This window comes from Cyprinus carpio, chromosome B6 (assembly GCF_018340385.1).
Source record: "Cyprinus carpio isolate SPL01 chromosome B6, ASM1834038v1, whole genome shotgun sequence".
NCBI lineage: Eukaryota > Metazoa > Chordata > Actinopteri > Cypriniformes > Cyprinidae > Cyprinus > Cyprinus carpio.
In genome coordinates this window covers 20,940,708-21,058,760 of record NC_056602.1, presented here as the reverse complement: position 1 = coordinate 21,058,760, position 118,053 = coordinate 20,940,708, and the positions used below count along the sequence as shown (strand labels likewise).

The 118,053-nt window shown below is 36.9% G+C and overlaps 9 protein-coding genes and 1 long non-coding RNA gene across 15 annotated transcripts; 6 read left to right on the top strand and 4 right to left on the bottom strand.

The window, feature by feature from the left end:
* Nucleotides 1-5,574: 5,574 nt before the first annotated feature.
* On the top strand, nucleotides 5,575-9,929 carry zgc:158846 (uncharacterized protein LOC100009654 homolog). The gene is made up of 9 exons (XM_042726172.1): nucleotides 5,575-5,928; nucleotides 7,172-7,380; nucleotides 7,495-7,555; nucleotides 7,655-7,750; nucleotides 7,935-8,099; nucleotides 8,253-8,378; nucleotides 8,842-9,062; nucleotides 9,162-9,205; nucleotides 9,340-9,929. Exons 1-9 carry the CDS (start codon nucleotides 5,650-5,652, stop codon nucleotides 9,582-9,584), a joined length of 1,446 nt encoding a protein of 481 aa, XP_042582106.1. The 5' UTR covers nucleotides 5,575-5,649; the 3' UTR covers nucleotides 9,585-9,929.
* Nucleotides 9,930-24,760: 14,831 nt separating this feature from the next.
* krt4 (keratin 4) lies at nucleotides 24,761-29,604 on the top strand. The gene is made up of 9 exons (XM_042726171.1): nucleotides 24,761-25,295; nucleotides 26,933-27,141; nucleotides 27,234-27,294; nucleotides 27,387-27,482; nucleotides 27,581-27,745; nucleotides 27,823-27,948; nucleotides 28,036-28,256; nucleotides 28,347-28,411; nucleotides 28,511-29,604. Exons 1-9 carry the CDS (start codon nucleotides 24,870-24,872, stop codon nucleotides 28,663-28,665), a joined length of 1,524 nt encoding a protein of 507 aa, XP_042582105.1. The 5' UTR covers nucleotides 24,761-24,869; the 3' UTR covers nucleotides 28,666-29,604.
* Nucleotides 29,605-29,737: 133 nt separating this feature from the next.
* si:dkey-195m11.11 lies at nucleotides 29,738-34,260 on the bottom strand. Its single transcript, XM_019079287.2, has 8 exons — nucleotides 34,126-34,260; nucleotides 33,566-33,616; nucleotides 32,412-32,744; nucleotides 32,006-32,317; nucleotides 31,463-31,798; nucleotides 31,047-31,174; nucleotides 30,745-30,928; nucleotides 29,738-30,254 (listed from the first exon to the last, which is right to left on the bottom strand). Exons 1-8 carry the CDS (start codon nucleotides 34,145-34,147, stop codon nucleotides 30,061-30,063), a joined length of 1,560 nt encoding a protein of 519 aa, XP_018934832.2. The 5' UTR covers nucleotides 34,148-34,260; the 3' UTR covers nucleotides 29,738-30,060.
* A 700-nt stretch (nucleotides 34,261-34,960) lies between these two features.
* On the bottom strand, nucleotides 34,961-39,541 carry LOC109062211 (photoreceptor ankyrin repeat protein-like). Of its 2 annotated transcripts, XM_042726169.1 has the most exons (5): nucleotides 39,339-39,541; nucleotides 38,356-38,738; nucleotides 37,694-37,823; nucleotides 37,285-37,425; nucleotides 34,961-36,954 (listed from the first exon to the last, which is right to left on the bottom strand). In XM_042726169.1, the coding sequence occupies exons 2-5, from the start codon at nucleotides 38,626-38,628 to the stop codon at nucleotides 36,122-36,124; spliced, it is 1,377 nt and encodes a 458-aa protein (XP_042582103.1). In that variant the 5' UTR covers nucleotides 38,629-38,738; nucleotides 39,339-39,541; the 3' UTR covers nucleotides 34,961-36,121. The 2 variants fall into 2 exon arrangements, with proteins under 2 accessions (XP_042582103.1, XP_042582104.1); XM_042726170.1 differs by lacking the exon at nucleotides 39,339-39,541 and having other exon boundaries at nucleotides 38,356-39,300.
* A 1,583-nt stretch (nucleotides 39,542-41,124) lies between these two features.
* arhgef25b (Rho guanine nucleotide exchange factor (GEF) 25b) lies at nucleotides 41,125-54,658 on the top strand. Its single transcript, XM_042726165.1, is given in 16 exon segments — nucleotides 41,125-41,348; nucleotides 42,636-42,762; nucleotides 48,763-49,109; nucleotides 49,575-49,649; nucleotides 49,739-49,863; nucleotides 49,965-50,031; nucleotides 50,107-50,210; nucleotides 50,302-50,371; nucleotides 50,502-50,591; nucleotides 50,682-50,774; nucleotides 52,501-52,551; nucleotides 52,641-52,718; nucleotides 52,929-53,120; nucleotides 53,189-53,369; nucleotides 53,476-53,660; nucleotides 53,824-54,658. Coding segments are annotated over 15 exon segments (1,878 nt in total). The 5' UTR covers nucleotides 41,125-41,252; the 3' UTR covers nucleotides 53,658-53,660; nucleotides 53,824-54,658.
* Nucleotides 54,659-55,304: 646 nt separating this feature from the next.
* Nucleotides 55,305-79,538, bottom strand: LOC109062212 (beta-1,4 N-acetylgalactosaminyltransferase 1-like). Of its 2 annotated transcripts, none has more exons than XM_042726167.1 (12): nucleotides 79,364-79,538; nucleotides 75,312-75,440; nucleotides 74,045-74,267; nucleotides 73,025-73,201; nucleotides 71,468-71,574; nucleotides 66,383-66,420; nucleotides 66,110-66,290; nucleotides 65,896-65,994; nucleotides 65,153-65,340; nucleotides 64,924-65,064; nucleotides 60,100-60,337; nucleotides 55,305-57,785 (listed from the first exon to the last, which is right to left on the bottom strand). In XM_042726167.1, the coding sequence occupies exons 3-12, from the start codon at nucleotides 74,257-74,259 to the stop codon at nucleotides 57,571-57,573; spliced, it is 1,599 nt and encodes a 532-aa protein (XP_042582101.1). In that variant the 5' UTR covers nucleotides 74,260-74,267; nucleotides 75,312-75,440; nucleotides 79,364-79,538; the 3' UTR covers nucleotides 55,305-57,570. The 2 variants fall into 2 exon arrangements, with proteins under 2 accessions (XP_042582101.1, XP_042582102.1); XM_042726168.1 differs by having other exon boundaries at nucleotides 75,312-75,437.
* Nucleotides 79,539-79,752: 214 nt separating this feature from the next.
* Nucleotides 79,753-80,866, top strand: LOC122137690. Its single transcript, XR_006155029.1, has 2 exons — nucleotides 79,753-79,987; nucleotides 80,702-80,866. It is a non-coding gene; the product is annotated as an uncharacterized LOC122137690 (long non-coding RNA).
* An 8,402-nt stretch (nucleotides 80,867-89,268) lies between these two features.
* LOC109079589 (protein OS-9-like) lies at nucleotides 89,269-100,249 on the top strand. 2 transcript variants are annotated; one of them, XM_042726163.1, is made up of 15 exons: nucleotides 89,270-89,461; nucleotides 89,760-89,936; nucleotides 90,166-90,229; nucleotides 90,463-90,539; nucleotides 90,751-90,849; nucleotides 91,937-92,138; nucleotides 93,936-94,097; nucleotides 94,568-94,677; nucleotides 94,804-94,846; nucleotides 94,979-95,070; nucleotides 95,301-95,543; nucleotides 95,633-95,867; nucleotides 97,377-97,592; nucleotides 98,232-98,341; nucleotides 99,229-100,249. In XM_042726163.1, the coding sequence occupies exons 1-15, from the start codon at nucleotides 89,312-89,314 to the stop codon at nucleotides 99,364-99,366; spliced, it is 2,118 nt and encodes a 705-aa protein (XP_042582097.1). In that variant the 5' UTR covers nucleotides 89,270-89,311; the 3' UTR covers nucleotides 99,367-100,249. The 2 variants fall into 2 exon arrangements, with proteins under 2 accessions (XP_042582098.1, XP_042582097.1); XM_042726164.1 differs by lacking the exon at nucleotides 97,377-97,592 and having other exon boundaries at nucleotides 89,269-89,461.
* A 2,221-nt stretch (nucleotides 100,250-102,470) lies between these two features.
* On the top strand, nucleotides 102,471-111,106 carry c1galt1b (core 1 synthase, glycoprotein-N-acetylgalactosamine 3-beta-galactosyltransferase, 1b). Of its 2 annotated transcripts, none has more exons than XM_019094731.2 (4): nucleotides 102,471-102,982; nucleotides 103,642-103,899; nucleotides 105,827-106,491; nucleotides 107,805-111,106. In XM_019094731.2, the coding sequence occupies exons 2-4, from the start codon at nucleotides 103,680-103,682 to the stop codon at nucleotides 108,075-108,077; spliced, it is 1,158 nt and encodes a 385-aa protein (XP_018950276.2). In that variant the 5' UTR covers nucleotides 102,471-102,982; nucleotides 103,642-103,679; the 3' UTR covers nucleotides 108,078-111,106. The 2 variants fall into 2 exon arrangements, with proteins under 2 accessions (XP_018950276.2, XP_042582094.1); XM_042726160.1 differs by lacking the exon at nucleotides 102,471-102,982 and adding an exon at nucleotides 103,468-103,492.
* Nucleotides 111,107-111,128: 22 nt separating this feature from the next.
* tac3b (tachykinin precursor 3b) lies at nucleotides 111,129-113,894 on the bottom strand. Of its 2 annotated transcripts, none has more exons than XM_042726162.1 (7): nucleotides 113,618-113,894; nucleotides 113,422-113,534; nucleotides 112,409-112,502; nucleotides 112,139-112,171; nucleotides 112,001-112,047; nucleotides 111,637-111,698; nucleotides 111,129-111,532 (listed from the first exon to the last, which is right to left on the bottom strand). In XM_042726162.1, exons 2-7 carry the CDS (start codon nucleotides 113,518-113,520, stop codon nucleotides 111,514-111,516), a joined length of 354 nt encoding a protein of 117 aa, XP_042582096.1. In that variant the 5' UTR covers nucleotides 113,521-113,534; nucleotides 113,618-113,894; the 3' UTR covers nucleotides 111,129-111,513. The 2 variants fall into 2 exon arrangements, with proteins under 2 accessions (XP_042582096.1, XP_042582095.1); XM_042726161.1 differs by having other exon boundaries at nucleotides 111,637-111,697; nucleotides 111,994-112,047; nucleotides 113,618-113,871.
* Nucleotides 113,895-118,053: the final 4,159 nt, after the last annotated feature.

Here is a 118,053-nt window from a genome sequence, read left to right as displayed (position 1 = left end):
TCTCTCAGAAGGCAAGATGGGCAGAGGATCACCAGTTCCCCCAATGCTGTGGTGAAGAATGGTGGAGCAATATCAGAAAGGAGTTTCTCAGAGAAAAACTACAAAAAGTTTGAAGTTATCGTCATCTACAGTGCATAACATCATCCAAAGATTCAGAGAATCTGGAACAATCTCTGTGCGTAAGGGTCAAGGCCTGAAAACCATACTTGATGCCTGTGATCTTCGGGCCCTTAGACGGCACTGCATCACATACAGGAATGCTACTGTAATGGAAATCACAACATGGGCTCAGGAATACTTCCAGAAAACATTGTCGGTGAACACAATCCACCGTGCCATTCGCCGTTTCCGGCTAAACCTCTATACGTCAAAAAAGAAGCCATATCTAAACATGATCCAGAAGCGCAGGCGTTTTCTCTGGGCCAAGGCTCATTTAAAATGGACTGTGGCAAAGTGGAAAACTGTTCTGTGGTAAGACAAATCAAAATTTGAAGTTCTTTTTGGAAAACTGGGACGCCATGTCATCCAGACTAAAGAGGACAAGGACAACCCAATATGTTATCAGTGCTCAGTTCAGAAGCCTGCATCTCTGATGGTATGGGGTTGCATGAGTGCGTATGGAAAGGCACCATCAATGCTGAAAAGTATATCCAAGTTCTAGAACAACATATGCTCCCATCCAGACGTCGTCTCTTTCAGGGAAGACCTTGCATTTTCCAGCATGACAATGCCAGATCACATATTGCATCAATTACAACATCATGGCTGCATAGAAGAAGGATCGGGGTACGGAAATGGCCAGCCTGCAGTCCAGATCTTTCACCCATAGAAAACATTTGGCACATCATAAAGAAGAAGATGCGACAAAGAAGACCTAAGACAGTTGAGCAACTAGAAGCCTGTATTAGACAAGAATGGGACAACATTCCTATTCCTAAACTTGAGCAACTTGTCTCCTCAGTCCCCAGACGTTTGCAGACTGTTATAAAAAAGAAGAGGGGATGCCACACAGTGGTGAACATGGCCTTATCCCAACTTTTTTGAGATGTGTTGATGCCATGAAATTTAAAATCAACTTCTTTTTCCCTTAAAATTATACATTTTCTCAGTTTAAACATTTGATATGTCATCTATGTTGTATTCTGAATAAAATATTGAAATTTGAAACTTCCTCATCATTGCATTCTGTTTTTATTCACAATTTGTACAGTGTCCCAACTTTTTTTCGGGTTTGTAATAATAAGAGATGTTTTTGAGCACCAAATCAGCATATTACTGTGTTTTCTGAAGGATCATATGATACTGAAGACTGGAATAATGGCTAATGTAATATATTTTTAAATACTGTATTTTAAGTTGTATAAATATTTCAAAATGGTTCTGTTTTTACTATGAATTGTGTAATTACTTAATAGTGTAATTAGTGTTATTAGTAATTATTATCTCTGTAAGGAAATAAGCTGTAGTATGACTAATTACAAATGTGTACTAAAAACATCATAACAATTAAAAGTGAATCTTTTGTTTCAACATAAATAGTTGCTGTCGATATAATGACTTTTATGTGTATTTATAATGTCACTGAGATTTTTATCTCATGAGTCATCTTGTTTTGTGTGGCTGTAGACTAAGGCAAAGATAGAAGGCTGTGATTGCTTGGGGTGAGGTAAGCTGTTATGATGGATTAGTGCGATAGACACACCCTGACATGCCATATAGATTTTCTCAGCAGATTAAGAAATAATTTTCATGATTCATTTTGTAAAAAGGAAAATGTGGGTGAAGCTTCAGGAAAATGATGTCCTGACAACAACTGACTGGCACCACAAGAGTACACACAGTCCCACTCCCTTCACTAGCAGTTACAGATTCATGAAATAGGATTGTGAAACTTTTTTTTTTTAGTTACTCTGAATTCCCATCGATGGAGAAAGATGCTTTTTGCCCATAGAATAGTGAAATATCTACCTACAAGGGTCATTCAGACCTTGCTAACCAGCCAAATCTTTTTTGATCTAAACCAGAAGCCCTTCAACTCTCATTCTGCTGTCAGTGTTCTGTAGACATGATGCAATTCCAAACTCAGCCACTAGGGAGTGATAAAAACCGTCAAAACTGTGGAAACACAAAACAGACTTGCCATAAATAATATAATAATAATAATAATAATAATAATAATAATAATAATAATAATAATTTACTAAAAAAAGTTTACCGCTAGCACGTTTTTACTCATTTACTCGTTTTACTCGTTTTTACTACACTACATTTCTCTCTGTTACTGCTGGTTGAAATTACATTTGCAGCTATCCAACTTCACGGTTTTGTGTGTGTGTGTGTGTGTGTGTGTGTGTGTGTGTGTGTGTGTGTGTGTGTGTGTTTATTCCAGATTGTTTGAAATTTCTCAATTTTGCAATTCTTTATTACTGTAATAAAAGTTTTGCAACCGTTCCCACTGTGGCATAGTGATACATGGATGTGTTAGGCAGAATTATTCGTCTTTGTCTTTTAAGCCTATTAAAATATACCAACACATTGTCTGTTTCTAGTCCCTCTTACCTGAGTTCTGTTTATATAAAACAACTCCTTCATTTTAGCACCTTGTACTTACAAAGAAGTCTTTCTCATTCAGTGAAACATTTATCCAAAAGCAAACAGATGTTAGCTGTCACTCACAAGCCAATTGCTTTTCATTAGTGCTGTTATAGATTTAGCCCCTGTTGTGCTGTTATAGATTTAATGACAGTCACCTGTTTTTGCCTGCAGGACACCACACCCTTATTTTCTTATTGCAGGAATACAAGCAGTGTGTATGAGGGGTACTTTGTTGAATTACCAGAATTATACTCTGCAAAATTCATGCCCCAAGCCTGCAACGGCAGGTCACCTTGTCTGCTGCTGGTTTGGGCTTGTTTGTGGTCATGTTACACTACACACCAACTCATATGAAAGTGAGTGACGTGCATTCCTGGAGTCACTGATCAGAATGAACATGAAGTGGTAGAAAACCTTCAAGGAAAACTGTGGGTTTCTTGTGCATTTCCCCGTTTTAAATTCTCCTTTTATTTATTTATTTATGAGTAGAAGAAACTATAACTATCATAAAGATAACTATAGTATATTATTCATCAATATATTCTTCATAAGTCATTGTACTTATCAATAATTAATCACCCTTCTCACTCCTCCCATTTATACATGTTATGATTTTAATTATTTATTAGTTTAAGTGGCTGTGTGTTTTTTGTTGATAGGTGACTAAAGGTCAGACATATATCAGGACTAACAGTATTTACTCCTTTACCGTGGCATCTTCCAAAGAACAGATATGCAGTTGTGTTGTACTTTTTTTATTGATTTTTGTGCTACTGTATCTTGTGTAATCTTCAATTCCAGAGAGAGGATTAATTTAGATTTCTTTGTAATCGTATGTACATTACTGGTCAATAATTGGGGGCCTATCTCTAATACTCACCAAGGCTGCATTTATTTGATCAAAAAAGCAGTAAAAAAAAAAACATAATTTGGGGGAAATATTTATGTTGTTTCTTTCTCTCTTTTTTATATATTTTTTTCACATTTATTATATATATATATTTAATTTTAAAATGTATTTTATTCCTGTGTTTTTTTAGCAGCCATTACTTCAGTGTCACATGATCCTTTAGAAATCATCCTAATATGCTGATTTGGTGTTCATGAAACATTTCTTATTATTATCAGTGTTGATAACAGGCTGAGCTGCTTTATATTTTTGTGAAAACTGCCATGCATTTTTTTTCAGGATTGTTTGAAGACTATAAAAGTGAAATGGAAACCTTTGATCAACTTTGCGCATTTTTGCTGAAAAAGATAATAAAAATATAAGAATAAAAATCTAGTATACCTATATTATGTTCATTCTCCATGCTTTCCCCATTCATGCTGTAATCTTTTTTTTTTCAGTTTTGTAAAAAAAAAAAATGCTTTTTAATTACAATACTGTTAATAACTTGCAATATTCTTGTAAAATGCAATATTTGTTGCATTTATCATGTCTAAACTGTCATGTCTTATCACACATGTATATGTGAACACAGGTTGTTTGTTAAGTTCAGCTTGAATTCGTCTTCAGAGTCTGTCTGACCAGAGGAGAGAATCCGCCCTGCCAGTAACAGTCATTGCACTTTTATATCTAATCTTCACTATAAACGAGCACCTCGTCTACTACTGTCTGTCTACAATTTAAGTGTCCAATTTGAATAGTTATCTTATGTTACGACAAGCCACTTGCTGTCACTCTACCAATTCTGTCAGTTTTCCTTTTCCATTTAGCTGTCTTAACCTGTATTAAAACAGGAGAACTGAAATTTGCCTACAGTGAAAAAAAGGGAACAAAAGATGAGATGAAAGTTCACAAACTTCTCACCTATAAATCACTCTTGTCATGAACATAACACACCTACGTGATGAATATAAATACCAAATGCTGAATGTGTTTGCCATAACCTTTTAAGCTTGTCTTTCTTGTATTATTGCATCTTTGGGAAGCTGTCAATTTTAGTGTAAAAGTACTTTTATCCAGGAGTATAATCTCTTACAGTCTCTAATAATGTCTTTCCTGTTGATTCATAGTTTAGAGATTACATATCTTGAAAAAATCCAAATGGTTTTCCTTTAGGTTCAAAAGACATATATTCATATAATGTTATTAGAAATGTAATGCGGTTCTATTTAAGTACTTAATTTAAATGAATTATATTACAAATCTGTATGGATTTTTTTTTTCAATTAAAAACAATGTAAAAATGTTTAGGCATTCATTTTAAGTTGTTGGTTTTTTAAATATGTGTGTATTATTTTGAAGTGTGGAGGTCACAGAGAAAGGTTGGGCTGCAATAGGACGACTCAAACTCAGATGGCTGAAAGCCAGCAATAGGTACCCAGCAGTTAAGTCTTGCTATCTTTACAACAATGTACAAGTTAGACAGAAAAAGTACAATATATGTCCAACCAATGGAGCGTTTGTATGGAGGAGGCTACAAGGCTACATTAGACCACGTAATGAGTTTAAAGGGTAAATGTTTTTGCATTTTTACTGTAGATAGTGGAGACCGGCTCAAGTCAGCAGTTAATTATTGGGTGGATATAGAAATTGCGAAATATACAAAATATACTCATGCAGTGGTTACATGCACTAATAAAACATTATACACTATTTTGTGCAGTTATAATAATTCTTAATATTTTGGCTGGTCTTTAATTAGTTTTCTCTGATTTGCTGAGCCTGGATCTGCTGTTGCAGTGCACTCATGTCATTTGCAAAAGTAAAATAAAAAGTAGAAATTCTTCATGGTGTCTTAACATGTTCAGATTTGAACATAAAAGTAATATGTACTGTAAGATTTGGAGTATTCTAAGAATTTCCCCTTTGCTCAGGGATTGACATGAAGCAGTTAATGTATAACAGTGTGATTGTTCTCTCGATGTTCAACCCCATAATTCTCCATAGATATCTTAAAAATTGTTTTTTTTGACCGATAAGCTGGCCTTGAGCCACTCCCTGCACTCGATATAAGAGTTTGAGGGAATGTCTGTCATCCCACCTTTTGAGTTTCCAACCTCTCAACTCTCTGTCCTCTCTGACTCTGACGGCTGTGTTGTCCAGAGATGCTGAACTCCAAGAAAACCATGAAGTCTTTCAGCAGTCACTCCTCAGTAAGTGTGAGAAGCAACAGGAGGACCCCCCTCACCCGTTCAGGCATGGTTTCAAGAGAAGGTTGGGGCTCCAGTCCAGCCATATGCCCTCCAATTACAGCTGTAAGGGTCAATGAAAGTCTTCTGGCACCTCTGAACTTGGAGATTGACCCGAACATCCAGGCCATCAGGACTCAGGAGAAAGAGGAAATCAAAACACTCAACAACCGCTTTGCTTCATTCATTGATAAAGTAAGTTATCTCCCTTTTCAGCCTGTCTTTATTTTAATATTTTGTGTGGACCTTATGTTTTCACATCAAATGAAATGCAATGTGTTTGGACCTGCTGGTGTGGCTTGCATGCTGGTGTGAGCGAGGAAGTGATGTGATTGTGATAACAGTAGGCCCAGTTCTATCAGTGTCATATTTTATCAGGACCCCCACTTGACTGAATAACCTGAAGGGACAATGTCCACCCTCTGTCATAAACACACCTTTGTCACTTTTTGAGCAATTTCAGTTTACTACCTGGTGCAATAGCCACTCCCTTAAACATGCTTTTATAGAAACACACCTATCAGTGCACACACAACTAGCTTTGAACTCACATAATCTGTTCAATAAAGCACAGAGACTTTTGCACATTAATATGCATTTAAAAACTCATTATTAAAACTGCAAAAAAATAGCATAGAAACAATTTTTACTCAAAAATCTCAAGTAAATTTCACAATTACAAAGAAACAATAAGTAACAGACTGGAAAAGTATATATAAAACACACACATTACTTTTACTCTCTCTCTTCCTCTCTCTCTCTACACACACACACACACACACACACACACACACACACACACACACACACACACACACATATTACTTTTACTCTCTGCAACTCTGTATAAACTGGATTGATTTTAATAACTTTAATGTATTTAAACTATGCACCAGAGACTTGGAATTTATAAGTATCAGATCGGGACTTGGTATCGGCAGGACTATTTAAATTAATTGCTAAATTTTTTAATAAAGTTTGTATTTAAATAATAGCATTATTATTTTTAATATTGTTATCTAAAAATATACCTACAGTATATAAACTTAGTCAAAATGGCTCAAAATTTAATTTATTTAATAATAAAAATGAGGCTGAGTGATAAAATTCAGTGTGTTTAATAAATTAGTACTGTTTTTAACAACATTGCAATTATTCAGCTGGCAAATATATTTCAAAAAAAAAAAAAAAAAACTTTTAGTAGACAAACATTTGGACTTTTATACAGTAATGTCTTGGACATTAGTCCCTCACAGCCTTGTTTTCATCCATGTTATACTCAATATGGCATCTAATTTTATAATAAAATAAAATAAAATTAAAGTCATGAAAAACATGAATGTCCATGTAATCTGACAACTATCTATACACATGTATGCATTATCATTTACCATAAGAAAATATTGCTTTCTTTTTTTCACACTTTGTCTTTCCCCAGGTGCGCTTCCTGGAACAGCAGAATAAGATGCTGGAGACTAAGTGGTCTCTCCTGCAGGAACAGACGAGCCACCAAACCAGCATTGATATTATGTTTGAGTCCTACATTGCTAACCTGCGCAGACAGCTGGACAGTCTAGGCAATGAGAAAGTGCGTCTGGAGTATGGCCTGCGGGACATGTCCAGCCTGGTAGAAGACTTCAAGAGCAAGTGAGATCACTGGAAACATCTGCACAGTGTCTTAAATCTTGCTTGTTTGTACACTTAAGTATTTAAGGACATTCCACAAACACATTCCAACAAACTTTGTACGTTCCTCCTCAGGTATGAAGATGAAATTAACAAACGGAGTGACTCTGACAATGAATTTGTGCTCCTTAAAAAGGTCAGCACATAATGTAAAAGCACACACAGATCATGTACTTTTAAAAACTGATTATAATGATATTATTAGATATATATTTCTTTACTGTGCCTCTGTTAGGACGCTGATGTTGCTTACCTGAATAAAGTGGAGCTGGAATGTAAATTGGACAGCTTAACAAATGAGATCAACTTCCTTTGGCAGATTTACGAGGCGGTACCATTCACTCCCTTCACATTTCAAATAAATCTTTTAGTATAGTCATGCAATTCACTTTGCAGATAGAATTTATTGTGTTAACTGATAGTAAAACATAAATCTTAAGCAATGGAAACCCTTTAAAAAAAAAGTGGTAAATGGAGGCAAGAACAGCACAGTAATTCTAGTTCCATGTCTACAGGAGCTCCGTGAGCTCCAGACTCAGATAAAGGACACATCAGTTGTTGTGGAGATGGACAACAGCAGGAACCTGGATATGGATGCCATTGTGGCTGAAGTTCGTGCTCAGTATGAGGAGACTGCCAACCGCAGCCGTGCCGAAGCAGAGAGCTGGTACAAACGAAAGGTGACTTAACTTTCTTGCATCGCATGTTTTAACATGCTTATTTGCTTGCATTGTAATATTCAAGCTTTTCGAAAAATGCTCAAATGAACCGTAAATATGAGTTTATGTGTATGGGTCTTTATGTGAATGTTCATGTGTGCTATAAAATATTAGTATGAAGAAATGCAGTTGACAGTAACCAAACATGGGGATGACCTGAAAAGCTCAAAGGCTGAAATCGTAGAGTACAATCGAAGAATTGCACGTATACACTCTGAGGTGGAACTTGTTAAGGGACAGGTAAGAACTTTATTTAACACTATTGTCTTCTATAGCTGATTTAAACCCATTTCTCATGATTACTCATTGTTAATGAACTTTACGTAGTTATTGAACTGAACTAATCAACACTGAACTGGCTTGAGCTGATTAATAATGACTCTATTGTCTAAAGCTGCTTTACAGCAGAATCTGAATGTATGCCATACTTAATTTGACCATTCAGTGTCAACTCAACAGTCAAAAACAACAAACAGAAAAAAGTGTCAGCAAATGTCACTCTAAATGTCAGTAAACAATGCACAACATACTTGATTATTTTTGGTGACATCTGAAAAGAACAAAGCAAGCATTCTTTCAGTAAATCTGGGTAAAGTGTATTATATGTGAGTTGATCTGAGATTATCTCAATTAATCCCAGCTGATCTTAAATTATATGTCAGAGTGTGGGAAGTATGTAATCTTTTGTCTCCTCTCATTTTAGCATTTAAACCACGAGGCACAGATCAAAGAGGCAGAAGAACGAGGTGAACTAGCTGTGAAGGATGCAAAACTGCGTCTGCAGGAGCTGGAAGCAGCTCTTCTCAGAGCTAAACAGGATATGGCTCGTCAGGTGCGTGAGTACCAGTCACTGATGAACATCAAACTGGCTCTGGACATTGAGATCGCCACCTATAGGAAACTCCTGGAAGGAGAAGAGAGCAGGTGGGTGCAGCTTCAGACTTGAGTGCTTGTTATTAAAACAGAACAGAGAATTACAATGGATTCTTAAGGAAGTCATGTATTTATTGTGTTCCTTCGCAGACTGTACGGTTCATTCCAGACTCTTACCATCTCTAAACCACACTGTGAGTTACTTTATTCATATAAAGCATCTCTTTTTTATACAAATATATTCTTTTTGAACTATTTCACACCATATATGTATGCATATATGTAAGGTGCAGCTTTTGTAAAAGTGCTCTGATATCGTTTTTCTTAGCCTTACTTACAAGAGTCTCATCCCAAAGTTCTGGGAAAGATGTTCAGAAAACTGGACTGGTTAAGCAGGAAGTTAAGGGTGACAGCGCTAGCAGCCTCACCAGCAGCACTGCCACCATCACCAAAAGCACAAAGACCACCATCACCACTACCAGTGAGACAGGGAAGAAACTCGTAGCTATGGAGGGAAGTGTGCAAGTGATGGATAAGTCTGCAGACAAACAAGAGGAGGATGTTTTTGAATGATGGAAGAACAGATGGATTGTGTTGTGCACAGGGCCCAGGATCAGGTTTTTATATGTTGGCCTCCACCCCCTCCCCTGGGTTCCATGAGCATATCTAGTTTAGTATCTGTTGCTGAGGTGTGGCAGATCAAACTGAATTACAGTGCATTGCATTAAATATGCAGTATATTTCTACGGCCCTGCGACAAATCCATATATTCTCTTCTACAGTGTTTTGTACCCTATAACTAAAAATGACTAAATGTCTGTCACTGTGAGCACAGTCAGAAAGTATGAGAAACATATTTTGTGCACTTTTCTGATTACTATTGAGGCCTATATTCAAATAAAGTCAATACATGCAAAACAGTTTTCGACATTGAATTTTTAAGACTTTATCATTTCTTTACATGGGTGCAAGAAATAAACATTTTGTTCCAAATATGTAGAAAATGTATCTGAATATAAGCCTGCTTTATCTATCATTTTTAACGTAAGAGTAAGTGCGGCAATTTGTACAATTTGTACTTTGTGCAAAGGTTCCAGTAACATTTGCTTCCATATATTTTCCCTGTACAAAAACTGGTATTTTGTTATTATATTGTTTTCACTCATTATTATAATAATAAATTCACTGGTTTGTAGCACAAATAGTTTTACGGGTTATGGTGGCACTTTGTTAGTTTTTTTACCTATAGCAGCTAATGAATTGGAAGTTGTGCACACAGAGAATAGAATTCACAGAAAATAGCTTAATTCTGTGTTGCAAAGAGTCTGCTTGAGAGTTAAAATGCAGCATAGAAACGAAGATGTCAGGATTGCACCCCATCCCTCCAGCTGACTTGTTTAAAAAAAATTGATGCATGGCAACAAAGCAACTTTCTTTGAGCTTTCACTTTTCTGTTGTTCTGCATATTACAGTATCTTCGAAGTTGCCTGTTTGAATGTGATCCTTCATTGTACTTTTATTCTGATCCAACTGGAAGGGTTGTGCACATAAAAGAAAAGTTTGTATTTAATGGGTCTTTTTTCTTTCTACAGAAAAATATTATTTTGTGTATTTGGTGTAATGAAATGTGTTTATGTGGTTTAAGGTTAAAAAAACACATTATTTCCATATACTGTACATTATTGTTTCTCCTCTATGCCCCGCCTTCTGAAACTCGTCGATTTTTACAAGGCTTATCATTCTGAAAAACAAGGTGTGCTCTGATTGGCCAGCTATCCAGCGCGTTGTGATTGCCCCAAGCGTGTGACGGAAATGTTACACCTCTTAACATATTGTGATGCCTTGTCCGGCCGGAGCAACGAAACATAAACATAAAACCAATTATAAACGTGATATAAACATGATTTCTAGTCATGCCTTCTTTTGGAAGGCAAAAACAAAGTAGTTTCGCTTTCTCAACGAAACAGTGTCACTCACTGCCGCCTTGAGTGAGCAGAGGCTGGAGGCCTAGAGTGAGCCGCGGTCTAGATTGAGCCGCGGCCGGCTTGAGTGAGCAGAGGCAGGCGGCTTGAGAACGGTGCGGCAGGCAGATTCTACGAAGGAGCGTACCTTGGGCTTGCAGCAACCACATGTGATGACCCCGGGCTTCATCCACGGTTAATCCGATTCAGCGATCCACAGTGCAAAGTTGATGTATTTCCTCAGCGACCAGCACGGATCAGCTCCAGGCATGACGAAGCGAATATCATCATCTTTTGGAAGGCCAAACAAAGTAGTTTCGCTTTCACAGTGAAACACACTGCCTCCATACGACATGGCGGCAGCAACAACAATACTACAACGAGAATAAAAGGTACACCTTCTTACTTTGCATGAACATCTGGATGGCGTTATACAAATCTTCCCACATACTGACGTAGATATGTGGGGGCGCGTTAGAACGAGCCATTTCAGGGGGGCATGGACGAGTCTCAGCTTTTATAAAGAATATCTATTTGGATTTGAGACTTTAGTCTTTGCAACTTCACAGATCTTCTTCATTCACCAAGAGCTTGTAACATTCCAAAGAGAAAGGAAAATTTGAAATCACAACATATGACCCCTTTAAAACTAAAAAAAAAATATTTTCACTATATTTACAAATATTTATTTTATTATAGAAAGTCTTGGCTGAAATGAGCTGGAAAAAAATCCAAATGATAGGAACATTTATAATACAACAACAACAAAAAAATATTGGTTCTAATTATGACAAGAAAACTAATTTGCTTGCATCTGAAACTTTAATAATAAATTAATTAATTAATTGTGCAGATTAATATTGACGATTGTCTTAAAGCGAATGTGATACATGCAACTCCAGCATTTCCTAGCATGTCCTAAATAAGTCAAAGAAGCATATCGGACAGTATTACTAAGTATACAGGCCAAATGGAGAGCAGTAATAGTAATAGCCGGATTTATGACAGTGTCTCCTCCCCCTTTAGCAAACACTGCCCTATAAGGGCTGCAGTTGCAAGGGAATTTAGACTCCACACCTATGAAGTGGTGTAAGCCTTAAACTGCTCAGACTGGACAAGCCTAATCCTTCACAGCATTTTAGCACTTTGGAATTATTTTAGAAATAATCCGTTACTTTCACAAATTAATTAAATGATCAATTGTATTTGATGATGATATGTATAAATGATTATTCATGTATTTAACCAAAAAGTAAAAAAAAAAAAAAAAAAAAAAAGGTGTCATTGTGGTGATAAATAGTCCTTGTGGTGGTGACAAATCACAATAGGTTAGTACCGTATCAGGAATTTCTCAAGTCTTGCCACAACATGCACAGAGATATTATGTTCGGCTTTATGTGCCCTCGTTGACTCCAGTTGTGTAGTTATTTAGTAGTTATTACTACGGTTAAATAAAAAGCAGTTATGACAGTAATTGTTTTCTGTGGTTTGTTATACAAAAGGTAGAACAAGCTAAAAGGTGAGGTAAGAAAAAATAGTAAACCCTTGTAGAGAATACCACGCATAGCAGCAGCAGCAGTGTGATTTTGGTGACAAATGTTGACATGTTGGCCCCAGGTATTTAACCCGGTTCCCAAGGTGTACCACACCTTAAACACACCCAACTAACCAATCCCCTAAGATTCATATCTTCCCTTCCTCACCCCCCTTTTGCAACACATACACCTTTATTCTCTCTGACCTTCTGCAATCAACAACTGTTCTAGTCTGTTCTAGTTTCTCCTTCCTTGACCTTTTACTCATCCCTGTTAGTGATTTATCATAGTATTTTTTTTTATAAAAAACCCTTACACTTCTTTCACTCTCTTTGTCAGTCACTCACTTTCTTTGCAGGCCTCAACAGGCCAATACTTTATTGTGAATACCAACAGAAACTCAAGGGATTAAAGGGCTGATGCTCTGGTCAGGCCTCTCCATAAGCCTACTTAGCTGCACTGTTATATTTTTATTTCCCATTTATGAGGGAGAATTTAATTAAGATGTTTTGAATGACATTTTGTATTGGATTTGTATCTATTAATAAAATTAATTTTTTTTGAACGTCATTTAGTATTGTTAATGTTATGATGCCTGCATCACATAACAAGCACTGCATTTATAGCTTTTCTGATGTGGTATGCATACTTGGTAGCTCACCTGGTAAAGCATTGCACTCACAATTTGGAGATCTTGGGTGGGATATGATTCCTGTGGAAATTGAGTCATGATAAATGAGCTCATATTTGCAGAAGCCAGCTAAAATTTAATCTCGTTATCTTTTTTGGTTACACTATTGGTAAAGTTTAGGGTAGGGTTTAGTGTAGGTTGCAGATGTTATTCTCAAAAATGATAGAGCATGAGCCATTTAGCGACAATCACTTGGTATTCATTTCTGACTAATGTAATAAAACATTGGCAGATTTTCATTTACCTGTTTCGGATAATACTGAACGCACTTTTAGAGGCACTCACTAGACATTTAAATTTGTTGCGAAATGTACAAAAAGCAACGTAATATCATTTTGCACAAATGATATTATGCCACAGTCATGTTTTTCTAATTAGCCTGCCTTGCAAAAGTTTTGGCTTTTATCAAGACAGATCTGTTTTTTGGTTAAACATTTTACAAAGGTCAGATGTTTTGCAGAGTGATAAACAAATGAAATTGCAAAATACACATGCATATACTTGCAATTTGCACCAGCACATGCAAATTGAGTATGCGTACAGATATCTGTTGTTTAGTAGCAGCACATTCACTTCACCTCAACCATTCCCAATGCAGAAAATTATTCAACGGCATCTTTCCTCATTCTTTTACAATTCTTGTGGTATCCCTCCCTCTCCACAATAGCATCTCCACCTTTCATTTGTAGTATAGTTCTGGCTACTATTTGCCATTCTTTCAGCAGAAAGAAGAAGAAATTCCCATTTGTAAAGAAGTGCATTTGCATGCGCAATTATTATCACATGTTTTTGCATAGTTGAGCTAGTGTTCATTTCTCTGTCCGAGTGTACATGACACAAAACGTAATTGCAAATTTAAAGGACTAAATACTAAATAGTGTCTTTCAGAGAATATGCACAACCCCAACACCAACTTTAATATGATTAACGTGTATACATGGTAGATGAAGCCTTATTGCATTATCTCAGTCCTTTTAGTTTGAATGTCCAAAAATGTACAGGTACTAATTTAGTAGAACATTTTTAAAAGGTGAATTGCTTTAGTCAGACTAAAACGACCTTTTAAAGTGCATGTATATGCACTTTAATTATTTACTGCGACTTCACTGTAAAGGCCATGTGGCAACTTGCCTTTCTATTACAGACAGCAGTCCAAGTCAGTTTACCTCTTTCTTAATCTGTCATTTTCATTTACAAATGTGAACATGTGAAACACAATATGCAGGCTAGAACAAACTGGATCTAGGGTAGGAGGGTGGCCTAAAAGGGGAAAGCCCACTTATAGCCTGTTTTTGATTATGTTTATCTTACATAATAGTGTGCACATTGTAAGCACTTGACAGTGTAAACAGATTTATGTCAGCTCCGTTATAGTCCCAAAACTCTCTATAGAATGCCCTGTCTGTGCTTGAGAGAGAGAACAAGGAGTGTGTTCAACATGAGCGTCCCTTGTCAAAGTTTTGACAGAACCTGTTGTTCAATGTACACATAAATCTGGTTAGTTCCCAACCCACCACCGCCTTCTTGAAAGACAAAATATTATTTTTTTTCTTTTAATGATGTTTTTGAATTTTTTTGTGATGTTGTTATTTTTTTTTTTTTGGGATATGTGTATAGAGACTTTTTTTTTTTTCACAGTGCATTTTTTAATTAACAAATTATAAATGCATTTAAGGGGAAGTGTTTTTAGTGCAGTTTTTCAGAATCATTGTTAAGTGGGCTGAGCACATACTGACACAGTTTTGAATACATCCAGGTATCGTGCAATTAGGGAAATGCAAAATGCTTTAAACTTTTGTAAGTATTAATGGTAAAACTGCTGGGGGTTGTCTGCAGCACAGCATTCAATTTCACTTACAAAGTTTTTATTGAACATTTAAAAATTCCATTGTTAATTTTCTGTTTCTACCAGCAGAGAAACCCAATGAATTTATTAACTCTGATTTTGCTTTCTTGTGATGTCTTTGTCATGTTAAAGGGTATTGAGTATTGAGGTTTGCTGTGCATACATTCCTCTTACTTGGGCTTTGGGGACACCTCAAACACACTCCCATATTCTTTCTCACTCCCTCTCTCTTTATTTGCATAAACTGATGGATATTTCTGAGAGGTGTGTCTCATTCTTAAGCTGTAGTAAACAATGAAAGTAGCTGTTTCAACTGTTCTGCTCCATTTCTCACCATCAATCGCTCCTTAGGTGTTAAGTCCACTCGATACTGGAATGAAACTTGAGAAACCAACAAAGCACAAGAGCTGAAATCACTGATTTAAGATTTTCTTCATTTTAGGACAGTTTTAACTGCATTAGACTTATTTTATCCAGTAAATGCTTCATCCTATTATTTTGCAAATCTACCAATGGTGTGCTGCAAGATAAGTGATACTGCAAAATTCATTCTCATGTGAATGCAATGTTTAGTAGATTTTAAGCATATAGTGGGATCCAAATGAAAAACCTTTAAATATTTAATTTAAACTTATAAAGAAATGAAGCAAAGACTACTACTCAAATGTAAGCAAATTTGTGAACTCCTTTGTACAAAAGGTCATTTTTCTTTCCTATTGAAACTACTGATACTCCTTGGATCATCCTTAAGTCATGCTGGATAACCTGTCGAGCATCATGTTTATTAAACACGAATATGGCTAGTGGTGTGTGTTTACTCTATAGAGTAAGGTACAGAACATTCCTTTGAACATACATATGTGTATGAGGTCATTGACTGCTGCTGCAAGCCTGCCAGAGCTATTTGTTTGTGTGTGTGTGTGTGTGTGTGTGTGTGTGTGTGTGTGTGTGTGTGTGTGTGTGTGTGTACATATAGGTGTGTGGGCATCAGTGGAGTTTGGTAGATCAAGGTGCACAAAACAGAACACTTACACAGACACTCCCAACATAATCAATCAGTCATATGATCTTATTGCTGCTTTTCTCTCTTTTTTTATTTTTTATTTTTTGCATGGGTGATAGTGAATTATCTTATAGGGATGTTTGAGATGCATACTGTAATCTGGAACTCATATGACCTGGTATGATAAAAGGTTTTTTTTTTTTCACCTTGTCTTTTAAAATAACACTGTCACACTTTAAGATACATACACTGACATGTGACAACTATTTCATGGAGTATTTGCAGTGATACATGTATAGACCTGAGCACTTAAGTTTACTTAGTTTTCTTAGTTGTCAGTGTTTCTCAATGCTGACACTGAAGGAGATTATTTAGCGACATTTCCTTCTGCCAGAAGCGGTAAATCCTCACACTTGTCTGTCTTTGAGACAGTGGGGGCTTTGTTCAAGGCCTGTCAGCTAATCAAACTTCCAGTGTCCCATAAAGGCGAGAGTAACCTGTATGGGTGTAGATGTGTGTGGAGGGAGTGTCCACTTGTTCAAACACATATACCCTCAGCATAAGGGTGATACCATCTTTTGGTAGATAAAATCTTTGATTATTGCTGTAACACATAAGTTTTATAAGTAGTATACATTTTATTGATTCTGAATTTGTGAATGAGAAGTTATTCATAGAAAACATACATACAGCTCTAAAACTGCAAACTACAAGTGCGAAACTCGTAACCCCCTTGACCCCACCCACATTTTATGTGTTTGGATGACTGCAGTCACAAAGAGATAAGCCTGAGGAACGATCCACACCCTCAAGGCCTTGTGGATTGAACATTCACTAACCTGTCGCTCTAGGACAAGACTGTGTGTCATTCAGACTGAGAAAGCTGCATGTCACATTTACATGTAGCGAACACATACATAAACCCACTTAGACACCACAAATATGATTCAGTTCACCTGAAAAATGGGCAAATTCAAGGGAACATCTGCTGTAAAGGTGAAATAATACAGTTGAAATTGTGGGTTTAACCCAGATGCATGTGGCTGTTGAAAGGTTACAAAAGAAATGCATGTGATTGGTTGCTGCGGGTTGCTATGAGCAATGTTACTACAAAGACTGTCCGCTGCCATTGTATTTATGTGATAATGTCATTTAAAGGCTTTGTTTTGTTGTTAGGAAATCACTCATTATGGCCTCAAATTTATTGAATGAGTTCCGTTTCTCAACTCATATTCTCATTTTACAGTGTTCTCAGAATAAAGCCATAAAGTAATATAAAATAATTGTACAATAAGTTTCAGTTTAGCAATGCTAGTTAATTTATTAGAGTAACAGTGAATAACATTTTTTACATTTGTTAATATAGTTTAATATAGTTACTACTAGTCAATTGGAATTTGTTTCTTTATAATGCATTAATTCATTTCATACCATTTGATAGGTTAAAAATGTAGACATTAACATTAATAAAGTTTAAATGATGTAAAAGTATAGTTTTGCATTATAAAGGGTGTTCATGACTGATTGCAATAGAAACACTGGTTTAAGTTAAAAACATTTATTAAATATTAGTTAATTAATTGAATATGAATAAAACGAAAATGACCAAAATAGGACATTTACATGATTTTTATAACATTCAGCAAATAAGTTAATTTATTGCCAACGATTGTGAAAATTCATTATGTTTATTGAAAGGTTATTTGCTTAAAAGTAGTTTCATAATGCATTAATGTTTCTTGAAATGTTCCAAATGTATTAGTATATGTAGAAATTTATATTAATTTAGATTGAATGCTGTAAATTTTTTGTTCATTTTTATACCTAATATACTAAAAAAACACTATTGTAAAATGTTACCAATAGTTTTTATTCACGCAGTTATCCTTTTTAGTTTTAAATTCTTCTAATATGCAGTAATCGCAGCTTTCATTACTCCAGAGTAATGACCACAAATGAAAGTAGTAAAGTAGATTAAAAAGTTAAAAGTTTCTCACGCAGCTGAGGCATAAAGTTCTCAGCATTATGGGCAATCATATTTAGGATTCTTGAGTTAATGTTTTGATTGACAGTTCCTTTGTGCATCCTATCAGATTTTTACATAGTTGTGATCAAATGGGTAACTAAAGATTAAACTAAAGGATAGACAATGTCAAAACTAATAAGAAAAATGTGTGTGCACAAATACAAGTGCAACAGATTAGACAGAGTACAACAGATAAAAAACAGCAGATGCTTCAGTGGCATTGGGCAAGAAAAGCTTGAGTTTGTATGTTCCACTGTGAGGTTGCTATGGTGAAAGTGCTTGGCATAAGTTACCAAGGGCAGAGTGTATGTGAATTGTGACTGTATGTCACCATGGAGATAAAAGACGACTGGAATCAATGGTTTTAGTTAATGCACTAGCAACAGAAAAAAAAAAAAAAAAAAACCTACAAGTGAGCTAATGTCTGTTTTTTCCCTTGCATAGTTCTAACAGGAAGCCCACCCCCTTTAACAGAAGAAGGTGGAGCTAGAAGGCTGTAGTTACATAACAAAACTTCAGCAGTAGGGTACTACTGTTACCTAATTTTCTCTATATACATATTACTTATGAAAACGACAATTGAAATACATAATTTAGTTTAAATATTGCAAAAGCGAGTCAAAATGTTTAAAAAGTGCAGTTCATTACTGTTTTTAGACTTATGAATGGAACACATGAAGTGAATGAAATGAAGAGGAGGAATGAATCAAAGCTCACTGTATTACGGTGAACAGGAAGTCTTCGTCATAAATGCGGTGGTTGCTAGGCACTGTAAAAACAAAAAGCAACAATAGTTAATGTTACAGGAATACCGTCTTCTGACTGTTGAGACAAGTCCGAGCTAAGATATTTTATCCTTTGTAAACAAATGTGATCTCATTGCTTTATGCTAACACTTCAAAATAGGAATCCAAAACTAATTTTAGAATAGACAAGCACTTCCATGGGAAAAATACTCTGTGGTCATGTTACTGTTAGCTGCTAGATTAAAGGAGCATTACCATAAGATGGGAAAATATGACTATCCGCTAATGATGTAGAAATTAACAATTGTACACCACCCAACCGCCCTTCTCTGACTTCATCTCTCTGACTCTGTCACTGCCTAAAAGACTATCAGGGCTAGACAATACAGCTTGGGAAGTCTCCTAGGGTTTAACTGGTTAGCATCTGCTGGTTGATGACGTAACTACCATCTGAATGTAAAAGATTATTTCTGAATTGACAGCCTTTGAAAAGTCATTAGAAAAATATTTTTTGCAAGCAAAATCCATCCATCCATTTTCAAATCTGCTTGTCCTGTGTAGATTTGTGGAACGCTGGAACCTAGTGTTGCATTTAACATAAATTGTATATATCTCATTGTATTTGTGTTTGTTTTATGGATGTTTGTGATTGACAGATTGTGACAGAAATGTTCAAGCTGAATCGAATTCAATATTAGGATTTTAAAATAATTAAGAAATGTTTTTATTACATAGGCCATGCAAAAAAAAAATTAAACTATGAAAACTTACATGATTTTATTAAAAATAGTTAATAATCAGGTAATTTAATTATTGGCAAAAAATGGAATTCATTGTCATTAAAGGTTATTTGCTTAAAGTTAGGTTAGGCGATTTCGGAAAGGCTAGAAATAGAAAGCTAGATCTGATCCCTGCAGATCCCTGCTGTCAGATTACCTTATGTGTCAAAGCGCATAATATGTGTACCTTATGTGTACAAAGCGCATAATATTACTATAATAATGCCTTCTGCTCGGTCTGCAATAGCGTAGGCCTAATGAACCACGCTGATGACGTATCATGTCTGCGCGAACAGGGTGCGCAGAGTTATGCAAATACATCCGTTGACAGGCAGGTAATGTTCGGAACGAATTATCTAATTGGTCAAACATTTCACAGTCCTACGCCTTCCACAGATGATATAAATACATATAAATACATTTAGATGTACTTAACTAGTTGATTGCTATATAGGGATGTTAAGAGACTTAACAAAAATGTTTTTGAACCAAATCACCTACCCTGCCTTTAAAATCTTGGTGGAGTTTTCACTGAAACTTTATAGGTCATAGAGAACATAGGCTAATACTCAACATTAGTAATTGTGTGCTGATGTCTTGAGCTACTGTAGGCTGTGTTTAATTTATATCTGCTTCACACCAGCGGATCACACCATAAGTATTATTATGTTTTATTACTTCATTTTTTTTTAACCTTTTTAGGCTTACACTTGTCTAACTATCATAATATGGACAGATCTGAACCTGTTTTATTTGGAAAATGAACTGACATTATGAATGAGTAATTGCTCAACATGATGTTGAACAAGTAGGTAATTGCTGTCTGTAGTAATGATATCCGAATGAGTAGTAAATGGCCAGGAGCAACTGGCAATAAACTGATGTATCCGCCGTATTTAAGCAAATCCTTTCATTCATGAAGTCTTAATGTCCTGCCTGGAGCTGCAATAATATTCAAGCACCCATAAATCTCCATCTCGCTTTTTAAAATCTTGCTCTTCCTAGTGTCTATCATGTACATTTTTATAGAATGAATCACATATTGTGAAAAAAGTGAACTTTGTCGTGTAATGTCTTTTGGTCAGATTTTGTTGCTTAACCATTCCAGCTGTTTTTAATTCAGTGGTCTTCTGAAATGGTGTATAAATGTCAGAAATGCTCATAAAATAAAGAAAAAGTCCTGCATTTTTTACTTAGTTTCTGTATTCTGTACTTTAAAGTCTAAAAACTTTATTGTGCAGAGGAATAATAAAACAAATGTCGATGGGACATGTTAGCACATTCATGTGGCAAGTTGTCACAATTGGAAAATGTGTTTTTTTAATCATTATTTTATAATTGTTTTAATACAGAATGTGCGGTTTACTACAGAAGTCCTTAAATATCTGTTTTAATGGATTGTCAGTAATATTTAAGCAGAAAACACACAAACCTGCATTTAATAAAAAAAATGCAGTACATAATATACAAAAATGCCAAACCAAGGTTATGATTAACATAAATTAGAATTGCATAAAATAGCACAATATAAAAACTTGCCCCTGACTTTTTTGGTTAAAATCCACCTAAATATAGTTGAACCTGGTTTCCCCAGCCTGTATGTGTGTGTGCATTTTTATTTCTATTGAGTGCAGTAAATCTGTTGAAATTATGGGTGTGCCTGAAACACATAAAAAGTGAAGGCTCTGTGAACTGGGCTGGCACACTAAGAGGTATGATTGCGGCTGTTTATATGAGCACCCTCATTGTTTGAACGTATTCTCCGTTGGTATACAGCATTTTCAGAAGTTGCTATCTCACTGACAGTGAGTAATAAGATACTCCAGAGTGAGTTTCTCTAAGTTCTTTAAGCCAACACCCATTCACTATAAGAAGGCATACTCATGTTATGAGGTAGGAGAAGGAGGAGAAAAGAGGCATGTAGAGACAGAGCCGTTTATACACTTCTTCCACTCCTTGGCCTTTGAAACAAAATACAAATCAAGGAAGAACGAAAAATAAACACACAGTAGATACAAAAGTATCTGGCTCAGTGCTGCACACATAATCCTAATAACCAAGATTTTCTGCAACCTCTGACAACCACAAACTAAAATTTCCATCAAATTTTTTGTTGTGTGAAAAATCTGAGGTGATTTAATTAAGTTTTTAGGGTGTTTCTGGATCCACCTATTACACATTGATGGTGAGTGTTGTAAGTAATGGCCTGTCTGTGCACATGCAATTAAGATTTATTTTTGTATAAGTGTTGCTTGTGTGTCTTGTGCATGGAATATCTGGTACATCTTGATGACCTTCAAGAGAAAAAGTTAGACAATAGCAACTTTGGGTGGATGGAATGTGTGTAATTAGTGACATTAATTTTATTTGTTCCTTCTTAAGAAGGTAAGTTCTGCCGAACCGGGACAGGTGTAACACATCATGGGAGTGGGCTTCAGTCCACCATTGTCTGGAAATACAGACCCGACTGGTCTCAATCACCTAATTTCTTAGAATTCAGTTATTTGAGTCTCTTCTCTTGAAACCTGGGTTTGTTTATTGGGTAAGAAGATTTACTTCATGCAGTCAATATGAATGGATCCAGTTTGTTGATGCAGGCCTTCCTTCTTAAGAAGCCCCTTTCTCTGGAAGTCCCAAACATGTCTTTACAAAACAATGTCATTTTGGCATGATACTGTCTAAATTTCAACATACCTCATTTACCAAATACAAACTGTATAAAACCTGCTGATTCTGGCTTGGTAGCATCAAGGCAGTCTTACATGCAATTCAGACATACCACAGTAAAGTCCCCCAGGCAAGTGAACAAGCCTCTAAAAGGCATGTTAATCCAGGTGTGCAACATTTAGCAGTAGATGGTCTCGTTGTATAGTGATCAGTTTTAAAAATGTGAAAGATCTTATTGTAGAGTTTTAAAGTAATTATTTCTGTATATTGCTGCAAATGCTTAATGTGAAAGAACACCTAAAATAACGAGTCCTTTTCAAAGCAGTTTGAAATGGAAATACTGAATGTATCGTCCATGAAAAGGACAATGAAAAGTAATAACAATCCCATCCACCCATGCATTATTAAAAATTCAAATTAATGAATGTACTGTTCAGTTGTGGTTTTCTTCTGTTAACTTTTGTTTTGCATGCTCTTAAAATGCAGACAGCTGTTTAGTATGTTTCTCTTGTTAATCCCCTTCAGAAATACTACTCTGACTGAATTAAATTGTATTAAAAACAAGATTTCATCTTCATTCTATCACATCTAGACTACTGGGTGCCATTAAAATACATATCAGAAGATGTTCTGTTCTGCACCACCACTGTTTGATCTGCAAATACGGTGCAAAAATGATTCCACCCTCGTGACTGACAGGTGGCCTGGCCACATACCTTAGTCTTTTAAAGCATCATTTCAAAGGGTTTTTTTCAGTGCGGTAAGTCAGTTGATGATCCAAATAAAGGGTGTGTCCATTCTTGTCAATAGTTTTTAAACTAGGAATGTGCCAGATGCTACAGATCTTTATCTCTCATCATCAAACATTCACTAAAAAAAGTGCATTCACTGAATTTACTAAAATAAAATTTAAGGTAGGTGGTTGCAATCGATTTATTTTAACTACATTTAAATAAACATATTTAGTTTACAAAATTAATCTATTTAAATGTAGCTAAAATAAATTGATTGCAACCACTTACCTTAATTTTTTTTTAGTAAATTCAGTGAATTATTTTTTTCAGTGTGTACCCTTAATACATAGATAAATGCTTACAGTATTTACGTACAAATTATTCTGTCATATTCTTCTCACAATACACTAATATTTGCATATTCATACTCACAATACACTATTGCAATGCAAATGCAGGTTGCATCGCAATAATGCCAAGGTGCCAAACCCTGTTTATGTTGTTAGGAGCAAATGACATACACTTTGAAAAATATGCATAATGCACCTTAACATCAGATCAGATAAACTCAGAACAAAACAGAAACATGTATGCACACTAATATGTGTGCAAATGAATAATGCCCAGAATCATACTGCAGACATTCCGGCCAAACCCCTGGCCAAATCCTTGACTGATTACTGTAATGGTTTGCTGCAGTAAACCCTCTCCACAATGTCCCGGAGATCCAGCCCGGACATGCATTTTCTTGCCTTTCCTTCCCTTGTATGTCTGACGTCTTTAAAGGAGCTTGTGCACGCCATTGCTAGAGACATAGCTGGAGCTTATTACTCATCACAAAAACTCATACAAAGCGATGATTGCCGTGCAATGATCTCACACCTTTCACACATGCTTTATACTGTCATCATAGTGTCATGATAGTTGTAGATGCTTGTGTAATACTATGAATGCCCATTAGCGCTGGCTGTGACACCCAGCAGTTGGCTTATCATGTTGACTTGAACTACAAATGAGAAATGGTCTGACTATGCAGGGCGTGGAAAGTGAGTGATCCTGAAGAAGTTTCCAGGTAGAGCTAAGTGTACTGTATTTTTGTGGCAACTTTTCTCGTTGTTTTTCCACAGCTCTATCACACCACTTTGCTCCACCTCAATGTACACACATATGGTGGAGTTTAGTGCCATAGAACACATTATCTGTTTTAGCTACTGTGCAGTAGTGTGTGTGCACATTTTCCAACATCAGTACAGACGGAAACTGAGTTCCCTGTTTTTTTTTCCCCTTGTTAATCTCAACAATGCAACTCTTCAGATCTTGGGGGGGAAAAGCCCTGCTGGTTCCAAACACTGGCAAAAGTAGATGGAAAAAAACCAATCATAAATGTCAAAGTTGCTTCGCGCCCCACCCTGCTCAAAAGAGCAGAGGTTAACTCACTCTCTACTGCTGCTCAGCCAACCAGATACTAAGGCACATACACACCCGCTGGCAGCCTGTGGGAGCTACACTGTCTTTTCTTAATTTTTCTTCAGAGTTTCTACTGGAATGTCTGTCCTCAAGTCTCTGCCTCTCCTCCTGTTTTCTCACTCCACCTGAGGCGAAGCCCGGGGCTGGGTGTAACACCATTTATCTTGCCACTTTCTCTCTGTACCTGTCTAACAGGTAGGGTGTGTGTCAGAGTGCATCTGGATGCGAGTGTATGTGTGTGAGCAGGCGGCTCCACCTCCTGACTGTGTATATAAAAGGGGTCAGCCAGCTGCAGAGAGACACTCAGAGGGACTTTGACTCTCCTTTGTGAGCAACCTCCTCCACTCCTCTCTCAGAGAGCACTCTCGTACCTCCTTCTCAGCAACTCAAAGACACAGGCACTATGTCAAGCACCAGGTCTTACAGCTACAGCATCGGTGGTGGTGGTGGTAGTGGTGGCAGCACCAGGAAGTCTGGCTACACCAGCCAGTCAGCCTATGCACTTCCTGTCGGCTCTAGCAGGGTCAGCACCGTATCCAGTGTCAGGAGATCTGGAGTGGGTGCAGGTCCAGGCTTCAGTGCAGGATTCGGTTCTGGAGGTGGCAGCTACGGCTTCAGCAGCAGCAGCATGAGTGGAGGCTACGGTGGTGGTCTTGGTGGAGGTCTCGGTGGTGGCTTCGTTCCACCTCACATCACTGCTGTAACCGTCAACCAGAGCCTGTTGGCCCCCCTCAACCTGGAAATTGACCCCACGATTCAGGCTGTCCGCACTCAGGAGAAAGACCAAATCAAGACCCTCAACAACCGCTTCGCCTCCTTCATTGACAAAGTGAGTATTCATACATTCGGTCTCTCTTAAAATAACATTGACTTTTACATTTCATGCAAATATACATAATGATATCGCTGTGCACTGTGCCTGTAGTGCATTCAAATGCAGAATTCCCATTTTATTACTAAGTATGACCTTTGAACAAGTGACTCTTAACTCTGGATGCCTTTAGTATTACTACACACCATAATAGCTTGCAGCTGTAAAAAACTGAGAGACACTTAAAAATGTGTTCTCTTGCACAACAGCTTTCCTTCTGCACATCTGCAAGCTAAGTATTTTAACTAGATGTAAAAGTTGCATCTGATTACACCAGAGCCAGTATCTTTACTAATCAGACAGTACAAGCAAAGCAGTAGTAATAAGATAAACAGCTAAAGTAAATGTTAAATCATTTGTACTAGAGTTCCCGAAGTATGGCTTTAGCCTTGGAAAAAAGTCCTCAGAAACCCATGACTGAGGCTATCCAAATATGGGTGCAGTTTAGGTAATAACCTAGCAACCATATGAGTCATAGAAATACACATACTGTATATAGAGTGTGCTAGATGAATCCAGTGTCTAGTCCAAAGTCTAAGCTTTATTACACCACAAAAATTGCACAGCTTATGAAATTGAAATTTTCATTCAGATCAATTTGTACCATGTATTTTTTATTTCATTCTCTTAAAAAAAAAAAAAAAAAAAAAACCTTAGTCAACTGTGTTACACCCATATTTGGCTGCAAACAAACACTTCACAACTTTCTGAGCAAATGTGGACAGAAGACACACCCTGAAGGCTATGCAGTCAGCACATACACACACACACCTTTATTTTTTAGTGCCTGTGGGAGAATTTGCAGTAGGCAGTGTGTGACCAGGATGAGTCATCTGTACCATACTCCAAACTTTTACTCTGCTTTAGAACTTTCTAACTTTCTTACATGTCAAAGACTATGCTAATAAATGCCTTTGAACTTTTTCTGAGGTTTAAGATAACTGGGAAATGTAAATCATTGTTAATGTACTGTAAGATAATTAAATGAAGAAGTCTTAAGGACAAGTGAACTAATATTTCCAAGGTACATCCAGGTTGCATACTTCTAGAAAAGAAAAATGCATGAAGACAAGTTTAGTAGATTATGAGCTAGACAGGTGCTGTCATATATGGCTGATCTCCAAAGACCACACACAAAACCTGCCTTAGGGTGTGGCAGGTATGTCTTGTTTCTCTGTTTTATCTGTGAAGTAATGCAGGCTTGGGGGAAGGCCATTACTGGAAGTTTTTTTTTTTTTTTTCCAGTCTAGGAGTTTGTAGCTTGTGTGCAGCACTGCCACACCCAGTCAGTCCACTTTCACCCCCCCCCCTTCCCTCACTCCACCCTGCAGAAAAATGCCTGCTAAAATGACTCATGGTCATTTGTATTCCCTTAAACAATGCTTCCAGAGAGTGTGCACAAAGAGACTTAAAGAGCTAGGACTACAAAGGAGTCATACAAGACAGACAAAACCATCAATCCACTTCATTTATTCACTCATTCACTACTTTTTTTCAGAATGCAGTCTTTCTCAACTACATTTTTAACCTCCAAGGAGCTTGAAAGTGAAAATCTTCAAAATAAAAACCACAAAATTCTGTCTCTGTTTCCATAGGTGCGTTTCCTGGAACAGCAGAACAAGATGCTGGAGACCAAATGGAGTCTCCTCCAGGAACAGACCACCACCCGCTCCAACATCGATGCTATGTTTGAGGCCTACATTTCTAACCTGCGCAGACAGCTCGATGGCCTGGGAAATGAGAAGATGAAGCTGGAAGGAGAGCTGAAGAATATGCAGGGCCTGGTTGAGGACTTCAAGAACAAGTGAGTTGTAATTTTGAAATTAAATGATCTGATGGAAAACAAACCCCACTGAAAATAGAACAGATTTACTCACATTTGCTTTCTCTAAACAGGTACGAAGACGAGATCAACAAGCGTGGTTCAGTAGAGAATGAGTTTGTTCTGCTCAAGAAGGTGAAGACATTTTAAAAGATTTACCTTTTTTGACTCCTTTATGGTTTTTTTGTAACAGCAATAGGGTATAATGTCCTCTCATTTTCTTTTAGGATGTTGATGCAGCCTACATGAACAAGGTTGAGCTTGAGGCCAAGGTTGATGCTCTTCAGGATGAGATCAACTTCCTCAGGGCAGTCTATGAGGCTGTAAGTTCAATTCTGCTGTGTTTGGCCAACCAAAATTTGTTAGTAGTGCTGCTTTGTAAGGGTAGGTAATTTACTGATTGTTTGGTCTGCATTTGCAGGAACTCCGTGAGCTCCAGTCTCAGATCAAGGACACATCAGTTATTGTGGAGATGGACAACAGCAGAAACCTGGACATGGACTCCATTGTGGCTGAAGTTCGTGCTCAGTATGAGGACATCGCCAACCGCAGCCGTGCCGAAGCAGAGAGCTGGTACAAACAGAAGGTCGGTCAAGCTCTAATAGCTTCAACTCTTGAAGATCACCAAGCAAGTGCTCAGTTGTGTCAATAAATATGTTACAGTTTGAGGAGATGCAGTCCTCTGCTGGTCAGTATGGTGAGGACCTCCGCTCAACCAAGGCTGAGATCGCAGATCTCAACCGCATGATCGCCCGCCTGCAGAACGAGATTGATGCCGTCAAGGGACAGGTAATGATGAGCAAGGGTTGATAAATAAATGGTTCACATACTGTTTATATAAAGAGGCTGACTTTATGTATGTCATTGTCACTCTAGCGTGCCAACTTGGAGGCTCAAATCGCTGAGGCTGAAGAGCGTGGAGAGCTGGCAGTGAAGGACGCCAAGCTCCGCATCAAAGACCTTGAGGAAGCCCTCCAGAGGGCCAAGCAAGACATGGCCCGACAGGTGCGTGAGTACCAGGAGCTCATGAACGTCAAACTGGCCCTGGACATTGAGATCGCCACCTACAGAAAGCTGCTGGAAGGAGAGGAGAGCAGGTAGGAAGTTTTAAAAGAATATTTCTTTGCTATTTACACTCTCAAAACTTTTTGACAAACCTAAGCAAATCTGTTGTCTGCTTTATTCAGACTGTCCAGCGGTGGAGCTTCAGCCACCATTCATGTGCAGCAGACCACTGGAGGTCTCTCATCTGGTAAATAACTCTCTCTCTTTCTCTGAATCTCTCCTCTTTCTTAGAATCTCATTCTCCTGATCTTGTTGGATACATGTCTAAACGTTCTTTCTCATGCAGGTTTCTCTGGTAGCGGCTCTGGATTCGGCTATGGCGGTGGTTTCAGTAGCTCTTCAGGATATGGTAGTGGATCAGGATATGGTGGAGGATCAGGATACGGTGGTAGCTCCATCAGCAAAACCAGCGTCACCAGTGTCAGCAGTAAACGCTATTAAGGAGAAGCGCCCCCAACCCAACCCGGCATCCTATCTTCCTTAAACTAGATCACTCTGAACCTTCTTACAAATCTAAGGTGCTATATTCTAGCCAGACAGATATCCCCTGTTAATGAGGAGATGAGGACAATGATTTCTTAAACATAAAATAAGTTTTAGGTTGCTTTGTGCATTGATGGTAGTTACCCATAACATACATCTTGTGTCTGGTGGCATCACTGCCATTTTAAATCATCAACTCAACTACACTAAAACGACACCAGAAAGAATGTAACGGAGAATATGTGCTCCCAGTCACTGAATTGTTTTATTTCTGCACTGATATGTATGGGGAAAGTGAGACTTGAGTAAACTATATACACATAGAAACCACTAAAGCCATTTAGGCCCTTCACAACAATAGGATTTCAGTCTCATTAGCATAACCACAAGCAGTACCATGGTTTCACTGGATCAGGGATGTGCTATACAGGTCCTGAAAATCCTGGTTGAATGTTTTGTGCTGTTACAAGCTCCCTGCTGTTGACTTTTGTCATTATGCAATGGCTGTTAGTGTTAGTTTACCCATTTTTGATGTAAAAAGTACAATACTGTCAGCCTGTAACTGATGACAATGACTTGTGGGCTTCCAATGTCCAGTTACCTCACATTCAAGGGAGATCTGTTACAGCAAAAAACAGGCACAATGGCATTTCATGGACCATCCCACCTAAACTTTGTGTACTTGCCAAGTTGAAAGAGGAGAGCTTCATTTACTGTGTGGTGACTGTACTACCTTATACTTTCCCCTGTATTCAAACTGCTTCCAGAGCGTATTTTACAATCCCTGTTATAAATGGAAAAAAACTCAACAAAAATGAAACCATGTTCAACCAGATTTTTGTATTGATTGACCTGACACCAACTTTAATTCTGAATACAATAAATCTGAGACTACAAGTTTTGTCTTGATTTGTCTTTTTGATTTGTCTTTGTTGCTTGAAATGTTTAAATGTTTTCACCAATTATTGGCAATTTTATTATCAAAGAACTACATCTGGATAAAAATTAGACATTGGAACCACAAAGAAACTAAAGACAGATTTCTTTCTCTTTTTTAATAGGATTAAAACAGATACATTCAATATAATAATTACAATAAATTTGATGCACTTTATGCAGAACTCCCTTATTCTTAATTCTCTTATAACACTACAGTAGGTTAGTTCATTTTCATCATGCAATTTTAGTTACATTAACTCTGATATCTAAATATTCTCTCTTCTCATGAACATTTTCAGTACAATCGCAATGCAAAATGTATTTATCTCTTAGCCTTTTTCAGTATTTTTATCAAACATTATATTTAATGTGGAAAGTTGTTGGGAAGAAATTAAACACATTTTAAGCCATAAATTACATTTCTTTGACTTCCAATTCCTTGGATGAGTAGCTGGCATTTGGATTTTCAGTACTGGTCTGTGTAAATTCGTTGGGCTGTACCTCTTCTGCCGCGGTCCTGTATATACAAATATACAGAAGAATTGCTAACCCAACAGCAGTTGTGAGAACACCTGCAACAATTGGCACTGGATCTGGAGGATTGTATACTGCAAAAGACAAATGGACATCGGTTAAGTTTAAAAAAAGAAAAAAAGTTCTGTTTTTGACATGAGTATTGTGTCAATGAGAAAACATTGCTAATGTGGCTTCAACATATCTTGGTTTACCAAGAAAAAGCAAATAGTATTTCAGCTTGTCCTTTGATCTTAACATGTCAGTTCTTTAGAGGTGACCCGCTCCATTTAAAATAAACACATTTAATTTGGCTACTAATATGACAGTGGTCTATTCTTTCTTTAGGGGTAATTTTTTAATGCTTAAAAATTATGTCATTAAAAGTGCAAAAAACACTAACGTGTCTCAAGTACAAAGTACTAAGCTCAGCACTGCCCCCTGGCGTTTGTTCTTTAAAATGCTCTGCATTAAACAATAGATAAGAGGTAAAGAGTACTATGACTTAATGCAAAAATGTGCTGTAACAGAGTCATTTATATTAGTTATAATGCATCAAAAATTTAGTTGTTTATAGGAACTCACTGTAAATGAAGACTGAATTGCTGGGCTGAGACGTTGGTTTTATTTTTGAAGACGTAAGATGAAATACACATTCATACTCTCCTTGAGGCACTGGGGCATACTGTGTGATAGACTCAGGGGAGCCTAGTATGTTGTTGTAACTTTGACTCAAATAAGCACCATCCCTTCTAAACTCTAAGTAGCCCTAAACAGGAAGGGAAAACTGTTTAAAAGACACCTTCTGTATATGTACCAAAACATTTAAAATGTAATTACAAGTTACAATTCAGTGTAACAGCAAAAGATTGAATGGGGTGATTTACATAGTCTTTTAATTTTAAATAAGCTGAGTCGATGGAGCAGGAGATTTTCACATTTTCTTTGTCCGTGACGTACAGTTCAGGTTTAGGACCATACATATCCACAGACAGTTTTGGACGGGACAATGCATCTGGCAAAGTGGAGAGTGAAAGGAAGACATTTATTAGAAAGGTCCCATGAATTAGAGTTTTGTAGCTCTAAGGAATAAAACAGAGACATTTTAAAATGCTCTCTTCAAATAGGACAAAACGTTGAGGAATTAATTTTGCACTACACTGATTTTTGTCATCCCCCTTCCAATAGTACCGGGAGCTAACTACCAAGTAAACAAATTATGGTTAAACAAAATGCCTTTAAAACATTTACTGGTATAATGTCATTGCAATAATTTTGTACAATTAACCTCAAACTGTCTCACCTGAGCAAACGATATAGAGCATGCCTCTCTGTTTGCAAACGTCAATTTCCTCCACTGGACAATCTTTGATCTTTTTTTCTTCCCCAATGCATCTGATGCCCCCAACTGTCTGTGTGAACTGCCGTCTGTCATCAAAAAGCCTTTCCCACTTCAGCACATGCCCACATCCCAGCTCCCTGCACACCACTTCAGCCGTGGCAGCAGCAGCAGATGCGGCTTTATGTGACGAATAGGGGTGAGACTGTGTAGGTTCCCACTTGCCTTTGAGAGTGACATCCAGATATCCTAGACAGCTCTCTCCACGTTCCTGCTCCCAGAGCCGAACCGGAAGCTCTTCTAATGGAGCACATGGGAAGAAAATATACATACACACTTTACTTGTATCACGAATCAGATCCCAATTGTTTCTTTTAGACATCAATGAAAGGAATATTTGGTACTGTACAGTATATATGCTGAATATAAAATTTCATTTCATTAATGAAAGGACACACTTAACCACTACAATTTCCACATAAAAGGGAATGCATTGCTCTTCTGTACCTGGGATGGCTTGCTCACTTTTGGAAAGAGATGAATGTAAGACTTTTCCATTGTACAACATCTCCATACTGCAGGCAAACTCTATTGGGACAACGACATTCGTCTGTCTTAAAATGATACTAGTGTGATTTGTGAGAAACAGTGAACCAGCAAGGGTCCAGTTGGTGCCAGGGGTCACAGGGAGGATGCGGTAATACAGACTTAATGTGAAGTTTGTGGCTAGGTTATAGGATGATTCACAATATACATTGTAATTTTCACCCTTACGAAAAAGATTGGGGTGCACAGTCACTTTGGGATGAGAGAGGGCAGCTGGGAAAAAGAGAGAAAGAAACAGTGATATTTCATTAGAAAATGTCTAATACATAATACATTAAGATATAATCATATGCTTAATAAAACTTACATACGACTAAGGTAATAGGGCTGCTTAATTCAGAATATGGATTCTTTAAGTCAGTTCGAGTGGATTTGTACCAGCACACAATTTTTCCTTCATACTTGGCCGTCGCAGGGATTGTGAAATATATTTTATCTGATTGTTTGATGATCTCAGATGTCACCCAGGCTTCTGTGGTTTCTGGGGTCTGCGAGGGGCTTTCCAACTTGCCCACAGACACAGTTACGGGATACGGAGCACTCCAAGTGGTGCCACATGCAACCTCTACTATAGTGTTGAGCTCAATATTACTTTCATTTATTCTGAATCTATAGCCGAATGTAGGGGCTGGAGCATATGCTGGAGGTGAGAGACAGAATAAGATGGAACAGAAAAAGAAAAGGGAGGACAACACTTATTATCAACAGCAATGTTGGATCAGCAATTCTGCAGCAGCTTTTCATTTAGTTTACTATGTGTTTGTTCATTTCAATTCAATTATTATAGTCAGCAAATCCTATAAACAACACTAAATAAAAGCAAATCGTAACAGGCAATTTGCAGTCACACTGTTTCAAACATGAATTATTGAGTAAAACTTTTTGGCTTAAAACACACAACATTTCTAGTTTGTGTAAGTAAGACTGTTTTTAAATAAATGTTTATTTTTAATAAGCAAGGACATATAATAATAATAAACACAAATAATTTTTTTTTTTTTTTATTCTTTCTATTTTGCAAAGAATACTGAAAAAAAATGCATCATGGTTTCCAAATACAAAGCAGTGCAATATTTATAATATTATGAACAGTGTCATGAGCACTAAATCAGCTTATTAGAATTATTTCTGAAGGATCATATGTGACACTGAAGATTGGAATATTGGTTGCTGAATTAAAAATTAAAAAATGATGATTATTATTACTGCACATCCGATTTAATGACTATTCACGTTTTTACAGACACAGTATATATACTTTTTTATAAGAATCCCAACAACCTATATTAACCTTTAGTTAATGTGTTTTTTATGAACAGGAAAGGTTAGTGAGAATACTTCTGCAAACAACATGACAGATAAATGTAATATGACCTGACTGAAAAAGAAAAAAAAAATGCACTTCCTTCTTTATACTACTGACCTGACCATGCATGTGTACAGGAGGTGAATGATTCTTACCCTGAGACGCTGTGTTTCTCACACACATTATCCAGCACACCACAGCTAGCACTATGAAGAAAGAGTGATTGCAATATACTGTGAAAAACAGGATTTTCCCAAATTAAAGTACCTAAAATATGCATGTTGCAATGTACAACATGTAAGACATTCAACTCAGATATATACTGAAAAAAAATATAAATTAATTATATATTTTACAGAGTAAGTTTTAAGGCCTACTGTTTGCGAATACATTTGAACTTTACATACATTGTGCATTAAATGAACTCAAGGTTTGGAAAAGTAATGTTTTCTACATTTCTACACTGGCCAGACTGACGTCTAAATCTTATCAGTCCTGCTTTCTCTATGTTCTATGTTTAGAAATAATAATAGTGATATACTTTTTTTTCTCTCACTGTGAAGAACTGGGTACCCTGATTCACACCTTCTAATTTACACTGTTAGTTGCAATTAACTGTAAATATAATTAACTGAAAAAAGTTCATTGGAATTCAGAGTAGCCAGTTATACTCCAATAAGTTTAAAAACATCAGGTAAATTAAATAAACCCTTACCTCCTATGTTGGGAAGAATCATCCTGACACCAGCAAATGAAACTGAAGCACCTTAAGAATGTAAACTGCTTAAATTCACAACAAAGCAGAGCTGAAATTTCCAACTGCTGAAACACTGCATTAACCAACAGGAAGCTCATTGACCTCAAAAAAAGGATGTAATTTTTTTCTTTTAGTCCACTATATTGTGTGCAAACAATTTCAATGAATTTTGAATCTTAAATTTTAGTATGTAAATCTATTCATTCTTATTTTGTTTTGTATTAGGCTGATAAAAGCTTAAATTAAGCTCAACAATATTTTTATTTGCCCATTTCATTTTTTTTTTCTAGTACAATTAACTTGTTTTATTAATTGGCCTTAATTTATTTCGACACCTCTGTCCATAGATTAGAAATCTTAAATATATATCTAACAATTATTATTTTAAATTTATTAAGTGTGAATTCCTTAATTCTAAAATGTTATGTTGTCTCTTTGGGCCACTCAGTTAATTTAGATCTAGTCTTTATGTTTTGTAATATTGGGTGCACAGAACTTATCTCTCCTTGCTGATATAGATCTTATTGCTACAAAAGTGATTCCAGAGCATGTCCTTTAGTAGCCATGGCTCATGATCCCAAACTTAGCCAGAGACCTCTGCTTGACCTGAGTGACAAGGCCAGATCTCTAATCCTGCATGGTTTTACTGCTGCTCTCCACATGGTTGTGTTGCATAACTGTGAGAGAGCAGATTACTGACTGTTCAGCCTCACGTCTGTCCCTGCAGTGCTTTCAGAGATGAATACACAAGTAGTAAGAGAAAGCCAATAAGATCTGTGTGTACTACGGCATACATAGTTTATTAAATCATATTTACAGTATGTTACAATGGATCATACATATTTACAAACATAATACATTATTATTTGTATGTCTTCCTTCATTAACACACCTGATTCAGATAATCAGCTCATTAGGAGAGAATCCATCAACTGAACTGAGTGTATTAGAAAAGAGAGACATACAAAGGATCTCCTCAGGACCAGAGTTGAGAACCACTGCCTTTAAGTTACTAATATGTAGCATATAGAGGTAAATAAGGTACAAGAATGTACCTTATAGCTTTTGTACTTACCCCAGTGAAAGCATTGTACTTTTTCTGAAAGTACAGTTGCTGCAAAATGTTTACATTTTTTTTAGCAGGTGAACAGGGTATATGCTGTCACCTGACCAAACCGCAAAACAGGTCTCATCGCATCCACTTGTCAAGAAAGTATTAATAGCGGTATGAACGGACAGTGATATCTATGGACTTTTAAGGTAGCCAAGCTATTTGTTTTTATTGCTGGAGTTTGTTCAGTTTTATATCGAAATGCTACTGAGAAGAAGAAAAATCTGTGTTTGTGATTGACATTGGTCGTGGATGGTATATGCTTTGAAGGCATCTTGAGTAAAAAAGCTCCATATTTAATAAAGCACATACAAAAAAAAATCTGACCTGGAAATGATGAAACCTGTTTTACAGAATACAGAAATATGTTACACATAACCCTAACTGCTGTGGGATACAGTAGTTTTGCAAGTAAACTGTGGTTAATGTAATAGTTTTGCAAATAAACTTGTGCTTTTTTTCAGTGACTGTAAGTAATCAATTAGTTACATATGAACTGTAATAATTTTGGTTAAGCACAATTCATTTCTGATGATGTATGTGATTATTTATATGCAGCATTCATTCAGGAATTATTCTACATGTACAGTAAGTCATCCAATCAGAGACCTTAAAGCCTATAAAACTGACTGATATGGTCATAGATAAATTGCCCCGATAGGAAGTTGAAAGCGATTTTCGTGAGACAGGAATGCACCACCGAGGTTTCAAAACGCACTTCCTCTTTTCAGGGCCCATGCGTTTTTTACTGCATTGCTCCACTGATTCTGTCATCAAGCATTTCCCCACACACAATTACACTGAAGGAATCTACAACCTTATTGAAGGTTCAGAAAGCCCATCTTAGTCATCACGCTTTTTCCTTTTTCCTTTATCCTTGTCTTTGCTTTTCTTCTCCTTTTCCTTCAATGCTTTCTTCTCTTTCTTCTTCTCATCCTTGACCTCCTTATACTTCCACTTTGGAGGCTCCAGGTAACCTTTCTGCTTTTTATTCTTCTTCTCCTTTTTTGGGGTGGGCTCAGAGGATTTAGTTACTTTAATCTGTGGGATACAGCCAGAGGGGAAGACGCTATTGCGCCTTGACGCCACACTACGAGGAATGAATGTGCGTATTCCAGACTGAGCAATGGACAGCACACTGCCTCGTCTTTCTGTATCGGCACAGCAGGACAAAGAAACGGACTTAGCGGAGTGGACAGAAGGAGAAATGGAGGAGATGGAGCTGTTTCGATGGCACAGTGAACTCTCCTCCAGCTGCTTCTTTGAGTGCTTCTGCATCAGCTCAGCCACAGCAAGCCTACGTTTACCCATCTGCGGAGGGCTGCTTGGGCACAGTGGCCGTGTGGCCGTGGCTATGAGCGGGCTGCGTAGGCTGGTGGTCATCCGCACCATGTGATCCATGACACCATTGTCCTGCGGGTCACGTGGGAAACTGAAACCAAAAGTACTCTTGAGATGATGAGTCAGCTTCTGGCTGGCACTCTTACTGGCTTTTGCTTTGCTGACCAGCACCTTAAGGTTGGGCCACTCTGGGACGTAGGTTTCACAGAACTGTTCAGCTGTGGGATGAAGCACAAGTTGGCGCAGACGATTCAGCGTGTCAAAGCGACCTGTTTTCAGTGCCCAGTCACGTGCACATTTACCACGGTTGGAGTCTACAGCCTTTGCATCAGCACCTTAAACAGAACAATACAGAAAATTTAATAAATTGTACATCAGAAGGATGCTGGAGGAATATACTTCTAAAAATAAAGACTGTTCTGTAAGAAATCACTTTGTCTCTCTAGTCATGTTGTGCCTTCCACAGATCTTTTGCTTGGCTGTCTAATTACTTAATTAATCTTATGGATGCTACTGAGGCAAACTGATTCAATGCCAGCTACGCCATTCTTGATTGGCTATGTGGGTCATTTGGTGACTTCTTGTCTCTCCCCAGTGATGTGATGAATATAAGCAATGCCATAATGCCAATAAATAGCAATGCATGTGTTTGTTTAACTACTAACCGTGCATTATAAGAGCTGCCACCACATCATTCCTGCCCTGTATGGCAGCTTTAATGAGGGCAGTGAATCCTCTGTTGTCTCTGATCTCTGTCTCTGCTCCAGGAAAGTAATTCATGATGTAGTTACATATGGAGACATGACCTGTGTACAGAAAGATTAAAAACTTTTTTACTTCGTATTTTTGAACATATAAAAAATGAAGAAATGGAGTACATTCATTAAACTCAATTAGTATTGAACATGAAGTCTCTGTCATTCCTTAATTCTATGTAAATTAGAGTTATTGCAGCATATTCACAAAAATCAACACTATTTGCCTGGAACACTATTACTGCCAGCAGAGTCCAGGCAGCAGTTCATCTAATTTCCATCAAGACTGTGAATTGACATCACATATGCAACAACTTACCAGCTTGAGCAGCGATCATTAAAGCAGTGTTGCCGTCATTGTCTTGGTGGTTAATATCCAAATGTGGACAGCCGTGCAACTCGTAAACAATGGGAAGAAAGCCTTTATATGCAGCCATCATCAGTCCATTCTAGAAGAAAGAATCATGGTGTGTTACAAGACCTCTATCAATATAATTCTTAAACAGGTGATAAGGATATAGAAAATATATATGGACACTTTACATCAACAGGTAACTATTTCATAATCAATCCAAACTGTAATACAATTATTACAACATATTACAAGTGCATGTAGCCATGCCTCAAACATGAATTTTGAAAGTGTTAACGAGTTGCTACATAAAGACTATGTAGTTCTATTTCTCAAGTAAACACACCCTTATTGCAGTTGTAGTTCACATTTGGGGTGACAATGTTTGTTAAATACATAAGAAAGTCTTATCAAGAAATGCTAACTTCAGACATAATTCTACTTATAGTTAAAAATATTTACATTTCTCATAGGAAACCAAAATAGCGATCCAGGCTGACCTACAAATTTACAAAAAAAATAAAAAAATAAAAAAAATAATTTAATATGTACTTATTTTTATTGCATGATTTTTTTCCCTCTGTGATTAGTCAGTTTGTCTCATGCTCTCTAATACTAATCTGTCTTACCCTGCCATTAATGTCAACTTCCATGACCTCATCATAGGTCACACCTCGTTCCAACACGCTCTTCAGTGCCTCTGGGTCATTTTGGACGCAAGCCTCATATACTGTGTTGGCAGCTCCTTTTTTCCTTTCCTCTTGTTCATAATCCGGGAGAACAGAATCATCAGACAGCAAGCTTCCAGAGTCCGACTCTTCTTCCAACAATGAGGTTTCATCCTCGTCCGGGCCTGACCCCAGATTTGGGTCCTCAAAGGAAGAGCTTTGAACTGCTGCCATGCCTCCAGAGTTCAGTCTTACCTACACCATCTTTGTTGGCATTTGAGGAAAGTGTTCCAACATTGTTATAGTGGGTCAGCAACCTGAGATCAAGTGTTTATGGCCCCTGTCTTGAGGTAAACAGAACAGATAAACCACAAGGCACTGTAATCAAGTGAAAGAACCTTCAAATAGATCAATAAACAAACAAATAAAGCACTGTCAGTGATGGCAACCATTACCATTCAATTGACTCAAAAGCTTATGATGCAAGAAAGTTAGGGGTTTTCATAGCTCCTGATTTAGCCTGAGACAGCTGTGCTTTAATTGTCAGTGCTAAATCTGGCCTGCTCAGGCTTAAAATACACAGATATCTGTAAACAGGCTTATATACAGTACACTCTAAAAGCACACTTTACCTCAATTAACTCTACTGGTTATACGTGTATATGTTGATACAACTATTTTAAGTTGTGAAAAATATTTAGTTTAGGTATTTCTATTAATTAATTAGTCATTTCTCTGGTTGTGCGTGTTATCTCAAAATCTAGCAAAATACAAAACCAAAGGTTACAACAATAATTCAATAAGCAAAAACATTCTCTTTAGTGCTCTAATGAACAATTTAGAAAACAGTCAGATGCTCTTACAATAAATGCTTACTGGCAGTCTGGAGATACATTTTAAACTAGATTTAAAATAGAAATTTAAAAAAATGGAGTATAACTCACCTGTGTTCACACTTCAGAAGAAAAGAGGTGTCTTCAGTGAATGATGCAATCCCTTAAAAAAATTCACAATTCATTATCAGAAACCTTAGCTTGCAGAAAATATATAACCATCAGCTTGACGTCTTCAACATAGTGTGTGTAGTAGTATGTGATGTGAACACAGAGGGGTGTATACATGCTCCGTAACACCTCAGGTCATTAGACTGACTAATGCCTTTCAGGATCAGAATAGACCAAAGGCTTTTGGAGCATAATCACCTTTCACACACACATACTCAAAATGTCTGTTTCTTTCTCTCCATCTCATACTGACAAACAAACCCAATTATACTCTCACTTGTTCATTAGAGTATAAGTATTAAAGATCATGCATTCAATAATGCTGATGAAGTTTAACATACAGTTGGTGTGTTTCAGGGCTTTGATTGTTTTATGTCACAGGGACCCTGATTTTAGCTCAGAGGATTATATGGAATGTGAGGAGAAGTAAATTACAAGCTGTCTTTGATAAGACTTCAAGACAGAATGTCAAAAATGTCCTTACATGACCAGTTGCAATGTTTAATTAGTAATTAACCTTTTTTCAGACAGTCAAAATAGGACAATCCATCTCTGTAAAGCAGTCCCACAGAAATGTGTCTGATTACTGTGCCACAAATAAATACCAATAATCATTATGTAATTTACACCAATGTAAGAAGTACTGCAACCTAAAATATTTTGTGCTTAATAACTGAAAATGCAGGCTCAAAAAAATATTTTACCCAATAAATAAATAAATAAATAAATAACCTACACTAAAATCGCAAGAAAATTTGCATTCATTCTTGCAGTTCTGAAGGAACTGATCAAAATATAAAATAAAAACATCAGGTCTTCACAAAACAACACAAGTACCTAATTCAAGCTCATATTAAGTTAATCCTCCTGTATCCCAGCAGCACTTAAGGAAGTGAGTGATCCTTGTGACACACACACACACACGTGACTCAGGACCACAAAAACAGTCATAAGGGTCCATTTTTATTTATTGAGATGTATACGCCATTTAAAAGTTGAATAAATAAGCTTTCCATTGATGTATGGTTTGTTATGTAGGATATAGGACAATATTTGGCTGAGATACAACTATTTGAAAATCTGGAATCTGAGGGTGCAAAAAATCTAAATATTGAGAAAATTGCCTTTAAAGTTGTCCAAATTAAGTTTTTAGCAATGAATATTACTAATCAAAAATTAAGTTTTGATATATTTACGGTAGTTAGTAGTTAGTAAATTTATAAAATATCTTCATGGAACATGATCTTTACTTAATATCCTAATAATGTCTGGCATAAAAGAAAAATCTATAATTAAAACCCATACAATGCATTGTTGGCTATTGCTACAAATATACTCTTGCTATTTATGACTGGTTTTGTGGTACAGGGTCACATATACAAAATATGTTGCTGTTTTTATTTTAGAAATACAATAGACTAACCCTAAGTAGAAAAAACTAAATTATAAAAAACTAATACAATTATAAAACTAATAAAATGATAAAAAACTAATAAAAAACTAAGAAAACTAGTAAAAAAAAAACTTATTATAACAACCTGTACAGGTCAAATAAGACTTTTTTTTAAATTCCTTTATTGAGATTGGAGGTTTGTAGGATAACATTCTCAACCTTTCTAATTTTTTCTCTCGTTGCACTCTCTCTCTCTGGCCCAGGGAGATCAAGATGGAGCAAGAGGGTGTTGGAGAAGAGGGAGGGAATGGGTGGTGGACAGCAGAGGGGGAGAAGATAAGAATGTGTGTCTGTGAATCAAGAAGAGCTGAGTGGGGATTAAGCGGGACAGCACTGAAAAGACACAACAAAACACACAACCAAAAATTTCCTTCATCATTCTGGAGACAGAGAAAGAGAAGATGAAGAGTTTGGCCAAACTTCAGGGAAACACAGAGCAACTGCTGATGTCTCTATCAAACACTCTTCCATCCTTGGCCCTGAGTAACCAGCACTGGGTGAGCAAACACACACATACATGTTAACTTTTAAATTGTTCTATTGGTTTATAATATAATTCTAATTTTAATTACAACAACTCTAACCGGAACCATAACCACACATTTTTGCATATCAGTAGAAGTTGAATGTTGACTCTTCATGTGAATATGCATATATAACATACTAAATTACGTTTTCGATGTGTGTTCTTGTGATAATGTACATTAATGTCTTTTACATCAATGTTTATCAACCCCCCCACAGACACATTTCTACAGTATGTAAATTCTGTGTCTGTATATTACATTTCCCAATATAGATCTCAAAAATATGCATTAGCAAAATTGTTTTAGCTAGAGTACACAGCAGCATATCGCACCCATGTCAACTATCCTTATGCTGACTGTTTTAATCAGTACACTATACTTTATTATTATTAGTTTTTACCTTTCTTAAAGTATAGTATTTTCTCTCTTGTGCTGGTGTAAATAACTTGGATGCTTTAGCAATACATAATAATGTGCAATAATGCCAACAACACTTTGTTAACTCAGACCCACACAGTCTGTGTCTCTTATGCCTAGGGATGCATGTTTTCTGTTTACCAGCAAAAATTACATGGACAGCATGCAAATTCAAGTATTTTTATTGAGTCTTTTTTGTTGCTGTCTTTTTGAAGAGTGTTTGGGCTTCTTTGAACTTCTCTAAACAGAAAATGATTACTTCATAAGACTTAAAGCCTTCAATAGAAATTTGTCAAACTTGTCACAACAAGTTATCAGCTCAATACTGAGATTGCTCCAAACCTGCCAAATGTTTACTGCAAACAAAGCACACAAGATAAGGCCTCCGGCACACTGTAATTTGGATGTATTCTTACGATAGATACAGTAGGCATGATACACACTCATTCTAGCTTAACCTGCATTGTCTGGATTCTCTGTTAATGGAAAGACATGTAAAGACTGTACATCCCAACAAAAAGAAATGCCTTAGGCAATTGCATGATTTTAAACTTGGAAATTGTTTTTAATTTGGATTGTCAACATATCCATATATTTAAGTCCTCACAGAAAGGCAAATCTCAAGACACCAGGGTCATATTTCACCCAAAATCCAAAATGTTTTCTCGAGACTTACAGTGTCTTGTTGGTCTAGTTTGAGGAGGTACAGTATGCATTTTTTTTAGGGTCATATGAATTTGCTCAGGTATAGACATGTATTGTATTTCATAGCTGTTGTGATAATAATGCTGGTTACAACAACAGCTTGAGGATAACACTAAATTTTATGACCCGTTTTAGATGCAAGAACACACCGAAGAGAGTCTTTTACTGCAAGACAAGCAGAGTTGTTCAAAGAAGGGTACAGAATGGGAAAATGAAGAACAATGCTGGAGCTCAAGACCCAAACACATACCTGAGGGCAAAGGTGAGGGGTCAAACATACCCTTTCACAATGATTAGGAGTGGGCTTCTTTCCACTGAACCGGAATTCTTTATTACATTCACTCAAAACACACTCTTTCTCAGTCTCTAACAAATTACATGGAGATGCCCCAAAACAAGAAACCTTAATATTTATCTTCAGGTGAATATTTCACTCTGTACACATATAGCCTACATTATTCCAAGAAGCCAAAATAAATGTTTTAGTAGCCTATCATGAACGAGAAAGAGGAACTCTTGATAAAAAATGTTTCCTGGTGTTTCACTATAAGACGGCAATATTGGGTTGTTTTTAAACTATGGAGTGAGATATAGTACCTGAAGAGAGATATAAAGCCTGTGGTATTATTCGTTTCGCCTGTCTTTATGTCTTGTAGGTATGGAAGCGTAAGTGGGCAAGCGTAGTAGCCTTTCTAGATTCACTCCATCAACCATGAACTCGTACGGACGCGTTCAACTCACATGCAATACAACTGATTTGTAGTACTTCACCTGACCTGCAGAGGAAAACACGAAGTCTAGTTATCTTTAAACTTTGTTAAACTCGATTTGTACAAACGCGGATTCTTCATGACCTTCTCGCAGTACCACTTTTGTCGCATTCACCGTCATCTTCTGTTGCTTTTATTAGCGTTTTCCAGCGTGTTCCTCTGGACTGGTTTGCATTGCGCACGGATGCTGTTAGTTAAGCGCATGCGCAGTCTACGAGATCAGATGTAGGCTTTCGAGACTGGAGAATTTCACTGGCAAAATTACCCGGAAATGTAAACATTGTGGATTTATGGCACATTTTAAAATGTTTTTATGGGCGACAACTCGTGTTGAAAGTCACCATGAAATCAAAATCGACAACTCTTATTCTTATGTATTAATGTTTATCATAGGCTAAATTATTTATCTGTACACATCATTTTTTCTTTTCTTTTCTTTTCTTTTCTTTTCTTTTCTTTTCTTTTCTTTTCTTTTCTTTTCTTTTCTTCATCTCTACTCAAAAACATTAACTTTCCCTCCCCCTCCAGCAACGTCACATTTGAGCAATTAGTAAATGACAAGGATGGAAAAAATCAAGTCCCTTTCTACTTTTTTTTTTCCTCAAGAAACCATTTTACTCGCCTAAACGTCACATCAGAATTTGCTGAAGTTAAAATTTACCCTAATTTGTATTTTTATATGTTTGTGACTGGTTCATGTAATTGTTTCATGATAAAACATTATGCTTTATTTTTGAATGCAACACCGCATCTAAAAATCCAATAACTGGTGCAACCAAGTCCCCGCCCTACATTTTTTCTTTTTCAATAATTTGTTACACTTACTTGGATAAACCTCACATAACATAGAAATATATCTTTCACTGTTTCCATTTCATTGTGACTTTAAGAAACTTGTTTGGAAATGGTCATTATTTTTGCAGTTCCTTTTGGTGCCGCTAGACATGGACAGTTAACAGTTAGACATGCAGAGTTAACCAAAACCTAATCCTCATTCTCTGCCTCCTTCTCTCACACACCAACTGTCAGTACAGTAGTAATAAAGTAGGATCACTCTTTTTAAAGGGGTCCTATTATGCTCTTTTACAAAGTCTTGATTTTGTTTTGGGGGTGTACTAGAACAGGCTCTCATACTAGGTGTGCGAAAAACACATTATTTTTCTCATATTTTACATTTTTACAACAGGTCTCTCGCCAGTCTGGCATGAACAGCTCGAATAGTCCCTGTATCAAATGAAGACCCGCCTTCTGAAATACGGAATGTGATATGGTTGGTTAGCTGGGCCAGTGTGTGTTGTGATTGAAAGCACTCTGCGCCCTGGTCCAGTAGCCCCTCACTGCAGAACACAAGATCCAGGGGGCGTGGTTGGATCCCCATCTACGGGGTGGAGATTGGTAGGTTTAGGGACGGAGATGGGTAGGTTTAGGGGTGGCGGTTGGTGGGTTTGGGTATCAGGGGGTGGAGACGGGTAGGTTTAGGTATATGTAAGGTGGGAGGAGTTGGATCTGGATCCAACCACGCCCCCTGGATCTTGTGTTCTGCAGTGAGGACCATCTCGCCTGGTCGGGAAATGTCACGCCCCTTACCATAGCCACCTGCAAGCTTCAGTGTAAATATTTTGTCAAAATTAAACCAATTTTAACTCGATTTAAACCCCTATGATTGTAACCACTCTAAGTTCATCTGCCTTGGGAAAGCTAACATGTCTCCAAAATAGTAATAACACTCATTGCCTTCTCTACTGCAGCTCAACAAGGTCTTGTTCCATTTGTCTGTATTTGTGTAGCCCAAACAAGTCATTCGTTGTACTTTTTAAAAAGTGATTACTGTTTTTGTTTTTTTTTATTTTTTTTTGCTGTTTTTCCTTTTGAAGTAGACTTTGAGCTTTGAAAAAGTGAAAAAGCATAATAGGACCCATTTAAATCTCCCTCCCTATCTCATTATTTCACTTTCTGACCCTCCTCATTGCTTCCTGAAGGTGAACAGGCAGTCTACAGAAAGAATATCTTTTTGAACCCAGGCATGACGTGATGTGGGTCTATGTGGATAAGAGCAGAGGGATTATACAGATGTTGCGTGTAAATTCAGAGCTCAGGATTACCTCTAAACCGAGAGTAGGAGAGTAAGAGTAAACATTCATGACAGTGCCATGCTGCAGGGTGGTACAGCAGTTTAACCGGCTGGTATGAAGGGGCGTCGTGGCCCAGGGGTGTGTGGCTGTGCACGCTTCTGTCAGAAAGTTTTGGCCAGGTGTGAGTGCTGCTTCAGACAGCAAGGTAAGAAATCTATTAGTAGCTTTTTCTCTTTTGACATTTGTACCTTGAGTGTATTTGCACATAGACTTTGAGGTTTTTACAGGATTAACATTCTGAATATGTTCCTAGAAAAATTAATTAGACCAAAAAGATTAATTAGCAATAAGATCTTAATTTATATATTACACATTTTACACATAAAGCTTGACAAATATTGCTTGCATGTAAACTGAGTGTAATTAATTGTTCTTTTGCTTCATAATAATACATCCATTCGACATGTAGTTTGTTGAAATGTTGAACCGTTATTGTAATTTTTTTAGTGTTATTTTTCATGGTTTATCAATAGAAATGTATTATTGCTGATGTATTATTTGTGTGTGAATGGTTATTGCAGGATTATGGTTTTGTGGCCTTTAGAAACAGCTAATCCATATATCACACAGAAATTGTAGAATCCTTTCTGTTCTGTCCCTCATTCTCTCTCTCAGAGTCTTTCTTTCCCTTCATGCCTTTTGGATAGGGCATGTTTCCCCCATTTTGCACTGTAAAGCTTTTAAATCGGGGGCTGGGGGGGGGCAAACCATTTTAAGCTGTATCATCTGCTTATAAGGCAGAATCTCTTCCATGTGCTGCCAGTTATATTTCTGTTCCACCTTTCATGACTATGTGGAAAATTCAGCAAAAATAACTGCAAGATGAATATTAGTGATGGAGCTGGAAATTCCCTTGCGATACATCAACCTTATTACTCTCTGTCTCATCCTCATTCTCATACATGACCATTTTACCTACCATATTACCATTACATGATTGATTGATTGATTGAAAGAAATTAATACTTGTATTCAGCAAAGGATATGCATTAAACTGATCAAATGAACTGACAGTAAAGACTTTTACATTGTTGCAAAAATATTATATTTTAAATAAATGCTGTTCTTTTTTTAACTTTTTATTCATCATAGTTTACACAAAAATATTAAGCAGCACAACAATTTTTAAATATGGTTATAACAAGAAATGTTTCTTGAGTACAAATAAGCATACTGTGCAAATGGCACTTTGCAGATGTGCTAATTGAGATTTTTCTGCACAGTCCGAAACCAGGCCCCCCCCCCCCCCAAAAAAAACACAATTTTTTTCTGTAAAATACTTCAAACTATGTTTTAATTTATAACATATGATGAAAATATTTTATAGTAAAATATTTTTAAAACATAATATTTTAATAGACAAAAGATTAACTTTAATGGTAAAATATTGTTACAATGATTAATAAATAAAGAATAATAAATAATAAAACATGAAAAACATCACTTATTTAAGGCTGGCCAGAGTTAATGGAAAGTAAAGGTAATTTCTAATGAACAAAGATTTTTATTGTACTCTCTGTTTTATTGTGGTTACTGTGTTTCAGTACAATATCAATTTCTCACGGTGTGGTGCAGGAGTGAATGCACGAAGAAGAATATAGATTAATCTTTAATAATCCACATAAGGGTAGCAAACACACGTATACATAGACAAGACTGGACAAAGAAACAAAGAACTAAAGGCAACTTATATGGGGAATGTTAATGAGGCTAATTGACAAGGAACACCTGAACATACTGACACAATCAAGGGGAGACAGAAATTAGGTCACACAGAGAACATGGGGAATGAAAACAGTCCTGGGGTGTGACAGATTGCCCTCCTCCTGGAAGGTGCGACCTCGTGCCGCAAAGAAAAAAGGGATGGATGGAGGGGGACTTCGGAGGAGGACTTTGGAGTGGACTTGGGATGGAAAAAGGTGATAGTGAAGGGTTGGCAGGAAGGCCGTACAGGTGGAGCCTCTGGAGGATGTACACCCGGGAGGAGGAAGATCCACAGAGTCCAGGGTGGTGACGATGGTGGAAGGAGCCAGGGTGGAGACAGTAGGGACTTGGAGCAGGAGGAGCCAGGCGGGACCCAGGCCACAGCCCAGATGGCAGCCCACGGTAGAGCCGACGGAGAGAGGAGCCATGGTGGAGGAAGGGCTGATGACTCCAGGGGGCCGACCGACGATGGCATAACAGGTGGAGCCTGAAGCGGAGACGGAGAACCGATGAACCAGGGGCGACGGGAAGGATCCAGAGGGCCAGGGTGGAATAGAGAGACAAAGCAGAGCCGGAGTAGCAGAGTCCTGAGACGATGGCAGGTCAACGACCGACTAAGGCAGAGCCGGAGGGATGAGGGAGCCTGGTGGAGCGGGTGGGCCGACGGGCAACGGTGGAGACAAGGGAGCTACTGTAGGAGCCGAGGTGGATCCACTGGGATGAAGGGCAGAGGCAGAGTCCAAGACTCAGAGGCTGGAAGCGGAAACAAGGGATCCTCCAGCCACGATGCTGATGGAGAAGCATCAGTGGTGGAGCTGAAGTGGCAGGAATGATAGAAGGAGGCAGGAGAGGGAGGGTGGGTGGTAAATCCAGGCATGTAGATAGTTCAGGGTAGCTAGAGCTAGTCCTACGACAGTTCACCCTCAGTGGCGGTGAAGTGGGCAGGGCCTTTCCTCAGCCCCCTCATGTTCCACTGTTACATCCACCGTCGCGTGTGATGTAGCTGGCTCTTGCACCTGGTCGGACTGTAGATGAGGCTCTGGCTCCGGGGCAATCCCCAGCTCAGTTGCTCCTTCTTGCGATGGCCTGGGGTTGTGAAAGGGACTTGGCTCTCTGTCCGCGGTGGGCTCGGGCTGACGATCCGCGAATATGGGTGATGGTGGGCTGGGCTCTGGGTCCAGAGTGGGGCTGGTGTCATCATCTGCAATGTCCATGGTGAGCAGTGATCCACAGGACACTAGCACCCACTCAGGCAGCAAGGCTCTCTCGAGGACCGTCCCCAGACAGCTACACTCGTGTGGACGTGTTCAGTCCAGCTTGATAAACGAGCAGAGGCAACTGTCCGGGTGTCAGGCTGGCAAGAAACACAAAGTCCTGGGAATGAAAACAGTCCTGCGGTGTGACACAGTGCATATTCACAGTATATTATTTAATTATGCATAAAGATATAGTCTGTAATATTTGTAGTCAACTAAAAATGGCATACAATAATTTGTCAAATGTTGCAACAATATATAATTTTTGATAATCACAGCTGCCATTTTTTTCTTCAGTGTAAATATGAATGCTGTTTTTTTTCTTTTGTTTTTTGGAAATGTTGTTTTAAAGATCTTCTACTACATTTCCTTTCTCTCTCTGTCTCTTTGTCTATTGTAGAGGCATACACATTGACAGAGCTCAGCGATGTCTCCTTGCCTCCTGATACACCTTCAAAAATTTCCATTTATGTTGTTTATCTTTTTTCAATCTGAAACAGCAACCATCAGCCTCTTTCCATTAGACAACCATCTACCACACCCAAATACTCCGTCAAAGCCCTCAAGAGATGGTTGAGCAGCCCAGTTCGAAGGTTTAGCCTTGGCGGAGATGGCAAGAGTCAGAGCTCAAAGGCCATTCAGAGCCTAGAAGGGTCATCCTATATGTTTCTCCCTCTCTCACCTGCTCAAAGCCCATTGAGCCCAACAGAGAAGTCCAAAAAACTGCCCCGCTCCTACAGATCTCTGGTATGGACATTATTTACTCTATACTGTTCAAAAGAAATGTGGTCAGTTAGATAGTAAGACTTTTCTTCAGTAAGTATGCTTTAAATTAAACAAAAATGACAGTACAAACTTTTATTTTGTTACAAATTCATCAAAGGATCCTAAAAAAGTATCACTCTTTCAGCAAAAATATTAAACAGCACAACTGTTTTCAAAATCTGCATATATCAGTTATTTCTTAATGGTAATGTGGACATTTTAAAATATTTAAAGTAGAAAACAGTTATTTTAAATTGTAATAATATATCACAATACTGCTCTCTTTAAAAAACAAATGCAACCTTGGCGTTTTTCTTTCGAAAGCAAAAAATCTTTCCAAACCCAAACTTTTGAATGGTTCTGTTTATTACAGAGATGGGGGGATTTTCTGTTATTTTGATATATTATACCAAAACTGTACACACTTTCTCTTTCTGTGGCATACAGGATTGTTCTGAACTTTCAAGGACAACATCTCCTGACAGTCCCTATTACCCAAGATACCTAAATGATCTCTTGCAGGTGAACAACACTGAGTACTGGACCTTAATAAGTATTTTTATACATAATTTCTCATTTGTGCTTATAATGGCTAATGAGTCCAATTTCAGGGGCATCGATCTTGCGATGTGCATTCTGGGGAGAGAGATCTCGACTTGACTGACAAGACACAGGTGCAATCACAGAATCCAGAGGATGATGAGCAGGAGAGAAGAACTGCCTTAGAGAAAAGCATGTAGGTATTTAATTAATGGTGACCTAAACCCATGGTTTCTGGAATAAGATATTGTTAATAATCCTTCTCCGAATCTGTTATACCTTATGTCTCACTTATAGATATGTGCTGACAGAGCTGATAGAAACAGAGAAACTGTATGTGGAGGATCTGGGGCTTGTGGTGGAGGTAACATATAAATGCATTTAGTTAGTATATCTTACTCATTCTTTTTTTTAAACTCTCATTTCATCCCTTCTCCAGGGTTATATGGCTACAATGAATAGTGTTGGGGTGCCCGAGTATTTAGCGGGAAAGGATAAAATTGTGTTTGGGAACATTCATCAGATCTACGACTGGCACAAAGAGTAGGTCACCTATTGATAGGATCTGTGCCTACTGAGGTGTGTAAACCTGACCTTCTTACAGCCGCTACCATTATTTTTTATGTTGTCTCAGCTATTTTATTGGAGAGTTGGAGAAATGTGTGTGTGAACCTGACCTACTGGCAAAACTGTTTATCAAACATGTAAGTCTATGTTTTATTTCCTGCTTGCAATTTAAATTGCGGGAGATATAGTAAACATATGCATGCAGTAAACCATCTTGCATAAATTGAAACAGATGTTTAGAATTTAATATCTCTGTGTGTTTTCCAGGAGAGGCGGCTCAACATGTATGTGATTTATTGTCAGAACAAGCCAAAATCAGAGCACATTGTCTCAGAGTACATTGAAACCTATTTTGAGGTAAAATCTGAATATAATTATAAGGCAGTGTTTGCTTTTTGGTGTATGAGGTCAAGGTCTATGACTGTCCTGTGCTCTTTCTCCATGTAGGAGCTGAGGCAACAGCTGGGTCACAGACTGCAGTTAAATGACCTGCTCATCAAACCTGTTCAGAGAATCATGAAATATCAGCTGCTGCTGAAGGTGTGTTTGTGTAAGCTTGTGCAAAAATACATGCTCTTTATTTTTTTTATTTTTTTCAAATGATTTAAAAACAAATTATGTATTAAAATTAGTCTCCAAAATTAGTTTATTCTCTATTTCCCTCCTCTGTCAGCCTAACTTTTGCTGCTGTTTTAAGCCATAGTTGGACTCCAAAGGGGGAGCTTCAACTACCTGGGTGTTTTTACCCAAATATACTATCCTTTTACTCATTCAGATGTTACAGAAAGATGTTTAAATTGTTTATCAGCTTAAAAAATTATTTAAATAGACTACTGTTCAAAACACTGGGCTCTGTAATATTTTTAAAGTTTTTGAAATTAGTCTCTTATGCTCACAAAGGCTGCATTTATTCAATCAAAAATACAGTAAAAAATAAAATTAAAAAATATGTTAAAAAAACTTCAAATATTAAAATAATTTTAAATCACTATTTTCTATTTAAAGTGTCCCTATTATGCCATTCTACGGTTCCTAATATTGTTTTGGGAGTCTAATACAATAGGATTACATGTAAGTAATGTCAAAAAACGCTTTAGTTTTCTCAAAATATGCATTTAATATCACTTCATTTTCCAGCGATTTTCAAACGATTTGTTCGAAGCAGTTCAAAGATTCAGTCTGTCTAAACCTCTCCTTTCTGTGAGCCTGCTCTGATTGGTCAGATGGCCTAGTCTGTTGTGATTGGTCTACGGTGTAAAGAGTGTGTCAGAAACGAAACTATTTCAATAGTTCTGTATTTTGAAAGCTCTATAAAAAATATAAACATCTATTATTTATCATACTTACAGGTTGTGATTCAGTGAAGCAGCTGGTTCATATAAAAAGGAGACTGATCCATCTTTCAGCAGCAAGCATTTTGTGAATCCCGCATTGAACTCCGCTGGATTAGAGAAGCAGTCATCAGTAGAATGACGTGTTTGTGGGTGGGGTCAAGTTGTTCGCGGCCGGCCAACTTAGAACATAGGCGCATTATGCAAATATGTTACCCCGTGACGTGTAGCTATCAACGAAGTGGGATTTGAATTACTAGCGACTCGTTTCAGCTGTTTGGAGTCAATTCTTTATTTTGGGAGATAATAACTTTATTTATCGTGCACTTTCAGCTTTCCAGCTTAGCAGATTGTTTACATTCACATACAGCTACATTGCACATTGCATGAAAGCCGATATTGGAAATGGGATAATGGGGCACTTTAATGTATTTTCAAATGTGATTTATTCTTGTGACAGTGAAAGCTGAAATTCAGCAGTGATTTTATAAGTCTTTCGTGTCACTTTTTAATTTAGTTTTTTTTTTTAATTTATGGTTTGGTTTTTTTGTAATTTTTATTATTATTATTTATTTTAAATTTTATTTATATTTTTTCCCACCATTCTCTGATGAGTAGAATGTTAAACCCCCAAATTTTGGAATGGTAGTGTGCTGATACCAAGTACATAGCAACAAACAGGTATTTAGGAAAGTATTATGATGGCTTTTGTTGCTATATAGTGATTTGTAAGAAAATAAAATTGACCATTCCTTGTTGAACCCTGTTATATAGATAAAACTGGATCTGATTAAGAAAAAAAAAACTTTTAAGCCATTTCCTCAGTTTTCCATATATATTCTTGTCCTTCTTTATAAATTAAGGAGCTGAGCTAAAATCCATATGCCTGTTCATCTAATATCCTCCCTATTCTGTGTTTGTGTGTTTATTTACAGGACTTCTTGAAGTACTACACTAAAGCAGGCAGACAAACAGAAGATCTTGAGGTAGGCACAGTCTGTACAGGCTTATAAGACTGAGCAACTCAGGTGACACTGAATTATAATTCTGTCCTCTTTTTGTGTCCTTATCTCAGAGGGCAGTGGAGGTGATGTGTTTTGTTCCAAAGCGATGTAATGACATGATGAATGTTGGAAGACTACAGGGTTTTGAGGTAAGATGACACACAAATACTCTGCAGAAATGGAAATGGTTTACTTCACCTTGGACTGCTCCAGTATCCAAAATGAGCACAGCACGAGTCCATTATTTATAAAATAATTATCTATTTATATAATTTATAGTTCCTTTATAGTTTTATTAGCACTCCTATATCTTACACTAAAAATTCACATGGATCACCCATGATTGATTGGGTTCATAGGGTCAGCTGAGAGCACAAGGGAAACTCTTGCAACAGGACACCTTCACATTCACTGAGAATGAAAACAGAATTCTCTCCCGTCCCAAAGAGAGACGGGTGTTCCTCTTCGAGCAACTTGTCATCCTCAGTGAGCCAGTCGATCGCAAGAAAGGCTTTTGCCTGCCAGGATACATCTATAAAAACAGCATCAAGGTGAGAAGCAGAGAAAGTGGAAGATTGTAGGCCAAACAAATGAGGGTAAATATTTGAATCTTTCATAGATTAGTTGTTTGGGCATTGAGGATCATTGCCCAGATGACCCATGTCGGATGGTGTTGACGTCTCGTAATATCGACGGAAGCATGCACCGATTCATTCTTCGTGCATCATCTCCAGAAATCAGAATGACTTGGGCAAATGACATCATACAGATGCTGGAGACACAGCGCAACTTCTTAAATGGTATCATCATCATCATACCTTCCATGACCTTTCTTTGACCTTGCCTTAGAGCAGAATTCATAATGGACTCTGTTCTGTTTCTTCTCCTTTATCTCACCTGTCTTAGCCCTGCAGTCTCCTATTGAATTCCAGAGAAAAGAAATTAAATCCCTTAACCTGGGAAAGAGCTTGACAACTTCACCCTCACTGAACTCTGGCCTGCAACCCTATAGCTCTGCCTTCATAGACCCCCAGGCTCTGCCCTGTCTGTGCTCCTGGAATTCTTCACAACCTTCTAAGCCTCATTGAAAGGTTAGTGTTTGCTGGGTTGTGAAGTTGCATTATCATAATTTGTCCATTAAAAACTCAAAAACATGTCCAGAATTCCTTCTGGTCTCATGGTGTAATATTTTGTAGAGTATTGATATTTCATTTAAAGATTAACATGATTTCACTCTTCTCCTATCATTTTCAGCTTACTGTCATTCCTGAAAAGGCATTTTCTTATCTTCCTCTTCCATCAACTCGTAAAATGCCTGTCTGTTACCCTCAGGATAACATTATAAGGAGATAAGGAAGACTTAGTCCATTTTCGAGTCTGATAAAAAAGACTGAAGTGATTTAATCATTCGTTAGAACCTAATTATTCTTCTGCCTTCCATTTCAATCTGATAATGCACACAAACTTAAAATCTATCACAACCTTCAGTATTTGACAATGGTAACAATCTGACTATTTTGAACCTACAAGATTACATTTTTTGTTACCATAACAAATTGAAGGTATTGGACTGTATAAGCTCAACTTTGTCACTGATAGGATATAATTCATGAAAGACTGTATATGATCATAAAGATTATATTTGTAGCTACTGCTAATTCTATATTACTGAAATTGTGAATGAGGAGGTGATATATACACAATTCAAGAGAAGTTGGGAAGTTTTGTAAAAATGCAACAAAATCAAGAATATGTGATTTGTTCATTAAAAAAAAAGTATAAAGAAAAGATTTCCAAAGTTTTCACTGACCAAAGTAAATGTATTTTGTAAATATAAACAAATTTTGATTTTGATGGCTGCAACACACTCCAAGAACACTCCATAACAAAGAACGGTTTTAGGCAGTTGCCATGTCGGGTACTGTAAATAAATATAAGATGTGTACTTAAACCATTTGTAAAAAGACTGAATATCAGGCTATATCAATGTGTTACTTTTCTTATTTCAATTTAGACATTTTCATTAGCAGTGTATATTCACTGAATGAGTTTCATTTAAAAAGCTGTCAAATAAAAGATTTTCAAGTTATCCCAGACATCTCTGTCTATGTTCTATAACCAGGAAAACAGAACAAAATGTTATCACCAAAGCCTTTATCTCATTCCATTTGACAACAAATGTTTTTTCTTACATTTACAAAAAAGGAAAAAACATTTTTTTTTTTTTTGTTGTTGTTGTTTTTTTTATCTTTTCCCCTTTTATATTTAAGGGACTTTTGAATACTACATTATGTTCTTTTAAAAATGATCAATAGGCAGCCACACTTTTTGGGGGGACAGAGAATTAGCTACCTACTGGTAGAGATACAAAACACCAACAGAAATTAGGAGTCATGCAGACACAGTCAGAAACCAAAAGATGAGGAGACAGAATCTTTGCAGTGAAGTGAGGGGGAAGCAGGGAGATTTTTAGAAATAGTATAATCAAAAAGTTAATCTCATTATTTAATACGCAGCCAGAAAATCAGATATTCATTTTTCTATCTGTTCAAGCTCCCATTACCTTAAGCTCATCTGAAACTAACCATAAGAGTCAAGTAGCCTTACACCAAAGCTTTTACATGCTCCTTTTTGATCTTGCGCTCATGCTTACACCTGAATATGCAGGGCAGATAAATGGATGCAGAATCATATCAGCTTTATGCTTAGTATTGCAGGACTGCATCCTTCACTTATCTTTTTCAGGACTAAAACAAGCTCAGTGACTGGTAGGGAGCGATAAAAAACAATTTAAAAGGATTTTATACATTTTTTTCTGCTTGAGGGGCATCACATGGCATACAAGATACAAAACAAGTGCACAAGAGTTAGTTTTCAATTCTGTTTTACACCATTTCTTGTTATATTTAACCTGTGCTTTTTATACTGAAGTGTTCTTTCACTTCCTTAACCTCTTTTAAGGCTTCCTGGACAGTCTTGCACTTATTTTCTCCTATATGGCACCATTTTTAGACGGGATGTAACAGAAAGGTAGGGGAAAACTATCACATACTCACACACACTTTGACAAGGCCATAATGTTGAACATTATTTGAAGAATTTGTGGTTCAATGGATAATGCAGCAAAAAGTCATTAGGGCCTCATGCTGTTCATGAGCGACAATGTAAAGCCCACTTAATTTAGTTTAAAAAACACTTATCGCTCTCTCTCACACACACATAAAACAAACAATATGCAGACGAAAATAACTCAAATTATGCCCAAGGATGCTGTACTGTACATTGGATTAGACAGCAATTGGCTTCTTACATGCTTTTACTCTACAGAAGTTGGCTGCAGTCCAGGTCATTTTTTTTTTTATTTTTTTTTCTATCAAATATAGAAAGGTTTGAACAATTAGTTTTTAATGGATTACTGGGCAGAATTTGACTACTTTAAAGAAGCTAGAGTACAGAATTAAATTTTGATTTTTTTTTTAGATTTGACATTTTCATCACAAAATTTATAATATGTGGGAAATAATTAGAATGAATAAAGTATCATGTGTCCATATTTGTGACTGCTGCTGTAAATATAGCCTAAAATTTTATTAACCATTTTATTTGATAATATTTTTTTGTGCCATCTACTCTGAAAAGTCTATTAATGTTGCTTTTTTAATTTTATTTTAGTAAGGTTAGTTATCTCAGCCATTCTGCATAGCAAAAGCCACTGACTGGACTTCTCCCCCCAAAACTGGCTTTGGATGAAATCCAGCTCAAATAAAAAATAAATAAATAAATAAAAGTATAATATATAAATAAAACAGTAAGTGCTTTTGGAATATATGCTTATGATGTGTGAATGCTAACTAAATTTATAAAATGCAGCATTGGACATTGCTGCTTCACATCTGGCTGCTATTGAAACCAGGCTGCATGCTTCAGTATAATAGGACATAATTTTAAAAAGACCCCAGAATAAAGGAAATAAAAATCAAATACAAACAATAAACAAGTCATACCAGGACAGTGATTAAGCCTTTGGCACAGTCACTCTTTAGAACAGAAACATATCAAATTCAGATTTTAGTGATGTACAATGAATCATCCCTCCATCTCTCACTGAGAAATCTGTTGGAGTGTGTTTGTGGGAGGGAGAGAGAGAGAGAGAGAGAGAGAGAATGAAAGTGATATGTTGGATTGTCTGTGGTTTTAGCTTGCTAATGATGTTCAGTCTGTTCCTTCTTTTAGTGATGCAGAGGGTCGGGTCTCTCCAATTGAAGTCCATTTGTTTTAGTGCAAACGTACAGAGAGATGACCCTCAATAAAACACACACAGACACACAAAAACAAGTACACACACGATTAATGCCAGGCAGGGAGCTGAATGTGAATGTCCCAAAGAAGGTGTCTCCCTTTAACTGGATTTAAAAATTCTAAATGTCTCAGTTAAAAATGTTTACCTCCACAGTCTTCTCTTCGTTCTTCAGTTGCAAAAGAAACTTCTTCTGTATTCTCATCAGTTAAAGGACTAGTTCACTCAAAAATGACAATTCTTAAACATCTCCTTAATAAGTCTGAAACAACATCCGCGTGAGTAAATGATGACAGAATTCATTTTTAGTCTCACTATCCCTTTAAATGTGATACTGAAACATGATTGGCTGAAGAGAAAAAGACGCCTGTGCATAATTTACAGAATGGTTTGAACTGTATCTGAAGAATTCTTCTGAACAAAAATAAAGCTAAAGGAGACACAAAAATACGACATCTTCAAGTATCAAAAAAATCTTAATTAGCCATCACTGCGCATCTCATCCGTCAGTCATGTTTTATCACATTGTGATCCTTTCCAAAAAAAAGAGGCCTATTTGGATTCCTCTATACTCACATGGGACCATATACAGTACATCCACAGCACACTTCCAGTGTCTTCACAAGCCCCTTTAGCTACTCAGGGAGAGAGTGTTTGTTTGAGGGAGGATGAGAGAAAGGGAAGAAGGCATAGTCAGGGAGTGTTCAGTTGTGTGTTAGACACTGAAAGCGGTTTTTGAAGTACAAGAGGCCATTTTTGGTGTGTGTCGCATCAGATGAAGCAGGAGGGTAACGGAACTTTGCGTAAGTTTTGTCGCTTTCAGACTGGCCCCACGGCAGCTTGATCTTGGTGGCGTGGTTCACGATGACATCATCACAAGACCCAACATGCAGGGAGCCGAGGCCATCAATAAAAAACTCTGTAAAACAAAATATGGAAATGAGGAAATCAGCGTGTTTGTAATTTCTTATTATGGCAACAGCTGTCACTTAAATAAAGTGTATATATATATATATATACATATATATATGTATATATATATATATATGTATATATATATATACTCATATATACGTGTATATATATATATATGTGTATATGTATATGTATATGTATATGTATATATTTATATATATATGTATATATATATATATATATATATATGCCTTGCAGAAGTATTTATACCCCTTGATTTTTTTCACGTTTTATGTTGCTGCCTTATGCTAAACTGCTTTAAAGTACTTTTTTCTACATCAATCATCAATCAATTCATAAATTTATTACAAATTAAAATAAGAACATTGCATAAGTATTCATACCCTTAACTAAATATTTAGCTGAAGCACCTTTACATTTTCAGGTCTTTTTTGGTTTCGTTTAATGTGACAAGCTTTGCTTCACCTTCACCTCTCAAGCTCTGTCAGGTTGGATGGGGGCAGATGCACATTTTTTAGGTTTCTCCAGAAATATTTGATTGGGTTCAAGCTTAGGCTCTGGCTGGGCCACTCAAAAACATTCACAGAGTTGTCTATAATCCACTCTTGTTGTGTGCTTAGGGTCATTGTCCTGCTGGAAGGTAAACCTTCTGCCCAGTCTGAGGTTCTGAATGTTCTGGCTTGGGTTTTCATTAAGGGTATCTCAATATTTTGGTGGAGCTTTTCTTCTGCTCTGATGAGTCCCTCAGTCCCTGCCGCTGAAAAACAGCCCCACTCACAGCATGAGGCTGCTACCAGCACACTTTACTTTTTGGATGATACTCTGCAGGAGAATTTAGGTTCATCAGACCAGAGAATACTGTTTTTCACAGTCTGAGGGTCCTTTAGGTGTTTTTTTGCAAATTCCAAGTGTGTTTTCATGTGTTGTCACTGAAGAGAGGATTGAGACTTGCCACACCACCATAAATCCCAGATCGGTGGAATGTTGCAGTGATGTTTGTCCTTCTGTAGAGCTCTACTAGAGTGACCATCAGGTTCTTGGTCACCACACTAACCAAAGCCCTTCTCCATCAGTTGCTCAGCTCTTAGGCGACGGCTGTTATAAGAGTAGTGGTTGTTTTTTAATTCTTCTTTTATTGGTGGCAGAGACTACGTGCTTCTGTGACCCTTCAATGAAGCAGATTTTTTTTTTCTGAACTCTTCCCCAGATTTGTGACTTGACACAAACATGTTTCTGAGCTATACAGGCGGTTATTTTGACCTCAGGGCTTGGTTTTTGCTCTGATGTGCATTATCAGCTGTTAGACCTTTTATTAAGATGTGTGTGTCTTTCCAAATCATACCCATTCAATTGAATTTGCCACAGGTTAACTTCACTCAAAGTGTAGTAACATCTACAAGCAATATGAATGTTCCTGGGCTAAATTTCAACTGTCCCAGATAAGGGTATGATTACTTATGCAATGGAATCATTTAAGTTTTTTATTTTTAATAAATTTGCAAAGATATTAAAAACCTGGTTTTGCTTTCAAATTATGGTGCATGGAGTGTGAATTGATGTGGAAAGAATAGTAATTTAAAGTAGTTTAACACAAGGCAGCAACATAACATAACAGCAACAAGGGGTATTAATACTTTCGCAAGGCACTGTATATATATATATATATATATATATATATATATATATACACACACACACACACACACACACACACACACACACATATATAATAAATATATATATATATATATATATATATAACAGAAGATACATATGTTATCAATTTAAACATTTTTAACATTTTATTTTTTTATGGAAACTGTGATACATATTTTCAGGTTTCTTTGATGAACACAAAGTTCAACTGCATTTATTTGAAGGATTTTTATTGTTACAAATGTCTTTACTGTCACTTTTCAATTTAATCCCTCCATGCTGAATAATTTATTTTATGTGTGTGTGTGTGTGTGTGTGTGTGTGTGTGTGTATAATAATGTAATAACACTGTTAAATATAATCTTTGCAGATCTCTAAATAAAAACCTATAAAAATAAAATCAGAATGAAACTCACACTGTACAATTTTTTCCTAAATTTAGGTAAAATGGTACCGTTTTAATACTGGCCATAACGTAATTAGCAGCATAACACAAAATAATTATCATCTTATCAGTATCTTGCCTCAGAATGTAATATCGGTGCATCCCTAACTAATGAGTTCTTGGGAAATTTTGCTGCTAAGTACACCACAATCCTAGAATCACCTACTTTTGAGTTTGGACTCCATTGAAAACTCACCCAAATGCGCAACACGGGCTAGTCGGGGGTCAAAGCCCACCTGCTGCACTTTATCTGTCCTGGCAAGAAAGAAATTGATGACTCCATCAGTGACAACACAGTGAGGAAAGCCCTGGATGATGTGATGGAAGCCTCGCCGCATGTGCAGACAGTCCCCGTCTTCCTCTCCAGCTTCAATTGAGATCGTCTGCCTGTAGGTGGCAGTGTAGCCTGTGGCTTCACGCACTGCTCCTCCAACCTAAACACACATCAGCCAAACATTAAGAACAACGCGGTTGAAGAAGATAAATTGAACTGGAGGTATCACGTCCTACTGAAAAACTTCTTTCTCTTTATAAAAGCAGATGTGCTTGTCTCCATCTCTAAGGCATGACTCCAGCTGTGTGACTGAGCACAGAAGACTTGTTCACTGGAGAGGTCACATAATAGCTGACCCATTCCAGAGCAATAATCTGCCCTAGATCTGCTGCTGCCTAAAGCAAAATGTAATACAAACTGCATTTATTGTACTCTTTCATATTTTGTGATTCAACAGAATCCAACTAAATAACCTTTACCATTCAAAACTCTTTTTCTGTAATCAGGCTATTAAAGATTAAACAAAATTCAAACAACAAAAAAATGTGTTGTTCTAAAAACATCTTCCATTTTCCATTTTTTTCACAGCAATCAGTGCCAGATACTCATATGTCCTACAGAACATAGGAAGTGCATATCCTTCCTGGAAATAACTATCACTGAAGCTGAATAAACAAAAGATTAAACTGCTTTCATTGATTCTACGTGACTAATAAACACACAACTATCTGAGTTCTTCAAGCTTTCTCATATATTTTAATTATAATAAAGAATATTTATAATGAAATGTTTAATGTTTGGAAAGATGCTTGAGGAGAATTGCTTTTTCAAATGCATGTTATAAGCAACTCAATCGTTTACTACTCGAGCATTTACTACTGATCACGAGCCATACTTTATTGACAATATGCACATAACAGCTTTCGCAATTTCATAATTGCACTAAACCAAACAATTTTGATTAATTGTGCAGCTTTAGCCTGTTTAGCTCTCATGTTAAGCTCTCAAAAGGAAACAAATTAACAATGAACACTTCCTGAGATTCAGAAATTTGCCAAAACTTTGGTTCTGATTTTCAACCGAAATAATGTCTTCTCTGAAGGAGTTTCCACTCAGCAATAGTTTGTCATCTCTAGTTCAGGCAACTCTACAAGGTGAAAACACAACAGTGAGGTTATTAGAAGTGTGTCCTGCTGCTGTTGGCCTTACCAAAATTTTAAATAAATGCTCCCCCATTAAATATCATGAAAGGATGGCAAATCTTTAAGTGCCCTGTAATTTTGATGATACAGAAAATCTGCTCTAATATATGCTGATATTATCACCATGGGTGACATTGGGGGAGGGGGGGTCCTCGATGTCAGCCCAGGCCTGGTTGTACGGGGGTACTAGACGGCGCTAAATACCCTCATATGAAAGCACAAGCAATTAAAGATCTGGCAAACTATCCAATGTGTTTTGCGGCACTAAGCAACGTAACCAATCACAGACATATCTGTTGATTTCTTCAACATAATGGCCAATCAGAAACATTAAGAGTTTTCAGAATTCACTCACAGCTGAAAGCGCCAGAGTTTAGCACACTCGTGAATCATCTCTTAAGTGCAGGACGTGATGTAAATAAGAGATTCATTGTGTAGTTTAGAGAGCTTCATTGATTATAACGGAACTTTGTGAGATCTCAATGAACTAAGATGAGTGATGCATTTAGTGATAATAATGGGAGCGCGCTTTGTGTGTTTTCTAGGCTAATCCAATTAGAATTTGTATGAAACTAGTTTTCAGACACATGCTGCAACGTTTCAGGAATGACATCCACATATTTATGTTGTATTCATTCTCAAAATATCAGTGATTGACACAGTGATAACCAAAGCAATGGACGGGACAAAAATGCCTCAGTTATTTATTCTTAACTTAAATGAACAGCAGAAAAACGTGCACATTTCTGGTAAAAAATGAATGGTCACTTAAAACGGTAAGCAACACCATTCAAATCAGCAACAAGAGACAAAGCTCCACTGTTTAGTAAATGCAGACAACCTCTTTTAAATTATTCTTGGCTGTGCTATATTGACTGTTTGATGCATGGCGGGGCATTGTTTTGATGCATACATCCTAAAAATATTAATTTGCCTTTTTAATTATTTTTATTTATTTATTTTTTTCCTTTTTTTCTTCTTGCGTGAGCAGAGGTGGGCGGCTTGAGAACGGTGCGGCAGGCGGATTCTACGACAGACCTTGGGTTTGCAGCAACCACATGTAATGACCCCGGGCTGGACTCCACTTCGTCCATAGTTAATCCGATTCAGCGATCCACAGTGCAATGTTGATGTATTTCCTCAGCGACCAGCACGGATCAGCCCCAGGCATGACGAAGTAGATATCGTCCTCTTTTGGAAGGCCAAACAAAATAGTTTTGCTTTCACAGTGAAACACACAGCGTCTATACGACATGACGGCGGTGGCAACTACAATACTACAACGAGAATAAAAGGTACGCCTTCTTTCTTTGCATGAACATCTGGACTTTATGCAATCTTCCCACATACTGATGTAGATATGTGGGGGCGTGTTAGAAGCCGTTTCAGGGGGGCATGGATGAGTCTCAACTTTTATAAAGAATATGTCTTTGGATTTTAGACTTTAGTCTTTGCAACTTCACAGATTTTCTTTATTCAACAAGAGCGTGTAACACTCCAAAGAGAAAGGAAAATTTGAAATCGCATCATATGACCCCTTTAGTGAGGGAAGGAAATGCTTTCCATATGTTCATTAGACCTTGAGAATACATATAAACCCTAATTTGTTTATTCACAATTAAACTCCACAGAGTAGCTACACAACAGAACTGTATAAACTAAAACAATTATCTTTATTACGTAGGTTGTGCACCGGCACTGCTCCAGCGTGGATGAATCTAATGTTTTGAGGAGAATGTGTGGCTGTCAGTTACCGCACCGGTGTGGATACTGTACTTCAGAATTGCAGATATTAGCCTACCTCTTGGAATATATGACCCAAATATGAATTTTCACTGGATGTTGACTGCCACATTTGTTCTGACCAACTGAGGAAAAAATCATTACAACAAACTGTGCTACCAATGGTGATTAAATCTAATGATCGGTTAATAAGCTCATATCAAACCGTGCAAATTATTATTGTTATGCTTTGTTCTCAAATTGTTAATGTTAACAACATCGGCATTGCATGACTACATCTGTTTTAGCATGTAGATTTCAATTTCTGTACAATCTAATCTATGCAAATTGTCATACCATTGAAGTTCCATATTAAGAAATTATTTTAACCCAAAAAGCAAATAATTTTTCCTTCGAACTGGTTCTTTTCAAAATACAAATCCTGTGTAATCCCAGGCTATCTGTAATCAGATGCACATTTAAAACTGGAATATAATTTACTTTCAGTCACATGTGTTTCATAAACACATAATCCTTTCTGGTTTACAATCTGCCATCAAAATTATAAATTTAACTGTCCCAGCTGCTGTGAGAAAAGGCTATAAATGATCCACCACCTGCAGCATCCTCACATGTGATATAGTCTATTAGCCGGTGGACAACTTCTTTATGTTTTTTATGAGACGTGATGTAATGACGCGGCAGCATACTCATCATTTCCCGCGGATTCCTACCAGTAAGGCCAAAAAAGTTATGGACTGCAGCTTTAAACTGCACTTTTATGTTTGCTAGGTTGTTTCAGTTTGTATTTGGCGGTAGTTTTTCTCAAATGAAAGCGTAAAAAGCTTGTGAAGTGACTCTCAGAACAGTTCTGGAAATGAACTTCATATGTTCATTTCCTCATATACCGAGGTATCAGATGCTGAAATACTGCTAGCGTCATGTATTTGAGTTAGTGCAGTAGACAAAACTACATCATTCATTCATGCAGACTTATTAGCAACATGAACTGACTGGCTGTAGTCATGTTTCTTCTGCTGTGTGATAGGCTGTCAGATTAATCTATATTGAGTAAAACTGTCCACAGTTCATAATCGTTATCAACATAAATTTTATCATGATCTCAATATGATAGTTTATCGCCCAGCCATTGAACTAAGCTTTTCAAATATTTTTAACCAACTGGTATTTTAGCAGGTGTTTGAAGTCAGTTCCCTTTATATTTGCAAATGTGTCCAAGAAAAATAACCACAGATTACTGATGATGAACATAATCCACAAACAACCAGAAAGCGTCCAAATATATTTTTAAACTATCTTTGTGCTATGCTTCTTTATATAAATGCAACTTAGTTGATATTTTGTTACATGATACAGTATCATTCATATAATTTAAGTGTGACATAGATGCACAATTATATTTTGGTGCCACTGTATATATAGTAAAAAGAGATAGAAGGTCATTTAAAAAATATATATTAATTAACAGAGACTGAGCCTGGTTGATCGAAGGTTTAGCTGGGGACTGTGACGGTTCCAAAGGTATAAGTTCCTTTCCACAAGAGGGACCTGAAGAAACACCTTGTTTCCTGTGCAATGGAAAAAGTCCTCAAGGGGTTTTTAAGCTTTTGATGGGCACCTGATCCTCTCAACACATACATTGTCTCTGCAATGGCTCTTCAGTACATAAAACTGAATTATAAGTGTACTGGTTGTTTTGTCTTAATTTGATGGACAATATTCACAGTGCTTAAGAAAACCCTTGCATTAATGAGCGTTAACGTCACATACTCTACATATCATGCTACATTTATTTTCTCACCAGGTCAAGTGTGGTTTTCTCCAGGACATCCACCAGCTTCTCCAGCTTTGTGTTGGCAGTAAAGATAAAGTCATCATCCACCCACAGTACATACTTGGTAGTAACCTGTGAGACTGCCAGATTACGACCAGCAAACCAGCCCTGAGACACAGACATACATATTCAGATCCCATCATACTGCATGTAAACACAGACAGAAATGTGTCATAATCGAAATTAAGTGACCCACCTTTCCAAAGGGCATGATGTAATGTTCGATATAAGGGCCTGATACTGTTTTAGGGTGCTCACTGTCATCTGCTATCACTATTGTAACTGTTGGATAGTACTGTCGTATGCTGTTAATTAAATCTTGGAGCTTGTCATAGCGCAGGAAGGTTTTAGTTGCTATGGTCACGAGAGCACTGATGTTGTACTCTGAAATTGGACAAACAGAAAGGCAAATGGAAATGGAAACATGTGGCTTTGATTTCTTTGCGATATACATAACAAATAAAACTAAAACAACAGAGTGAAACATTGTTTTGCCATGAGCAAGTGTAAATGCTGACACGTCTATTATAAAAAAGGATCAATTAAACTGTAGCAGAAAACAATAGCTTACTACATTATTGATTGTTAGACAGCGGTATCGGAACCACTCCCTGTAATCTCACTAAAACTGGTGGCTGACAGTGAAATACGTAATTCTCTTGGCTTGCATTCATAGTGTAGAATATTCTTTAGTATAATTTTGTCTCATACTGAGAAAACAACACATACTGATTTTTATTTGAGTTTTAGTTTAAAAAATGTCAGTACTTCAAATTAAATTCATTTATTCAGGAAGCATTTATAATTTTCATTCATTTTCTTAATTTATTTTTTCCATCTAATAATTATATTTTATTTTATTTCTGCTCTATTTCAATTAACAATAGCTATTTTAATAGTTTTAGTTTTAGTCAACAATAACAGCAATGATGTATTTACCTTTATCTGCATCAGAGCCTGTGTTGTAGAGTTTGGGTGTTACTCCATGACGGATCTTGATGGTAAAAAGAGCTTGATGTCCTTCTGTGTCTAACTGCACTGAATCACAAGCACATAAAAACTATATATCAAAATAAAGATTATCCAGTCCTGATTTTAAATGTACATTTGGGATAAGTATTTTTTTTACAAGAATTACCCAGAAGCTGCATACCTGTGTCAGCTGTGCTGGGGTGGAACAGTGTGTTAGTATATGTGATAAACTGGAGCTGTCGATTCAGAATGGGCAAAAGGGTACTGCTCAGGGTCATGTGCATCTCGCCATCACCCCTGACCTTTACCCCCTCCACCTCTGCTGCCACATTAAATGTGCCCAGCGATGCTGAAAAGTTCAGCTACAGAGAAAGATGAAAACGTAGTGTTCAGGAAGCATCCACAACACTTAAAGCACAGGAAATAGACATAAATTATTCATAATATCACTTACAGTATATACATCTCGGGGCAGCTCTTTTAAGGCCAAACCTGAAACACATTACAGCCACGTATTCAGTGCCAGTTCGACATAGGCAAAATAAATTTTGGGGCTCCCCTTCCCTATTAATATATAATATTAGCACCCCAAAACAGCAAACAAAAATAAATTGTAATCCAAAGAAACAATTGCAGTGTTCACAAGAAGTACAAAGTATAAAGTCATTCTGCTTGCATTTAGTCATTTCAGATTAAATGTAGTTCTGATAAATAATAAATACTAATACTAATAACTGCATTAGCCTATTCTGCATATCAATTGCTCAAGCCTCTGTTATTAGCTCTAAAATAATGTCTTATATTTAGGTTTAGGATTAGATAAATGAATACTTACACAATAAGAGCGTTTTAAGGACAAAATGTGACAAATGTCTTGAAATAAAGCATGAACAATCTTTTGATGTGTGGTAACCGTAGTTTAAGTGGAATAATTGACTCTGGGCTGCTGAATTATTAGAAAAATAATGCATAATGGTAATGCAGCGACAACGCTGGAGTCAGTTATTGCTAACTTAATTAAACAGTCTTTCTCTGTTCTCAAATGAGTGAAGAACTTGTGTGAATTACCTGAACCTGTGCATCTCTCAACAACAGTGTTCGGCTACTAAGTCTCTACTAACAGCAAAACTGACAGTTTAACTGCTTCAAAAACAGCTACATGTACATTAAAAATAGCATGTAGCTTTTCAGCTGTGAAAATATTTTGATAAAGTTGCAGGGCTGCATTAACAACAAGTTTCTGTGTGTGTGTGTGTGTGCGTGTCAGCACCATAATAATTTGTTAATAATTGATATGCCTTTGATAATAAAATGTAATTTCATTGGGTAAATGTTTGACATTTGTATTCTTTTGTTTTTTATATTTATTGGAGTTTTTTTGTAATGTAATAATGTGCTCTCAGTTCTCAGTTGTGAGCTTCACATTATTATTCTGCATAAACATATATCACACTATCACTGCATATATCACTACAATCTGAAAAAAAGCAATCCAGGCTCATTGGAAGTAATTACTGTGGCTACATTTCTGCTAAAACGACACATTTTGTTGCAGTTTCCAGGAGAAATTAACAACTCAAACAACTCAAATAATGATTATGGGGGCAGACTATCAATAAATAAAGACTTATGTTTGTGCAGTTCCTTGCACAATGCTGTTATTATTATGTAAACACTTTTACCAATTACCATAGTGCATGATTTATAAAAAATAAACTGTTGAATAAACCTGCATCTGCACTGAAGAGAACAGATATAGTTTATAGTGCCTCTTGTGGACATGTTGTCTGAAAATGGCAGCGAAATGGACCCGGAGCAAAGAATTTCAGGTTTTGCAAAAATGTAGCCACAGTAATGTACAAACCCGATTCCAAAAATGTTGGGACACTGTACAAATTGTGAGTAAAAAAGGAATGGAATAATTTACAAATCTTATAAACTTATATTTTATTCACAATAGAATATAGATAACATATCAAATGTTGAAAGTGAGACGTTTTGAAATGTCATGCCAAATATTGGCTCATTTTGGATTTCATGAGAGCTACACATTCCAAAAATGTTGGGACAGGTAGCAAAAGAGGCCGGAAAAGTTAAATGTACATATAAGGAACAGCTGGAGGACCAATTTGCAACTTCTTAGGTGAAATGGCAACATGATTGGGTATAAAAAGAGCCTCTCAGAGTGGCAGTGTCTCTCAGAAGTCAAGATGGGCAGAGGATCACCAATTCCCCCAATGCTTCGGCGAAAAATAGTGGAGCAATATGAGAAAGGAGTTTCTCAGAGAAAAATTGCAAAGAGTTTGAAGTTATCAACATCTACAGTGCATAATATCATCCAAAGATTCAGAAAATCTGGAACAATCTCTGTGCGTAAGGGTCAAGGCCGGAAAACCATACTGGATGCCCGTGATTGGCACTGCATCACATACAGGAATGTTACTGTAATGGAAATCATAACATGGGCTCAGGAATACTTCCAGAAAACATTGTCGGTGAACACAATCCACCGTGCCATTCGCCGTTGCCAGCTAAAACTCTATAGGTCAAAAAAGAAGCCATATCTTAACATGATCCAGAATCGCAGGCATTTTCTCTGGCCCAAGGCTCATTTAAAATGGACTGTGGCAAAGTGGAAAACTGTTCTGTGGTCAGACGAATCAAAATTTGAAGTTCTTTTTGGGATGCCATGTCATCCGGACTAAAGAGGACAAGGACAACCCAAGTTGTTATCAGCGCTCAGTTCAAAAGCCTGCATCTCTGATGGTATGGGGTTGCATGAGTGCGTGTGGCATGAGCAGCTTACACATCTGGAAAGGCACCATCAATGCTGAAAGGTATATCCAAGTACTAGCACAACATATGCTCCCATCCAGACGTCGTCTCTTTCAGGGAAGACCTTGCATTCCAATGCCAGACCACATACTGCATCAATTACAACATCATGGCTGCGTAGAAGAAGGATCTGGGTACTGAAATGGCCAGTCTGCAGTCCAGATCTTTCACCCATAGAAAACATTTGGCGCATCATAAAGAGGAAGATGTGACAAAGAAGACCTAAGACAGGTGAGCAACTAGAAGCATGTATTAGACAAGAATGGGACAACATTCCTATTCCTAAACTTGAGCAACTTGTCTCCTCAGTCCCCAGATGTTTGCAGACTGTTGTAAAAAGAAGAGGGGATGCCACACAGTGGTAAACATGGCCTTGTCCCAACTTTTTTGAGATGTGTTGATGCCATGAAATTTTAAATCAATTTATTTTTTCCTTAAAATGATACATTTTCTCAGTTTAAACATTTGATATGTCATCTATGTTGCATTCTGAATAAAATATTGAAATTTGAAACTTCCACATCATTGCATTCTGTTTTTATTCACAATTTGTACAGTGTCCCAACTTTTTTGGAATCGGGTTTGTATTTTCAATTAGCCTGGGTTCCGAAAAAGTGTAGTATCTAGGGATGTTATCAATATCATGGTATTGGGTATTATCAATATCATGGTATTGAGATAGCAAAACTGTCTCGATATCATCGTGGTCTCATGAAGATATGAAATAGGTCTTCCGGCCAAAAAGTATAGTTTTTAAAATATATTTAAACTTCTTATTCTAACATAAAATGTCTTCAAAGTTGTGTTTTGGGCCATTATGCTTTGGCACAGTATCTGTCAAATAAAATAAAACCGAAAGCACAATATGGATGAATCCCTTTATCAAGTAAAAGTGTTTTTTTGCTGCTCGTTTCAAATTGAAGTGCGCAATTCGTTCAGGTGATCAACTCATGATCTCGTGTTTTCTGTGCCTCAGAATGGCTCCGTTCACAGTAAATAACTAATTTATTGCATGTGCTGTGAGTTTAGCGCACGTTTAGGAACACAACAGCCACCAGTTGTGCTTTATTTTTGTGGCAGATGATTACAGCATTTCACTAAATTTGTAGTGAGACATTTGAAATGGTACTCAAATGGTTCAGGTCATACTTAGAAAGGAGATGTTTTTATGTGAGTATAGGAGATCATAAGTCTAAGTGGACGTCCATGACATGCAGAGTCCCACAAGGCTCCATTCTTGCACCGCTCTTGTTTAGTCTGTATGTGCTCCCACTAAGTCAAATAATGTGAACAATCCAAATTGCCTATCACAGCTATGTTGATGTCACCCAGATTTACCTAGCCTTACCGCCAAATAACTACAGCTCCACTGACTCCCCCTAACAGTTGTATGTGCCAGAACATTCTTCAGTTATACAAGGAGAAAACTGAAGTAATTGCATTTGGAAACAAAGATGAAGTTCTCAAGGGAATGCATACCTTGACTCTAGGAGTCTAACAACTAAAAATCAAGTCAGGAATCTTGGTGTGATTCTGAAGACAGACCTTAGTTTCAGTAGTCATGTCAAAGCAGCAACTAAATCAGCATGCTATCATCTCAAAAACATTGCAAGAATTAGATGTTTTGTTTCCAGTCAAGACTTGGAGAAACTTGTTCATGCCTTTATCACCAGCAGAGTGGACTATTGTAATAGTCTCCTCACCGGCCTTCCCAAGAAGACTATTAGCTGCAACTCATCCAGAACGCTGCTGCCAGGATTCTGACAAGAACCAGAAAATCTGAGCATATGACAACAGTCCTCAGGTCCTTACACTGGATTCCAGTTATATTTAGGATTGTTTTTAAAGTACTTTTACTCGTTTATAAATCAATCAATGGCCTAGGACCTTAATACATTGCAGATATGCTCACTGAATATAAACCTAACAGACCACTCAGATCGAGTGAAAGTGACATGACATACAGCCAAGTATGGTAACCCATACACAGAATTTGTGCTCTGCATTTAACCCATCCAAAGTGCACACACACAGCAGTGAACACACACACAGAGCAGTGGGCAGCCATTTATGCTGCAGCACCCAGGGAGCAGTTCGGTGCCTTGCTCAAGAGCACCTCAATCGTGGTATTGAAGGTGGAGAGAGTACTGTACATTCACTCCCCCCACCTACAATTCCTGCCAGCCTGAGACTCAAACTAGCAACCTTTGGATCGCGAGTCCAACTCTCTAACCATTAGGCCATAATAATCATTTTCTATTTTTAACTGTTTTAAATTAATTTAAAATCAATTTATAAATCATTTTAAACTTTTTAAATTCCTTGTTTTATTGTTGTGATTATTTAACTTATCTTAATGTAAAGCACTTTGAATTACCATTTTGTATGAAATGTGCTATATAAATAAACTTGCGTTGCCTTGGTTTCCTAAAACACCAGTGTGAATGTAATTTAGACTGAGACAGTACACCACAAATTAAAAGAGTGTTGAGTCCCCTTTGAAGTTCAGGTACAAGTCCATTCACTGACTTCTTTCTGACTTCAGTTTTCTTAGTTAAGACCATAGGTTGGAACTCTTATCTAATATTGACTGTAATATTCTTTACATTATATTAAAGATTGATTATTATAACGGTAATTCTCATAACAGTTCTTCCGTCACATGGCAATACATTAATCTTACTAGGAACAAAAAGTGTATTACCTGGTATAAGGATAGTTTTAAGAGGCCGAACCTCCACACCTTGTGTTGGGTACTGCAGAGGGTTGTTAGCTTCAGCTACAATCAGCAGATCAGCAGGGGTCTCCGACCTATACAAACCAGGGTTACTATCGTTAACTAAAACTAAAACCATAAAAAGATTGTTTTCAAGCTCAGACATTCTCTGCATATAATGAATTAATTTCATAACTATTATCCCGTTGAAAAAAGCAGCATATGCTGGTTAGGTTTGTTTTGAAGTATGGTAGCTGGTGAGCTGGTTTAAGCTGGCCCTTAGTTGGTCATGAGCTGGTTTAAGCTGGTCATGAGCTGGTTTAAGCTGGTCCTGAGCAGGGATGGATACCGAGAACCGGTATTTTTTGGACCGGTACGTAATTGGGTCAATACTGGACTACCTATAAGCTTCAGGTCAAACAATACTGTTATCGATACTTGCGTTGTTTTATCTCTGAATACTTCGGTGTTAATGGCAAATTAGAAGCTAATCTCAAGCTGACGGCATCCATGCCGAGAGAGGTTTGCCATAACACACAGCATCACCATCTCAGTCTCTGTCCAGCACAGGAAAAATAATTATAATGCTAAAGGTAAGGTGCAATTCATATCTCTTTATTAAATAACTTATCAAGTAATTTGAAAACTTTCTGTGAGATGTAATTTCACAAACAGCGTGAGTCTTTCCCTCTCAAAATGTGAAAATGGCTTCAAACCACCACATTGTGTCTGCACTCCAAGCAAGCTCCACACTGCACAGCTGACACAGGAAATGTCACAGTTGATACCCATCATTTAAACCATTTAGCACTCGCATGCTCTCCTAGAGACATTGTGCTCATACACACTCAAAGCGAACACAAATAAGACCGCATCAAATACAGCTCACAAAATCAGGCTTGTGCTTCGTGTAAGCTATTATTGCCCCATTCTAAAAACAAAAGTGCATTGCATGATCAAACATAATTTTATATTTTTGAAGAATGTCTAAAAAATAAACCCCCCTCTACCCCTAAGATTATGATGAGGAAATCTCTCTCTCACTTTGAAGGGCCTTTTTACTTAAAAAAAATGTGTTTTATGTGCCTTTTCTGTTTGCTTAGAGGCATTTGTAAACTGCAAGTACTGAAGTTCAGCAGTAATAAAATAACTTGAAATGTTCAACATCTTTTCACATCCTTGTTTCACACCAAATTGTAGAGAGAAGTAACAGTATCAATAAGCAGTATCTGTATCGATATCAATAAAATGTAAACGATACCTGTCCCTAGTCCTGAGCTAGCAATAAGCTGGTTATGAGCTGGTCCTGAGCAGGAGCTAGTTGCTTTGGACCAGCACATGACCAGCTTAAACAAGCTCATAACCAGCTAAGGACCAGCTCATGACCAACTAAGGACCAGCTTAAACCAGTTCAAACTAGCTGCCATGCTTCAAAATAAACCTAACCAGAATATGCTGATTTTTTTCAACAGAGATATGGATATATAAATCAAACAACTGAACACTGGCACTGGCATAAAATGATTGAATGAAAACAAAATGCACCTCATTTGGAAGCTCTGATACTCTTTGGCACGCCGTTTCTTCATCTCATTGAGCTGGGAGGCCTGGAAGGCAGTGTGAAGGGGATGGGCAGACACTCTAGGGAACAAGAGCTGAGCAAAGGGCAGGTTGACCCCTCTGCTCTCTCCTTCACAAACACACCCGTTGCGAGCCAAAAGCCTTGTGGAAGAGGAGGAGAGTTATCACATGATCAGTCTGTCAGTTTTTGACCGGAAGGAAAATGTTTGCATCCTCCAGAGGTGACAGTAGACAGTCTCTGTGTACAAATGTACATATAAATGCATAAAAGATTTATAGGACATCAACATGTCACTTCTGAGTTATAAAAACAAATTCATGTACAGAATTTAAAGTTATGCTTAGAGATAAGTAGTAGATTTCTGAACAACTTTAAAAGTTTATTGTCAATAAAATTTTTGTTTTTGAAGAGAAATTAATTATTGTATACAGCAAGGTTTACATTAAATCGATAAAAAATAAATAAAAACATTTATAATGTTATGAAATGTTTCTATTTCAAATAAAAAAATAAAAAATGTTCTTTTCAACTTTCTATTCATCAAAAGAATCCTGAAAATATTCAAATAAAATAAACATTAAGATATTAATGTTTATTAATAGAATAATAATGTTTCCGAAAGATCTAATGAAACTGAAAACTGGAGAAATGGCTGCTGAAAATTCAGCTTTGCCATCACAGAAATAAACTACATTTTAAAGTATATTAAAATAGAATAAAGTTATTTCAAATGTAATAATATTATATTAGTTTTACTATATATTTGATCAAATAAATGCAGCTTTGGTGAGCATAAGAAGTGTTTTTAAAAACATTATAAAATCTTACCAATCCCAAATTTTGAAAAGTAAAAATTACATGAAAATTTGAGATAAGTAGTTGTTAAAAGTTGCAGGCTTTTTACAACCATCTCCAATCTCCCTCTACTTGAACTGATGTTTAATAGAAAAACATGAAGCATCAGCTTGTGAAGACTAACTGACCTGGCCACACTCTCCCTCACTCTGTAAGGGATGGTGCTAGTGCTGGGATCCGGTTCAGGAAGTCTCTCCTCCAGCAGCCGCTCAGCTCCAGGACCCGGTCTGTACCGTACATCCACAGTGTTGTAGACCCGAGTGGGCCAGGAATGTAGCACTGCCAAAACCAGCACCACTGATGCTACCAGAGCTAACAGCACAGTCTTACGTAGGGAACGCATGCTACAAGCTACAACACAAACAGAAACACAACACTGCTGAACCTTCTTCAGTGTAATTAAATTCATTTGTACAAAAATGAAAACACCAAAATGAAAATTTTGTCATTAATCACTTACCCCCATGTCGTTCCAAACCCATAAAAGCTTTGTTCGTCTTCGGAACACAATTTACATTTACATTTTACATTTAATCATTTAGCAGACGCTTTTATCCAAAGGGAATGAGAACAATAGAAGCAATCAAACCAACGAGAAATCAACAACAGTATACAAGTGCCATGACAAGTATCAGTTTAATCTAGCGCAGTACACATAGCTATGTTTTTTTTAAAGAATAGAATAGAATAGAATAGAATAGAATAGAATAGAATACAAAAGGTAAGTGTTAGTATTAGTTATCTTAAATATTAATTTAAGATATTTCGGATGAAAACCGGGAAGAAAACAAATATAACGACTTTATTCAACATGTCTCTCCACATCAGCGTAGTGCCATTTTGGAGAATATGAGCTAAATGCAGGCAGCATGTGTCACCCGCACCACAAGGATACGTTTTCAATGTGTATTTAAACTTTGATTTGAAAGAAAACGCTATATACTCTTTGACTGAAACAAAAGAGTGTAAGCTGTCTGCGTTCAGCTCATATTCTCCAAAATGGCACTACGGTGATGTGGGGAGAGACAGAGACAAATTTTTGAATAAAGTCGTTATTTTTTTATTTACGCGTACAAAAAGTATTCTTGTCGCTTCATAACATTACGGTTGAACCACTGATGGCAGATGGACTATTCCGACGATGCTTTTCATACTTTTCTGGACCTTGACAGTGTAATTTACTTGGCAGTCTATGGGACAGTCACAAGCCTCCAGGTTTTCATCCAAAATATCTTAAATTGTGTTCACAAGACAAACAAAGCTTTTACAGGTTGGGAACGACATGGGGGTAAGTGATTAATGACAAAAATTTCATTTTGGGGTGGAGTATCCCTTTAATAACAATATGGAGGGAAGCACTTTAGTAATTCCACACACACTTCATAATACACTCACTCTATCCAATCAGAGCGAGAGGTACAGCAAGTTGCCATTACTGCTCCTAAAGGTCCATGGTACTGATTAGCTCAATCTTGATGTGACTGACAGTAGCTGAGGAGGCTGATGGAGGGCTCTCTCCATCTGCTGAGGTAAAAAAAAAAAACCGTAGTCATGTCAGTTGTAGACATTAATTTACTGTATTCATTACTGTACATAAAACAGTCCAATGTACACTCTTAAAAAAGGTTCTTTATTGGGATTTGTGGTTCCAGAATGAACCTTTAACATCAATAAAACCTTTCCATTGCAAAAAAGTTTTTTTGTTGTTGTTGTTGTTGTTGTTTTTTGTGTGTGGAAAAGGGTTATTTACACTACAAAAACCCCCATTTGCAACCTTTATTCTAAGAATGTACTCATTGACTATATTCATAAGACTTCTGAATGCAGGCCTACACATTTTATGAGGAAAAGGACCAAATGCCAGGCTTTATCAATTGAAAATGTTGACACAGCAGTGGCCATTACAAAAACTAACTCAGCTACAGCCATAAAGACATAATGTTCTAAACTTTACTGTTAATCAGTGCTAAGGGCTTTCCTGACTGACCAACGGACGGACACAACTTTCCCACCCTCTCTCCATAGACTACTTAGTAATATCATCATCATCAAGGATTGTGTACCTCTAAGCACACTGAACAATGGAGAGGAATTAGGGGTGGTTTGGATCGGAAATATACTGTATACAGGTGCTGGTCATATAATTAGAATATCATCAAAAAGTTGTTTATTTCACTAATTCTATTCAAAAAGTGAAACTTGTATATTATATTCATTCATTACACACAGACTGATATATTTAAAATGTTTATTTCTTTTAATTTTGATGATTATAACTGACAACTAAGGAAAATCCCAAATTTAGTATCTCAGAAAATTAGAATATTACTTAAGACCAATACAAAGAAAGGATTTTTAGAAATCTTGGCCAACTGAAAAGTATGAACATGAGAAGTATGAACATGTACAGCACTCAATACTTAGTTGGGGCTCTTTTTGCCTGAATTACTGCAGCAATGCGGCGTGGCATGGAGTCGATCAGTCTGTGGCACTGCTCAGGTGTTATGAGAGCCCAGATTACTCTGATAGTGGCCTTCAGCTCTTCTGCATTCTTGGGTCTGGTATATCGCATCTTCCTCTTCACAATACCCCATAGAATTTTCTATGGGGTTAAGGTCAGGCGAGTTTGCTGGCCAATTAAGAACAGGGATACCATGGTCCTTAAACCAGGTACTGGTAGCTTTGGCACTGTGTGCAGGTGCCAAGTCCTGTTTGAAAATGAAATCTGCATCTTCATAAAGTTGGTCAGCAGCAGGAAGCATGAAGTGCTCTAAAACCTCCTGGTATACGGCTGTGTTGACCTTGTACCTCATAAAACACAGTGGACCAACACCAGCAGATGACATGGCACCCCGAACCATCACTGACTGTGGAAACTTTACACTGGACCTCAAGCAACGTGGATTGTGTTCCTCTCCTCTCCTCCTCCAGACTCTGGGATCCTGATTTCCAAAGGAAATGCAAAATTTACTTTCATCAGAGAGCATAACTTTGGACCACTCAGCAGCAGTCCAGTCCTTTTTGTCTTTAGCCCAGGCGAGACGCTTCTGACGCTGTCTGTTGTTCAAGAGTGGCTTGTTCAAGGAATGCGACAGCTGAAACCCATGTCTTGCATACGTCTGTGCGTAGTGGTTCTTGAAGCACTGACTCCAGCTGCAGTCTACTCTTTGTGAATCTCCCCCACATTTTTGAATGGGGTTTGTTTCACAATCCTCTCCAGGGTGCAGTTATCCCTATTGCTTGTACACTTTTTTCTACCACATCTTTTCCTTCCCTTCGTCTCTCTATTAATGTGCTTGGACACAGAGCTCTGTCAACAGCCAGCCTCTTTTGCAATGACCCTCCTTGTGCAAGGTGTCAATGGTCGTCTTTTGGACAACTGTCAAGTCAGCAGTCTTCCCCATGATTGTGTAGCCTACAGAACTAGACTGAGAGACCATTTAAAGGCCTTTGCAGGTGTTTTGAGTTAATTGGCTGATTAGAGTGTGGCACCAGGTGCCTTCAATATTGAACCTTTTCACAATATTCTAATTTTCTGAAATACTGAATCTGGGATTTTCCTTAGTTGTCAGTTATAATCATAAAAGTTAAAAGAAATAAACATTTGAAATATATCAGTCTGTGTGTAATGAATGAATATAATATACAAGTTTCACTTTTTGAATGGAATTAGTGAAATAAATCAACTTTTTTATGATATTCTAATTATATGACCAGCACCTGTACATGTGTGTGCACTGGTTCGGGTGTTTGCGAAGGAACTGCAAGGGTTTATGAGTTTAAAGAAAAACTAATTTTAATTTAACATTTTTATGATTTAATTAATTATGTCATTATAAAATCAATCAAAATAAAACACTTCATCAATAAAACACAGGATCAAATGAGAAAAAAGTTTGAGTTCATGAATTTGTGCATTTTAATGTGAAAAACAAAAACCTTCTGAAGACAGAAATACAAACCTACAGAGTGATAATTCAAATAAAAATGAATGTGTTCATCAGTAGCTGATGCGATGATGAAACACTTCTTAAACTTGAAATGATTTTTGTAAATCCAGTCTTTGTGTGAATGTGGACAAAATAGAAAGACTTTCAGTGTGTATAAGCAGTAGGCTATTTTAGAAAGGAACATTAAAAGATGAAAAAGAGGAATTAGGTAGAATCAATCAATTATTAATAATTTATTGCTACTGTGTAAATCGTATGTAATCATGTAATCAATAAAAAGATAACTGTAGTCTGATTACGAGTATTTTAAAATGTAATTTAATCTAATTACAAGAATTTAATTTTTGGAATCTGATTACATAATACAGATTACATATAATCAATTACTAGCCTCTACCCAGCTCTGTATATAGCTGATTGCAATAATCCGACTTCACATGAGCTGAGATTACTAACAATGAGGCGGTTTGTGCAGTATCATCCTATAAAATATGACAAGGATGTAAAATTAAATTAAAGACACAATTGTCTTTATCTCTACAACAAAAACATCTTTCTGTAAACTGAAAAGGCCTTTTCTGTACTTCAATAATATCCTTTAATGTCAGGCTACTGCAAACTACTTTTTGATTCATTACCACCTTGGTAAATGTGGTATATTCAACAACTTAAATATGTATCCCTGGAAAAGAAATCAACAGTGTATCGCTGTCAGCTGTATAAAATTATTTGGAAAAGAAAAAAGAAAATATACCAGAAAAAATTTATCAACAGAACTAGATGTTTTGGCTTTGCAGACTTTTCTAAACAATCAAAGACAAACGGGAAAAAACATTGCGCAACTAACGTGGTGAATAAAACATTCCCCTGCACTTCCATGCATGACTATAGAAATAAAAACCACATGCGCAGCCCCGTAAAGTGAATAAACCCAATGGACTTCCCTCCGGCTCCTCATACTGATGTTGTATACTCTATCTATACAGAAGGCCAATGTGCGGTGATTCCCAGCCCACTGTAAACTATAGCTATACCTCACACAGGCCGCCGCCGCACAGGTGACAGCATGCACCGTTGGCCTTCGAGACAGAAGCCGTGCCTTGGCAAATAGTCAATAGCCATTAAGGGACATGATAACGGGCGTACTCATCATTGCCACTGTCTAACGCCCAGCCTGTACAGCAATACAGAGAGGTACAAAAAGCCCATTGGCCTGTTGTCGCGATATATTAGCCTACATAATGCACAGAAAATTACATCAGGCAATGCAGGGCCATAATTCCATTAGAAATGTATCTAAACAACCAAATCCCTACTGTTCTATTCAAACACCACAGAGTGAGTGGCGATTAATTAATTTAGCGGCGCATATTTAATTATATTCACTCAGTCATGCGGCAGAAACAAACAAATGTACCTTAAGTAACTGAGAAAATGATATCAGTGCTAATCACAACAGGGCGGATGAGCGACAGAACACGTTCAGATAAATCTTACCTGTAATGTCGCCACCAAGAGGGATCCCCTACCCTTAAAATACCCCCGGCGCGCTTGTCATGTGAACGCGAACAGCTGATAAATGGAGAAAATCCGATGGAGAATGGAGGAGAGCGGAGAGGAGTCGGGCTACCCCTTCTGTGCGATAGCGATGGAGGGCTGCGGCGCGCTGAAATGCTCTCATATGAGAGAGGAGAGTGATGCAGCTTCGCAACACGCGCTCACGCCTGCCGCTCACCACAAGGGGAAGAGGCTTTATAAATGCTTTATGATCTGAAGGGATATTCATTTTTTGGGGAGATTAACTAGATTTCTTGCACATGTCTTTACTCTTTGGATATGACTCAATGAAATAGACCTAAAAAAAGTTATTTGCACACCTTGGAACGTTAGCCGTCCAAATTAGATCCAAGCATTCAGCTGCCACGTAAAGCAACATAATTTATATGATCAAAAACATTAATAATAGACCATGCACCTATTAATGGAAAGACATCTTGCAGAGAGACAAATCTTGTCATGTGACGTGACGCGACGGGACGCCTGCTATCCATTCTCCAAACCACTTACAGGGATACTGGATCGCAGTGTTTAGAGCCGAAGACAAATGGCCATCAAACACAGGTAAACATGTAGGCTAAAAATGTTTCCAAATCGCAGTTTGCACTTTGATTTTGACGCTTAATCTGTCCACTTTATTATCTTACAGTAATGATATTATCGATTTAAAAAAAAATAACTAACTAAAATAATTAACTCAAAAAATAAAATGTAGTAGTAGGCCTGTAGTAGATTTACACTGTAAAAAATTGCAAGTGGTTTCAACTAATTATTATTTAGTTACAAGTTCCACAGAAATTTTACATTCAGTCAATTTCTGACTTCAAAGTGTTATCTGAATTGTTATTTTTTTTGTTGGCTCAACCTTTAGTGAACTATAGTCCATTCAACTAAAATGTTTTAATTGGTCAAACATTTAGAAAACTACAGCAATTTATGTCAATTAAAATGTAATGTAATGTTTACTCTATGTGTTTTATATGTTACCTCAACTAAGATTTAATAAGATTTAATATTTGGGCATCATAAGAAATTGCTGGGGAACTACATAAACATATTTTTATAGTTTAAAAACAAATATTAAAAAAGATTAACTGGTGTTTATCAATCACTAAAAACACACACTTTACAACACATAACAGCCTTTATTTAATAACTATCTCCATTTATAAAAATGTTCATACAAACTAAACAAACAGGAAATGAAGAAAAAAAGTCACCTATATCTTGGACAGCCTAAGGGTCAGTAAATTAACAGCAAATTTTCAAAATTAACAGCAAAAAAACCCCAAGACTGAGTGTGATCCCTCAGATCCATGGCAGTAGACACGACACTTCATTTGGCGCCCGAACAGGGACTGGAAAGGAGCAGCAGAGTGGACGACCGCTTTTGTACTCAGTGATGAGCAACACACACACAGTGGTGGCCACCATATAATAAGGTAAGCATTTTTGCTTATATAATTAGTGTGTGTTGTTAAACGGTCGGTTCTGAGTGGTAAGGTCACTTAAAATCTGCTCTTCCAAATTTAGAATTAAATAAATAAATTAAAATGGAGGGTTTTGTTTAAAGAGGAAGTTTTGATTACAGATATTTGGTATAATGTTAAGGCCTTGATAGGTGACCTAAATTAAGACTAAATGGTGTAGGCAGAAATTCATTGTATGTAATGGTCTGTGTTTATTGAAGACTGGTCTCAAAAAGGACAGCAATAAACAGGAAACAGATGTAGAATCACGCGAAAAGACCAATGGCTACCGCTTTGACAAAGAATAAGGTGAAAGATTACTCAAAGGGCAGAACGGATGGGCAGAAATTCCTGCAGAGTACTGCTTTTTTGCTGTGTTGAGGAAGTGCATCACTGAAAGAGCGAGTAGAACTGACAGGTCACTCAAGGGAGACTGTTATGTTTTGTTGTGTGTGAAACTGTGTCCGGACGAATGTCTGTGTGAGTGATGATGAATGTTTGAATAAATAAATTCTGTATTGGGTGGGTAAAAGCTGCGCACCGTTCCTGGACCATCACCGATTGGACCCAGCTGGTACCGCATCCGAGAGGGATTGATAGATGAGCCTTGAAAATAAAAAGGACAATTAATGACTGATTATCTCTTAGATAAAGGGAAACAAAATGCAAGAATAAACACTCTGGCTGAATAAAGAGTGTAGAAGGAGTGAATGTGTTTAGGAAAATAGTATCAATAAAATTTGATTCAAGATCTTTTATAGGCTTTTGCATTTGGAATGCCTGCGTGAAAGATAGGAGAAATTTTGTGAGACCAGAGCAGTAGAAATGAGAGCAAGGCATTAAGTTAAATAAGTAAATTCAAAAATAATATAAGTGCAGACGAAATAATAAAGAGAAGTAAAGATAAATAAAGAATTATTTTTAGAATTTTTTATACAGAGTTGAGATTATCAATTTATACAAAAAGTGTAAATGCATCAGGCAGAATTAAAAACTAAATACAAAGAGGCATGTCACAGAATGAAGACAAAAATTAGGAAAAACTGGTTAAAATAGATAAGTTACGTTGATAGATAAATAAATAGACAAATATTGATAATTAAATAAATAAATAAACTTACAGAATTAAAAAATATAAATTGGATTGTAATATCATAGGAAAAGATATGGCAGCCCCTCAGATATGGCAGGAAATATTAGGATTAAAATATCCACTGTGTAAAGAGCTTATAAACAAGATCTCAAACAAATGGCAGAATAGAACAAAAATATGATGACAAAATGGGCAAAGGAAGGGACATTGGATTGTGTGAGGAGAGGGAAACTCTGATAAAGTAAAAAGCTACAAAACTAAAAGCATCAGTAAGAAAAGAGAAAAAAAGAGAAGCAAAGGCGGAAAAAGAGAAAAATAAGTAATAGCCATATTTAAGAAGGAAGGTGAGGGCATGTTGAAAAATTTAAAACAGCCCAGGAAAATACTGAAGAGGACAGAGAAAAAGGGAAAGGTGTTTTCTGAGCCTCCCCCCTATTTCCCTCAGAGGTAGAGTTCCCAATTCTCAAGGGAACAGTGGGAGTAACAGAGAACTGGAGATGGAGGGGCATATAGAGATGGATGGTAGAGAGGAACCAGCTGTGAAAACACAGAGGCAACACAGAAAGAAAAGTGAAGAATATTTACAGAAGGATTGTTATAGACAGGCGCGTACAGCGTTAGAAAAAATGAAAAACAAACCCAGGAAGATAAAACTAGGTTTGAGGAAGGATTAGAAAGAATCAGGATAAAAGATACAATAAGTAAATAAATTAGAAACAGGGATAAGTTGATTGACAGTAATAAGGATGTGCTTGAAGGAAAGGAGTTATCTGATAAAAGAAAATGGGAAAAGGGCAGTGAAAAGGGGACACTCAGACCACTGGCTGCACAACTCCCAAATTTTAATCAAGGGTGAGCAGGGACAGTATGTCCCCTGGGCTTCACAGGACCTCAAGGGGCTGGTCACTCGCCTTCCAGATATTCATGAGGGGGCTGGAAAGTGGATCGGGGTGTTGAGGAAACTATGGGCAAACTTTTGGCTGTGGGGGACATTAAAGCTTACAGCGATACAGCGAGCAGGCCAGAGAGGAAAAGGCAAGCCTTATACTGGTCCTCCAGGTGTGAGCTGAACATATGGACAGCCCGGACATAATGAAAATATAATTTAAAATATGTCTCACATCTCCCTTTGTCTGGAAAATTTTGCAAATACAATAGGATTCTATGGAAAAATACAATTAATTCTAATAACAGCTCCAGTGTGTCTACAAACAAAAAATTAAAGTATAACAATGCCCATTCTGGTATCAAATCAGAATCCTATCAGTTTGTTAGGAAGAGATGCATTCTGCAAATTAGGGCTAGAAATTTGATGTTCTCCAGAAGGAATATATGTTGAAGCAATAGGATCAAAAACACAAATGGTAGTTGCAGAGCCAAAATCAAATGTCTATGGGATGAACAGATAGAACAAGGTGTGAGACAAACAGTCAATAAGTGGGGAAATTATTTGAAGCACAAATTCCTGAAGCACAGCTACGAAAATCAGAATTTCATTGCACAATGATATATGATCAACAGAGGGATGAAAAAATAGAACAAAAATGGCAGAAAGATAAAAAAGTACAGCAGATTGAGAATAGGTAAACAGGGAGCAGCTTTAAATTTACCAGATGGTGAATTTGTTAAAAAAATGGTTCAGTGTAACTAATTCTGTCCCACATATTGCAGTATATGTAGGAAAAAATTGGGAAGCAAAAGATTTAGGACCAATGATGAAAAAGACTTACAAATAATAATAAATAATATAACATTTGCTAACTGAAGTTCCAAAAAAAGCTAAAAAAGCTTCAGGGTGTCAGGTAGCCACATTAGCACCTGTAGTACTTATTGAACCTCAGTTGGATTATATAATTCGAATTCAACAAGCAGGCCCCTATGAACAATAAATGTGTCATAGGAGGGGAGTTAAAAAAGACTCACAGGAGATCTGGCGTACACATGAAGGAAACATTGTTGCACCTACTTCACTTTTGATAATTCTTATTGCAGATGCACCTGGTTTTGACCATTGCGCAAGGGGGGAAGTGATAAGGAAAATTATAAGGAAAATTAAACAAATTAAACAGAACGAAGTGAAAGGAAAATTAAACAGAACTATCAAGGCCAAAGTAAACAAAATATGTGAAAGTACTAAATTTAATTGGATTAATGCTTTACCTCTTGCACTAATGAGCTATCGCATGCAAACTAACAGGAACATGCACTTAACACCACATGAAATGCTTACGCGTCGACCCATGCATGCACCATATAGTAGAGGTCCCTATAAAGGACCACCTCTAGAGCAATTACAAATGGAACTTCGCTCTTATATGAAGAAATTAACTGCCATACATAAAGCTATCTTTTTTTCAGGAAAAAAAGAAAAGAGCTCAGAGAGGAATCCGAGACTGCATGTCCAGTTGTTCCAGGTGACCAAGTATATCTGAGGGTATTCCGGAGAAAGTGGAATGAGCCAAGGAGAGCAGGACCCTACAAAGTGGTGAGAGCTACTCCAACAGCAGTCCAAGTGGAGGGAAGCACGACCTGGTATCATCTAAACCTCTTTACTAGAGTTCCCACGGGAACGCAGAAAGAAAAGAAAACAGACAACCAGACCATGCAGGAGAAAGTAATGAGGAAAAACCAGAGACACATGATGTAGTGCAAACTGACGAGAGCTCAAAAAAAGATCCACAAGGAGCTCCTTTCCTCCTGTCAGACTAACTGGAGAGGATAGAGAATAAGTCTGACAACATATCTGAAGACCATCCTATGCCTAATTCATCTAATAATGCAAACCCAAACTCAACCAATAGAAAGCAACCTGACTTCCCTTCAATTAGCTTTTCAACCTTTGAACAAAAGTGATAATGATATCAACTCAACAGAACCAATGATTAATCAAAAATCGTAGAAACACTGATTATGATTTTCAAGGTGATGAAGACATTAGTCAAAATGATGCATTATGGGATACAGCCCAAAATAATGAGTGGTATAAATGGGCAGCCTTTACTGCTAGAGAAACAGGAAAAGAAAATTGCTTGCTGTGCTCCAAATCTCAGTTTAACAAAGTAATAGCCGTACCAAATCCACATGACTACCAAAAATGTGCCAAATTTGGGAGAAACTTTTGTAATTTAACAGATTTTACCAGACCATATTGTTTTGCTGAATGTCTAGGATTTTTGGGAAATCCTAAATTAAAAGATTATTTTTTTAGACCACTCTGGGGATCTCGGTGTCAGTATTCAGATGTCAGCTAAAATATAAAAATTGAAAAACGTAAAGAAGAGATTCCAAAATGGTATAGCATAGATTATAAACAGGAATATGAGTGTTTCCATAAACCAAAAGGAACACAAGATGTGGGCAAATACAAAGGAAAATGTGCTATTATTTGGTATATAGATAAGAAAAATTCTTGGAAATCAGGAATTCCTTCTAGAGCTCCAGAACTTTTCGGAACAACTAACGGAAGTAAAATAGCATCTGAAGAATGTGAAAATCAAACTATTGCATTACCTTCAATAGAAATTTATGAAGACCAATCATTAATAATAGCAGATTTCTTTTGGATCTGTGGAGGTGTGATATTACTGTCTTCTTTACCAGGTGGATGGAAAAGTATATTTGTAAGAGTACGATTACTTCAAGAAGTTAAACATGGCACAATGGGGAACAGAACAAAGCACAAGTAAGGAAGACAACAGAATTAAAAGAGGTTACGAGCCAGACCCCAATGTATATTTAGACTCAATTGGACAACCGAGAGGAATTCCTAATGAATTTAAGGCAAGAGATAAAATAAAAACAGCTTTCAAGTCAATATTTGTTTGGATCACAGCAAACAAAAAAGCCTGGTGAAAGGCTTTTCCCTGATCCAACACTGAAAACCAAGAACTGCCAATTAAAGAGTCCAACATGTCCTAAATTCTCAGAATTGAATGTCGATCAGGTACTGATTTTCGGTTCAGTTCTCTGTAATCACAACACAGTCTCAATGTCTTATCTTTCTTCAGTAAGTCTTGTAATTCAGTAAGTCATGTAAGTGCTCTTTTACTTCTTGATGTAATAATTTTGGGACCAACACATATGTCTTTTTCACAGGTGTAGTGTCGTGAAGTGTAATGTGCAGGTTCAATGATGGAATACAGCCGATGTCATCTTCATCAAATGCGAAAGCATGACACTCCTCTCTTAACACAGATGATCCAGGGAGACTGGAGGCTCCCAATTACTAGGCTTTTGTCTCTCTGAATCACTTTTACTCACAGTTTCCTTCCTTTTTCTGTTGTCAACATTTTCCTGGTTTTTGCTGTCTGTGGAATTGTCCCTGTTTATCTGTCCTGTAGCCATGGGTAAAGCAGATTTTATGACATGAAGATGACCTAGGACTATTCGACGATCTAGGGTAACAGAATAGTTGCTTCATTTCCAGAATCTGTACACTGAATTAACTTGAACACAAACTTTGCTGTCTTAAATGTCACAAAGAAAGCTCTACTCACTTACCAGATGATATCTCTCTCTGACCTGTGGCCCCTTTTTTGACCGAGAACTGAGAACTGCGTAACCCAACCAGGGTACCAGACTTCCACAGGAACTCCCTCCAGCAGACAGTAAACCAGGCATTTTCTGCCAATGAGGTTTATCAGTTTAAAATTTTGGTAAAGAGAAATGTCATTAACTGTCTTTTTCAAGTCAGTCAGCTCCACTGTCTGTTTCGAGTAATCAAGGGGGCACTCTATTTCATGGGCTACTGAGGGTCCCGCTGCAGCAGCCATTTCCCTGCTGTTCTCTGGGTCGCGGACAGCCTCTGAAAAAGTGTCCCTCCTGTCCACAATGGAAGCAATGTTCGCACTGTTCACCAACTCGAGCTTCGTGACAGGCTCTGCATCCTCGCAGTCTGTTGCCATTTACAGGTGTTACTCAGTCTGTTCTACCTCGAAGCTTAGCTGTCTCCATTGTCTCATTCACCATCTTTTTCATTTCTAGGACTTCTGCTCTGAGCTTTTGTTGTCGCTCTTGTTCTAGGTTTGCAGCTTCATTCATTCGCTCTATCAACTCTTCATCTTTGATTCTAGGGTTGCTCAGGTAAGGCTTAAGCTGCAGCTTTACAGCTTCACTTAGCAATCCAGTCTCTATAGAGTGAAGGAATTTTCTTTGAATTAATTCTGGGCTGAACTGCTCACCTTTATCTTCCTCACTCAATTTCCACAGTAACTTTTCTCTGAGCTCGATTCCTCTGAATAGAAAGTTCTGGGCTGATTCTTTTGTGTCTTGTGAAATGTTCATTTTTGTAACAGGTCGGATGATGGATCAACTTTGAAATGCACCCTCAGAATTGTCTTCGAGGTTGGAAGAGTGAGAACTCGTTTTATTTCGAGCATGTCTCTTAAATGGAGGCCTGGGCTCACTGCTTCAATGATTTCTATCTCTGAATGACCCTTCCGGAGGCTGGACTCAATCTGGTTCATGAGGCTGGTGTAGGACAGTTTTTCTCGCTGTCCTGCTTCACCAATTTGTCCACAGATCCGAAACTCTCTCCTTAGAGTCACCTCAGGCAGGTGCACAGTAATTAACATGATAATTAACAGATGGCTGACTTTTCCATTTGTTGACATGACAGGGTTAGATTCAGATGGCACATATCATATATTATGTTGGGTGTCCATATTAGATATAATCACAATGTTTAGAATAAAACCATATTATTCATATCATATAATAAAATATAATTTGTTTTCACTACTGTAAATATATATTCATTTATAAATGGATATCCTTCAATACTTTCAGAATGTAATTTAAAATTGTATTTGTTTATTTTAATTTTAATTTGATCAGTTTACCGTAAGTAACGCTCCCAACGGCCAACATCGGAAACTCTGACTTCATTTGAGAGTTGTAGAGATATTTCCTCATCATATATCCTCAAATATATTAGATATAATTAAAGTGTATATATAGTAAAATTATTCTATTTACAAATGTTTGATTTTTTATGTTAGACTAGGCCTATTTAAAACAGGCTAGGAAGCCTATATTCATAAATAAGTGCAGTTTATAAGCTACCATTTTATTCTTCCTGTTTAACATTTATTAGACTCCAGGTTGAAATAAAAGGATGCTTAATGTTATTGAAAAAAAAAAGAGATAAATCACATCTTATTCTGGATTTTTACGGAATGCAAAACAATTGACTTGCAATGTTAACGCATAGCCTATTACAAAAGAAACACTAAAAAAGAAGATGTGTTTGACAAAATCAGAAAAAATAAGGATGAATGATGTTTGACAGCCTAGGGAATGCATCTCCAGAATATGTGTATATTTGACATTTAATTAATTAAAGATGTTCTTCATATGCCTCAGTTTGCCATATTGTTGATTAGCTATTCGTTTTAGCTATTAGACTTGTAGAGAGAAAAATATCAGAAAAGTGTATTAGTCCTATATTGATTCAGTAACTGCGAATGCGCAGCTAAGAGAAAGAACATGGGTGGGGTGTATGGTGGGGTTGGGGGGCCTTGGAGATAATTGGCCCCGGGGCCTTTGCAAGTCATAATCCATCCCTGTGTGTTACCTGGCCATAAACCCGTGCGCCTTATTAAAGAAGAATTCCACAGAGTGGCAGGTTTATCCTTTTTATGAGAATCTATGACTGACATATTAGTTACATAGGCTACCATTACTTGCTCTAAGCATACCACACACACACACACACACAGTGACTTAATTCTTTAATAACATAACTTTCAATTTCAGGGTTCCCAGATGTGATTGGGTGCATTGATGGCACCCACATTTAAAGCTCCTTCAGTCAATGAAGGATACTGTTAATAGGAAGTCTGTCCATAGTGTCAATGTGCAGGTATCAACTGATTTTTCACTCCTCAGTCTATCGGTGTTAAAAGCATTAAACTCATCACTTGTTCCCACTTACTAGGTAATATGGTATGCGACCCACATCATCACTAATGTTTCACAGAGATTTTTTATTCTCTCAAAAATGGGCTATGTTGCGAACACAAAGGATGCTGCCTTGTGCGGCTGTGCGTTTCCACATGCTCCATAGCGACCCCATGAGTCAGAGGCGTAACATTAAATTGATTTGCAAATACTCGGCGGGTCCAATGGAAGTCATTTTCGTGGCTGGTGGGTGGCTATTACTGTATTTGATCCAATCAATGCACGATCTAAACCTGACTGACGTTGATATTATCCAATCACGTGTCAGCTTTTAACAACGTTGTCCAATCCCCGTTCCTTGGTGCACATTGGCATGCTCCAAATAACAAATCATTTGACAACGCTAGTTTGCGATATGAGAGAACTATGGCTTCCTCCTTGATTAAGTGGTTAAGAGGATTATATGTTTTTTTCTTAACATGTCTCCTGTACGTCTTTGGTTTTTTGAATTTAGAAGAATTAAATGAAATGAAATATGGAATACAGATTCTGCCCGATCCTGTTATTATGGGACAGGTAAGGTTGTTTTGGCTAGGGATGCAGTTAGCTAGGGATGTTTATTTGCTACAGACAGCTGTTAGCTTTATGCACAGCTTGACGTATCAGACATTAAAAACAGTTTGCCTATGTGACGTATTTTCCTATTAAGTGTCTACTACTCCAATACAGAATAGCATAAGTTAGGTAAAAAAAAATCAGTATGGTAAAGTTAGCAATGTGGTGTAAACTGTATTGCCACATTTACCTTGTTCTCCTTTTCTAAGTTAATGCATTTTCTCTGTTTCTGTCATCTTTTCTCTGTTCCTGTTTTTAGATGGAAGATGTGATGTTGGTCTCTAACAAATACAAGCAGCTGTATGAGTGTCGTCTGCCAGCTCAGGCAGTGCGTTTCCATCAGGACCCGGTGTCAGAACCTGAGGTTCAAGGCTACAGTGGTCCAGGAGTCCCTGATCTCCTCAAGCCCATGCAAACTGCACCATGCCTGGTCAAGGTGGACATCCCCTCTAGTTCTGTCACAGTAACTTACAGACTGGAATATACACAAAAACTGAAAATACTCAACCACTGACATTGGCAAAAGTACTTTTGGAGTGGACATGTTTGTGTGGATAATACAATTTTTTTTTTTTGACATTTGCCTAGTCTTTTTACGTTATTTGCAGGTAATGACTTACATGTCACCGTGACATAAAACATGTTTATTTTTATTCTGTTTAAAGACCAAAGACTGGTGGACTTATGAGTTCTGCTATGGCCAGCACATCAGGCAGTACCACTTAGAAGGTGTGTTAAATCATTAATGTCATGTGAACTTTTTAAAAATGATGTCTAAATTATGTTTTACCATGTCTAATGGAGTTGTAGTATAGTGGTGTGATGCCAGGTATACCCTTGGGATTTTTAATAGGAAAAAAATAGAATTTTTGAGTTTAAGTTTTGCAGGATAATGTGTAGTCTGTAATGTGTATTCGCACTATTCAAGCTTTTTTAAATATTTCCATGTCTGTGATTTATAGAATCTGAGATCAAGGGAGATGTGCTCTTCTTGGGATATTATGATTCAGAGTTTGACTGGACCAATGAAACCGCCAAGGTAAGGCCAAAAGTTAATTTGCTTCGTTTTAATTATTTTTATTTATTTGTTGCATGATAGTCAATATTACTAATACAGGGTGCAATATATTATGAACATGGTAACACGCATCTTCAGAAGTATGCTATTTGCACGCCATCTTGTAGTTATCTTCCATATATTTCTTTATTTGTTTAATATGATTGTATGAAATTTTCTGTTTTATTTTTAGGCATCTAAGCAGCATAAGCTAAAGAGGTATCATAGTCAGTCATATGTCAATGGCTCTAAATGTGACTTGAACGGGAATCCCAGAGAGACAGAAGTCAGAGTAAGATTGCGCACGCACACACACACATACTTTATAAATAACTGTACTGATTTCTTAAAAAAAACTAAACTTACAACAGTACTATTTATTTTATATATATATATATATATATACACACAGTGCCATGAAAATGTTTTTGCCCCTTCCTGTTTTTTATTTTTTGCATATTTGTTACACTTAAAAGATTCAGATCATCTAACAAATTTTAATATTACACAAAGATAATGCAAGTAAATACAAAATGCAGTTTTTAAATGATGATTTCATTTAGTAAGGGAGAACAGTTGTCCAAAGATACCTGGCCCTACGTGAAAAACGAATAGCCCCCTCTTGTTAAATCATGACAGAACTGTGATTGACCACATTATTTTAGAAAGCTTAGTCTAATTTCAGTAGCCACACCAATCCAATTGAGATGATGTGGCACGACCTTAAACCGTCCATTCATGCTTGAAAAACCCTCCGATGTGCCTGATTTAAAACAATTCTGCAAAGAAGAGTGGGCCAAAAATTCCTCCACAGCGATGTGAAAGACTCATTGCCAGTTATCACAAACGTTTGATTGCAGTTGTTACTGCAAAGGGTGGCACAACCAGTTATTAGCAATTACTTTTTCACAAAGTGCCAGGCAGGTTTGGACAGCTTTTTCCCTTAATAAAATATTTCAAAACTGCATTTTGTATTTACTCAGGTTATCTTTGTATAATATTAAAATTTGTTTGATGATCTGAATTTTTTAAGTGTAACAAATGTGCAAAAAAAAAAAAAAACCTTTTCATTTAGAAATGATGCATTAAGTTGATCAAAATGGTAGTAAAGACTTATACATTGTTACAAAAAAAAAAAATCAGTTCCAGGGAATCCTAAAAAAAAATTGTGGTTTCCACAACAATATGATATTCCATATATCATGGTTTCCACAACAATATGATATTCCACATATCGTATGTCAAAAGCCGTCATAATGTGAAAATGTGTTTTATGACTGAAAAAATATTTTTTGGGATTGAGTCACTGCTATGCTGTGTCATTAGAATCCAAAAGCAATGATAATCTTAATTAATGTGAATTTTTTTTTTTTCAACAGTTTGTATGTGAGGAGGGCTCTAGTGATTATATCGCAAGGGTAGATGAACCTCAGTCCTGCCGCTACGTCTTAACAGTACACACCTCTCATACATGCCAGCATCCCCTCCTGCGCCCACCTTCCACCGCCAAGCCACAAGGCATTGTGTGCCAACCTGCTCTCAGTGCCCAGCAGTATATGGACTATGTCAAGGCTCAAGTCTGTAAGTACGAGAGGTTCTGTTTTTTCCGTCAATCAGGGCTTTGTCATTTAGTGAAAAACATTTTAGGCAATATATCAAATATGCGTAATGTTTGCAATGATTTTTCTAGTAATACACAATTCTGCAATGTTGTGAATTTAACAATAATTTAACTTTTTATTTGGCTTTTCAAGAGCATTTCATATGACTGGTTTCAAAATCCTTCCTTGTGCTGTGTAACTGTTTTCGCAACACAAGTGGTGTTCAAAATCAGTTGACTATAACACTATACATATATATATATATATATATATATATATATATATATATATATATATATATATATATACACACACACACATATATATATATATATATATATATATATATATATATATATATATATATATATATATATATATATATATATACATATACATATACATATATATACACAGCCGCTCAAAAGTTTGGGATCAGTAGCAATGTTCCCTCGAAGCTGCACACCTGTGCAGCCCCGCACTTCTTCCACCAAGAGTGCGCAGAAGAAATAATGTGCCACACACACATAAATCAGTTGGTAATGCCATGTGCGAAAGCGATTGAATTGCAATGCTCGGGTAAACTGCTATAGAGTTGATATCGCTATAGAGTTAGAACCGGTGACTGCAGTTTACCGGTTTCATAGAAAGAGAATGATGTGCGCCAAATGAGTCGCTGTAGAAACCAAATATTTTGCATAATATTGTTGCAGATGAAATAGCTCAAATCGAGAGCCAACACAATGACATGTGAAAAAAAAAAAAAATGTCAGACGATCTTGGAGATGAAGATGCTGGATGTGAAGGTCCTGGGCAGGTGTGGTGACACGTGGTCTGCGGTTGTAAGGCCGGTTGGATGTACTGCCAAATTCTTTGAAATGCCTTTGGAGACGGCTTATGGTAGAGAAATGAACATTCAATTCATGTGCAACAGCTCTGGTGGACTTTCCTGCAGTCAGCATGCCAATTGCACGCTCCCTCAAAACATGCAACATCTGTGGCATTGTGCTGTGTGATAAAACTGCACATTTTAGAGTGGCCTTTTATTGTGGCCAGCCTAAGGCACACCTGTGCAATAATCATGCCGTCTAATCAGCATCTTGATATGCCACACCTGTGAGGTGGATGGAGTATTTGAGAGAAATAGGCCCTTTGTGTACATAGAAAAAGTCTTAGATCTTTGAGTTCAGCTTATAAAAAAAGGGGGCAAAAACAAAAGTGTTGCATTTATAATTTTGTTCAGTGTAAGAAACTAATACTGCCAGTAGGTGGCAGTAAATGTCATTAAGCCATTTGTTCATTCGTTGATTCAATCATTAGATTTGTTCAAATGCTGATTCATTCAGGTTTTAAGTAAATGGCTCTCTTTATGAATGGGCCATTGAATCATTAGTTCACCTGATTCATTCATAATGCGGATTCATTCAGAAATAATGCTTGAGAAGGAGAAGCACAAGAGTTCTGCTGTGGCTTTAAAAAACGATAATATTTGCTTTAGCAAAACTGAGCACAAACAGACAATATTGTGTCTAAAATATGACACAATTTTAAGTTCTTATGATTTTCTCTGTTAATCTTATCACTTTATTTTTTCCTTAACTAATTAATTGGATTACATTAGATTGATTGATTTAGATTGACAGCCCTATCATTACACTATTCATGGAAAATGTCCAGAGATGCAATCAGTCTACATTTAATCTCGTTTTTTTCTCATTATGTTAAGCTCATTGACATTTCTCTTTCAATCTCTCTCTCCTTCTTTCTTTGTACTCAGCTGACACTAAACGTAAAGTGGAGCAGATTTCGGAGGAGCTCAAGAACCTGGATGAAATTCTGTCCAAGGATGACAAGAACAAGGAATTGCAGGACGACAAAACAGATGAGAACCCTGCAGTCCATTCAGATGAGCCTCCACTTTCAGAGTCAGAAACAAAAGGTCAGCATGCATTTGATTCATTTTGTTATCCAACCACAATCTCTTTGACTCTCTAGCCTAAATCATGCAGTTATAAATGAATACATTGGGTGGCGCTGTGTAAATGTGACATTGAGGTGGTGAGAAGTGATGCCATGTGCTTTCATGTCTTGTTTGTACTATTGTACACTGTTAAACTATTACAGTGTTTATTTTCAAATCCTAATCTTTTAATAAAACAGTTAATGTGTATGCTTGTTTGTGCATATTTGTATATATAATATTAATGTTAACATTACAGGTGATTTATATTACACATATTTATATTTTCTTCAGGTTAGTCTTTTTTGGTCTTAGTTTTACTTTCTCTCTCTCTCTTGTTTTTTTTTTTTTTTTTTTTTTTTTAAGATTTCTCTCTCTGTTTTGTTAGCAGCTTAAGTGCGGAATTCAAACAGTATGGCATTTGTGTGTGCATGTTTATGTGTTAACAGAGGCTGATGTAGCTGAGGTGGGCTCAGTGAGTGAAGAGCTTGAGGACAAGGACTTCGGGGATGGAGTTACCAAACCAGCAAGCACAGAGTCAAGCACACCTGACTCAGAGGTGCAGCATCATTTAAAGCATATCTTCGATCTATAATATAAACCATAATTCTATTGTCTTTATGCTTGTTTAATGAACCTTTTGAGGGGGCACAGATCATAACCATGGTTTACAACTGTCCTACAGAACCCTCAGGAGCCTCAGGACAGCCAATTACATGAAAATGGCAGTAAGACAATTAATCAAAGTTTAAATAGACCTTGTTTAAGTCTATTTATGATTATAGCATCAATCAAGTTGTCCTAAATGAAAGCAGTGCACTTTCTTCATGTTTTGTTTTCATCTTTCTTTTTCTCTTTAGTATTTGAAAAGGAAAATTTTAATTTTAAAATCATCACAGACCCTGCAGACCTCATGAAATTTGTACAACATCTCAGAGAGAGCAACCAAAAAGTAAGTATTTTTGAATCTGTGCAAAGGCTTTGACAGAAGCTGATTAGTCAGCCAACATCTTGCCATCTGGAGAATATTGGCAAAAACTTGGCTATGGTAATTGCATAATGTCTTGCAGTTTTTCAGAATACCCTGCCATAAAGTGTCGAAAACACAGTGTAAAGTAAAAAGCCACTCACCCATTGAAAACATATATCGATTGACCATTGATTTATGTGCTCTATGTTCAGAACAGGAAAGCCGAACTGGAAAAAGAGAGCCAGCAGTCATCTCAGAAGAGAGAGGAGCAGGAGGAGGAGGAGAAAAGAGAGGAGAAGGCAGCAGGAAGGGAGGTGGAGGTAGAGAAAGGGGATGAGGATGAAAGATTCCTGCGGGAGTTTGAGGATGAGATGGCAGATCTGTCCGTTCCCTCCTCCAAGATAGAAGAGATAAAAGAAGAGATGCAGAAAGAGTTCGACAACATCATAGAGGAAGTACGAGTTATTACTGTTACATCCTGCTCATGTAAAAATCAGCCAGAAGACTTGGCAGTGAATATGTTCTATTGTGTTTTATCTCCCAGGCTCAGCAGGAGTTAGAAAACGAAGGTCTTAAGGGCGAGTTTGATCGCACTCAGGCTACGCAAACTCTAGAGAACACACTGGGGAAACTTTTGGACCGTCTTGAAGACAAGACCGGACATGAGAGTGAACCAGAAACAGAAAAAAATACAGACATGCATAAAAACACACACTCATTGCATAAGACAGAGGGAGGCCCTCCTCCTGGCAGCCCAAACCTGGTTCCCAAAACACCAGGTAAATATACAGAACGGATGCTGAGTGAACCGTTGCATGAATAAAAGGCTCATTAAATTGCTGGTAACTTCCAGCTTTTACCTCAGGCATTCACAGAACCTGCTTCTGAGCATATTATACTAATATCGTGTAATGTCTGTAAATGTTAACAGAACCTGATTCTGAGCATATTATACTATACATATATAGTATAATGTCTATAGCCTAAATGTGTGTATGATGGATATATATGCATTATACAGTGGCCCTGAAAAGTAATAATCTGAAAACAAATGATGCTAGACCTTTTCACTTCACTCCAATTTAACCTTTAACTGCTCCCAATGAAAAATTATTGGCTGCAAATATTTTAATCTTAATTTTTAATGATAACATTAATGTACAAAAATTCAGGGTTTGTAAGATTTTTTTTTAAATGTTTTTAAAGGCAGTATTTTACGCTCACCAAAGCTAAATTTATTTGATAAAATACAGTAAAAACAGTAATGTTATGAAATTATATTATAATTTAAAATCTTTGTTTTCTATTATGATATGCTCTAAAATATATTTTATTCCTGCGATGGAATAGCCATTACTCTAGTTTCAGTCTCACGTGATCCTTCAGAATTGTGACCCTGGACCACAAAACCAGTCATAAGGGTAAAATTTTTTGAAATTGAGATTTATACATCATCTGAATAAATAAGCTTTCTATTGATGTATGGTTTGTTAGGATAGGACCATATTTGGCCGAGAACTATTTGAAAATCTGGAATCTGAGGGTGCAAAAAAATCTAAATATTGAGAAAATCCCCTTTAAAGTTGTCCAAATTAAGTCCTTAGCTATACATTTTACTAATCAAAAATTCAGTTTTGACATATTTACAGTAGGAAATGTGCAAAACATCTTCATGAAATATGAACCTACTTAAAATCCTAATGATTTTTGGCATAAAAAAATCTTGAAAAATGTATAATTTTGACCAGTACAATGTATTGTTGGCTATTGCTATAAATATATCGGTGCTCCATATTATGACTTGTATTGTGGTCCAGGGTCACAAATCATTCTAATATGCTGATTTGGTTCTCAAGAAACATTTAGAATTATTTTCAGTGTTCAACATTTTTGAATATTTTTTTTTCAGGATTCTTTGATTAATGGAAAGTTCAATAGAACTGCATATATTTGAAATAGAAATCTTTTGTAAAATTATAATTTTTTTACTGTCACTTTTGACCATTGAATGTATCCTTGCGTAAAAAAAAAAAGAAACTGACACCAACTTTTTGAACGCTTGCATTAATCATGTATTTTCAACAAACTATGGTCCAAATACTTTGTGGGGCCACTGTATTCTTTATCTGTATACTAAATCATTGTCACCACTTACACTAATACCACACAGAGTCATACTGTTGTGCCATTGATGTTGTTAGAGAGAGACTATAATACGTAAAATAGGGAGGGGGAATTTTCCGCCGTCTCTGCGGTAACCTCCCCTTCCCTCTGTCTCTCATCACCAGCCCAAGCGGGCAGCAGTGGCGAGCAGGTAAAAGTCAGGGTGACTAAATATAAGATGAGCGGAGGTGTGGCTGCAGGAGCGGTTACCGGGGGCAACGATGATGATGATGATGAGGGGGGTGTGAAGGTGAAGGAACTGGGCGAGGGCGATCCCCAGTGGCAGCAGATTCAGGAAGTGGTCAAAGAGCAGCTAGAGAGAGCCGGCATCAAGGCCGAAGGTAGGCCAGAACACACTAACACACACACCTAAGTATTTTTATTTCCCTGTGTGTGTCTTTCTGAGTGGAGCGAATTTTCATCCTGAAATTTTAAATTATTCTTCTGCCTGGGCTTTGCTCCGAATACCTATTTTCCTCAAATAAGCATAACTGTTCTTCACTTTGACACTCTTCCACTAAAACACATCTAGACATACGTGTTTCACAATTCTTTTAGATGTCAGTGATTTTGTTTTTCCCTTGATGCTGGCTTGCATGGCTGCAGAGAAGGGTGGAGGAGGTCTTTTTCAGCCTTATGAATGGCTTTGAAAGAAAAGGGTTTGTGTGCACTCACATTTGTCAGTTGAGGGTAGTGGCTGTTGCTCCAGTTTATCTGGTTTTGGAGTAGAGATGATGTTTAGGCTGACTGAATGTAAAAAATTAGGAGTATGACAGCATTTCGTTTGTCCTTCCTACATTCCACAGCCTTTATTACCATCTCTGCATGCATCATTTCTGTCACTACTTATTTCTTCTACCAACTGTATGTATGGGAATGAAAAAGAATAATTTTGTTATTCTGTCTATTGTTAGACTAACAATATAGTTATGTTGGTGTACTTGGGTGTTGACTAATCATTTTTTGGTCCTGTTTTTCAGGAAAGATTGAGGTGAAGATTTTAACCCGTAAAACAGCAGAGGAAGCGGGAGATCAGTGGCTCACTGAAGAGGATACAAAATCTTTTAGAGAGCTTCTCATCAACCTTCTAGTATGAACCTATACACACAACTATACCTGCAACATGAAAAAAGCAACACCAACCTGCAAGTTCACTAAAGCAGTCATATACGTAGACATTTCTTCATCTTTTGAGATAAGAGTTGCACTATAAAAAAAAAGTGACATGCTCACATGTCACACAAAACTTAGCCCACCTGGTCACAGTGAGGTACTAAAGAGAAAGCTTCATAGATTCTATTTATCATGTGGTCACATCTGTGACATTTCAGTGAAATTTGGAGGGTAAGAAGGTCTATTGTAAATGGTGTGGCAATGCATGAAGCACAGCTTACACAGAAGTCACTTTCAAAACAAGCAGCTTTATAATGGTCAATGTAGTAAATTGAGGGAATTTTTTGTGTAGATTTCTATTTAAATGACTGAATATCACCTGTGAAATTTCACACCTGACCACACCTTAACAGTTAATTATAACAGTAAAATGTGGGAAAGCTGGTCAAACCTTGTGCTGCTTTTAGCTGTGTTAGCACCTGAAATTTTTGCATATTTTCTGAAGAATCCCAATATTACAAATAGCAGATTTCAGCACAGATTGTTTTGTGAACAATGTAATGCTTGCTTTGTACAGAATTTTATACTGGATCCAACAGAAAACCCATTGTTCACAAGTAAATATTAGAAGGTGACATTTAAAGATAAAGCGGCAACAAATAGAGCAGAGAAAAGGAGGAAATTACCTTATGACTACTATTTAAGGAGCAAAAAAATGTATTATTGTGAGTTTAAATAATGTAAAAATGTGTGATGTGACCCTTACAATATAAACACCCTATATACTGTACATTTCGGTGTCTATTAAGAAAAAATGGGTAAATAAACAGGTAAATAAATTGGTGTTTACTCTCTTGTGTGCAGACTGGAGGTACGGAAGAAGTGTATAAAGAGCAGAAGAGACAGCAAGAGTTGGAGAATAACTACAAATTTGTCTGGGGAGAAAAACAGGAAGAGAGCCAGTCCACAGGAAACAGTGATTCTGATGAAGCAGACTTTTGAGCCTTTTCCTCTTCTCTCAAGCACTGTTAACTTCAAGAAGGGCAGCCAGCGTTCTATGAACTATAAACTCCCTGGTCGTCTTCTGCATCGCAACCAAACTGCTCTCTCAGACCGTTTAAGTCATGTTAGTCCTGTGATGGGTTCAGTCCACTGCCATGAATTCTGATTATCATGTACGAGCATCTGTGAGTGGTTTATATCTTGCTTGATTACAATCTTGGATTTTTTTTTAAACAAATACACATTTCAGTTGTGTTGATGATGCAAATTGAATGAAAGATTAGCCAATGTAATGCAAAAGGAAGCAGTGTCCTCCCACTATTTTCTTCTGGCATATAATTCATGTTTTGTTTTGCAAATATTGTTTGGCCATACGTTCACAACTGTGGGAAACAAATTCTGAGCCTGACCCTGGCTTAAGCAAATAATTTAGTATACTGCTTCGGTTTTGCATTAATTCATCTTTTTTGACAAGTTTGTGCAGACAGCCCAGTTATAAGATGCAAAGTTAGTTTAAAACTTTTGACAAACATTTGGAATCTACTGCATTTAGCCAGTGCTTTCATGTCGCCAGCAAACAAGGGCTCTTTTTGTTGTAAATGTTTTGAATGATCATCATACTTTAGTCAGTTGTAAATGTTGCTGCAGCATTTGATTTGTTAAAATGTGTGATAATTTAAGACATACTTTCAGTTTCTATTTTCTAATGTAAACAGACTTGAGCTTTTGTGAGGGATTGAGTAGTTAAAGCTGCTCATAGCAATTTATCCAAAAAATTATTAAAAAACAGATACCAATGAAATATGTATTGAGATGTCATCGCACTATCTCTGTGAGAGCCCCTGTATTTGGAAACCAGTTGAATAAAGAAGAAAAAGAATGACGGCGGCCCATGCGTGTTAGCCAATCACAACCTGGTGGCATACGTTTGGGGTGGGACTACTTGTTCAATTCAAGTTTATTTGTATAGTGCTTTCAGCGATACAAATCGTTGCAAATCAGCTTTATAGGAAATTAAGTTTCTACAATATATTTAGTAGTAGCCAGTGGTGACTGTCAAATTGATGTACATATGGCAGAAATATATGGTAAAAATCGGTTAATGATATAATCAAACTGACGATGAACACTATTAACAGCAATGATTATATGTTGCAATCAAACATATATCAAAATTTCGTAGTTCTGTGTGTTGTTTCAGGATTAACATCAACTGAGGTCCTCTGAAAGGTTGGCATCATCTCTTCTCAGATGTTCGGTCATCTCGGATATTTTAAGGGTTGGATCCAGACTAAAGCTTGTGTAATTCCTGGTTATCACGGGATATCAATCCCGTGGGAGAATCAGAGAAACAAATAGAGACATAATTAGCATATTTCTGTTCCAACCAAGCAAAAATTCTTTGTTCAACCCAAGCTAAAGAATAATAATGTGCATTTGATCAAATATAATTGCAGTACAAAACTATGAGATGCATTATGCGAATGCTTAGTTAAAGAGATGTGTCTTTAATCTAGATTTAAATGTAGAGAGTTTGTTGGAACCCCTAACGTTATCAGGAAGGCTATTCCAGAGTTTGGGAGCCAAATGCGAAAAAGCTCTACCTCCTTTAGTGGAGTTTAGATTTTTATCGTTTGTAGGAGCATGAAGGATTGTAGCATGGTAGAAGACTAGTTAGATATGCAGGAGCTAAACCATTAAGGGTCTTATAGGTAAGTAATAATATTTGGTAACTGACATGGACCTTAATAGGTAGCCAGTGCAGAGACTTTAAAATTGGGATAATATGATCATATTTTCTTGACCTGGTAAGGACTCTAGCCGCTGCACTTTGGACTACCTGTAGCTTGTTTATTGAAGATGCAGGACAACCACCTAGCAGTGCATTACAATAGTCCAGTCTTGGGGTCATGAATGCATGAACTAGCTTTTCTGCATCAGAAACAGGTAACATGATTTGTAGCTTGGCAATGTTTCTAAGATAGAAGAATGCTGTTTTTGTAACATGGCAAATATGATTTTCAAAAGACAAGTTTGCTGTCTTATATAACACCCAGATTTTTGACATTAGAGGAAGTAACAGTACATCCTTCTAGTTGCAAATTGTAATCCAAGTGATTCTGTGTACTGTTTTTTGGTCCAATAAGTAATATCTCTGTCTTATCCGAATTTAAAAGGAGAAAATTATTGGTCATCCCATATTTTACATTAACACACTCTCTTAGCTTGGATAATTTAGAAGTTTTATCTGGTCTTGTTGAGATATATAGTTGAGTATCATCAGCATAACAATGGAAACTAATCCCATATTTTCTAATAATATTACTAAGGGGCAACTTGTATATTGAAAATAGCAGAGGACCTAGGACAGATCCTTGTGGCACTCCATACTTTACTGGTGATAATTGAGATGACTCCCTGTTTAAATAAACAAAAATCTAGTTGTGGTTTCTTAATAAGAGGCTTAATAACTGCAAGCTTGAATGGTTTTGGGACGTGACCTAAAGATAACAACGAGTTGATAATATTTAGAAGTGGTTCTTCTGCTACAGAATGTGTATAACACACATAATTTTGGAGAATACTACAAGAACATAAATCAAACAAAATAAAATATAAACATAAATGAATCACAGTATCTGAATATCAGTAGGCTATATGATTAGCATTATTATAAGAAGCATAAATCATTAAGTAAATAATCACATAACATTTATTATTTGGATACATTAGTTAGGCTATATATCAGTTAATAATCCTTGATTTGGGGGGAAAATAGGTTATTAAAATTACTTATATACATTTTGTTAATTTTCGTATATGGGTTTGCCCATAAGCATTTGAAGAAGGAGACACGACACGACTTGAACGCTCTCAACCCTTCTCCCGATTAAAACCGGCTAGGTTAGGCGTAGTTGATGTGTCGATCACAAGATTCTTTAAAACTTTTCTCGACGTGATTCTTTTGGCTCCCTGCCTTCACTTGCCGGAATGTGTTCCACGGTTGGATACATGTGGTCCAATCATAACCCGCCGTTTAAATGACATCATCGTTTAGCCTAAGACTGACAGTCGAGCCATCCAATCAAATGCGCTTCCGTATGTCTTGTATTAGTTCTGACGCGAACAGTTCACGCTTCAGCTCCCTGATCGTTTCGAGAATGGTGTAGTCGAAAAGATTTATTTTTTATTTAATTTTTTTAATAAAAGCGACACAACTTAGTGGGACGGGTGTGTGTCACTGTCCACGAAACAAAGTTTGACAAGGAGTAGCTCTGAAAAGGGTCTGCTAATTATAATACCGAACTGAACCGCCCCCATACTGCTCGGTGAACACTGAACAACATTCAGTTAACAGGAAGAGATAGGAAGCACATTGCTAGTTAGCTTGAAGTAAAGCCTAATATTACCTCCCAAGGCAAATTTGTATGGATCAGAAAATAGCCAGGACATGATTTTGAAGCCGATGTACATGATTAAGCTGTCAGATTTCTTGGATTTAAGTTGAAAACCACAGCTATACTGTTATGCTAGCTGTCTGAGTTGGACTGAAGTGGCCTCGGTGCCGAATCCTGCAGTTTTTCTCACTTCTGTTATGGTGGAAATAAGCTGTCTGGTAAGATTTGGTTACTTTGTTACCTATAAGAAGGGCTAAAATATTTGCTCTGGTACTTCTGCTGTAATCACGACAAAGCTACTTATTTTGAAACTTTTTTGTTAACAGAATTATTTTTATTTTATTTTTTTAAGTGCTCATAGATTACAATTAATTTTGTCATTCAAAAGTTGTATGTTCTTCAATAATAACAAAAGCAACAGTTGACGATGTCACTTTATATGGTGTATTTCATAGTTATCCCCCTTAGTTCACTACTAGTAAACAAGTGTCATTTTTTAAATCACGATCTTGTATATTTTACGTCTTAAAATTGTCCTAAGTACTAAAGACGAACGCCTGATAGAGCGTTTTTTTCCTAATGTAAACAATTTAATCCACCATAATTTTCCAGTGTAGTGTAGACGTCTAGCTGTCATTAATTGTATCCTGGTATGACGAAGCATGCTGCTTTCTATCGAAGTGTTGTCATACTCAGTCATAGATCACGGAGCTGCTGTCACGCAGACTGTACGTGCATAACATCGGTTTTATTTTCGATTCATTTTGATTAATGAGAACTGAATCGTGAACGTAGCCTGATGACAGGTTTGTCGAACACTACGCCGTCCTCTGCTGCCTGTAGTTACTGTTTTTGTGTTTCTGTGTCTTCTAAATAGTCACTCTGAGGTGAGGGTCTCTACATACAGAGCTCGTGATGAAAGCTCTCGGCTCGCGCTTCGCGTTCTACGTGGGCTTTGTGGTGGGCACGTGCACCCTGTACGTGCTCCTGCGTCAGGTTAGGTTCACTCGGAACGTGGGGTCTGTTGAGCCCGAGGCCCACGAGAAAAGCCTGCTGGAGATGATTGAAGAAGAAAACAAGAACTGGAAGAAGGAGAGGTCGGCTCTCTTCAACCTCAATCATCCTCACCATACAGGTAAATACAACGTAAAAAAACGAATGCTAATAATAAGCAAACACAATATATTCATAGTATGAGCACTACAAGTGAAACTCTGTATCTGTAAATTGCCGCAGTGTATATTAAATCGATCAATCGCCAAGAAATTATCCAAACCTTTATGACTCATATGTGGAACCTGAAAGAAGATAATAGGCAGAATGACAAAACATGGAATGTTAGTGAATAGTAGCAAATCAAGTCATACAGGTTTGGTACAACATGAGGTGAGTAAATGATGGCAGAATTTATTTATTTATTTATTTATTTTATGTCCTTAAGCATATTTACTATAAGGAAATTGTGTGTATCGGGCTGGAATAACTTAAATAGCATTTAAATAAAATATGTTCCTTGTGCTCTGTTATTTCACCTGTAAAACTTCTTGTGCATGGTTTCTTAGAAACCATAATATGGAACTGATCCCCTAAATAGCCTGTTACAAACAGTCATATTCAATTTTTAGAAATCTGTTGTTTATCAGGTCTTAAGTATTTTGTAAATCCGTCAATTAATGTTAAAAGAATTAAAATAAAATACAGGCATTCCCAAAAGAGGTGTGTTAGACAGGTAAAGCCAGATGATGTGTATACAGTGCTTCAGCTTTTACACCCTTTTATAAATATGACTTGTGGGTATTATATCACACGCTGATATTACAATTGAACAAACAGTTAACCTGTTCCAAGCCTTCTATGTGTGAGGAACTCTTTATTGGCATGTTTGCGTCTTATGTTGTATATTCCCTGGAGAGATGGACTTTGCTTTTAATTTTGGGCTCACCTCTTATGTGTTGTCCTTGTTAAAGTTTACAGAAAGATTTTTATCACCAGTTGGTTATCAGTAAACTATCCCAAAAGTAATAAACTTTGGACTATCAGGTGCTGGCACTAAATTTTATGAATAAATATTTGATACAAATTTAAACAGATAATGGTATTCCATACTTGATAGAAAACATTTTCTTAAGTGTTTATCAAGATTTTCAAAAGCCTTTTGGCTTTGCCTAGTTCCTTTTAAAGGGTTCATTTCGCCAAGATCAAAAATCATATACTCACACCATTTATTCACATTTAAGCCTAAATAGTTTATTCATATTTCATTCACATTTTATTCAGCACCTACAGTTAAGCTGCCAATGACAATATTTGATGTGATTTATGTATGTGCATTGACCTATGTGAATATGAATAAAATATTTACACTTCAATTTAAGAAGACTGAAAAAGCACAGTTCATTTGAATTACTTTTACAGTGTCGTCTTGCACTTTTGATGTTTTCAATGGATGGAAAAAAAAGAGAAAACATAAAATCTTCATTTATGTTCCAGAAGATGAACTTAAGTCTTATTGCCTCGGAATGACATTAGGTTGACAAAATGATGACAGAATTGAAATTTTTCAGTAAACTCTTAATTTCAAAGGTCCTGCATTGTGCTGTCAAACAATTAATTGTGATAAATTGCATTCAAAAAAAAGTTTTTGTTTACATAATATATGTATGTGCACTGTGTATATTTATTATGTATATATAAATACTCACACATGCATGTATATATTTCAGAAAAATATGGTATTTTTATATATTAAATATATTTATTTATAATAAATTATATGAATATAAATTTAGACATGCAAATTTTTCAAAATATATACTGTATGTGTGTGTATTTATTTATATATATATGTATGTATATACATCATAAATATACACAGAACACATTATGCAAACAAAAACTTTTATTTTGGATGTGATTATTCGTTTGACAGCACTAACTGTAACAAATAAATTTTTATTCTCACTAGCATCATTCACATTCAGAATATTCTTATCTACTTTGTAGCATGTGATTTTGTTTTGTTTTGAGTATTCTTCTGAGTAATCATTGTCTGTCTCTTTTAGGTGAGGATGGCACTCTGGCTGACGCTCTCTATAAGAGCGTACGCATTTTGTGTTGGGTCATGACTGGGCCTAATAACCTTGAGAAGAAAGCTCGGCACGTGAAAGCCACATGGAGTCGCCACTGTAACATTGTGGTCTTCATAAGCTCTGTGGACGACCCTGATTTTCCCACGGTTGGCCTAAACACCAAGGAAGGTCGGGATCAGCTGTACTGGAAAACCATTCGTGCTTTCCACTATGTCATGGAAAAGCACGGGGACGAGGCAGACTGGTTCCTCAAAGCGGATGACGACACTTACGTGGTCGTCGACAACCTGCGCTGGATTCTGGCCAACCACTCTCCAGAGGACCCACTGTATTTTGGCCGGCGGTTTAAGCCGTACGTAAAACAGGGCTACATGAGTGGCGGCGCTGGTTACGTGCTTAGCAAAGAGGCTCTGAGGAGGTTTGTGGAGGGCTTTCGCACCAAAGTGTGCACACACACTAGCTCAGTGGAGGACCTAGCTCTGGGTCAGTGTATGGAGAAGATAGGCGTTGTGGCAGGAGACTCCAGAGACACCTTAGAAAGAGAGACATTCCATCCTTTCGTACCAGAGTCCCATCTCACTGGTACATTTCCTAAGACCTTCTGGTATTGGAACTACTGTTATTACCCCATTGTGCAGGTGAGTCCGAATTCAGTGAAGATTGCCTGATATCTATTCTGAAAACTAGTAAGCTGTCTACCTAGATGGCATCATAGGCTTCAGTAGTCTCCTTCATTAATATTTTTGTTTTTTTGCTTGGTGCATCATGTATTGAGAATAGGTTATCGGTTTATAGTTTTTTTTGTTTGTTTGTTTGTTTTGTTTTGTTTTTTTCCAAGTCAGATAGCCATGACTTGATCTTCAAGTGAAAGGACAGGCTTCTCTCTGGTGACATATGAGAGACTTCTTTGCAATCGACTGCAAGTTTGCTCACCCTACAGTTTTTTTTTTTCTTTTTTGATAATCTGTAAAACTTGGATGTCACAATACAGAAGAAAATATTTGTTGCTACTTTTGTGGCATTATGACTTTTTTTTAAATCAGTCACTTTTCAGTTAAGATGCTACCTGTGTTGACAGTCAAGAGAGTCATATCAAAGGTGAAAAATCAGACTTCAGTTTTTCTACATTTGCATTTAGTGCACCCTGAGGGTGTGAATCTTACCCTTTACATACATCCTATTTAAATAAATGACGCACAAGAACATTTACTATGTGCTTTTCAAGTCAAAAGCCTCTAATCCCTGTGTCATTGCAGGCCCTCTTGAGCACAAGTTTGTTTTGGCACGGATCAAAGTCTACTGAGTACATTTGTGCTGGCACTTCTTACTTTAAGCGCTGTTGCCTGATGAAATTACAAACTAGAAAAGACTAGCTTATAGTTAAGAGTTTTAAGAAGTAGAGAAAATTCTGTCGTTATTCTGTCATTATTTACAGAATTAATACTTGTTAAAACATGTATTTTTATGTTTTTTCTTTCATTGGAACTGCCTAATAAAGAGCTCAGTATTATCCACCTTTTTCTTGTTGTAAAAATGGGCGTGGCCATTTGTAAATTCTATGGGTCTGGCTTCCGGTCTCATCTGCGTCCACTCCTTCCAGCTATTTTTAGCTGAACAAAACAGTTCGTTTTGCTGCTTGATATTGAAAGTTGGTGTGTCTTATCATGTTATTTTAATGTATTATCTTAATTATGAACACACTGTTTTGTAGTGCAAACAGTTTACTGCATGTTGTTATTCTCCTTGTTATTTTACTATAGCGGCTAATGAACCTGAAGTCTCACCCATAGGCTTACTTCCGAGTTGAAGAAAAATGTGGATAGCTATTCAGTTATTAAAATGAAAAGCAAGACGTGGGTTTGGAACAACATGGCGAGAATGCAGTTACAGGTAAAATATAATAACATGATATATTCATATAATAATATATTCTTTCTCTCTGTTTTTTCAGGGCCCACAATGTTGCTCAGACCTGGCTGTTTCTTTCCACTATGTGGATGCGTCACACATGTACCTGCTGGAATACTACACTTACCACTTGCGTGCCTTTGGCTACAAATACCGCTATCAGCCCCCTAAGCCCAGTGTGATACAAGATTTAAATGCTCCAGCGCCAGACAAAGTGGAAATCGGAGACATAGAGGAAAAGCTGGGGGCAGAAGAACAGGAAGGAGAAAAGAAATCCCATGAACATAATGAAAAGTTAAAGCAGATTTCTGCGTAGGAATTTTTACAAGTAACATTTAAAATCTTCTTCCAAAAGAACTGGTTTTGGGATGGCTTTATGTTTTTTGGATAATGTCTTAAAATATCTTCTATATTGTGCCACAAAAATGTGTGCATGACAAGTTTGCGTGATTTAATGAACTGGTACAGTTGGGAGTGTGGTCCTCTCAATAATGCAATTGTATGTGAATGTTTAAATATGACAGTGTGGAATTGTATGACATGAAGGTTTAGACTTGTAGAGTGAGTATGTGGTTCTTGGGGTTTGAGTGTAGGACCCTGCCTTAATAATATAATTGGGTAATATTTTGTGGCCAGAAGCAAGGATGCCTCTATATTCATTATACTTTGCATTCATTTCTAATTTTTTTTCTTTATATAAAAATATGAGTCATCATAACCGCCATGTATGATTTAACAGCAATGCCATAAGAAAAAGGGGCCCTGATTTTACTTCCATTTGCTCATTCCCTTCAATTAGTGCCTGTTCTCTGATCCAGAAAAATCAAGCATTTCCATATGTCTCTGGACCACGTTTGTCTTGAGTTTAGGCAATATTCAAACAGAGCAGCTTATAGATTTTATAGCTTGCAAACAAATTCAGCAAACATTCAAGCTCCAGCTGTGTTTTCTCTACTCCGTCTATAATACCTTGGCCAAAGTTGAACGTGCACAATTTACTTTGACTAAGATTACATCGACATAAAAAAATTCACCAGGATGTAGTCCTTTAACAACTGATACCAAAACAGCATATTACCATTCTCTGAAAGTTAATAGTTCACCCAAAAATGAAAATTGTCATCATTTACTCTTTCCAAAGTTGCTACAAACCTATATGAGTTTCTATGAGAAGATATTACGAAGAATGTAGGTATCCATACAGTTTCTAGTAGCCATTTACTTATATAGTATGGAAAAAAAAAATACTATTGAGGTCAACGACTACCGGCAATTGTTTTGTTCTTCAAAATATCTTCCTTTGTGTTCAGCAGAAGAAAGAAGTTCATACTGGTTTGGAACAACACAACAGTTTTTGGGTGAACTACCCCTTTAGGAAGGTTACAAGAATAAAAAAAAGATTCTGTTGGCTGGCCCAATAGTTCATGAGTGCTCGGAAAGAAGTAAAGGTAGCAAGGTAGAAAAGGCGATGTAAGTATACACAGTTTTTTCTCCATGCTAATGGGAATTGTAGTCTTATAGATGAATGGTATAGTGTAACACGCTCTGAAGCAATGCAGCTTGTGAGTTATTGGAACTGACCACATAATGCTTTATTTAATTGTTTTCATTGAGTGTGACTGTGGAGGTTGCTAGTGTTGTAACTCCTACAGCAGTCTGTGCGTGAGATTAGAGGTGCTGATTTTGAAGTTGATGTAGCCGCTTGTCCAGGATGGTGAAATTGATTCAGTTTCTTGTGGTGTGTGCTTTATGTCTCAATTACTCAATTATTTGTGTGTATTTGCTGTACTTAAAGGGATAGCGCACTCAAAAATGAAAACTCTGTTATCATTTACTCACCCTCGTGTCATTCAGACACTGACTATATTTCTTTTGAGAAACAAATAAAGATATATGTATTCTTTTTTTCATGATTGAACTCTATTATATAAAAAATACATCCTTCACATACGCGTTGTAAAACATGAGGCTGAGTAAATAACAGAATTTTCGGTTTTGGTTGAACTGTCCCTTTAAATGTGCTGGTGTTGGCAAGTTTTCTTAAAGGACCCTTTTAAAATAATGCACACTATATGTGTATCATTCAAATTCACACTTTTTTTTTTTTTTTTTAATTTTCTTATTCCAGTATGTTAGGATTTGAGATAATGCTGAGAGTTAAATCAGAGGCAGCAGTGCTCAAACTCTCAGCAGTCCATCAGAGAATCTACTTTCTGGCACTTGCAAATATTTTGACTGTGTGCTATATAAAATGACACCACAATTATGAAGGAATTCAAATAAAGTTTATTTGATTGAATAAACTTATTTGAACTGGAAATGAGTTTATTTTAATACCAACCACTTTTGTCCTTTGACCACTCCAAGCACAAAGTCACTTTTGATTTTGTCATAGAACTGAATGATTTTTGAAGTGAATACAAATACAAACAGATTTACAGTTTATATGTTATTGGTAAAATTATCCTAATTTTAGTTCCTAATCAAATTCTGTGTACACCTTGAAATTGTTAATGGAATGATTATGGTTTTGACTAAACATGATTGCTTTGCTTATCAATGAGTATTCAGAAATACATGGTGTGAATTATGCTAGGGAAATCTCTGTGAAAGTGCCAGAGTAATGGAAATGTTTGCAGTATTCTGTACTTGTCTGTTGATTCAAAGAGGAAAAGCACTCTTGAGTTTGCGCCATCCACTTTAAGTATGATCTAATAGTTGTTTTTTTGGGGTAAATTTCCATTTTTTCAAAGAGAAGTTAGCTATGAAATGTCTGAGCGTGCTCATACTTTCCTAGTATGCTGATGATCTTCCTTAGGAAAGCTCTAGCTAAAATTCCTTTGTAAACATTCCCTTTACAGAGTTTACTTTGTAAGTTGACTTAAGTTTGCATATTTCCTATCCTCAACAGAGATAAAGACATGCAAATCTTACGATGAGTACAGTTCTCTTTGGAGACGTTGCATTGATTGAGCAAAGTGTTTTGCCAAATTGCGTTGACTAAGAAGGCCCATAGAAATTTTCTTCTGCACTCTTGGAGATTTGTAGTGGATTAACTCAACTTGTCAGAAATGAAGCAGAACCATTCATAGTGTGAACATCAAAACCAGCCCTGCATTCCTGAATTCATGCATTTCATGCCCTTGTCTTTAATCCAAAGGTATATGTGTTCCTTTCTTATTCTCTTTTGTCGGTAGGGTCTTTTATGTAGAAAGGGAATCCTTTATAGTACTTCCACAGCAATCTTTTATTTATAAAAGAGTGTGTCAGGCAAATGTGTGACAAGAATTATTGAATGAGGAAATAATAACCAGCATATTAAATAAAGACTTATTTTACATTAAACTGTTTTTTTATGTGGTCTCTTCTATGAATAAATAAAATAAAATAGTATTTTTGCAGCATATGTAAAATTAATAAGGTATGAGCAAGAAAATTTAAAACGTGTCCCTTATATATTTTTCGGTTTTCCTACATCTGTCTTTTCATCCCTGGATTGTTGTCATTTCTGAAAACTAAGTACATCTATCAACACATCCTTTGTCTGATTTGAGTGCATTCTGTACTCAGAAATCTTAATGGCGTAAATGTAAGAATTTTTATCCTACATAAAAAGAGACAAAATATACCACAATTAACACACTGACAATAAACTGAAACTCGTACAGCTTAGTTATCGTACAAAGACATATTTTTTCTTCAGAATGGCTGAACTGCATGGTAGATGAGTTCTGGACTGAAGAAGTCAGGCTTCATACACCACAGCAAAACCTTCATGAAAAAAACAAGTAAAAATGATGTTGTTGATCATCAGCAATTCATCAACTTTAATGCGACCGTTCATTTGAGCTCAAGCTAAACTTACAAATTCTCACCTCTGCCTTCTGTCCTTTAAGAAAATATTGCCTCTTCTCTGTCCTCTCCAAGCAGGAATAGCTGGGAGACAAAACAAATAATATAAGGCTTGGTATTTTTTAGACGTTCATTTACTACAGTTCTATATAGTGGCCACTAGAGGTCAGTGTATTCGCTGCAGTGTTCAGTATGTCACTCATTCTGCACTGTGCAAATTTCAAACGTTAAAGCGTGGTATATAGGTTTGCTTGCGCATGGTGACAAATATAGACAATAAATAATAAATTAACCTCAAATTATTGGACTTTATTATTTCCTATTTACTCTTTAGATTGACAAATATTGAAGACCGTTTACACGTCCTATCACAGACTTACCAGACAAAGTGTTTCTCCGTCCTAACAATCCAACAAAGATGTCATTCATATTAGCTGCAGAAAACCAAAGAGAAAAATCTCATCAAGCTCTGATGTTACTTTAATTAATAATAGCTGTATGTTAATGAAGAAAACTGGAATTTACGTCTAAATGGTGGATTTGTGTCACGATTTGTTCCTGTGAAATAAAAATGAATAATAAATCCAAAAATAAAATACCATTGACCTTGAAGGAATAGCTCTCAGTTCTGTCATTTACTCATCCTCAAGTTGTTTTAAAGCTTAATGATGATATTTTTATGTGAAACCACAACATGAAGGTGAGAAAATGATGTCCCAATATTGTGCATTTTTAATAGGCTACTGTTAAAAGCAAATTTCATCGTTCATATGATTTAGTTTCCCTGTGTCTCACCTGCGCTCCTCCTGCCCATCAGGCCAATGAAACTGTCATAATCAATATCATCATATCGTTTCTCATAGCGCTCAGACTGGGGGTCACTGTTGTCCTGTACAGAAAACACAATCGCAAATGAAAGTCTGACCCATGTGACTGACTCCAAGAAGACTCCAGACTGTGATGATCATTAAAGTTATAAAAACAACTGAGAGAAGAAGAAAAAAGATCAGGGAATTGCTTTGAAAACTGATTTTACATACAATAAAATAATACAATAAAGCAGTGAGTGGTAGAATTTTTTTTTTTTTTTTTTTTTTTTTTGGGCAATGGATGTGTGTGAGAACCTGTATGTGTGTAGTTTGTCAGTGTGGACACTCATGACTGAACCTCTGTTTGAGCCCATATTCAACAGTCAGATATCACATTAATAGAGCCATTAAGGTTTTAATGGAGTCATTATGATTCATTCTAGCCATCTCCATACATTCTCTCCATATGGGTTGAATTTTTAAGTGGTCATATTCCTAATATACATATAGCCTATAACCGCACAGGCTATTAAATGGAAAAAGCATACTACAATAATAAACATCTATATTAGCCTACTTAAATATTCTCTATTAATTTTGTCCTCCAAACTAAAATTTAGATTAGGTTAGGTTTAGTTTAGTAAACAAGTGATCCCACAATCAAAATCCACTAGCATATATTATGCTATTGTGGAAGGTATTTATATATATTCATAGTAGGCTATATGTAAATAGTTGAGATAGATAGATAGATAGATAGATAGATAGATAGATATTGATGAAAAAAATATAATTATTATTATTATTATTATTATTATTATCCATAGGAGGTGTTATAAAATGCAACTTTTAAGTAGCTAGTTTATTAACTTTTATTCAGTGTGACAACTAGCCCCTATTAGATTCTTAGGCACATAAAGCAGCTTTTCATCTCATAGAGCAATTCCTTCTTACAAACCAACGATATTCTTTTTAAAGTGTTGTTTAACGTGAACTTACCGTGAATGACGGATAGTCGAGCGAACAGCGCGAGGGTCGAGGACACGCGAGCATCAGCAGCACATGAGAGAACAGCACGAGCAACCAACCGCAGGACATCCTCAAATCCACACCTGCGCCAAACTTTACTTAGAAAATCCAAACCAAACACTTTCTTATAAAGCTAGAATAATTTTGATCAAAGAAGTAATAATACCTTTTAAATACACTGAGATGAGCGGGAGTTCAGGAGGATGGTGTTCAGTTCTGTCTTCCCAGAGTTGTAAAGGCTCGCAGGTGCGCGCGTTCCTTTATTTGTGGCGTTCGCGCGCTCGGGCAAGCTGGCTCTCCAATACGAACCAAATAATGATGCTAACATATTCTAGTGACGCAAAGTCATTAACACATAGAGCCTTGACGTATTTGTGCGGTCAATTATATTACTACTAAACTCACACCTCGTCTTAGTCTCGGGTTTCACGTAAAATTCAGTCTAGTATGTTTGACCTGTGGTTTATTTTTTCTGTAAGTTTTCTGAAGCAGTGATTTATTAGAAAATTTGACGAGTATAGGCTCTACATTTCGTTATATACAAATTCATAAATTGGCAAATGGACAAGGTTATTTGCATTGTGTTCTGGAAAATAGAGAGTGAGAGTTTTAGAAGATTTTTGATTCAGAAAGACACGTGTTTGATCTAGGGTTCAGCGCTTATTATTCAGTGGGATTATGAGTCATCTATACTGGTCATTCCATTTACTCCATCTCATTACAGATATGTCCTTGATTAGGACCAAGCTGTCGTGAGTTATAGAAAAGGTGCTGCCTTGATTAAGATCTGTAGGAGCCTGATTGATGAATGCTTATGGCTTTAAAGCAAAGCTTAGATTTAAAATTCTCTGAAACTGGAAGAAATAATCTTTCAAATATATACATTTTGTAAGAAAAATACATTTGACCTGTTGACCTCTTTAGTCTGTTTTTACCTGTGAGACCGAGATGAAATCAAGATTGACATTTGCCATCAGGCACCTCCGTTCCAAACAGTTGAATTTGTTGTTGAACAGTGAATTTGTTGTTGTGTTAACAAAAAAAGGGGGGGGGGGTTAATTAAAATATTCACCATGACAACAGGAATGAGAGTTTCTTCCTGATGTGACAACTAGCCCCCAGATGAATTCTTTCTTTCTTTCCATGTTTCTTTCTTTTTATTTTGCTAGTGTCAGTTATTGACTTTTAACACATTTTATTGGCCTCCATGTTTTATATAAGCTATGAAATTCTACTAAATTCATTTGCATAGAGAGGCCCTGAACATTGTAATTCGTTTTTTCAAATTATTCTTATTTCTCTCTTTTGATCCCTCAGCAAGCAGGAAAGCTCTTAATGATACACCAACGCACTACATTCCTCATGAAGCTGGATTTGCTGTATACAAGGGATGCGGAGCTGAAAAACAGGACTTTGAGGTGATTAAGTCCGGCTGTTTGCATTGAGAACAAATTATTCCTTCAGTTCCGAACATTTCCATACCATCAAAACAAGTGATTATTTATAATAGTCTTGTCAGTGGAAGTTAGAAGCATGTGTAAGATCCCATAAGACTGATTTGTTCCTGCATTTGTAAGAAAGTGTTGCTTGTGTTTGCTGGAGCGGACATGAAACATTAGAACAGTTCGGAAGTACACCCACACTCACTAGTCCAGTCAGTGCTTCTCAATGGTAAATGACACCTACCATCTTTTGCTTACGCAAATAAACTCACACACAAACACACACACAGAATCCTTCTTATCTTCTTTTTTGTAGCCTAATTTCCTTCACCAAAAATCGATTCACATAATGTGAATAACATTGTGTTCAGATTACAATGAAAGACTGAATGCAAAGAAGCTCAATGCATGTTCAGACTTTGTTCTGCCAGTTGAAAAAAAAAACCTTCACTATTGTCATTACCATAATCTTTCTTATATTATTTACTATATCCAAATGTGGCATGTAATAGTACACTTATTTTTAGTATATTTTATTTGTTTGCACTTTGTGTCAATGTAATTCAGCATTCAAAGGTTACTTCCGTTAAACTCTCGCCCACCTACGCGCTCTCACCCAAACACACCTTTGAGTCTTTAGATCAAGGAGAAAATAGTGGTTGAATGCTTCCTCTGTCCATGTTTTAAAAAGAAACATTGATTGTCTGTCTCATGGTCAGCGATCATTGAAAGTACAGAGCATTTATCAGACTTCGTATCCTCATAGAAAGCATAACCCAAAGTGACCTCATTTACTGAAAACTTTGCAAAGAAGATGCATCACTTTCCATCAAACATATATATATATATATATAAATTAAACTGAGGAATTTAACACTGCCATATTGCTGCTGGATCCATTATACCACATTTTTAAGGCTGGACTTGTTTAGGGGACAATTCAAAACAACAAAATAGTAAATAAGTAAAGTAAATAAAATAAAAATAAAATATATTCTCCCTGCCTCTGACACAGTGAATGTATGTGAGAGAGATTTGCTCATTGATTTAGTAATAATGCATTACCTTATGCCCCATCCTGAGGCTACTCCAGGTAATTTTGTGAAATACAATTATAATCATCCAATTATATTCAATTATGACTAAATAAGATTGCACTGAGTCCTATCTAACACATTTTAATACACTGTGGCATCCATAATGACAGATTTAAATTGGGGGAGCTATCTGATATATGTTCTCACACATGAATACACACGAAAATCACCCAAAGCCCCCTTAATTGGTGATATGTTGAGTTCCCCCTTAAAGGTTTACTAACATTTGATATGGAGCTGTGTGTGTGTGTGTGTGTGTGTGTGTGTGTGTGTGTGTGTGTGTGTGTGTGTGTGTGTGTGTGTGTGTGTGTGTGTGTGTGTGTGTGTCTGTGTGTGATCACAGCATGTGTCACATGTGACTCAAGTGTAAAAATCCCTTTGTGTTTTGGGCCAACAAGTTGACATGCGAAAATGAGAATCGCATTTCTGCATACTTCTGCTTGTACCTCACTCCTCCCACCCGTTTCTGTGTTTCTCACTTAAGTGAGTAATGACGGCATTGACGCTGGAGCAATCAGTGAAATTTATTAGGCCCCACGTAATCAGACAACTGTGAGCAGGTCTCAGTATTTCATAAGAGCATCTCTGAACGCACAACACACTGAACCTTCAAACAGATGGGCTAAAGCAGCAGAAGACCACAAAGTGCCACTCTTGTCAGCTAAGAAGAGGGAAAACAAGGCTACAATTAACTGGCTCACCAAAATTGGACATTAGAAGATTGGAAAAAGGTTGCATGGTTTGAGGAGTCTTCATTTCTACTGCAACATTCAAACGGTAGAGTCAGAATTTGGTGTAAACAACATGAAAGCATGCATCCATCCTGCCTTTTTTCAAAGGTTCAGGCTGCTGATGGTGGTGTAATGATGTGGAGATATGTTCTTGGCACACTTTGAGCCACTCAGTACCAACTGAGCATTGTTTACATGCCACAGTCTATCTGAGTTTTGTTGCTGACCATGTCCATATCCTTTTATGACCACAGTGTACCCATCTTGTGATGAATACTTCCAGGAGGAAGATGTGCCATGTCTCACTGCTCAAATCATCTCAAACTGGTTTCTTGAACAAGACAATGAGCTCACTACACTCAATTGGCCTCCAGTCACCAGATCGCAATCCAGTAGAACATTTTTGGAATATGGTGGAATGGGAGATTTGCATCATGGATGTGCAGCCAACAAATCTGCAACAACTGCGTCATACTATCTGGTCATGATAGACCAAAGTCCCTGAGAAATGTTTTCAGCACACTGTGAAATCTACGCCATGAAGAATCATGGAAGTTCTTTCCCCAAATGCTAGTTCTTTGGCACAAAAATATTTGTGACCCATTCCAACTCCCCACCCAAATGATTTGTTAGTTTCCTTTTGTTGACATCAGTCTGCAACGTCATCTAAAGGAAATGTTTGTCTGGCTAAGCCATTTGGTACACATGCTGTGCATAATTTGCGTAATCTAAATCAGATTTAAATCTGGTGATTCGTGGTGAGTCTAATTATTGCACTGATTACTAAGTAAAAAAAAATTCTATGTTGTTGCAAATGAACAAAGACCGTTTTACTGTTCACATTTTTTTATTTTACAGTTTACTTACATGCTATTACAATCAAAGGTCTCATCAGGAAATGATGGAGAAATGATTACGTCTGAAATGATGCAACGCCCTCTGTTGGCAATATAATATAGCAGGGTCCAAAGTCCAATGCGACAATTTTTTTTTCTCATTTAAACCTGGAATAAATTGGTAGGTTGATATGTGAGTATATTATGAGCCAAGGAGCTTGATTAATTATTGGGAGTTAGATAGTTAATATTTATATCAGTGAAAAGATGAGTTGTGTGGTTTTTTTTTTTTTTTTTAAATAATAATGACGAATCACTGCAATAATCAGACTCACTAGTCACCAGAATTAATTAAAATCGGATTTAGATTACGCAATATATCTGTCTGTGATCTCTGAGCAGATGTTGGATGTTATATATTGATTCAAATATGTATTCTTCTGAGCAGAAGAATAATGTTTAATTTGACTGAGCCAAGTGGATCTTTGTGTGAGGG

Excerpts from the sequence above, each read along its gene's own strand:
- zgc:158846 (XM_042726172.1), top strand. The coding sequence starts at position 5,650 with ATGCTGAACTCCAAGAAAACCATGAAGTCTTTCAGCAGTCACTCCTCA. Across the intron at positions 7,556-7,654 it reads AATTTGTGCTCCTTAAAAAG|GACGCTGATGTTGCTTACCT; the intron begins GTCAGCACATAA and ends TGCCTCTGTTAG. Across the intron at positions 8,379-8,841 it reads TGGAACTTGTTAAGGGACAG|CATTTAAACCACGAGGCACA; the intron begins GTAAGAACTTTA and ends CTCTCATTTTAG.
- krt4 (XM_042726171.1), top strand. The coding sequence starts at position 24,870 with ATGTCAAGCACCAGGTCTTACAGCTACAGCATCGGTGGTGGTGGTGGT. Across the intron at positions 27,295-27,386 it reads AGTTTGTTCTGCTCAAGAAG|GATGTTGATGCAGCCTACAT; the intron begins GTGAAGACATTT and ends ATTTTCTTTTAG. Across the intron at positions 27,949-28,035 it reads TTGATGCCGTCAAGGGACAG|CGTGCCAACTTGGAGGCTCA; the intron begins GTAATGATGAGC and ends TTGTCACTCTAG.
- si:dkey-195m11.11 (XM_019079287.2), bottom strand. The coding sequence starts at position 34,147 with ATGATTCTTCCCAACATAGGAG. Across the intron at positions 31,799-32,005 it reads AAGTGAGCAAGCCATCCCAG|AAGAGCTTCCGGTTCGGCTC; the intron begins GTACAGAAGAGC and ends GTGCTCCATTAG. Across the intron at positions 31,175-31,462 it reads GCTCTATATCGTTTGCTCAG|ATGCATTGTCCCGTCCAAAA; the intron begins GTGAGACAGTTT and ends CCACTTTGCCAG.
- LOC109062211 (XM_042726169.1), bottom strand. The coding sequence starts at position 38,628 with ATGGCAGCAGTTCAAAGCTCTTCCTTTGAGGACCCAAATCTGGGGTCA. Across the intron at positions 37,426-37,693 it reads AATGATCGCTGCTCAAGCTG|GTCATGTCTCCATATGTAAC; the intron begins GTAAGTTGTTGC and ends TTCTGTACACAG. Across the intron at positions 36,955-37,284 it reads GGCAGCTCTTATAATGCACG|GTGCTGATGCAAAGGCTGTA; the intron begins GTTAGTAGTTAA and ends GTTCTGTTTAAG.
- LOC109062212 (XM_042726167.1), bottom strand. The coding sequence starts at position 74,259 with ATGCGTTCCCTACGTAAGACTGTGCTGTTAGCTCTGGTAGCATCAGTG. Across the intron at positions 65,995-66,109 it reads CCCCAGCACAGCTGACACAG|TGCAGTTAGACACAGAAGGA; the intron begins GTATGCAGCTTC and ends CTTGTGATTCAG. Across the intron at positions 60,338-64,923 it reads AGAAAACCACACTTGACCTG|GTTGGAGGAGCAGTGCGTGA; the intron begins GTGAGAAAATAA and ends ATGTGTGTTTAG.
- LOC109079589 (XM_042726163.1), top strand. The coding sequence starts at position 89,312 with ATGGCTTCCTCCTTGATTAAGTGGTTAAGAGGATTATATGTTTTTTTC. Across the intron at positions 95,868-97,376 it reads CCTGGTTCCCAAAACACCAG|CCCAAGCGGGCAGCAGTGGC; the intron begins GTAAATATACAG and ends TCTCATCACCAG. Across the intron at positions 97,593-98,231 it reads AGCCGGCATCAAGGCCGAAG|GAAAGATTGAGGTGAAGATT; the intron begins GTAGGCCAGAAC and ends CCTGTTTTTCAG.
- c1galt1b (XM_019094731.2), top strand. The coding sequence starts at position 103,680 with ATGAAAGCTCTCGGCTCGCGCTTCGCGTTCTACGTGGGCTTTGTGGTG. Across the intron at positions 103,900-105,826 it reads CAATCATCCTCACCATACAG|GTGAGGATGGCACTCTGGCT; the intron begins GTAAATACAACG and ends TGTCTCTTTTAG. Across the intron at positions 106,492-107,804 it reads GTTATTACCCCATTGTGCAG|GGCCCACAATGTTGCTCAGA; the intron begins GTGAGTCCGAAT and ends CTGTTTTTTCAG.
- tac3b (XM_042726161.1), bottom strand. The coding sequence starts at position 113,520 with ATGTCCTGCGGTTGGTTGCTCGTGCTGTTCTCTCATGTGCTGCTGATG. Across the intron at positions 112,503-113,421 it reads TCGACTATCCGTCATTCACG|GACAACAGTGACCCCCAGTC; the intron begins GTAAGTTCACGT and ends TTTTCTGTACAG. Across the intron at positions 112,172-112,408 it reads GATGGGCAGGAGGAGCGCAG|GAACAAATCGTGACACAAAT; the intron begins GTGAGACACAGG and ends TTTATTTCACAG.